Source organism: Salmo salar, chromosome 17 (assembly GCF_965601325.2).
Source record: "Salmo salar chromosome 17, fSalSal1, whole genome shotgun sequence".
In the NCBI taxonomy this organism is placed as follows: Eukaryota; Metazoa; Chordata; class Actinopteri; order Salmoniformes; family Salmonidae; genus Salmo; species Salmo salar.
The window spans coordinates 63,320,336-63,463,577 of NC_138307.1; the positions used below are offsets into that span (position 1 = coordinate 63,320,336).

General features: G+C 42.1%; 9 protein-coding genes and 1 non-coding gene across 17 annotated transcripts; 4 read left to right on the top strand and 6 right to left on the bottom strand.

Moving 5' to 3' along the window:
- The first annotated feature begins 6,894 nt into the window (after nucleotides 1-6,894).
- LOC106576402 (uncharacterized) lies at nucleotides 6,895-29,691 on the top strand. 4 transcript variants are annotated; one of them, XM_014153543.3, is made up of 8 exons: nucleotides 24,935-25,274; nucleotides 25,461-25,657; nucleotides 26,505-26,609; nucleotides 26,723-26,818; nucleotides 27,157-27,267; nucleotides 27,445-27,565; nucleotides 27,673-27,972; nucleotides 28,602-29,691. In XM_014153543.3, the coding sequence occupies exons 1-8, from the start codon at nucleotides 25,241-25,243 to the stop codon at nucleotides 29,546-29,548; spliced, it is 1,911 nt and encodes a 636-aa protein (XP_014009018.3). In that variant the 5' UTR covers nucleotides 24,935-25,240; the 3' UTR covers nucleotides 29,549-29,691. The 4 variants fall into 4 exon arrangements, with proteins under 4 accessions (XP_082820142.1, XP_014009018.3, XP_014009021.2 ...); XM_014153546.3 differs by having other exon boundaries at nucleotides 28,693-28,989; XM_014153544.3 differs by lacking the exon at nucleotides 26,723-26,818.
- trnat-ugu (transfer RNA threonine (anticodon UGU)) lies at nucleotides 9,578-9,647 on the top strand. The gene has a single exon. It is a non-coding gene; the product is annotated as a tRNA-Thr (tRNA).
- Nucleotides 29,692-30,500: 809 nt separating the features above from the next.
- On the bottom strand, nucleotides 30,501-61,523 carry LOC106576403 (ras association domain-containing protein 8). Of its 2 annotated transcripts, none has more exons than XM_014153549.3 (5): nucleotides 61,275-61,523; nucleotides 43,999-44,172; nucleotides 39,534-40,471; nucleotides 34,646-34,775; nucleotides 30,501-34,373 (listed from the first exon to the last, which is right to left on the bottom strand). In XM_014153549.3, exons 2-5 carry the CDS (start codon nucleotides 44,099-44,101, stop codon nucleotides 34,258-34,260), a joined length of 1,287 nt encoding a protein of 428 aa, XP_014009024.2. In that variant the 5' UTR covers nucleotides 44,102-44,172; nucleotides 61,275-61,523; the 3' UTR covers nucleotides 30,501-34,257. The 2 variants fall into 2 exon arrangements, with proteins under 2 accessions (XP_014009024.2, XP_014009023.2); XM_014153548.3 differs by having other exon boundaries at nucleotides 43,999-44,188.
- An 8,739-nt stretch (nucleotides 61,524-70,262) lies between these two features.
- Nucleotides 70,263-83,291, top strand: LOC106576436 (lamin tail domain-containing protein 1). 2 transcript variants are annotated; one of them, XM_014153615.3, is made up of 10 exons: nucleotides 70,263-70,363; nucleotides 79,755-79,807; nucleotides 79,899-79,972; nucleotides 80,697-80,880; nucleotides 81,147-81,330; nucleotides 81,538-81,657; nucleotides 81,863-82,038; nucleotides 82,167-82,303; nucleotides 82,474-82,553; nucleotides 82,822-83,290. In XM_014153615.3, the coding sequence occupies exons 1-10, from the start codon at nucleotides 70,349-70,351 to the stop codon at nucleotides 82,933-82,935; spliced, it is 1,137 nt and encodes a 378-aa protein (XP_014009090.2). In that variant the 5' UTR covers nucleotides 70,263-70,348; the 3' UTR covers nucleotides 82,936-83,290. The 2 variants fall into 2 exon arrangements, with proteins under 2 accessions (XP_014009090.2, XP_014009089.2); XM_014153614.3 differs by lacking the exon at nucleotides 70,263-70,363 and adding an exon at nucleotides 73,527-73,592 and having other exon boundaries at nucleotides 82,822-83,291.
- A 1,052-nt stretch (nucleotides 83,292-84,343) lies between these two features.
- On the bottom strand, nucleotides 84,344-87,797 carry LOC106576401 (tripartite motif-containing protein 16-like protein). Its single transcript, XM_014153542.3, has 7 exons — nucleotides 87,121-87,797; nucleotides 86,425-86,520; nucleotides 85,702-85,935; nucleotides 85,317-85,476; nucleotides 85,168-85,212; nucleotides 84,985-85,047; nucleotides 84,344-84,897 (listed from the first exon to the last, which is right to left on the bottom strand). The coding sequence occupies exons 1-7, from the start codon at nucleotides 87,439-87,441 to the stop codon at nucleotides 84,380-84,382; spliced, it is 1,437 nt and encodes a 478-aa protein (XP_014009017.3). The 5' UTR covers nucleotides 87,442-87,797; the 3' UTR covers nucleotides 84,344-84,379.
- Nucleotides 87,798-88,431: 634 nt separating this feature from the next.
- Nucleotides 88,432-101,580, bottom strand: LOC106576400 (plakophilin-2). The gene is made up of 13 exons (XM_014153541.3): nucleotides 101,091-101,580; nucleotides 100,714-100,784; nucleotides 99,254-99,906; nucleotides 98,406-98,544; nucleotides 97,964-98,171; nucleotides 97,508-97,685; nucleotides 91,582-91,699; nucleotides 91,104-91,259; nucleotides 90,610-90,786; nucleotides 90,228-90,381; nucleotides 89,874-90,066; nucleotides 89,483-89,570; nucleotides 88,432-89,379 (listed from the first exon to the last, which is right to left on the bottom strand). The coding sequence occupies exons 1-13, from the start codon at nucleotides 101,278-101,280 to the stop codon at nucleotides 89,323-89,325; spliced, it is 2,382 nt and encodes a 793-aa protein (XP_014009016.3). The 5' UTR covers nucleotides 101,281-101,580; the 3' UTR covers nucleotides 88,432-89,322.
- A 396-nt stretch (nucleotides 101,581-101,976) lies between these two features.
- Nucleotides 101,977-108,366, top strand: LOC123728248 (uncharacterized). 3 transcript variants are annotated; one of them, XM_082964017.1, is made up of 4 exons: nucleotides 101,977-102,393; nucleotides 103,695-103,805; nucleotides 104,014-104,252; nucleotides 106,109-108,366. In XM_082964017.1, exons 1-3 carry the CDS (start codon nucleotides 102,382-102,384, stop codon nucleotides 104,242-104,244), a joined length of 354 nt encoding a protein of 117 aa, XP_082820143.1. In that variant the 5' UTR covers nucleotides 101,977-102,381; the 3' UTR covers nucleotides 104,245-104,252; nucleotides 106,109-108,366. The 3 variants fall into 3 exon arrangements, 1 of the variants encoding a protein (XP_082820143.1); XR_006760159.2 differs by having other exon boundaries at nucleotides 101,978-102,346; XR_006760158.2 differs by having other exon boundaries at nucleotides 101,980-102,342.
- Nucleotides 107,240-119,760, bottom strand: LOC106576398 (diphosphoinositol polyphosphate phosphohydrolase 3-beta). The gene is made up of 5 exons (XM_014153540.3): nucleotides 119,326-119,760; nucleotides 114,662-114,772; nucleotides 113,214-113,258; nucleotides 112,857-112,944; nucleotides 107,240-109,915 (listed from the first exon to the last, which is right to left on the bottom strand). The coding sequence occupies exons 1-5, from the start codon at nucleotides 119,419-119,421 to the stop codon at nucleotides 109,707-109,709; spliced, it is 549 nt and encodes a 182-aa protein (XP_014009015.1). The 5' UTR covers nucleotides 119,422-119,760; the 3' UTR covers nucleotides 107,240-109,706.
- A 15,978-nt stretch (nucleotides 119,761-135,738) lies between these two features.
- LOC106576396 (ubiquitin-conjugating enzyme E2 N) lies at nucleotides 135,739-138,120 on the bottom strand. Its single transcript, XM_014153538.3, has 4 exons — nucleotides 137,997-138,120; nucleotides 136,398-136,644; nucleotides 136,165-136,305; nucleotides 135,739-135,860 (listed from the first exon to the last, which is right to left on the bottom strand). The coding sequence occupies exons 1-4, from the start codon at nucleotides 138,024-138,026 to the stop codon at nucleotides 135,814-135,816; spliced, it is 465 nt and encodes a 154-aa protein (XP_014009013.1). The 5' UTR covers nucleotides 138,027-138,120; the 3' UTR covers nucleotides 135,739-135,813.
- Nucleotides 138,121-138,232: 112 nt separating this feature from the next.
- On the bottom strand, nucleotides 138,233-142,003 carry LOC106576397 (large ribosomal subunit protein mL42). Its single transcript, XM_014153539.3, has 5 exons — nucleotides 141,844-142,003; nucleotides 141,562-141,619; nucleotides 141,376-141,460; nucleotides 140,925-141,088; nucleotides 138,233-138,733 (listed from the first exon to the last, which is right to left on the bottom strand). The coding sequence occupies exons 1-5, from the start codon at nucleotides 141,923-141,925 to the stop codon at nucleotides 138,688-138,690; spliced, it is 435 nt and encodes a 144-aa protein (XP_014009014.1). The 5' UTR covers nucleotides 141,926-142,003; the 3' UTR covers nucleotides 138,233-138,687.
- Between the last annotated feature and the right edge of the window lie 1,239 nt (nucleotides 142,004-143,242).

Sequence of the window (143,242 nt, forward strand, 5' to 3'; positions counted from 1 at the left end):
TTTCCAGCTATGCATGGTACTACTAAATTCACAGCATATCTTCCCGCCAATCAAGTAGTGAGATGAAGATAACAGCCAGGCTGTTGTTCCACTCTGTCCCCTGAGGTGTGAGGGATCATTACATTTAGACCTCTATTAGAGAAGCAGTATACCCATTAGATGGAAAGGAAGACTGCCATCATATAGAAATGCCCTCTCTCTCTCACAAGCAATTACACACACACACACACACACACACACACACACACACACACACACACACACACACACACACACACACACACACGCACACACACACACACACACACACACACACACACACACACACACACACTTGCAAACTCAGTTTCTCCTTCACACAAAAAGCACATTCCCTCCTAGACACACAAGCGCCAAATAATGCCATTCTATTGTAGTGTTCACAGGCACAGTTCTGCCAATGTAAAACCTTTTTTTAATCTAAAACACACACAAACACTTTCTCACAAGCTCTCTCTACCTCATACACCCACCCACCCACTCTCTCTCCCTCATACACCCACCCACCCACCCACTCACAGAAAGCTCATTATAACTTGGCAGGGGATTGGCTTGACGTCCACATCTCCAGTTGATTAATTTGCCTATTATTAAAGATCCTTTAATAAAACACTCACTCTAAAGAAATATGACCGGCAGCTCCTCCACCACCCCCCAACTGTGGACATAATTGTAAAACTTCAAACACTTAGAAGGGAAACTTCCTCCAGTATGAACGGTGTGCTGCTACAAGGATAGTTTATATTTTATTCCCATTGTTTTAGACTTTTTCCAACTCTGATCGTTTAGCCTGTCCATCCAGATTTACAATGGCTTTGGAAGTTGCCAAGGCCACAGATAGTCCCTGAGCAAAGTGAGGAATTCACTTGAGGAGATCTACTCAGCAGGCTTGAGGAAGAGGACTGTGCCATGTTATCTGTAGTCCAGTGAGATGGATACCTTGGACCGCATTTTCTATTAGAAAGTCGTTTCACATCCAATTGTCACGCCGACGGCCATTCAGCTCTCCTGAGGAAACAATTTCTTCGGCGAGAGGGTAGCCCTGTAACCATGGTTACCGGCGTGTCCCATTCAAAAGAACTGGGCAGGATCGATAACATTTTATTTAAGAGATCCTTCAACTCCAGGGAACCAGACACTATTATCCTACCTGCCTCCTGTCCTCTGCAAATTGCAATCTGGGAAACATGATTTAACTTTGCAAACTGCAAACCGCCAAGATAAAAAAAAAGATGCAGTGACAAGCTGTCAATTAGGACCTCTCTAACTCCATCTCTCTCCCTCTTTCTGTCTTTCTATCTGTCCCTCTTCCCCTGTCTTTCTGTCTCTCTGTGTGATTCATCAGCAAGCACTTTCCACTCTCAGAACAAATCTAGAAACCTTTTATAACGGAATAGTTGACCAAAGCTCCACTCTGCTCCACAGTTGAATCCAAACAGGTAACCTATGGTACGGAGGAAGTGGTTGGGGGTCTAAAACATGGCAGACAGATTATTCATTGATAGACCAAGATTTATTTTTTAGTTGCAGACTTTCTTTATGGGGCTTCCAAGAAAAATACAAATGAAGTAGTAGTTTGAATTCATGGAGATCAAAATGTTTTATTGTGAGAAAAGGCCTGCTGACTCAAACACGTCTGTGGAGGATACAAAACATGTACTTTAGTAACCAGATTAAACCAGTTGCTGGATACCAGTTGTTATTGACTAAGGCCTTGACGTTGTTGTCACACCAAACTTTCTAATCGTTGATTAGAATATGCAGAGATACTGTATGGGTTATGGGCACTTCAATGAGCAGAGGAATACTTTGATATTCAAATGTCTAGATGTCTTGCCAGAAGCTGTCCTTCTTGGTGTTGACAGTTCACACACCCTTTTCATAGAGTCTGAAATGTATTTCACTGTAGTGAGTTCTGAGGCATGTTTTGAATAAAGCCCAAAAATATCAACACCCAAGAAAAATAACTTGAAATATATCAACGGCAGTGGGGAAGCTTGTAAAGCAGCTGTCAGAAGAGGACAATACCAACCATACTCATGTCTATACATTTTACATTTTAGTCATTTAGCAGACGCTCTTATCCAGAGCGACTTACAGTAGTGAATGAAGTTGTTTATACTTACAGTACTACATTTACATTAAGACATAGTTAAGAGACAGAGTTAAGAGGTCTGCTGCGGTACCCTAAAAATGCTGGAACTGTGGCCAAATCTAGCAGAGACTTTACCGGGGGATCAGTGTGATCCGTAGTTTTCCATCTATCTCCTGCAATGTGTGTGTGTGTGTGTGTGTGTGTGTGTGTGTGTGTGTGTGTGTGTGTGTGTGTGTGTGTGTGTGTGTGTGTGTGTGTGTGTGTGTGTGTGTGTGGGAGGGGGGAGGGGGGGGGCTCAGTTGATGAGTTTCGGCTTCCCTGTAGGGACTTGATTAAAGTCACTGCCCTTTGAAAGGAAGGGGGTTGATTTCACTGAGATTCATTCTAAACCCAATTTTTTCATTAGATGATCAATATATCCTGACAGCAGATGGTGGTGGTAGCAGCTGCACTGGGCCTAAACTGCCAATCAGAGACCAGGCCAGCAGCAACCAGCTTCCCTTCTGCTAAACCCAATGACCACCTGGACATGGTTCCATAGGTCTGTCATAGCTCTCAGTCGAAAACTGTATTAGGCAGGTCAAAATGGAAAGATAGAGCCATTGATTTGGTAGGTTAAAGGAGAATAATAAGGAAAACCACAAGTTGCAGAGAGGAAAGATCTGGATGATTTACACAGGCTTGGGTTTGGATTGAACATGGTTTTGTTTGGTAGACCCTCCACACACATAAAATCTCTAATTCTCTCTCTCTCTCTCACTCTCTCCCTCTCTCTCTCTCTCTCTCTATGTCTGTCTCTGTCTCTCTCTCTCTGTCTGTCTCTGTCTCTCTCTCTGTCTCTCTCTGTCTCTCTCTCTCACACTCACACACGCACGCAAGCATGAACACATACACACACACCTGCACGCAAGCGCAAACACATACACACATACACACACCCATCACCCCCTCCTCTCTGAGACTCACAGGGTCCCTCCCCACTCCAACAGAAGAGGCTATAGGGATGGTGGGCTGCCAGTCCAGCTGTCTCCATCTGGCCAGCTCACTTGGCAGCGTGTGACACCACACAACTCCTGCCAAACTGTGTTCCAGCAGCTGGAGGGCCACAGCAAAAACCAATCAACAAACAGAACAGCATCGATCTCACTGTTGCTGGGCCAGCTCCTATACGCTCTGAGAAAATGTTCACTCTACAGTATACTGTAGGCCTATCCTACCAAAACTAAAGTCCCTGTTCCATTCAATTATTTCCCTATCCACTACAGGGATGCTCCCAAATAGCAGACATTGGCTGGGACATTATGTGCTATTTATCAGTGTTGATTACAGCACATACCTGGGCTTGGGTGTGCAGGGAAGAGCACATTTATGGTGGCTTGTTGCCTCAATAGAACCATTAGCATGTATCATTCATTTAGATAATAATACATTGCTTGTATACCTAGCTAGGTTATTGAATATTTCCATTGTGGCAAGTTACCACATACTATTAAAAGAATTCGCTCGGAAGTTGCATACCCACTCACGTGTGTGCCCACTGTTCATTATTAATTTGCGTAACAGACTGCTGTATGATCATTCTCCATTTGCCAAGAGACAGCATATCTAAATGTCATGGAGAACATTAATCAGCTGCTGAAATATGAGGGACCCTGTTTTCTCTGGGCTTGAGGGAATAATAGGCAGATGTCACCGCAGGTCAGACATTATCATCCATATTAATTAATGTGGATGGTTGAGAGACAGCTCCCCTATTGTGTCCCCAGAAAACTGCAGATGACTTTGACCTCCGTCTGACAAGGTAAGCAGGTTGGACAAGCCTTTAACACAACGATGAGCTCTCTAACTTTCTTAGTAAGGTGGCAGGATGAAAGTAATGATACTTTTGTTGACATTTGAAAAATAAACATGAATAATATTTCATTTGTTATAATTATTTTTGAATTACTGAAGTAGAGCTGTCCAACAGTTAGGAAATCACTACTTGTCTGTTACATTTCTTATGTCTGTAATGTGGCATTTCTTGTTGTGATTTTAGTGGGCAATATTATAAGCACTCAATTAAAGTAAATTATATATTAAAATGACTAAATACAAAGAGATTCATATTTGAGGTTCGCATCTTTCTCTTTATTGTGAACGAATTACATTTTTCCTTTATCCGTAATGGAATTGACCTTTTTTGTATATTTATTTCACCCCCGTCCAATTGGTGGCTGCAATACAACATAAGTTGCGGTAGGCCATAAAAGCGTCTGCCAAAACACATTTCAGTGTATCCTCGCTTATTTCCACATCAACCTCTCGAGTTACATGCTAGTTGTCATAGAGCTTGCGATTTCCTCATCCAATAAACCACTACCATAACTTTCTGTCTCTAAGTGGTAGTATTCATTCCCAATATCTTGGGTGTCTGACATTTGATTGAGCTGCACCACTGACACTTCCTCATATGAACTCTTGGCTACATCAGGATGAAAATTAGAACCATGCTCTTTATCCTCAAAAGTATGCCTGAGGGTCTTTGCTGAGCAGTTTATATTCCCTCATTTAAACTCTCCAGAGCCTCATTTACATTCTCTGTTTGTACCATTTAGTTTAATTTCACCTTGTTGTCACTAGCAATACAATGTATAAATGTGTCAGTCATACAGGTATGACACTCCATCGTTGTTGCAGTTGGCTTCTTAACTAATCACCTGCTAATAATTGGTATTTGGCAAATCCATTAGCGCAAAGCAAGAGTGCATGAAAGTCATGAATGGAATTATTTTATTTCACACCAGGGTAAGCAAAAAGAAATAGTTGATGTGTTTTGTTTTTCCAACTGATATTCAACACAATAACAGTGAATTAATGTATTGCTTTGGAATTAATATAATATGCAGGATTAAATGTAGGCATTACAAGAAAGACTGAGAAATAACCAGCAAACTGTTTGACCCCCCCTGAAAAACGGAACATATTTGGTAGGTAGAAACCGGACTGAGTATTTTCCACCCCCGTTTATTTGACACCAGTAGTAACATTTTTTATTTACCAGTGTGTGGTCTTGCACTGACTAAAATATACAATTATATTCATATGCTTTTGGGACACATATTTGCCACATGTTTGGAGCTAGGCTGACAATGACAACGTAACAGTCTAAAAGGGTAGCTGTCCATGGTGCTGATATGTGTATCACTGCACAAATGTCAACATAAAGCTTCCTTGGACCTAGCTTTTTGTTCAAACTCACCTGTTTTGTATTCTAGGGACTCTAGTGAGTAGACTGGACCCTGGTTGTACGGACACACAATAAATCATTTTCCTGTACAGTGCTATATTTGTACAATATATATTGTCCAGGCAACCCACTTTAAGCTGTTTGACCAAAATAAAAGGCCAGCAACACACATTATTCAGAGCCTCATGGAATACACTATACAGGCCCTACGGAGTATTCTCTACAATACTTTTACTGAGGCACCCAGAATAGTTTTTGCTCTATAAGCCAATGTGTATTCCATATACAGTGATTCGCATTATGGACATTTATTTGACCTTGGAATATGTTTTAAAACCCACATTTAATCCAAATGTCACGCTTTTTCTTTGCAAACTAGCTATGGATAACATTATTGATCCAGCATCAGAACAAGATTAGTTTGCTGTTTTGTCATGCATTGCTTATCACATAGCAATATGGCATGATTCATTTTGTTTTTACCTTCATCATTCAAAGGTGTCCTATAGTCTACCTACACATAGCTTGTAATATTACTAACAAGCTGAGTTATGGGATTAGTCGATTTTGCATTTATTATATGTTTATCTGTTTAATTGTTAAGTGCTCTCTTCAATTCGGTGACAGATCTCCCTCTGTTCTCCTTGCGTCTCCTGGTTCCACCTCTACGCCTGATGTGGCTTTCATGTGGCAAGTGACACTATGGCGTAATGTGATACTGTATGGGAAGCTGGAGGAATTTGTGACTTTGGTGACAGAGATGGTTCCAGAGCTGCTGAGCTCCAGGCAGAGGACCCAACTCATCCTGGGACTGAGAGCAAGGGTGAGAGAGGTGGAAATGTTGAGGGTTGGGATGGGAAGAGTCTTATGATGGAGCAAACTATGGGCAGCTACTAGCTGCAATTACTGTACGTCTGTCCCTAGTCCTGATTTTCACATCCACCTCTGTTCCAGATGGTTTTAGAGTTGGGTTGCAGTGCGGGCACAGCTGACCTCCTGACCATCCAGGCCCACCTGGACATAATCCACACTTTGACAGAAAAATCCTTACACAAAGAGGTAGGTTAAATAGGCAACACTTTATGAATGAGACACTGGAGAACATTATTTCTGAGGGATGCACTCCTGTACATTTGTCTGATGTTTTGTTTGCTTGCACCTAATGACAGAGTCATGGTGACAAATTGGAGGCTTCAGATTCTAACTTTGTGGAGCTTTTTATTTTATTTTTATTTCACCTTTATTTATTTAACCAGGAGGCTAGTTGAGAACAAGTTCTCATTTAGTCCAAACCCTGCTGGGAGACCCATCTGAGAGGGAGCATTTCTTCCAGGTGAGGAACTTTCTCTCTAGACTTCTTTATGATCCTTTTGCTTGAATATATTTCTGAAGTAGGCTACCAGTTGAACATCTACTTAGATCAACTGCTCCTCCATTGTTCCCACAATTAATGGAGGAGGCTGATGACATAACATCAGACCAACTCCTTGAATGGCCTACGCTTGAAGTTTGCAGTATTGTGCATAACGTTTTGAATGTACACACCCTTACATGTGTGTACATTACTGTACTTATACTTGGGATATTGTTTCTCAACAGGTATGCAAGTTCCAAAATAGCTGGAGTGCATCTTTGTTGGACCCATTTCATGCTAAACTGTCTATTTTACAGGAGGTGTTCCCAGTCCACTATGGCCCTCGGTATGACACAGCGCTGCAGACACTGGTGTGGGAGTTCCTCTCCAGACTGGAGGAGCTGCTGCCTGTACCAGACCTCACGCAGGTACTGAGGAAAACATCTCAGCTCTAAAATATTGACTGAACATGGCGTGATGTGGCTCTACAGATAAATTCAATGGTGTTTCTGGTCATTTCAAAACTGGTCTAAAATCTCAAGTATTTGAACTCTTTATTATCCTGTATTCCCCTTGCCCTGCTCCTCTTTGACAACTGCATGGCTCAGTGCTGCCCCCTCTGTCCTGGAGGAATGTGGACAGACTGTCTTTGACCCTGAACAACTGAAGACAGTGCTGCAGCACCATCAGCGTCATGGAAACCTGAACAATAGTAAGGCCTAGATTCAATCAGATCAAACGCTAACCGGCAATAGCAGACACCCACATAGCTATAAATATTTTTGCGGTGTCGAAGGTGGAACTGTGTTGGAGCTGTCAAATCGGTGAGAAGCTGCTCTTCCGATCATTGTCATGAAGCCACACCTGCCAAGCATTAGAAGTTCTGGGCGAAAAAGTGCAGCCTATAAAGAAGTAATTATGCTTAAATTGAAAAATCATTAAACTAAATAATGAGGATTTCTGTCATCCTAATCGAGGTATAGATTACATCTCACATTCCAGTGTTCAAACTTGTAAACAAGGTTGCATGGGATTTTTGTTAATGCAACTCCGTGAAGCCATTGGCAATGTCCGTTTTAGGTGTAATGCCGGGAGCCACTTGTGGATTTGACAGCTCTAATGCAGTTCCACCTCCGACACCGCCAAAGGATTGAATCGATCCCTATGTCTTCATCCAGATGATGGATATGAAGTACAGAGTCATATAGGATACCTCTTGTCTTTTTAACTTGGTAATATACAGTAGGTGAGTTTAACTGATGTTCTCTCCTACCCAGGTCATGTCTCTAATTACACTACAGATACCATCCTGTCCACACTGTCCCTCCCTCCAATAATCAGAGTTGTTATTAACTACGAGCCAGACAACTCTGTCAATGGGAGGCCGTACTCAGATGAAGATGAATGCATAGATAATGGGGTAGAGGTCTGTGAATATGAAGACCACAATTAAATCCTGGATGAAAGCACTGATAGATGTTTGGAGGATCTAGGACTGTCAACATCAGAGGAACAGGAACAGGAGGGTCTGCCACCTGCAGAGACCTCAGTGTTTGTTACTCCAGTACCCTGTGATGGTAAGGAAAATAAAAAAGGTCAAACACTCATCCATAATTTATGACTAAAATAGCATCTAAATTCAAATTTATATACTGAACAAAAATATTAACGCAACATGCAATAATTTCAATGATTTTACTGAGTTACAGTTCATATAAGTAAATCAGTCAATTGCAATAAATAAATTATTATTATGGATTTCACATGACTGGGCATGGGCGCAGCCATGCATGGGAGGGCATCCCATGGGAGCCAGGCCCAGCCAATCAGAATGAGTTTTTCCCCACAAACAGGATTCATTACAGACAGAAATACTCTTCAGTTTCATCAGCTGTCTGGGTGGCTGGTCTCAGACGACCCCTCAGGTGAAGAAGCCGGATGTGAAGGTTCTGGGCTGGCGTGGTTAGTTGGACATACTGCCAAATTCTCTAAAACGTTGTTCGAGAGGCGGCTTATGGTAGAGAAATTAACATTCAATTCTCTGGCAATAGCTCTGGTGGACATTCCTGCAGTCAACATGCCAATTGCATGCTCCCTCAACATGAGATATCTTTGGCATTATGTTGTGTGACAAAACTGCACATTTTAGAGTGGCCTTTTATTTTCCCTGGCATAAGGTGCACCTGTGTAATGACCATGCTGTTTAATCAGCTTCTTGATATGCCACACCTTTCAGGTGGATGGATTATCTTCTCAAAGGAGAAATGCTCACTAACAGGGATGTAAACAAATTTGTGAAATAATATTTTTGTGTATATGGAAAATTTCTGGGATCTTTTATTTCAGCTCATGAAACATGGGACCAACACTTTACATGTTGTGTTTATATTTTTGTTCAGCATATATATATATATATATATATGGTGGTTATATAATCTGTTCTCCTGTACTTTCTCCTACAGAATTGAACTTGGATCGTTCTCTCAACATAATGGTGAATGCTGACGAGCCATCCCAGGTTCTTACCTGCACTGGCCAACCTCTGCAAGGACATCAAGACGACCAAGTAGAAAAGGACAGCAAGCAGGTTGACAAGAAAGAAGAGGGATCCCTCGCATCCCAAAACAGGACTCGTACATGTGAGTGTGGGAATGTTTTCAAAAAACCGTGCAGGAGTGCATATGATCTCAAAGTGCACGTACGCATTCACTCTGGGGAGCGCCGTCACATGTGTACTATCTGTGGTAAGAGGTTTACCCAGCAGTGTGCACTAGTGAGACACATGCGAATGCATGCTGAGGAGAATAATTATTTATGTAGCAAATGTGGTAAGGCATTCCGTACCTCATGCTCTACCACTGTGTGGCTCAGTTGGTAGAGCATGGTGTTTGTAATGCCAGGGTTGTGGGTTCGATTCCCACGGGGGACCAGTACGGAGAAAAAATTTATGAAATGTATGCATTCACTACTGTAAGTCACTCTGGAGAAGAGCGTCTGCTAAATGACTAAAATGTAAAAAATGTAAGTGTGGCTGCATACATGAACGCACACAGGAGAAAACCCCCACACCTGTAAACATTGTGGAAAGGGTTTCAAAGCATCTTGCCATTTTACGGTTCATCTGCAATCTCACACAGGCGAGCATCCTTACACCTGCACCCAAATCTTTCACTACTTCAGACTCTCTTAGAACGGATGTATATACTCACACTGGGGAGAAACCTCACCGATGCTCAGAGTGTGGGAAAACATTTACTCAAAGGGGTAATATGGTAAATCATATGAGAAGAGTTCACCTGTTAAGATTCTCCAAAAGCACTCCAACAGAAAGAAACACAGAATGTTTATTTCGAACTCAAAGCATTTTTACGAGATTATGTAATAGGTAATTCCAATCGAAATATTGATTGGAATTATTGAGACAAGAAAATCCATGTATAATCTTGTTTTACATACATGGTTTTACAGGTCCTCTTTTGTATAGCAGATTATCATATCAAAACATGTTTTTCATTAAACTTCAAATCAAGATTTGTCACATCTACACATGATATTCGCACTGCAAATAATGATTAGAAGTGCGATGATGATGACATTTACACAATTTAAACTGTTTGACCAACCAGATTCCTTAACACTTGTGAGATATGCATATACAAAGTGTCCCGACTACCTCCAGAGATCTTCAGGAAGATTTGATCACACTCAGTTCACTATGCGTCAATTGAATTGGCTACATGAGTTTATTTGCTATATCCACCAATTTTTCACATTGGTGTTTTTTCACCTGAAATTATTGCTTCTGGGTACCATCAAGTGTGTGTCAAATATTAGTGTTCTCATATTATTCATAGATTTTAGATGTATACTGAAACGATATATTTTTATGCAAAACACTATACAGTTGAAGTTGGAGCTTACATACACTTAGGTTGGAGTCATTAAAACTCGTTTTTCAACCACTCCACAAATTTCTTGTTAACAAACTATAGTTTTGGCAAGTCGGTTAGGACATCTACTTTGTGCATGACACAAGTAATTTTTCCAACAATTGTTTACAGATTATTTCACTTACAATTCACTGTATAACAATTCCAGTGGGTCTGAAGTTTACATACACTAAGTTGACTGTGCCTTTAAACAGCTTGGAAAATTCCAGAAAATGATGTCATGGCTTTAGAAGCTTCTGATAGGATAATTGACATAATCTGAGTCCATTGGAGGTGTACCTGTGGATGTATTTCAAGGCCTACCTTCAAACTCAGTGCCTCTTTGCTTGACATCATGGGAAAATCAAAGGAAATCAGCCAAGACCGCAGAAAAAAAATTGTAGACCTCCACAAGTCTGGTTCATCCTTGGGAGCAATTTCCAAACACCTGAAGGTACCACGTTCATCTATACAAACAATAGTACTCAAGTATAATCACCATGGAACCACGCAGCCGTCATACCGCTCAGGGAGGAGACGCGTTCAGTGATTCTAACTGACATAAAACAGGGAATTTTTACTAGGATTAAATGTCAGGAATTTTGAAAAACTGAGTTTAAATGTATTTGGCTAAGGTGTATGTAAACTTCCGACTTCAACTGTATATCCATTGTTTAGCTCAAATGGAATGTTTGAATACGGTATTTGACTGTGATATGTGGTGGTTGTCTCACCTATCCATCTTAATAAGGGCACTTTAAAGAGAATTCAAAAAAATATACATGCGTTTTGTTTTTTTCATGTCACGGCTCCTCCTCTGCAGTACAGGGGTGGTTCCCCCTGCAGGCAGAGGGTCGTTAGTGATTGCAGCTGGTGTGATTGGAGCCACCTGGGCTCAGGGTATTTAACCAACTGCTCCACTAACCTCTCTCTGGGGCTGTCTGTCTGATCTGGCTCCTCGTTGAGCTTCTGACTCGCTGGGCTTGCTCTTTCTCCCTACTCCTCCAGGTATGATCCGGTTTTGTTTGTTCCTTTGTAGCTGTTTTTAGTTTCCACTCAGTCATGTTTATACATACATATTCACACATCCATGCATCTTACATACACCTTACATTATGACATTTCCACACCTCATTCCTTTTTCTTTGTTTATAGTTAATAGTTTTGTTTTATAATAAAGAACGTTTTGAATTGGCCTATACCAGTTGTCGATGTCCTCTCATTTTTGCCACAGGCTATGAGCCGGTCTGTGACATTCATCATCTTTGAAATGCAAGAGAATGGCCATACATTGATAGGATTCTAGGTGTAATTTAGATGTGGTCCACAAGATGACAGCAGTGTGTGTGCAAAGTTTCAAACTGATCCATAGAAGAATTACATCGCTACACAATATTTTGTATCAAGTCTGCCAGGAGTTTCGCCAAATGTGCCGAATTGGTCAATTTATACATTTTCAAGTACATACCTATAGAGAACATACAAAAATGCTATGGTAATAAAAAATGTAAGTTTACACACTCCCAGGACTGTCACAAATGATGGGTCATTAGCTTCCCTACAGAAAATACACTAACCTTCACACGTCTAGATGGCCGGGCAGGGTGGGTGTGGAGCCAGAGACAGCAGTGGGGTCAAACTGTAAAACCCAGGTCCTACATTTGAATATAAAAATGTATTTTATTAAACAAAACTATGCTACATTATATCTCTGGGACCCTCAGGATGACAAAACAGAGCAAGATTACTGAATGGAAGTACATTATTTACCTTCAGAGGTGAATGTATCAAACCAGTTGCCGTGATAAGTGTTTTGTTGTTGTGCACTATCCTCAAACAATTGCATGGTCTTTTTTTGCTGTTGCTGTAATAGTTACTGTAAATTGGACACTGCAGTTAGATTAACACAAATGTAAGCTTTCTGCCCATATAAGACATGTCTATGTTTTGGAAAGTTGGCTGTTTACAACGTCATTCTAGTCACATTATCGCATATTGAGCAACAACTGTCCCGGTTTAGGGACACCAATCCTGTAGAGGTTAACCAGAACTAATGTGTTACATTTCCCTACATTAATTTCACATTTCCACAAACTTCAAAGTGTTGCCTTTTCAAATGCTATCAATAATATACATATCCTTGCTTCAGGTCCTGAGCTACAGGCAGTTAGATTTGGGTATGTCATTTTAGGCAGAAATTGAAAAAAAGGGTCCAAACTACAGTATTATAAATATTTAACTTTCATAAAATCACAAGTGTAATACATCAAAATAAAGCTTACCTTCTTGTTAATCCAGACGCTGTGTCAGATTTCAAAAAGGCTTTACGGCGAAAGCACACCATGTGATTATCTGAGGACAGCGCCCCGCATACAAACACATGAAAAACATATTTCAACCAGGCAGGTGCGACACGAAAGTCAAAAATAGCGATATAATAAATGGCTTACCTTTGATGATCTTCTTCTGTTGGCACTCAAAAAGGTCCCAGTTACATCACAAATGGTCCTTTTGTTCGATAATGTCCTTCTTTATATCCATAAAAACTCAGTTAATCTGGCGCACTTCAGTCAATAATCCACCCAGTTTCCCTCCATCAAAATGCATACAAAATGAATGCCAAACGTTACTAATAAACTTTTCCAAACAAGTCAAACAATGTTTATAATCAAACCTTAGGTACCCTAATATGTAAATAAATGATCAAATTTAAGACGGAGAATCGTTATTGTCTTTACCGGAGAAAAATACCAAAGAACGCGCTCTCATTCACGCGCTTGGAAACACTACAGTCAAAATGGGAGCCACCTAGAAAAACGACAATTTCTGGCTCATTTATCCAAAAACCATCCTGAAACTCTTTCTAAAGACTGTTGACATCTAGTGGAAGCTCTAGGAACTGCAATCTGGGAGGACTTCACCTTATAATAAACTTGATAGCTATTGAAAATAGTGGTAAGCTGATTATTTTTTGGGGGGGATGGTTTGTCCTCGGGGTTTTGGCTGCCATATCAGTTCTGTTATACTCACAGACATAATTTTAGACTGTTTTCTATCCACATCTACCAATTATATGCATATCCTAGCTTCCGGGCCTGAGTGATTGCTTTTCAATTTCAGTCAAGGGGATATTGGTTTAGTATTTGTTTTTTAAATCTAGTCCAGGGGATGGTCATGTAATTGACGAAATGTATATATTTCTCAGTGTTTTAGAATTAGTTGCTTATTAGGCTATATATTGATGTGCGCAATGGCGACCGTCATCTATGATTCTCCCCTGGGCGCGCAATATCAAGTGCGCCTATAGACTATTTGTGTGGTCTCAATCAAATTATTTCTAGCCTATAGGCTACGAAGTGCATGTTGAGAGAAGCACAGAGCAAAGTTATATTTCAAACAGTGGCGACGCGTCATTCAGGGCAGTTGAGCCCCACCTGTTTTTTTGTGTGTGCCTGTTTTGCATGTTATTTGGCATTAATACGTGTCACATATCAGTTTGCAAACAATGTAAAAATAACATATAATCATTGTGTCGGTGGTAGAAAAGTACTCAATTGTCATACTTGAGTAGAAGATACCTTAGTAGAAAATGACTCAAGTAAAAGGGAAAGTCACCCAGTAAAATACTACTTGAGTAAAAGTATTTGGTGTAAAATATACTTAAGCATCAAAAGTAAATGTAAAAGTTTAAATAAATTCAAATTCTGCCCCACGGGATGGTTGAGCTAACTTGTGCTAATGTGATTAGCATGACGTTGTAAGTAAGAATATCATTTCCCAGGACATAGACATGTCTTATATGGTCAGAAAGCTTACATTCTTGTTAATCTAACTGCACTGGCCTATTTACAGTAGCTATTACAGTGAAAAAAAGACCATGCTATTGTTTGCGACGTGATTGGCTCAGTGTTCTGTCACTTATGGGGACACTATCTAGGGGTAGAGCTCGAAAATTCAAGCCCCTTGGGTGTTGCTATAGACTTACATTAGAATTGCCTATCCAAGAAGACTCAAGGTCATTGGCCATAAATAAAATTACGTCAAATCACTTTATATCTACCGTAGCATTGATTGGACTGATCATGTCAACATCATACTTTCAAAATCTTAGCTAGCAAATTAGACAACCAGGCATCATCATGCATTAAATTAGCAATCTATTGGCAAATTCTTTACAATCCTTGTCATATGAAGAGAAATTATAGATAAAACGTGTCTGTGCTCATCGGCCATTGGACATAAACATTAAAGAACAAGTTGGAAATCTCAAATTCAACAATGAGTGCTAAGGCACCACTGCAGCCCCGGGTTCAATCCCAGGCTGTGTCACAGTCGGCTGTAACCGGGAGACCCATGAGGCGGTGTACAGGCGGTGTACAATTGGCCCAGCATCGTCTGGGTTAGGAGAGGGTTTGGCCGGCTGGGATGTCCTTGTCTCATTGTGCTCTAGCGACTCCTTGTGGAGGGCTGGGCGCCTGCAAGCTTACCCCGGTCGTCAGTTCGACAGTGTTTCCTCTAACACATTGGTGCGGCTGCCTTCCGGGTTAAGCGAGCAGTGTGTCAAGAAGCAGTGCAGCTTGGCTCTCGACCGCCGCCGAGTCCGATGGGGAGTTGCAACGATGAGACAAGATCATAACTATCAATTGGATATTAAGAAAAATGGGGTAACGCCATGGGCCAGAAATGTTTGAATACATTGGCCATGCTGTCAATCCAGCATGACTTCTGCCGCGTTCAAAACAACTGAAAACACGGAACTAGGAAATCTCAGACTTCAGTGAGTTCAAGACAATTGGGAACTCGGATAAATCTAGCTCAGACTGGGAAAATACGGAAAATTCCAAGTCGGAATTTCGGGCCTCTTTCTAGAGCCCACAAGAAAGACCGACGCCCCACCTTCCTCTTCAAGTGAGCATAGCACAATAAGGTGAGTCCAAAAATGTATTGTATGCTGCTGCATAAATGATGTAATATGCCAGGGAGATATGTATACTGTAGCCGAGAAAGTAATACGAAGTGTATGTTGTGTAGTAAACTGTTAGTAGCCCATGTGCATCACCCTAATAATTTGGTCCCTTTCCTCCCTCATAACTTAGCCTACTATTCTGACTTGATGGTGCACCTGTAGCCTACAGTCTGTTTTAGAGAAATGTAATCATCAGTCATATCAGCTATGCTTTTTTAAAAGGCAGTAAATGGGATTGCATGAACTGTTTCACTGCCAGACAAGGCTCCACTGATAGCCAGGTGTAGCAGTGGTAGGAATTCATTATGGTGCTTTTGGGACAGCTTTATGTGGGCCCTAACAGTTTGTGGGCACCGTTTGTCACCGTTATAGTGCAATGAATATATTGTTTAGTGATGTGTTGTGTAGTGGTTTTGCTGGCATGCATATTACTTTTTGTTTTTGCCCCACCAACATTTACATGCTGAAATCGACACTGATTTCTAAGATAGCTCTTGGGATGGTGTAAGTAAAACTAGGCTGCATTATACACTGCAATGGATATTCCAAACCTGAAGCTCGGCCTGTTCTTGTAGGGTGTAGACCAAAACGCAGCAGGAAAATGTATACTCATCTTATTTTTATTAGTGAATAAGGAAAACACAAACAACGTATACAAAAAACAAACGAACTAGACAGTCTCGTCAGGCAAAACGCAAAACAAGAAACAATCTCCCACAAAATCCCATGACAAACACATTCCTATTTATAGGACCTTCAATCAGAGGCAACGATAGACAGCTGCCTCCAACTGAAGGCCCCAACACCAATTAGCTAAACATAGAAATACAAACGACTAGACTGAACATAGAAATAAACTAACATAGAACAATAACCAAAACCCTGGACTAATAAATCAAATACCCCTCTACATACACAACCACCCTGAACCATATCAACCAAATACCCCCTCTACATGAACACATACACAAACACACCCTGAACCACATAAAACAAATACCCCCTGCCACGTCCTGACCAAACTATAAGAATAAATAACCCCTTTACTGGCCAGGACGTGACAGTTCTGCTGTCACTGATCAAAAAATGTTTTTATTTGCTGCCTAACCCAATGGCTGTGTTGTGTATAGGCCTACAGTGGCTGTTCAGGAGGAGAGTCAAAGGCTTTTTCCGAAATAATTTCTTAATAGGCCTACCACAAAAAATATTCCACGTGGACTAGCCTATAACCAATGTTCTGTTCAGTTTGAGAAGAAGAGCGTGAATGTGAGAAGGACCGGACATCAACTTTGATAGCTTGCTACTACTATAATTGATTTTATTAAAAGCAATATGTTTCTTTCCCATGATGTAGGCTATTTATCAGAGTTACTGACCTCACAATAAGCCAGATTCAAGTAACTTACATTGTGCTGAAACTTGAAGCTGCAGCCACTGTACAATCAGTCAGACAGCTCATGGTGCTGAAAGTAGGCAAATTCGAGTAGGCATAATTCATTTCAATGTCTTCATTTTAATTAGTCTTTGCTAACAACGAGGACTTTGTGTTGATACATATTTCTTCCTATTTAGGAATAAGAGGTAGGGCTATCTGTTTGCCTAGCGAAATTAAGCTATAGGCTGTTATATCCATAGATTTGTCAGTCAATTCCTTCACCCACCATGCATTCTTTAAATAGCCTACCAGTCAGTGAAGGACTGTCAGTGAAGGACTGTTAAGTTAAAACCAAGACACCAACTGAGGGAGTATGAAAGGGTTTGCCATAGGCCTACCTTTTTAATCTACAAGACCAGTGGTGCAGAGAGTTTGTCTAGAGCCTTGTAGAAATAAGCTTCAAGTTCCTTGTCGTCCACATCACTAAGGACCTAACACAGTCCACACACATATGCACAGTCGTGAAGAGGGCATGGCAGCGCCTCTTTTCCTTTAGGAGGCGGAAAAGATTTGGCATAGGCCCTTGGATCCTCAGAAAGTTATACAGCTGCACCATCAAGAGCATCTTGACTGGCTGCATCAGCGCTTGGTACAGCAAATGCACCGCCCTTGACTGTAAAGCACTTCAGAGGGTGGTCCGGACAACCCAGTACATCACTGGGGCCAAGCTCCCTTCCATCCAGGACCTCTATATCAGGCGAGGCCAGAGGAAGGCTGGAAAATTGCCAAAGACTCCAGGCCACCCAAGCCATAGACTGTTCACTCTGCTCCCGTCCGACAAATGGTACCAGAGCTTTGGCTTTCGGACCAACAGGCTCCAAAACAGCTTCTACCCCCAAGCCATAAGACTGCTAATTAGCCAGACTGCTAAATAGTCCATTAATGGTACCCAAACTATCTGCACTAACTCTGTCTTGCACTGACCCTATGTACACTCGCTAGACTATACAGTGCTTTCGGGAAGTATTCAGACCCCTTGATTTTTTCCACATTTTGTTACATTACAGCCTTATTCTGAAATAGATTTAAATTTTTATTCTCAGCAGTCTACACACAATAGCCCATAACGACAAAGTGAAAACAGGTTTTTAGACATTTTTGCAAATGTATTAAAAATAGAAAACAGATACCTTATTTACATAAGTATTCAGACCCTTTGCTACGAGACTTTAAATTGAACTCAGGTGCATCCTATTTCTATTAATTATTATTGAGATGTTTCTACAACTTGATTGGAGTCCACCTGTGGTAAATTCAATTGATTGTACATTATTTGGAAAGGCACACACCTGTCTATATAAGGTCCCACAGTTGACAGTGCATGTCAGAGCAAAAACCAAGCCATGAGGTCGAAGGAATTGTCCCTAGAGCTCCGAGAGGGGATTGTGCCAAGGCACATATCTGGTGAAGGGTACCAAATATGTCTGCAGCATTGAAGGTCCCCAAGAACACAATGGCCCCCATCATTCTTAAATGGAAACTGAAATGGTTCACTCACACAGTGTGGTGAAGAAGGCGCAACAGCGCCTCTTCAACCTCAGGAGGCTGAAGAAATTTGGCTTGTCACCCAAAACCCTAACAAACTTTTACAGATGCTCAATCGAGAGCATCCTGTCGGGCTGTATCACAGCCTGGTATGGCAACTGCACCGCCCTCAACCGCAAGGCTCTCCAGAGGGTGGTGCGGTCTGCACAACGCATCACCGGGAGCAAACTACCAGCCCTCCATGACACCTACAGCACCCAATGTCACAGGAAGGCAAAAAAGATCAAGGACATCAACCACCCGAGCCACTGCCTGTTCACACCGCTACCATCCAGAAGGCGAAGTCAGTACAGATGCATCAAAGCTGGGACCGAGAGACTGAAAAACAGCTTCTATCTCATGGCCATCAGACTGCTAAACAGTAATCATTGACTTAATTAACAAAATGTTGAAAAAGTCAAAGGGTCTGAATACTTTCCGAAGGCACTGTATATACAAACCATATACACACTCACTCACAACACTACATTGACACTCCCACACACTACATATGCGCGCACACGCACAGACACACACACAGACCGACACAACACAAACACACATACAGTGGGGAGAAGTATTTGATACACTGCCAATTTTGCAGGTTTTCCTACTTACAACGCATGTCGAGGTCTGTAATTTTTTTCATAGGTACACTTCAAAAATCCAGAAAATCACATTGTATGATTTTTAAGAAATTAATTTGCATTTTATTGCATGACATAAGTATTTGATACATCAGAAAAGCAGAACTTCATATTTGGTCAGGGGCGAAAATCTGATATCAACTTTGGGGGGGACAATTACATGAAATTTTCTCAAGAGCAATTCCTGAGGGGGACACCAAAAGTAGTGCTGTAACACATAGCCTACATTGTAATATGGTAAATGTATATTGAGGAACCAAAGAAATAAGGTGTTTGCCGTACTCCTAACTACCGGTACCCAAAACTACACAACTACTCACAACAGCAATACCATTGCCTTTAACAAATCTTAGTTCAGTCACCAGTTTAAGTTGAGAGTGGGGGTATCCATGGCATTTTCCAATTATGTTCCTATTTTACAAGTAAAAAAAATGGAGAACCTTTCATAATGTTGCCAAACAAAGACTCAACAAACTTACCTGAGACTCCCTGTCTCTGCCAGTCTGTCCCTGCATATCTGTCCCCAACTCTGCTGTCTGTGTGCCATCTGTTGCCTGCTCTGCCTAATGACATCATTGTGAAACATTTCCATTAGAATTTCATTTCTTTCTTATGGACATTTTATCAACTAGTCTTTGAGATATTAGGCTACTAGGGTTCTTACTTTGCATTTTGGTGTACTGAAAAATACTCTGATGTCCGTCTTTTATTTTTCTGCCATTTTTCTACCTGGCTGGCTGGCTACACACACACACAGTGTGTAGGTTATTTACAGTAGGAGATGGGCTTCTATCATCTTATCTTTTATCATTCTATTTGGGCTTCGATCTAAAAGGTAGCTAGCAAATGTGAAACGGATTAAAATGACAAGAGTTGACAGCTGTATAGTTCACCATTTACACAACATATGGTGCAACCTTTTGTAATTTTAATAGTTTGTTTCATATTGGCTGGCTTCCAACAATAGCTGAATTTGCAAAGCTAGCGAGCACCAATTCAGTTTCAGTGGTGTTTGCTATAATCTTTGCTACCCGGGTTAAATAAAATAAATAAATAAGAGTTCCCTTGCGACAATTTAGCTTTTGCAACGAGACCATTAAATATATGTAAGACAATGGTAGAAGAGAGTGTAGTTCTGTTCAGTTTGGACTTCAGTTTATCGCTAACCTTATCACAGGGACTTTGAAGCACTAACTTACATCATCTGCATGCTGATCTCGGAATAAATTGACGATAGCAAAGATTCCATCTTTGACGAGGCCACATAAATGGAATAGGTACTAGCTAGCTTAATAGTTAATATTTGCGCGCTAGCTCTGCATATTCAGCTAGTGTGTGTGTGCGCGATTGACTGGATTAACCTCACGTCAGTTACGTTCATTGAGTGCCTTTCAGACAGTGGCTACGACCCCTCTGTTACCTTGCCAGTGGATCAAACCATTGTGAGGAAAAGGGTGGGGGGGTCGCAATCTTTTGAAACATAAAAACGCGCTATTAAGTGTCTATAATCAGCACAATTGCTTTCATTGCGTATTATTAATATTATTTAAATTACATAGTTATGTTTCAGTGATATATTGGGGGGGACAAATCATATTTTTCCCAGGATGGGGGGGTCGTGTCCCCCCCGCCCCCCCCCCCCCGGGATTTCCTCCCCTGTATTTGGTACAGAAACCTTTGTTTGCAATTACAGAGATCATACGTTTCCTGTAGTTCTTGACCAGGTTTGCACACACTGCAGCAGGGATTTTGGCCCACTCCTCCATACAGACCTTCTCCAGATCCTTCAGGTTTCGGGGCTGTCGCTGGGCAATACGGACTTTCAGCTCCCTCCAAAGATTTTCTATTGGGTTCAGGTCTGGAGACTGGCTAGGCCACTCCAGGACCTTGAGATGCTTCTTACGGAGCCACTCCTTAGTTGCCCTGGCTGTGTGTTTCGGGTCGTTGCCATGCTTCACGATACTTATGTCATGCAATAAAATGCAAATTAATTACTTAAAAATCATACAATGTGATTTTCTGGATTTTTGTTTTAGATTCCGTCTCTCACAGTTGAAGTGTACATATGATAAAAAGTACAGACCTCTACATGCTTTGTAAGTAGGAAAACCTGCAATGTATCAAATACTTACATTCGCATTTTAGCAGACGCTCTTATCCAGAGCAACTTACAGTAGTGAATGCATACATTTCACACATTTTTTTTTTCTTTCCGTACTGGTCCCCCGTGGGAAACGAACCCACAACCCTGGCGTTGCAAACACCATGCTCTACCAACTGAGCCACACGAGACCTGTTTGTTCTCCCCACTGTACATTACACACACATGCACATTCACACACACTTTTACACTCATCATTTGCTGCTGCTGTTATTTATTTTACTTGTGTTATTATCTATCCTGATGCCTAGTCCTTGTCTTCTTATCTTGTATTGGGTTATTGAGATTTTTATTGATTTATTTCACCTTTATTTAACCAGGTAGGCAAGTTGAGAACAAGTTCTCATTTACAACTGCGACCTGGCCAAGATAAAGCAAAGCAGTTCGACACATATAACAACACAGAGTTACACATGGAGTAAAACAAACATACAGTCAATAATACAGTAGAAAAATAAGTCTATATACAATGTGAGCAAATGAGGTGAGATAAGGGCGGTAAAGGCAATAAATAGGCCATGGTGGTGAAGTAAATACAAAATAGCAATTAAAACACTGGAATGATACACAATGACTCAACAAATCTGCCAATCCTCAAGTGGCAAGTACAGTAGGATTGTTCAAGATACAAAATCATGTGTGGACAGACAAGATTGTAGCTTAATCTGATCCTGTCAGTTCCTAATTTCTTTACATAAGATAATATCATTCATTGAATGAGTCAGCTATGCCTTAATATTATTGCTGCAGTTCAACAGAAGGACTTCCTGCAGTCCAAAAGTTCAAATATTGTCTTTTCATATTTTGAGTTGAAATCCTCTACAACAGAAACAAACACAAGAAAGGACAAACGTTCAACACTGGACTAAATGTATTAATTAAGCATTTCATATTATAACATCAGCTTATTACAATGATGCCATAGACGTGGCAAAGTCATTTCTCTCAGATGTTTGTGGGGAAAGGAAGTAGATCATGTCATTCTCATTCACGACAGCTCCGTCCGACATAGAGAGCAATAGTAATGGTGCCTTTTTGTAGGCACTAACTCTGCCATGGTTCGTTGGACAAAGCCTATGGGGAAATTAGTGGAGTTTTTGGTTTTTGGATAAACGGCAAAAAATGTGTTCTGTGGTAAACACAGGCTTAGGAGATCTTATACGTTTTGTTCTATGAGATCATCTTCATCAGCTAACGTCACTTTTTGTGAATTTTGAAGTATTTATGTAATCAGAAAAAGCACTAAGCACATAAAGGCTTCATAACGCAATGGTCATGTTAAATGACTGATATTATCTCATAGAACAAAACGTGCAAGATCTCCTAAGCCTGTGTTAACCTCTGACCTTATTTCTGAAATTTATCCCAAAACCCTTTTCTTTTCCTATCCATTTTCCCCATGGGAATGGCTTAACGTATGAGAGGTACAGTTGAAGTCGGAAGTTTACACACACCTTAGCCAAATACATTTAAACTCGGTTTTTCACAATTCCTGACATTTAATCCATGTAACAATTCCCTGTTTTAGGTCATTTAGGATCACCACTTTATTTTAGGAATGTGAAATGTCAGAATAATAGTAGAGAATGATTTATTTCAGGTTTTATTTCTTTCATCACATTCCCAGTGGGTCAGAAGTTTACATACACTCAATTAGTATTTGGTAGCATTGCCTTTAAATTGTTTAACTTGGGTCAAAAGTTTCGGGTAGCCTTCCACAAGCTTCCCACAATAAGTTGGGTGAATCTTGGCCCATTCCTCCTGACAGAGCTGGTGTAACCGAGTCGGGTTTTTTAGGCCTCCTTGCTCGCACACGCTTTTTTAGTTCTGCCCACAAATTTTCTATCGGATTGAGGTCAGGGCTTTGTGATGGCCACTCCAATACCTTGACTTTGTTGTCCTTAAGCCATTTTTCCACAACTTTGGAAGTATGCTTGGGATCATTGTCCATTTGGAAGACCCATTTGCGACCAAGCTTTAACTTCCTGACTGATGTCTTGAGATGTTGCTTCAATATATCCACATAATTTTCCTGCCTCATGATGCCCTATTTTGTGAAGTGCACCAGTCCCTCCTGCAGCAAAGCACCACCACAACATGATGCTGCCACCCCCGTGCTTTGGGATGGTGTTCTTCGGCTTGCAAGCCTCGCCCTTTTTCTTCCTAACATAATGATGGTCATTATAGCCAAACAGATCTATTTTTGTTTCATCAGACCAGAGGACATTTCTCCAAAAAGTACGATCTTTGTCCCCAAGTACATTTGTAAACCGTAGTCTGGCTTTTTCATGGCGGTTTTGGAGCAGTGGCGTCTTCCTTGCTGAGCGGCCTTTCAGGTTATGTCGATATAGGACTCGTTGTACTGTGGATATAGATACTTTTGTACCTGTTTCCTCCAGCATCTTCACAAGGTCCTTTGCTGTTGTTCTGGGATTGATTTGCACTTTTCACACCAAAGTACATTCATCTCCAGGAGACAGAATGTGTCTCCTTCCTGAGCGGTATGACGGCTGCGTGGTCCCATGGGTTTATACTTGCGTACTATTGTTTGTACAGATGAACATGGTACCTTCAAGTGTTTGGAAATTGCTCCCAAGGATGAACCAGACTTGTGGAGGTCTACAATTTTTTTCTGAGGTCTTGGCTGATTTCTTTTGATTTTCCAATGATGTCAAGCAAAGAGGCACTGAGTTTGAAGGTAGGCCTTGAAATACATCCACAGGTACACCTCCAATGGACTCAAATGATGTCAATTAGCCTATCAGAAACTTCTAAAGCCATGACATCATTTTCTGGAATTTTCCAAGCTGTTTAAAGGCACAGTCAACTTAGTGTATGTAAACTTCTGACCCACTGGAATTGTGATACCGTGAATTATAAGTGAAATAATCTGTCTGCAAACAATTGTTGGAAAAATTACTTGTGTCATGCACAAAGTAGATGTCCTAACCGACTTGCCAAAACTATAGTTCGTCAACAAGAAATTTGTGGAGTGGTTGAAAAACGAGTTTTAATGACTCCAACCTAAGTGTATGTAAACTTCCGACTTCAACTGTAACTAATTTCCGTCTTTTAGGACTACAAGCTGGCGAGCTCTATTATCATCCATATGAATTCATGTTGATGGATAAGAGGCAGCTCCCCAGAAAACTGAAGATGACTTTGACATCCGTCTGACAAGGTAGGCAGGCTGGACAAGCCTTTTCCACAATGATGAGCTCTCTAATTTTCTTGGTAAGATGGCAGGAGGACAGTAATAGCAATTTTGTTGACATTTGAAACAAAAATATATACCATTAATAATATTTCGTTATAATACATTTTAATTACGGAAGTGGAGCTGTCTCAGTCAGTGTTTTGACAGTTTTGTAACAGGTTGGGAGAAGCAGGTTAGGAGAATTAGGCTATTTTAGTGTCCAATATTATAAACCCTCAATTAAACTAAATGATATATTGCAATGACTAAATACAAAGATAATAATATTTGTGGTTTGCATCTTTCTTTTTTGAAGGAGGACCTTTATTCTGAAGGATTGTTTTTAAACATCACCCGGAAATACAGTACTTCGTCGAAGTCAATGATTTGTTTGTTGTTAGTAAAAGCAACGATAGATGAGTAGAACATCTTTGGTAAAAGTAATTGGATGTGCAAATGTTGGCTATCAATAGAAAACGGGTTTAGTTTGCTAGCTACCTAGTATAGTATTAGCTAGCTTGCATGCAGATATCAAACTTTTTAGCCACGTTGTAAGCGCTTAGTGTATATTCTAGGCTTGGTCACTCTATCTAACGTTAGCGTCAAACTCTTTAACTAGCTAACAGTAGCTTGTTCCAGTGGCTGTTTTTCTTTGCAAACTAGCAATGGATAACATTATTGATCCAGCATCAGAACAAGGTTAGTTTGTGTTAAATGTAGCCAAGTAGCTAAATGTAGAAAAATTATGTCATGACTCATTACATTTTTGTTTTTACATGGACCATTCATATATGTCCTATAGCCTACACATCGCGTGTAATATTAACTAGCTGAGTTATGGAATGTATTTGTTTATCTGTTAATTGCTCTTCTCTTCGGTGACAGGTCTCCCTCTGTTCTCCTTGCGTCTCCTGGTTCCACCTCTACGCCTGATGTCAGCTTTCATGTGGCAAGTGGCTCAACAACGTAATGTGATGCAATATGGGAAGCTGGAGGAGTTTGTGACTTTTGTGACAGAGATGGTTCCAGAGCTGCTGAGCTCCAGGCAGAGGACCCAACTCATCCTGGGACTGAGAGCAAGGGTGAGAGAGGTGGAAATGTTGAGGGTTGGGATGGGGAGAGTCTTATGATGGAACGAACAATGGGCAGCTACAATTACTGTACATCTGCCCTGGCCCTGGTCTGATCAATCAGGCTGTAATACACAATTCATTGGTACATACAGCCTGCAACGAATGCCTGCAAAATTATGTAAAAGTTCATAACAAGCCAGAATGTTGAAAAAAAATTACATTTAAACTTACTCTACCGGTTGTCTGTGGGATTGTCCTTCAGCTGTTGCGCCAAACATTTCCACAGGAAAGTATTGTTTACCCAACCTTTTAGAGATATGGTTCAGCACCTAGGTAAAATTAGTTTTATATTGGATATTTGACATTCTCTCGTCAATAGCTATAGAACCAACCGTTCCATGACAATGGAAAAATGTATATTCTGAATCAGGGGAGAATGGAGAAAAATCCACACCTTTTTGTGTGAATATTTTTCAATATTTCTTTCCCCTACAATTCCACCCCAAAAAAATTCTCCGTCCTCCCGATTCAGAATATACAATTTTCATTATTATGGCAAGATTGGAGAGAAAAAAAATCCAATGTATAATTCACTTTACCTTAGTAGGCCCTAGACAATACTTTCCTGTGGATATTTTTCAAAAATTTCAAGCATCTGAAGGACAAGCCACACAGACAACTGGTAGAGTAAGTTTACATTTAACTTTATTCAACATTCTGGCTTGTAAGGAACACTTACACAATTTTGCAGGCATTCATTTCAGGCTGTATGTACCAATAAATTGTGTATTACAGCCTGATTATTCAGATTACCCTGGCCCTAGTCCCGCTTTTCACATATCCACCTCTTTTCCAGCTGGTTTTAGAGTTGTGTTGCAGTGCGGGAACAGCTGACCTCCTGACCATCCAGGCCCACCTGGACATAATCCACACTTTGACAGAAAAATCCTTACACAAAGAGGTAGGTTAAATAGGCAACACTTTATGAATGAGACACTGGGAAGAACTTTATTTCTGAAAGATGCACTCCTGTACCTTTGTCAGATGTTTTGTTTGCTTGCACCTAAATGACAGAGTCATGGTGACAAATTGGAGGCTTCAGATTCTAACTTTGTGGAGCTAGTCCAAACCCTGCTGGGAGACCCTTCTGAGAGGGAGCATTTCTTCCAGGTGAGGAACTTTCTCTCTAGACTTCTTTATGATCCTTTTGCTTGAATATATTTCTGAAGTAGGCTACCAGTTGAACATCTACTTAGATCAACTGCTCCTCCATTGTTCCCACAATTAATGGAGGAGGCTGATGACATAACATCAGACCAACTCCTTGAATGGCCTACGCTTTAAGTTTGCAGTATTGTGCATAACGTTTTGAATGTACACACCCTTACATGTGTGTACATTACTGTACTTATACTTGGGATATTGTTTCTCAACAGGTATGCAAGTTCCAAAATAGCTGGAGTGCATCTTTGTTGGACCCATTTCATGCTAAACTGTCTATTTTACAGGAGGTGTTCCCAGTCCACTATGGCCCTCGGTATGACACAGCGCTGCAGACACTGGTGTGGGAGTTCCTCTCCAGACTGGAGGAGCTGCTGCCTGTACCAGACCTCACGGAGGTACTGAGGAAAACATCTCAGCTCAAAAATATTGACAGAACATGGCGTAATGTGGCTCTACAGATGAATTGAATGGTGTTTTTGGTCATTTCAAAACTGGTCTAAAACCTCAAGTGACTGGTACAATGTATTTGAACTCTTTATTATGCTGTATTCCCCTTGCCCTGCTCCTCTTAGACAACAGCATGGCTCAGTGCTGCCCCCTCTGTCCTGGAGGGATGTGGACAGACTGTCTTCGACCCTGAACAATTGAAGACAGTGCTGCAGCACCATCAGCGTCATGGAAACCTGAACAATAGTAAGTCTCCTTCCAGATAATGGCTATGAAGTAAATAGTCCAATTGGACACCTCTTGAAATGTTTACTTGGCAATGTAGGTGAGTTTAACTGATCTCTCCTACCCAGGTCATGTCTCTAAATACACTGCAGATACCATCCTGTCCACACTGTCCCTCCCTCCAAAAATGAGAGTTGTTATTAACTACGAGCCAGACAACTCTGACAATGGGAGGCAATATTCAGATGAAGATGAATGCATAGATAATGGGGTAGAGGTCTGTGAATATGAAGACCACAATGAAATCCTGGATGAAAGCACCGATAGATGTTTGGAGGATCTAGGACTGTCAACATCAGAGGAACAGGAACAGGAGGGTCTGCCACCTGCAGAGACCTCAGTGTTTGTTACTCCAGTACCCTGTGATGGTAAGGAAAATAAAAAGGTCACTCATCCATTGTTTGACTAATAAAGTATATGAATTACAATGTAACTGCCAAAATAATATAAACACTTCAGTAAATGAGGGATACGAAGTATATTGAAAGCAGGTGCTTCCACACAGGTGTGTTCTTGATTTAATTAAACAAAGTCACATCATGCTTAGGGTCATGTATAAATAAAAATGCTGGGCAGGCCATTATTTTGCCTTCCATGGCTATGCCCCCTTAGGATGGCAATGCCCCCATCCACAATGCACGAATGGTAACTGAATGGTTTGAGCATGAAATCGATGTTCACTATGTGCCATGGCCGTCGGTCACAGATCTCAACCCAATTGAACACATATGGAAGATTATGGAGAGGTGCCTGAGACAGCATTTTCCACCACCATCAACAAAGCACTAAATTATGGAATTTATTGTGGAAGAAGGGTGTCGCATCCCTCCAATAGAGTTCCAGACACTTGTAGAATCTATGCCAAGGTGTCCAACTCGTGGTAGCCCAAAGCCCTTTTAAAACATTTTATATTGGTGTTTCCTTTAGTTTGTCAGTTACCTGTGTTATATATATATAGTGGTTATGTAATCTTATGTCCTGTATTTTCTCCTTACAGAATTTAACTTGGATCGTTCTCTCAACGTAATGGTGAATGCTGACGAGCCATCCCAGGTTCTTACCTGCACTCTGCCTCCATTCTCTCACAGTGAAATGGCCAACCCCTGCAAGGACATCAAGACCGACCAAGTAGAAAAGGACAGCAAGCAGGTTGACAAGAAAACAAAGGTGGTCAGAAAGGGGGACAAAAAGGTTGACAAGAAAGAAGAGGGATCCCCTGCACCCCAAAACAGGACTCATACATGTGAGTGTGGGAAGGTTTTCAAAAAACCATCACTGCTGACGCTACATATGGGAGTTCACACGATGCCATATCATTGTGACCAGTGTCCCAAACGATATGCTACTCCTGGGGCTCTGAAAAAACACCAGCTACTTCACACAGAAGAAAGACCATTTGCATGTGAACGCTGTGACCGGAGGTACAGGAGTGCATATGATCTCAAAGTGCACGTACGCATTCACTCTGGGGAGCGCCGTCACATGTGTACTATCTGTGGTAAGAGGTTTACCCAGCAGTGTGCACTAGTGAGACACATGCAAATGCATGCTGGAGAGAAGAATTATTTATGTAGCATATGTGGTAAGGCATTCCTTACCTTAGGAGAACTGCGGCTGCATACACGAACGCACACAGGAGAAAACCCCCACACCTGTAAACATTGTGGAAAGGGTTTCAAAGCATCTTGCCATCTTATGGTTCATCTGCGATCTCACACAGGCGAGCGTCCTTACACCTGCACCCAATGCCCCAAATCTTTCACTACTTCAGACGCTCTTAGAAAGCACGTATATACTCACACTGGGGAGAAACCTCACCAGTGCTCAGAGTGTGCGAAAACATTTTCTCAAAGGGGTAATATGGTAAATCATATGAGAAGAGTTCATAGACCGGTTAAGATTCTCCAAAAGCACTCCAACAGAAAGACAGACAAAGTCTCGTAAAAAAAAAAAATTGCGATCGAAAGAAACCATGTAGGAGTTAATTCCAATGTAAATACTAGTAGTATACACGATTTTACAGGTCCTCTTTTGTATATCAGATTATCATACCGAAACATGTTTTTCAATAAACTTCTTCAGATTTGTCATGTCTACACATGATATTCGAGACTACAAATAATGATAATGATTTTAGAAGCGGGATTATGATTGACCCAATTTAAACGGTTTAAACCTCCAGATTCCTTTACACTTGTAAAATATGGAGAAACAATGCATCCCCAACTACCTCCAGAGGTGTTCAGGGAGATCTGATCGCATTCGGTTCATGATGTCTTTTTAATTGTCTACACTTCTAAAATTGTGGGCACAATCAGAATGTTGAAGATCAGAACTTATGTTAGAGCAAGGTATAAACGGGCTTGATTCAATCTGTATTGCAGAAGATTCGCATTATAGCTAGATTAAAATTGAAAGGCAATGTTCCTGTGTTTGCGGAGACTGCGTTCACGGTAAACGCTGCATATGTCGACTCAATCGGAAATAACCTTTCAATTTGAGCACAGATCTTCTGTGATACGGATTGAATCCAGCCAGTCTATACATTTCTCTCCCAGATCTGCAAAACCAGTGGTGCAGAGTTTGAGGTCCAGGGTTCAAATCCATCTTTTCAATGTTTGTTGGGTTATTGAGATACACAATATGACTCAAATCTGCCAATCCAAGTGGTGCATTAGGATTGTTCCAACACACAAAATCATGTTTGGACAGACAAAATTGTAGCTTCTAATCCTTTCAGTTCCTTATTTCTTTACATTAGCTAATATCATTCATTGATTGAGTCATCTGTGCCATAATATTAGTGCTGCAGGACAACAAAACAATTTCTTCCAGTTCAAATATTGTCTTTTCATTTGAGTTGAAATCCGCTACAACAGAAAACAACACAAGGACAAACTTTCAACACTGGTCTAAATGTATTAAGCATTTCATATAACATCAGCTTATTACAATGACGTCGTAGACGTGGCAAAGTCATTTCTCTCAGATGTTTGTGGGGAAAAGTAGAACATGACATTCTCATACATGACAGCTCCGTCTGACATGTCGGCCAAGTTTCCTCCCAATCATTTACACTTTGGGTTGGTTTCCCGGACTCATCGTCAGTCTAGTCCTAGACTAAAAACTGTGTTCACGGGAGATTCTCCATTGAACGTTCTTCTCAATCCAAAACTAGGTTTAAGGCTGGATTTAAGCCGTATCGCTGAAGAGCTGCGCCACAGAGTTTCTAAACCCAGAGACTTCTGGGAATGCTTGTGAAACAGACCAAGCAAACCATGCAAACCAGGCTGGGGTTCGAGAAGTCAATGAGAGAAGTGGAAAAAGTATGAATGAGTTGTTCTCAATTTAAAGGCACAACCTAGCTTCGAGACAATATCTTAAGTAGTTGAACGTGTTATTACTCCAACCTCGTGAAAGTGACAAACTAACACGTTTACATTTTTGTGCCTTTGATTTGAGGCCTGCACATGCGCAGTACGGTGCGAGACGACCTTCAGACCCGAAGCCGTGTTTCTGCACAGAGCATAGCTAGCCAATGTCGCCATGACATCGCCTACAAATATGGTCAGGGATTTCTTTTGGAGAAGCAGTTTGCACCTACGTTACTGTCTTTGGCTGCACAATAGAAATGTAAAGGCAATGTTCCCGCGTTCGTGGAGACCGCATTCATGGTATATAAACATTTCAGTCGCGCTAGAGCGCTACAGATTGAATCCAGCCCTTAATCTGTGTCTGAAAAACCATTGGTTTCAGACATGTTTACAAAGATGGGCCCTTAAGACTTCTGAGAACGCCATACTCAGTTGGTGCAACATTTAAGAACAGTCCTAATAGATGCGTAGATTAGATTTATTTTTAACCCAAGAGATTTCAGTGCAGAGTCATTCTAGCGAGCAATGATACCCACCATCGCAGATTGTTCAGAAACAGGTCAAATTGGCATTCCTGAAACATTTTGTTGAAATGTAATTTTTTCTCTGAAAAATTAAGCCAATTGATTGCACCCAAATTGCCCATTTAAACGTATAGGGTTCCGATAAAATTCAATAAAGTACCCAACATCCAATTTGGACCAAAAATATTAATTGGTAGGAAGATGTTTGGTCCAGACGTTGGGTACTTTGTTTATTGAATATTATCTGAATCTTATGAATTAAAATGGACAATTGGAGTAATTATCTTAATTTCTCAGATTAAATTCTATTTCAACAAAATGTTTTAGGAATGCTAATCGTATCTGTTACTCACTACTGAAACGATTTCAGAAAAATCAGAGATTGGTGTCGAAATCCTCGTGCTTTTTGAGGTGGAACGTCCCTGCATCTTTGGGCATTTAGTGGTAGGTTGTGTCTAATAACCACCAAAAGATGGGGCACTTTTTAGGGTTTAAAAACCCTATTTGTTTACGGTTTGCATTTCTGTGTCCTCTGACCTATTATGACATATGAGTGAATGCACTGGTCTGGGACCAAGACATACCACTGTAGAAGACAGAGCCATGCAGTCAGTAACAAACATTATACTTCCATACTTATACCTCCACTATCATCGTAAGCCTCTGGTCATTTCAACAATACAAAAACGTCAATGAAACCAAGCCATCAGTGCATGCACCAAGCTGTCCACAGAGTAGCAGGATAAAACAAAAGTTAATTCATATTACGTACAACTATTGTCTTTGTCAGCATTATGCATTATTTTAAATATTGTAAAAATATTCCAATACTATGTAGTGATTATTTACAATTCAGTAAGGCATGCTAGTCTCTGCTGTGTACGTTGTTAAGAGCCATTGTTCTTGTGTTAGTGGGTTACAGTTCGGTTACATTTCGGCGACACAGCTCAACCCTTCTTCATGATCCAAACTAGGACATCAATAATACTGAACGGAACGAGCTTTAGGTCAGTCTGTTGACCTTGACGTGCGTCCACTGGCTTTGCTGTTGGTGGGTTCCCTGGTATCAACTAGTCCACAACAACCTCTTATCTCACACAGTCCTCTCTCCACGAGGCTGAAGAGCCAAAGAGTGGAGTTCAATCTATTGACAGATACAGTCCAATAACAATTCTCACCATTACAAATGCATCACTTTTAAAGTGGAGGCAGATACAGTGGCCCCTGTAAAGGTATTTACAGAGCACATTCTGTTAACAAATTAAGTACATTCAGGTTGACCGCTACCAATCACATTGTCTAACTTGCTTTGGTTCATGTGAGACATCTTTTTAACTTCATAATAATGATTAGCCATGTAAGACAATAGACAAACCCACAATTCTTCAAGAGGTTACAAATGAGAAAAGAAAACCACTCAACACCAACAAGACATTATCTATAAAAACTGTAAGTGGTAAGTACAAATTCTACAGACCCTTCCAAAGTAAAAGTGCAACGGTAAACTTACAGCATACTAAAAGATTCCAACAATGAAAGTGAGTAACCACAAATTGCATAATGTAACATAAATATGAAATGACCAACATTAAGATCCTAGCTAAATGTTTTGTGAGATGTATCTGCCACCTAGTGGCAGACCAGATTCAACAGCTATTGACATCAGTCACAAAAACAAAACAAAAAAAAAAATCACAAAACTGATCAACAATTAGTCACTAGACTGCTGTGTTGACAATAAATGGTGCATCGGATCTCTGGAGCATAGCTGCCATGTCTATAAGTATCTGTAATAACAGCCTTTACTGTTCTTAAAGTCTTTAAAACAGAAAAATACTTCTAATAAGGCAGTCAGATATGGCTCTGTTACACACCACAGGTCTCACACAAGGTGGCCTATCTGTGTAAAATATGGTTTTCTGACCCATTCTGTTTCTGTAACAAAATGGCCAATAGACTTTTGTGACCTCTGTCTTTGTAAATCATGGTTGTCTGAAGATATTTTCATTTCCTCTATATCACCTGATCTCAAAGGGACTTTCTTCAGTCTCAACCCCTACAAACATCTGGATTTCCTCATGGTTGTCCAGGGGCAGCAGTTGACTCTTTAGTTAAGTCATCACATGACTGTGATTGTGCACTTTACTAGTCCATTAGCTTGCTATATGATGGTAACAAAGTGCTAGGTGGTGTTAATACCATATTTCTCACATCTACTCAGTCCTTGTACTCAATCTTCGAGAGGAGATGGAGAAGTGCACAGAGGTGAGGCTAAAACGTTCTGTTTGAAATTGGGCCTTATGTACCTCAAAAGATGCTATGCTTTTCAAACAGTCATGCAAGGACATGGTCGAGCTCTCCAGCTATCTACCAGTGGCAGAACAGCCAAAACAAGGCAAACATTCTAAATCCTATAGTCTTGACAAAACTGTTGGGGGTCTCTGTGTGTTCTCATGGAAGATAGAGGGAAGGAAGGATGGCATTGTGGGAGGACAGGGTGGAGATCAGAGGAGGCTAGTGGGATGAGCTGCAGCCGTAAGTGCTCATTGTAATGGTTGTTTCCATGTGTTTGGTACCATTCCATTTATTCCATTCCAGCCATTACATTGAGCCCGTCCTCCTATAGCTCCTCCCACCAGCCTCCTCTGGTGGAGCTCCGATGGAGATGATAAGAGATGGATCCTCCAGGGGAGAAGCTGACTCAACTCCAGCAGAGGGTCACTGATGGTAGCCAGCAGAAGGTAAAGGTCAGGGGTCAGACGTAGATGCCCTCAGGGTTGAGGCCTGAAGACACTGGACTCTGCAGAGCCCGGAGGTCACTGGGGAGGAGGCGGGAGGAGCCCAGCTGTTTCAGCGAGCCTGATTGGAGGTCTGGAGAGGGGGAAGGAGGAAGTCAAAAGGTCTACATTAAGTAGTATTTTTTATTTTAAATTATACTTCTTTACTTTCAGGTTGAGCAGTTAGTGTGTAGATTTGACTGGCGTGACAAAACGTAACATTAATAGCCAAATAAAGAGCTTTACAAAAACCTGACATGGTGTACTAACTTCCACTTGGGGGTAGTGTTGGATAATACAATAATGTTTGAGCCAAGATTGTTTTTGCCCAATCTGACTAGGATGCTTTGTAATGCTTGTGTGTACCTGTCTTATTCTTCTGGTCATTGGGCTGGGCTGGTAGAACGGTGACCTTGGTGCCCGTCTGATGGATGAACTGCTGAAGGTTCACCTGTCTCAGCTCCCTGGTCAACTGCTCCAACTCCTGCTCCTTCTCCTGCAACAAACAACCACTCAACTAGTAATTTACTTGCCCTGCAGTTTCTATTGTCAGTTCCACTTCCCTGTATACTTGGTTTGTCCACTGATGGGGGCCCGCCTGGCCACTCGCGCCTAACAAGCAACTTTAAAGATTCATACGATGTTTAAAATATTATACTTTTCTGTTGTGGAATTTTATTCCTTTACATTTAAGGCTATTTGCAGGTGGAATTGTTGCATTGTGAAGAACCTTTAAATCAGACAATTTACGGTTACATACATGTTGGAGGTTGTTAAACCCACTAATAAAGGAGTGGTTTTCTCAGGCACAGCTAAGGAAGAGTTGGTTCTAGGGAAAGAGTAATGCAAGAGTGGTGGAGTAGATCTGCTGATCTTTTCAGGCCCCAATATCACCAGTTGTATATAAAACTCACCACCCGATTCTTTAAAAAAATGATTTACCTCACGCCCACACTATGGTTGCATTTAGACAGGCAGTCCAATTCTGAGATTTTTCCACGAGTTGGTCTCTTGACCAATCACAACAGATCTTTTCACATCAGCTCTTTTTCAGAGCTGATCTGATTGGTCAAAAGACCGATTAGTGAAAATAAGATCAGTATTGGGCTGAATGTCTAAACGCAGCTTATGTGGTGTACTCCACCCTGTAAGTAAACATTACATCATGAGGACTAATAAGAGGCCTCAAAATGTTCCTACTAAAAACATGGCCCTTTTCAATCAACGTCAAAAACATTTTTCCCAAGCAGTGAGAAAACATGCTTGAATTAATAAACAGTTCTGGTTTTGTCAAGGACATGAATCCAAACGAATATTCATTCAGCGCCAGAAAAATTTAAAATATATATATACAGTTGAATTTGGAAGTTTACATACACTTGGGTTGGAGTCATTATAACTCGTTTTTCAACCACTCCACACATTTCTTGTTAACAAACTATAGCTTTGGCAAATTGGTTAGGACATCTACTATGTGCATGACACAAGTAATTTTTCCAACAGTTCATTACAGACAGATTATTTAACTTATAATTCACTGTATCACAATTCCAGTGGGTCAGAAGTTTACATACACTAAGTTGACTGTGCCTTTAAACAGCTTGGGAAATTCCAGAAAATGACATCATGGCTTTAGAAGCTTCTGTTAGGCTAATTGACATCAATTTAGTCAATTGGAGGTGTACCTGTGGATGTATTTCAAGGCCTACCTTCAAACTCAGTGCCTCTTTGCTTGACATCATGGGAAAATCAAAGGAAATCAGCCAAGACCTCAAAAAAAATGGACACCTCCACAAGTCTGGTTCATCCTTGGGAGCAATTTCCAAATGCCTGAAGGTACCACGTTCATCTGTACAAAAAAAATAGTACGCAAGTATAAACACCATGGGACCACGCAGCTGTCATACCGCTCAGGAAGGAGAAGCGTTCTGTCTCCTAGAGACAAATGTACTTTGGTGTGAAAAGTGCAAATCAATCCCAGAACAACAGCAAAGGACCTTGTGAAGATGGAGGAAATAGGTACAAAAGTATCTATATCCACAGTAAAACGAGTCCTATATCGACATAACCTGAAAATCCGCTCAGCAAGGAAGAAGCCACTGCTCCAAAACCGCCATAAAAAAAGCCAGACTACGGTTTGCAACTGCACATGGGGACAAAGATTGTACTTTTGGAGAAATGTCCTCTGGTTTGATGAAACAAAAATAGAACTGTTTGGCCATAATGATAATCATTATGTTTGGAGGAAAAAGGGGGAGGCTTGCAAGCCGAAGAACACCATCCCAACCGTGAAGCACGTGGGTTGGCAGCATCATGTTGTGAGGGTGCTTTGCTGCAGGAGGGAGTGGTGCACTTCATAAAATAGATGGCATCTTGAGGCAGGAAAATTATGTGGAGATATTGAAGCAACATCTCAAGACATCAGTCAGGAAGTTAAAGCTTGGTCGCAAATGGGTCTTCCAAATGGACAATGACCCCAAGCATACTTCCAAAGTTGTGGCAAAATGGCTTAAGGACAACAAACTCAAGGTATTGGAGTGGCCATCACAAAGCTCTGACCTCAATCCCATTTGTGGGCAGAACTAAAAAAAGAGTGTGCGAGCAAGGAGGCCTACAAACCTGACTCAGTTACACTAGCTCTGTCAGGAGGAATGGTCCAAAATTCTCCCAACTTATTGTGGGAAGCTTGTGGAAGGCTACCTGAAACGTTTGACCCAAGTTAACCAATTTAAAGGCAATGGTACCAAATACTAATTGAGTGCATGTAAACTTCTGACCCACTGGGAACATGATGAAAGAAATAAAAGCTGAAATACATCATTCTCTCTACTATTATTCTGACATTTCACATTCTTAAAATAAAGTGGTGATCCTAACTGGCCTAACACAGGGAATTGTTACATGGATTAAAGGTCAGGAATTGTGAAAAACAGAGTATAAATGTATTTGGGTAAGGTGTATGTAAACTTCTGACTTCAACTGATGTATATGTATATACACACATATACACACACACACTGCTCAAAAAAAATAAAGGGAACACTAAAATAACACATCCTAGATCTGAATGAATGAAATAATCTTATTAAATACTTTTTTTCTTTACATAGTTGAATGTGCTGACAACAAAATCAAACAAAAATAATCAATGGAAATCCAATTTATCAACCCATGGAGGTCTGGATTTGGAGTCACACTCAAAATTAAAGTGGAAAACCACACTACAGGCTGATCCAACTTTGATGGAATGTCCTTAAAACAAGTCAAAATTAGGCTCAGTAGTGTGTGTGGCCTCCACGTGCCTGTATGACCTCCCTACAATGCCTGGGCATGCTCCTGATGAGGTGGCGGATGGTCTCCTGAGGGATCTCCTCCCAGACCTGGACTAAAGCATCCGCCAACTCCTGGACAGTCTGTGGTGCAACGTGGCATTGGTGGATGGAGCGAGACATGATGTCCCAGATGTGCTCAATTGGATTCAGGTCTGGGGAACAGGCGGGCCAGTCCATAGCATAGGAACTGCTGACACACTCCAGCCACATGAGGTTTAGCATTGTCTTGCATTAGGAGGAACCCAGGGCCAACCGCACCAGCATATGGTCTCACGAGGGGTCTGAGGATCTCATCTCGGTACCTAATGGCAGTCAGGCTACCTCTGGCGAGCACATGGAGGGCTGTGCGGCCCCCCAAAGAAATGCCACCCCACACCATGACTGACCCACCGCCAAACCGGTCATGCTGGAGGATGTTGCAGGCAGCAGAACGTTCTCCACGGCGTCTCCAGACTCTGTCACGTCTGTCACATGTGCTCAGTGTGAACCTGCTTTCATCTGTGAAGAGCACAGTGGCAAATTTGCCAATCTTGGTGTTCTCTGGCAAATGCCAAACGTCCTGCACGGTGTTGGGCTGTAAGCACAACCCCCACCTGTGGACGTCGGGTCCTCATACCACCCTCATGGAGTCTGTTTCTGACCGTTTGAGCAGACACATGCACATTTGTGGCCTGCTGGAGGTCATTTTGCAGGGCTCTGGCAGTGCTCCTCCTGCTCCTCCTTGCACAAAGGCGGAGGTAGCGGTCCTGCTGCTGGGTTGTTGCCCTCCTACGGCCTCCTCCACGTCTCCTGATGTACTGGCCTGTCTCCTGGTAGCGCCTCCATGCTCTGGACACTACGCTGGACAGACAGAGCAAACCTTCTTGCCACATCCCTGGATGAGCTGCACTACCTGAGCCACTTGTGTGGGTTGTAGACTCCGTCTCATGCTACCACTAGAGTGAAAGCACCGCCAGCATTCAAAAGTGACCAAAATATCAGCCAGGAAGCATAGGAACTGAGAAGTGGTCTGTGGTCACCACCTGCAGAACCACTCCTTTATTGGGGGTGTCTTGCTAATTGCCTATAATTTCCACCTGTTGTCTATTCCATTTGCACAACAGCATGTGAAATGTATTGTCAATCAGTGTTGTTTCCTAAGTGGACAGTTTGATTTCAGAGAAGTGTTCCCTTTATTTTTTTGAGCAGTGTATATATAGAGTACCAGTCAAAGGTTTGGACACACCAACTCATTCCAGGGTATTTCTTTATTTTTACTATACTCCATATGTATTATTTCGAAGTTCTTGAACTTTTCCGGATTGACTGACCTTCATGTCTTAAAATAATGATGGACTGTCATTTGCTTATTTGAGCTGTTCTTGCTGTAATATGGACTTGGTCTTTTACCAAATAGGGCTATCTTCTGTATACCACCCCTACCTTGTCACAACACAACTGACGCATTATTCATTCTAAAAATTCAACAAATTAACTTTTAACAAAGGACACCTGTTAATTGAAATGCATTCTAGGTGACTACCTTATGAAGCTGGTTGAGAGAATGTCAAGAGTGTGCAAAGCTGTTATCAAGGCGAAGGGTGGCTACTTTGAAGAATCTCAAATATAAATGTAACACTTTTTTGGTTACTACATGATTCATATGTGTTATTTTATGAATGAGTAGGAGTGTCCAAACTTTTCACTGGTACTGTATATGTTCCAGATGGGCTTACGTGTCTTACTTCATTATAATTTTTTCTGCAAAAGGTATCATCACAGTATAATCACCATCATCCATTTTACATAAGGTGTTTGTGTGTCTTCCAATCAATAATTAATTAATGTTGTTTTCAACCCCATTTTTCAACCCAACATTTTGCAGAATTTGTGTATGTACAATCACTGTTTTCCTATACATTTTTCCTTCTACCAAAGCTCACCTGTAGTTTCTTGCTGGACTGTCCCAGTGAGCGGTCCACAGCCCTGCAGCTGCTCTCTAGCTGCACTCTGTGTTGAACCTGCTGCTCCAGCTCCGCCCTGACCTTCCCCAGCTGGGCCCGGGCCTCCTCCTCGTCCACCTGCCTGCTCTGCTCAGTCTCCTGCTCCAGGCCAGCCTCCATGCCCTGGATACGGGTCAGGTACTCCCCCAGCCGGGCTTCGCACTCCCGCACCCGTCCAATCAGCTCCTGGAGCTGCTCCCTCAGCTGACGCTCGCTCTCCTGCTCGATCTGCAGCTCGTTCAGCCAGAACTCCTCCTCGGACATCTCCACCTCGTTCCTCCGCAGCTGCTGCTCCAGACGTGCCAGCTCCTCCTCCAGCACGCCGACGTCCTCCTGACCCTCAACGCACACACCGCCATCACCGCTTTCCCAGCCGTGTAGCTCCGCCTCACAGCCCTGCAACCGGCTCTCAAGTATCTGGAGCTTGTCCTTCTGCAGCTGGACCAGGCGCACCAGCTCCCGGGCTGGACTGAGGGGCACAGACACCACCCCCCTGCCCTGGTTCAGTGCTCTCTGCTGCTGCTTGGCCTCGGCATCTCTGCCCTTCCCAAAAATATCCCTCAAGCCCTTGGCACCAGCCGTGAAGGTGAGGGACTTACGTTTGTACTCCCGACGCTTGAGTGAGCAGTTATTGGCCGACGGGCGCAGCTTGGCCAGAGGAGGCAGGCTCTGGCGGTAGAGGCCGCGCTCGGGCACACGGGATGTGCCGTCGGAGTTGGGACGTTCGCTGAGGGAGGGGCCGGTGCGCTGGAGAACCAGCTGCACGTCGCTTGCATACTGGCCCCACATGTTGAGGGACACCACAGGGTTCTCATGCGGAGCCAAGTGGCGTTCCGTCTCCCGCCATCTCTCGATCAAAGTGTACCTGCCAGTTCGCCCTGCAAAAGAGTGAAATAATGATTTGATCAGATTAATTAATTGGAGCTTTACTAAGTAACTGGGCTTAGATGACCAAGTAGTCACACGGCAACGTTGTTTGCTATTTCTTGCCACATACCAGCCGGTGACCAGTTACATACAGACCAGTAGCTAGACTACACTCTGCAGTAGCAGCAGATTACAGAAATCATCTACCATTGACTACCATTGTTATCCCCTGCTGCATTCAGAAACACAGCACCAACCCTAATCTGAACTCTTTAACTCTACTAAGAACACGGAAACTCTATGGAAGAACCATTCACAATTACCCCACTTGCTTTCAGACACAGTTTAGTGGGTGTGCACTGTGCAGAGTTTTCAGAGTAATGGGTTGTTTTTTCTAGGAAGAACAGGGATTTCTCTATTCAAATATAGGAGCAGTTGTTCAGTTCCCATTCATGCTAGGGTTGGAGTAAGGTTCAATAAAATTCCTCCAGACCCAAATCTGTGTGTGTTCTGCGGCAGATAAGAGCACAAGCCACAGTCTTTCCCCTCTCAACAGCAGAACCCCTATGAAAGGAACACAGTTGTCACTACAGCTGAATCTGGCTGAAGGCCTTTCACATCAAAGTACCCTGGGCCAGACAAAAGACTGAACACATACAAAAGAGGCCCTGGACCATAACTCCTGTACTGTTGATGAAAAGACACAGCATGTAGCTGTTAGTCCTACAATCATGTATTTGTGCATGGATCACAATGGAATAGCATGTACAAATCCAATGGATTCATTTAACTCTTACACGCTACCTCTAGGACCTCCAAGTATTTTCTCTAAAAGCAAATGACCTATGTAAACCATGACATCTCCACATAATTTTGGTTCTAAGCAGCGCAAAGTGCAAGTGCAAAACTGTGCCAGTATGAACTGAAAACAGTATGAAATGACAGCAGTATTTAATAAAAAAAAATATAGTTTCACCTTTATTTAACCAGGTAGGCCAGTTGAGAACAAGTTCTCATTTACAACTGCGACCTGGCCAAGACAAAGGAAAGCAGTGCGACACAAACAACAGAGTTACACATGGGATAAACAAACGTACAGTCAATAACACAATATAAAAAAATATATATATACAGTGTGTGCAAATGTAGTAAGATTAGGGAGGTAAGGCAATAATTAGGCCATAGTGGCGAAATAATTACAATTAGGCAATTAAACACTGGAGTGATAGATGTGCAGAAGATGAATGTGCAAGTAGAGATACTGTGGTCCAAAGGAGAAAAAGAAAATCACAATATGGGGATGAGCTAGTTGGGTGGGCTGTTTATAGATGGGCTGTGTACAGGTGCAATGATCGGTAAGCTGCTCTGACAGCTGATGCTTAAAGTTAGTGAGGGAGATATAAGACTCCAGCTTCAGTGATTTTTGCAATTCGTTCCAGTCATTGGCAGCAGAGAACTAGAAGGATATGCGGCCAAAGTAGGAGTTGGCCTTGGGGATGACCAGTGAAATATACTTGCTGGAGCGCGTGCTATGGGTGGGTGCTGCTATGGTGACCAGTGAGCTGAGATAAGGCGGGGCTTTACCTAGCAAGGACTTATAGATGAACTGGAGCCAGCGGGTTTGGCAACGAATATGAAGTGAGGGCCAGCCAACGAGAGCATACAGGTCGCAGTGGTGGGTAGTATATGGGGCTTTGGTGACAAAACGGCTGGCACTGTGGTAGACTACATCCAATTTGCTGAATAGAGTGTTGGAGGCTATTTTGTAAATGACAACGCCGATGTCAAGGATTGGTAGGATAGTCAGTTTTACGAGGGTATGTTTGGCAGCATGAGTGAAGGATGCTATGTTGCGAAATAGGAAGCCGATTCTAGATTTAATTTTGGATTGGAGATGCTTAATGTGAGTCTGGAAGGAGAGTTTACAGTCTAACCAGACACCTAGGTATCTGTAGTTGTCCACTTATTCTAAGTCAGAACCATCCAGAGTAGTGATGCTAGACAGGTGGGCGGGTGCAGGCAGTGATCGGTTGAAGAGCATGCATTTAGTTTTACTTGCATTTAAGAGCAGTTGGAGGCCACGGAAGGAGTGTTGTATGGCATTGAAGCTCATCTGGAGGTTTAACACAGTGTCCAAAGAAGGGCCAGAAGTATACAGAATGGTGTCGTCTGTGTAGAAGTGGATCAGAGAATCACCAGCAGCAAGAGCGACATTATTGATGTATACAGAGAAAAGAGTCGGCCCGAGAATTGAACCCTGTGGCACCCCCATAGAGACTGCCAGAGGTCCAGACAACAGGCCCTCCGATTTGACACACTGAACTCTATCTGATAAGTAGTTGGTGAACCAGGCGAGGCAGTCATTTGAGAAACCAAGCCTGTTGAGTCTGCTGAATGCGGTGATTGACAGAGTTGAAAGCCTTGGCCAGGTCGATGAAGACGGCTGCACAGTATTGTCTTTTATCGATTGCAGTTATGATATCGTTTAGGACCTTGAGCGTGGCTGAGGTGCACCCATGACCAGCTCGGAAACCAGATTGCATAGCGGAGAAGGTACGGTGGGATTCGAAATGGTCGGTGATCTGTTTGTTAAATTGGCTTTCGAAGACCTTAGAAAGGCAGGGTAGAATATATATAGGTCTGTAGCAGTTTGGGTCTAGAGTGTCTCCCCCTTTGAAGAGGGGGATGACCGCGGCAGCTTTCCAATCTTTGGGGATCTCAGACGATACGAAAGAGAGGTTGAACAGCCTAGTAATATGGGTTGCAATAGTTGCGGCAGATAATTTTAGAAAGAGAGGGTCCAGATTGTCTAGCCCAGCTGATTTGTAGGGGTCCAGATTTTGCAGCTCTTGAAATGAAATGACAGCCGTATGAACTGATAGCAGTATGAAATGACAGCAATATGAAATGAAAACAGTATGAACTGAAAGCAGGGTATTGTCGGGCTGAGCCATACTCACACAGACAGTTCAATACATATCCATAATGCAAAAGAGGTGAACCTTTAAAAGGGGCTCCATGCTGGTTCTACAGCTATTTCTCCCTAGAAGCGGTGGGAACAGACAGCTTCTTTCAATCTTATTTTGTTGCCTCTACATGTGGGCTGGGGTAATAGCTTCTCATACATAAAAGCGATATCATTATGGGAATACAATACAGTCATCATGTAGTTCTCTCTTCTCCTCAGCGAGCATCTCAATGACATCTATGAATCATCCCAAAACAGTTCATCTTGATTCTCACAATCTCCGTTCACTCCCAGTCAACTCTCATCTTGATTCTCACAATCTCTGTTCACTCCTAGTCAACTCTAATCTTGGTGCACACCATCTTTAGCATCTCTCAGAAACAGACTGTCAAATATGCTGCATGCACTGTGGATGTGTGTCCTGAAAAAGGATCCATTCTCACACGAAGTGTGGTAAGGCTTAAAAGGGGTACAGTAGTTTACTTTAGTTTAATCTTATTTTCAATTTATCCCTTGAACTCTCTTTAATTATAATTTTTTGGGACAATATTGCAGGACGGATTGACTCACCAATGGCCTGGGCTAGGGCGATGACCACCTCCTGGCATGTGGTGAGCTCTGTGACGCCACATACGATCCGCTGCACTCCGTCCACCCACACTTTCAGCTCCATGGCTCACATCGAAGGGGCGTCGTCATTCCTCATCCACACAAGGGGGCGCTACACAGGATCTCTCCAGCATTCTATAGAACAGAGAGACTGTCAAATGCTGGGTTTACTATATAGCTCTGTGAGTTCACTGTATTCCAAAATGCACACACACAAACACTGAAATACAGACACTCACAAACAATGCTAAATTATCCATCTTGCTCAGTAAGCTTAAAAACTTACAAATCAGAGGTTCTGGGAAATTGCAACTTTCGTGGTGACTACAACGGAGATGAGACAGCAAAGAAGATGCCAGTTCATTGATGTGAATTAAACCACTCAACATCGCTACGTATCTTTGACCACATTGCAGCTGTGCCAATAATCACAATAACACACCTATTCTGGTGCAGGGTTTCTCAAACTTGGTCCTGGGGCCCAACCCTGGGTGCACGTTTTGGTTTTTGCCCCAGCACTACACAGCTGATTCAATAACAACCCATCATCAAGCTTTGATTATTTTAATCAGCTGTGTAGTGCTGGGGCAAAAACCAAAACGTGCACCCAGGGTTGGGCCCCAGGACCGAGTTTGAGAAACCCTGCTCTAGTGTCTTATTTATTTGTCATATTCCTCTCCCATTAGTGCTACAGTCAATATTGGCAGCCAGCCAATCCCATAGAATCAGAGCATTGAATTTCCAAACCGATGGGGGTTACATGGATAGAAAAAAAAGCTTATAAATCAAAACCGCACTCTCTCAACAATTAGGAATCTGTTGCTGCACTACATGCACTTTAAAGCTAGTTTAGGAGTCCCTCTGTAGCTACTACCAAGGACGAAGGAGAAACTTCAACAGAAGTTCAGTTGCAGTTTCTGGTTTTGAGGTACACATTTAATTACTGGAATAATGGGTTTAATGCAGTGTCTGTCGGTCTGTCTCAAAGGCCCTATCTGACGATGGCGGTTATATTTGGTAATGCCTACGGGAAAGCTTTCTCTGGTCGCTTGCATGAGGAACCCTTTAAACTGCTGACACAAGCACCTTAGCTGAAAGGCACTCATTACAGACCTGGCAAGGCATCGGGCAGACGCAACAGTGCAGATCTGAACCACCAGCCTCCCGGGCCAGGGAAACACAGATGCCCGGAATTTAAGCGTCATTTTTTATCCCTCTCACGGAACGGCCATCCGTTTTCCTGTTTCGTCCCATTATCCACTTTCTGATCCTTAACTCCCTAATGACGTGAGGCGGCAACAGCTCCCTTGCCTCTTTAAGCATCTTCATCACACCTCCTGCCAGCCACACAACAATTCCCTGTCACGTTCCCTCTGGTTTGACACCAGCCTGCCGCGGGTATCCCTCCGAGACGCCTCTGGTTACTGTGGCCTTCCCTGACTGAGCTAGCCGTTCAGGGGCACCACGCTACATATACAGGCCTTTGGACTCCCGGAGGCAGTGTTGTGTTGCACTGGGAACTGGCAGAGTGATTTGTAACTGTAGACAGTTACTGCAGAATCCCCAGGCCAGAGCCGCCTGGTAACTGGCTGTTAATAGGGCCATTCCCATGCGGCAAACAGCCCAGGGGTAGGAGAGTGAGGTGCAGGCTACCAGGTGTTAAGCGTTCACATGGAAATTATATTTTGGGTGGCAGAGGGGTAAGGATATGGGATTATATGATACAATGGAGAGGTTTGGTGGTTTTCCAATCTAATAAATTCCATTCCTCAAGCATTTGATAAGATCATAAAAAATACCCTTTGTGGAATACTGAGAAATATGGATTGGGGTATAGAATCTTTAACCACAGGACCTCTGAAGGCAGGGGCTGGGTGTCAGACTGAGGAGCTCCCTGTGAGATTCTCTCTCCATCCTCTATTCTCAACATCTGTCACGTGTTAAGTTTAACTGAAACCACCCTTCTTCGACTGAGAGCCTCGATGGAAAAAGAAGCTTGACTACTAAGGATGAAGGATGTCATTATTTCACAAGGGTGAAATTGTGGTGTACATATTGGGCGGGGGAAGTAGACGGGGGATCCGGGGCGTCCTCCCAAAAAAACAAAGCACAAATGTATCAAACAAATGTGTAGAGTCACAAGTTTGATGTAGTCATTGTGTGCTATGAATATGGGAACAAATACTTAAGTGAATTTGTCGCAATACTTTTGCTCCCCTAAAATGTGACTATGTACAAAAAGTGCTGTAATTCACTCGATATGGATTCAAATGTCAGTCTGCACATATGGAACCACATATGTGTTATTTCACAGCTTTGATGTCTTCACTACTATTCTACAATGTAGAAAATAGTACAAATAAAGAAAAACTCTTGAATGAGTAGGTGTCCAAACTTTTGACTGGTGCTGTATATATATTTTTTTTTATGCTCTGATTCTATGGGATTGGCTGGCTGCCAATATTGACTGTAGCACTAATAGGAGAGGAATATGACTAAGCAATAAGACACTAGAGCAGGGTTTTTCAAACTCGGTCCTGAATAGATGTTATTAAACAATGAAATACATAATCAATTAGCATCAATGTGGAAAATACGCTGTAATGGATGACACAACATTGCTAATCAAATACAGTACAACTGTTACTGTCTTAATGCCAATTGACACTCAATCATAGTTCTGACCCGAGTTGAACTAACAAAGACCACATACACACAATATTGTGTGTTCCTAATTACCAAGAGGACATGGTATGGACACATCTATGAGAATATTTGTGCTGAAGTCATTCGCCCCTCCATCGTAAGATTATCACTTAGTGCTGGACATTAGGCAACCAGATGCAAGCACAGCCTCAGAATTGGCAGTGGAGAAACTTGAGCCCTTGAGCGTCATTTAGCCCACTTGCAGTGTTTGAATACTACACAGACTAATTAGTATAGCTACATGCATAAAACATTTGATAGTGTGTTTTCCTTAATACCTAAATTCTGGTGGTACCAAATTCACTTTCAGTCAGGAGTGGGAAATCTGGACTTTTCTTCAGTGCAGACCTACCTTGACCATAACTAAATCATGGTGCCAGTTTAGGCAAGAGATTGTGAAGCACGATGACCTAAAGATGGCAGGTCTCCTTGGTCTTTGGTGGTTCCCTGCTCAGGGTCCGAGCACATGGCTGAAGCCTGCTTTCCCTGACAGCTGAGGGGCTACAGTATCTACAGTTTACCCAGGAAGGGTGGCCGTCTGGCCTGGCCTCCACTGAAAAGCTGGAGCTAAACTTAGGGTTCCCTTTAGCCTGGCCCTCTATTCAACCTGCATTCTCTCCGTGCCTCGAAGACGGGGGGAGGGGAAGGACTCTGCTGCACAGTAAGATCACAGAAGAGTGAAAGGTTGGCAGTTTTGCAAAGCTTCGCAGGAGAGAAAATGAGAGAATGGAAGTTGCTGTGGTTGAGCCACATAATAAATTGCTCTTTGATATCATGATGTTGCCTGTTATTATGTTAAGTTATTTCTTTAGTAAATAGGAAATCCAAATACTATGCTAATCCATTAAAAGTTGATAAAATACAGATATTATTCCAGATTTTCCACTGGCAAAACTCAAGATGAACCTGAGTGATAGACCAATGCACTACAGAGAGAACTTTAAAGGGTCCAAGGATGTGTTCACAGAGGAGGGGGGTTGTTCTAACAAGTGGTACACAAACAAAGAAGCATGCTGACGAGGGGACCGCCCACATGGGCAGTGCTGGCATGACTGGATGAAAACAATATCTCGCCATGGCAACTGGCCCCTAGATTTGTAAGGCCCCAACAACGCTGACCGGATTGGTTGGCTCAGCCCTGGGAAAGAACAAACATTCACTGGCAATTAGGAAATAATCCATGTTTTTCTGTCACTTCATGTTTTTTCTACAATAATGGTCAGAGTGGAGTGGACTAGACCATGGATAAGCATAAACTCTCTTTATTAAAGCTAGAGGTAAGAGAGTTCCTCAGTACAGGATTTGTCTGGGTAATATCATTTTTTTTAAACAATACAGGAGAGGAAAAGTGGTGCAGCGGATGACATTGAACACAATGACATCATTCAGCATTTTTACTCCACGTCAGCAATTGATGACCGTCACAGTTACATACTCATCACACACACACTGACTCTGGCCTACATCACAGACACATTTGCAGAATCATAGACAAAAACACAGCCACAGACAATAAAAACAGAAGCCACATTTTCTGAATGTCAATGATGCCTGGGCTGGCTTGGTGGGGTCTTGGTGTGAGTATTTTTTGTAAGGGGCCGAACAGAGCCCTGTTAAAGCTATTATCGGCAGTTGAAACAAAGTGTCACACCGCCTCGGTTTTGGTAAAAAGCTGAGGGATGGGCCTGGACAAATGTAACCACTCTCAAATTCATAGAGTTAAGGATGCAAGGACTGACCACCTGTCCTTAACGATCACAAGCAACCCATAACATGATGCAGCCACCACTATGATTGAAAATATGGAGAGTGGTACTCAGTAATGTGTAATGTGTTGTATTGGATTTGCCCCAAACATAACACTTTGTATTCAGGACATAAAGTAAATTGCAGTATAAATGTACTGCCTTTTTTCCAAACAGGATGCATGTTTTGGAATATTTCCTTCTTTTCAATGTCAATTAAGTTAGTATTGTGGACAGTGGCATGTATTCATGGATGCCAAGGGAAGTCAGGATTCCCCCAAAAGTGTACCGAGAAAAAAACATAAAATGTATCTTTTGTCTCTCTGTATTTCATACCTTTCCTACAATTCACAAGAGGCTGAATGTATCTCACCAGAGGAAGGATCCGAGCAAGCGAAACAGCACCCCTCTGCCTGTGTATATGTAGGCAATCTGTCCGTTCAAAAATAGTATGACATTGTTGCTGCTCATAGCGTTGAATGCAAGGGAAGCCTGCGAGCATTTGGCCTCCCTTGATAGAAAAAAGTATAAAATAATAGCCAATCAGCGTTGAGCTAAACTGAGTGAGCTCAAATATGAAATGGTCCTGGCGCACCAACAACAAAAAAAGTGTGAAGGGATGCCAGTTTGGATTTGACTTCACGCCTACACTCTTAGAAAAAAAAAAAGCCATCTAGAACCAAAAAAGGGTTCTTCGGCTGTCCCCATAGGAGAACCCTTTGAAGAACCCCTTTTGGGTCCAGGTATACCCATGTTTATTCCAGGTAGAACCCTTTCGGGTTCCACATAGAACCTTTTCCACAGAGGGTAGAAAAGGGTTGTATGTGAAAGAGTATTGCATCGAGAGAAATTCGTCATTGACAGAAACAACTTGAATTGTTGCATCTTGTGTTATTTTCCTAAATTAGCCATTGATGGAGGTAGGAATTTGGATTTGTGGTTTTACTTAATTCTCCATACTGGCCAATGATTATAATGGCGATTCTGATCCAACCATAAATGTATACATTGTGCCCCTGGACTGAGAGGATGGAAGTTCAATATGAAGCTAGATGTAGAAGGCTAATGTTAACTAGCTAACATTGCCCATGAAAGGAAGTTAGGCTAGCGAGCAAGCATTTTAGCAAGGTAGCCTAGGACAAAAAAAATAAAAGCATGTACTGTATGACAGAGCCATAGACAGGATGGCATTGCGTTTCTCTACAAGTAGGGTGAGTCAACATGTTTTTTCTACTTGCATGCTCGCACACACACAAAAACAATCTGAACCATGGACAACCACATCATATTTATCTTATGTTGATTGGACTAAATAGTTTTTAGTATCTTTTAGTTGTCACTGTATTAGACTAAGCATAGGTGATTTGATGATGTTGAAGTTGAAATGGTGCTGGAATAGTGGAGGCAGCTCCTGTTTTCTTTGCAACTTGCGGTAACTCTCTGTGGTTCTAAATCAATAGTTGTTAAGTAGTCTGAACATTTCGGAAAACAACTTGCTTGACCATGCAACTGTTTTTTACATGCAATATGCTTTGTGGACTTCACCAGACAGAGGTTGCTCCCCGGTTTTATGATGAAACAAAGGTATGGTTTCATTTATTCTACCCCGGTGTCTTCTTATTGTCTGGGCCTTAGTTCATATGCCTTGCGACCGTGATATAGGCCGAACAGATTAAAAAGCAAACACAATTATTGGCTTTCCAAGTGATTTGGGGCAGCAGGTAGCCTAGTGGTTAGAGCGTTGGACTAGTAACCGAAAGGTTGCAAGATCGAATCCCCGAGCTGACAAGGTAAAAATCTGTTGTTCTTCCCCTGAACAAGGCAGTTAACCCACTGTTATAAGGCTGTCATTGAAAATAAGAATTTGTTCTTAACTGACTTGCCTAGTTAAATAAAAGGTTAAAAAAAAGAATTACCCACACACCACTACTGACTGTGGAGTAACTACAATGTTTTGATCCATCCTGATCACACTCATTAAAAACTCTGTAGCTGTATTAAAGTAACCATTGGCCTCATGGTGAAATCCCTGAGCGCTTTCCTTCCTCTCCAGCAACTGAGTTAGGAAGGACACCTGTATCTTTGTAGTGACTGGGTGTATTTATACACCATCCAAAGTGTAATTAATAACTTCACCATTATATGTAGGCCAGTGACACAAAATCTCAATTTAATAAAATGTTAAATTCAGGCTGTAACACAACAAAATGTGGAAAAAGTCAAGGGGTGTGAATACTTTCTGAAGGCACTGTATATCTTTAATTTAGAAGTGTAAAAATGGATGTAGCAACTAAGGATTCTAGATTTACAAGCTCTCTATTGCAGAGAGTTTAACATTTTTTGCCTGTATTTTATACTAATTGGTGGTAATGGTGACGATGCCTTCATTCTTCAGAAACCAAGCCAAGGGAACTCTGTCCTTTGAAACAGCTAATAGAAATGTCAAAGTGGGCAGCTAGTCATTCAAGTGTGAAAAACTGGAAATGTCAAGATTTTACCTCAACATATCCCTTGGATAAAGTGATATTTCATTTTGAAGCAAAGATGGTTTGGAATTAAAACGTGTAAAATGCCTGACTCATTCCACCACAGCGAGAAGAAGGCCTAAACAGACAATTTATGTTAGGGTGCTGTACTGGAAATAAAATGGATAGTATTGCTGATTGGCAGTCGGCATCGTCAGTCATTTGTCAAATATCTCCATCCCCAACCGTTGCATTCTTCACAAGACATGCCATTTTCAACAGGTGACATTTGCAAAGGTAAGCCCCTCAGCAGGAGGACCACAGACTTGTCCCACTCTCTGCAGAGGAGTTCCTAAGATGGTCTTGCCTGGAATTATATCACAGAGATTTCCCAAAATGTCTCAAACTGGGTGTTTTCAACACTTGTTACAACACGTGATTGACATTTCTTTCTCACAATACCTGAAACTTGAGCCTAGACTTACCTTTCCAGCAGCACATTTTTTTTAACTTATATAACAGGGAGCTTCAGCTTAGTCACCAAACAGGCAGTTTTGGTCTCTCTGGTGCCCTTTAAAAGCGATGGAGGAAGGGAGAAAGGAATTCAGCTCCCTTGGACCGAATCAGCTAGTCTGATCAGTAGTTCCAAATGCCTCACTGTCATCAGAGTTTAAGGAGGTTAAGTTTATAATGAAGGCAGGCAAGAATTCATAGTGAGAAGAGAAAAAAAGGAAACAATATGCACTTTGCCACACAGAGAGGTGTCAGTTTTGTTAGAATCAGGGGAGGTATTATTAGCAGTAGATTGGTAGCCTTACACTCAGTTCAGAGAAGTTCATTTAAAGTCACCAAGTGTGGTTAATGAGGCAATAATTTACTGCGCCGTTGTGGTGACTCACTGGGCACAGCGAGAGTCTATTTCTTGATCTCATTCAGTGCTGGAAATGACTGAGCAAATGCTGCTCCTAGAAAAATTCTAGCACTTGGCTGTTAATCTATAGTTGGACAAGATTAACTTTCAAATCAATTCCATTATATAGGCTTTAGGAGTTCCAAAAATAAATGAGCCTTTCCTAGTAGGCCATTTCTTGAAAGATCACAGGATTTTTTTATCTTATTTATTTCATTTCACCTTTATTTAACCAGGTAAGCTAGTTGAGAACAAGTTCTCATTTACAACTGCGACCTGGCCAAGATAAAGCAAAGCAGTGTGACAAACAACAACACAGAGTTATATGGAAAAAACAAGCGTACAGTCAATAACACAATAAAACATTTAAAAAAGTCTATATACAGTGTGTGCAAATGGCATGAGGAGGTATGGCAATAAATAGGCCATAGTAGCAAAGTAATTACAATTTAGCAGATTAACACTGGAGTGATAGATGAGCAGATGATGATGAGCAGATGATGTGTAAGTAGTGATACTGGTGTGAAAAAGAGCAGCAAAGTAAATAAAAACAATATGGGGATGAGGTAGGTAGATTGGGTGGGCTATTTACAGATGGACTATGTACAGCTGCAGCAATCGGTTAGCTGCTCAAATAGCTGACGTTTAAAGTTAGTGAGGGAAATGTAAGTCTCCAGCTTTAGCGATTTTTGCAATTCGTTCCAGTCACTGGCAGCAGAGAACTGGAAGGAAAGGCGGCCAAAAGAGGTTTTGGCTTTGGGGATGACCAGTGTGTTGTTATCGTGATCAGTGAGCTGAGATAAGGCGGAGCTTTACCTAGCATAGACTTATAGATGACCTGGAGCCAGTGGGTCTGGCGACGAATATGTAGCGAGGGCCAGCCGACTAGAGCATACAGGTCGCAGTGGTGGGTGGTATAAGGCGCTTTGGTAACAAAACGGATGGCACTGTGATAGACTGCATCCAGGTTGCTGAGTAGAGTATTGGAAGCTATTTTGTAGATGACGTCGCCGAAGTCGAGGATCGGTAGGATAGTCAGTTTTACTAGGGTAAGTTTGGCGGCGTGAGTGAAGGAGGCTTTGTTGCGAAATAGACAGCCGATTCTAGATTTGATTTTGGATTGGAGATGTTTGATATGAGTCTGGAAGGAGAGTTTACAGTCTAGCCAGACACCTAGGTATTTGTAGTTGTCCACGTATTCTAGGTCAGAACCGTCCAGAGTAGTGATGCTAGTTGGGCGGGCGGGTGCAGGCAGCGAACGGTTGAAAAGCATGCATTTGGTTTTGCTAGCGTTTAAGAGCAGTTGGAGGCCACAGAAGGAGTGTTGTATGGCATTGAAGCCCGTTTGGAGGTTAGTTAACACAGTGTCCAAAGAAGGGCCAGATGTATATAGAATGGTGTCGTCTGCGTAGAGGTGGATGAGGGATGCGTGAATGAGCTCACTCAAGTGTTGCGTAGTTGGACTGACAGGGTGGTACTTGCTTGGCCAGATTTACTAGATGACTTTACCTGAATATTGGAATATTTGCCTCAAATTATAACCAAAGCACATACTTAGAACCTTGTGTTTTGGAAGGGTTCAGTACAAAAGAAGAGACACATGGTAGAGTCCCACATGACCAAGTGTGGCTGTCAAGATCTAACTTAGTCTGCTCTGAAGGGGGGGGGGGGGGGTTGCAGGATTAGTGCCTCATGGAGCAATTGAAGGGAAAGACTGCAGCTTCGAATGAATCTCAATTTCAGGAGGCCAGGAGTAGTTCAACAGGACACGATATGAAGTATCTTCAGATTAAAACACAAAATGTGCCTTCAACTGATGCTGTTACTTATACAACAGTCTGGTGGTCTACTGTAGTCGGCAAACATTATCAAAACCATATCTTCCACTACTGATGACAATACCAGCGTAAAAACAAAATAGATGTTTGAATCTGCATGTTTGGTTCATAACGTTTTTTTTAAATAAATGCACAGCTGCCTTTTCCAGTTCTAAGGCCAACCTTAACGAATAGGAATAGTGAACTATGACACATGGCTAAATCTGCTCACTCTGTTGGTCACATGCTTAAAATCCCATCACTCAGGATGGCGCGCCTAATCATCTTCCACTGCGTCGCTCCTAGTGAGAAAATGTGGAGCCTCAAAGGTTGAACGTAAGCAGCTTGGGGAGAGCAATAAGCTGTTAACCCTGTAAGAGGAGCTTATGTTAACAACAGGGACGGAGAAAGCCAAGTAGTAGTAAACAAGCCACAGCGTGCAATCTGTCATGTGTTTTCACAAGTTCATCTGGGTTCTCAATAGTTCTTTTAGTAACTGGTGTAACAAGGCGATATTGTTACACCAGTATTTAACGGAATATATGAAACATTAGGAACACCTGCTCTTTCCATTACATAGACTGACCAGGTGAATCCAGGTGAAAGCCATGATCCCTTATTGATTAAATGTTAAATCCACTTCAATCCCTGTAGATGAAGGAGGAGAAAGGTTAAAGAAGGATTTTTAAGCCTTGAGACAATGAGACATGGATTGTGTATGTGTGCCATTCAGAGGGTGAATGGGCAAGGCGCACTGGTTTGAGTGTGTCAAGAACTGCAACGCTGCTGGGTTTTTCCACACGCAACAGTTTCCTGTGTGTATCAAGAATGGTCCACCACCCAAAGGACTTCCAGCCAACTTGACTCAACTGTGGGAAGCATTGGAGTCAACATGGGCCACCATCTCTGTGGAACGCATTCAACACTTTTGCAAGCTATCGGAAAACCTCCCTGGTCTTTGTGATTGAATCTGTGTTTGAAATTCACTGCATGACTGAGGGACCTTACAGATACTTGTGAATCTAGGCTAACAATTTGAATCAGCTGTGTAGCGCTAGGTCAAAAAACAAAACGTGCACCCAGAGGGCTCCAGGACCGAGTTTGGGAAACACTGTCCTAGGCCACAATTGTGAGCTTATTGTATGAGGAGGATTTCAAGTAGGCTAGCAATTTGTGCTACTGTATAACAGCATCTAGATCAGAGATTCCATGCAATGGTTGAGAGGCAGGGGTACATAACTCCTGTCCGGCTAGAGAACCGCAGTATATGCCGGGTTTTCCACCTTGGCCTTTCACAGACTAATTAAGACCTGATGTGTAGACCCTCAAGACACACTAGTTGAAATAATAACTAGCTTAGCTAATAATTAGTTTCTATATGGAGTGTGTACCCTTTACCTTAAAAAAAATAGTTTCATCCAAAAACAATGAGCCCTAAACATGTGCAACCTTCCAAAAACCCCCCAGCTATGCTCGACAGAGAGGAGTTTTAGCCCATGTGCAATTTTCACTTTAAAATGTATGCCAAACAAAAACCAATGATTGCAAAGTTAAACGAAACATACAATTCTATGCACAAGGACTACTTTTAACAATTTCCACTGAACATTTTACAAAAACACATTTACTTGAAGAACAGTGCAGATGCAATGTTTGGTAACAGAATGACAGACAGCACAAACAGTCATGCTGTTACCAAACTTTGCATCTGCACTGTACTTCAAGTAAATGTGTTTTTGTCACATTTTCCATATATGTTGTTAAAAAGTTGTCCTCATTCCTTTGGTTTATTTCAAGGATGAACTTTAATTCCAACTGTGGGTTCTGGTAGGCCACCTGTAATTACAGCCCAGTGTATATACTCTAACAGTAAAATAAGATCCACGACTCTGGAGAAACATGCTCAGGCTCCCCGCAGGGGGAAGAGGAGGCCTACAGCGCGGGGGAGTAAATCCTGGTCTCTCTTGATGTCTGAAGCTGCCTGAAAACAACTGTTTCTGCCCCACCCACTGTACAACCCTGGTAATCCCTCAAAGATGTTGGACCCTCTGATAATTAACATTTGTTTTAGCTAAAAGACACAGTATAAAAAGTACTTCATCCTCAAAGCTGGTCTGCGCTTTTAAGTTAGTGACAGACATTCCGCTAGCGGAACGCCTCACCAATATCCAATGGTATAGAGTGGCGCGAATTACAAATACCTCAAAAATGCAAAAAATTAAAATTTTCAAACATATGACTATTTTACACCATTTTAAAGACAAGACTCTCCTTTATCTAACCACATTGTCCGATTTCAAAAAGGCTTTACAACGAAAGCAAAACATTAGATTGTCAGGAGAGTACCCAGCCAGAAGTAATCACACACCCATTTTTCAAGCTAGCATATATGTCACAAAAACCAAAACCACAGCTAAATGCAGCACTAACCTTTGATGATCTTCATCAGATGACACTCCTAGGACATTATGTTATACAATACATGCATGTTTTGTTTTGTTCAATCAAGTTTATAATTATATCAAAAACCAGCTTTTTACATTAGCATGTTTTGTTCAGAACTAGCATACCCACCGAAAACTTCCGGTGAATTTACTAAATTACTCACGATAAACGTTGACAAAAAACATAATTATTTGAAGAATTATAGATACAGAACTCCTTTATGCAATCGCGGTGTCCGATTTTAAAAATAGCTTTTCGGTGAAAGCACATTTTGCAATATTCTGAGTAGATAGCCCGGCCATCACGGCTAGCTATTTTGACACCCACCAAGTTTGGCACTCACCAAACTCAGATTTACTATAAGAAAAATTGGATTACCTTTGCTGTTCTTTGTCAGAATGCACTCCCAGGACTTCTACTTCAACACCCAATGTTGTTTTGGTTCCAAATAATCCATAGTTATATCCAAATAGCTCCGTTTTGTTAGTGCGTTCAAGTCACTATCCGAAGGGTGATGCACCGGCGCGTTTCGTGACAAAAAAATTCAAAATATTCCATTACCGTACTTCGAAGCATGTCAAACGCTGTTTAAAATACATTTTTATGCGATAATTCTCGTAAAATAGCGATAATATTCCAACCGGGAGACGTTGTATCCGTTCAAACACTGAAATAAGACAATGGAGTCGTCACATGCACGCGCGCACCAGTGTCATTGTTCTCAGAAGTACCACTCTCCAAAACCCCTACTGTTTTTCGCCCAGAGACTGCAGAGTTATCATTCAATGTTCTGGCGCCTTCTGAGAGCCAATGAAAGCCTTAGAAAATGTCACGTTACAGCAGAGATCCTGTATTTTCGATAAAGAGGCTACAGAAGGCCAAGAAATGGTCAGACAGGGCACTTCCCATATAGAATCTTCTCAGGTTTTGGCCTGCCATATGAGTTCTGTTATACTCACAGACACCATTCAAACAGTTTTAGAAACTTTAGGGTGTTTTCTATCCAAATCTACTAATTATATGCATATTCTAGTTTCTGGGCAGGAGTAATAACCAGATTAAATCGGGTACGTTTTTTATCCGGCCGTGAAAATACTGCCCCCTATCCCTAACAGGTTTAAGTTTAGCAAAGGACGTTTTCTAGTGTTGTTTCATTCCAGCTGTACTGTATGCCTCCGTTCACCTATTCCCAGTATTTTATTGGAATATTTAAACTGGAATATTTAATCACTGCTGATAACATTCAGCAAATCCACCTGTATAACACCAACAATGCCTCATTTCCTGTGATGCCACTCATCTGGTGTCAGCATTAACAGGGATTCCATAAAACCTGTGTTTGTGTTGTTCACCGGCTGTGCTACAAGCAGTCTCACAGTCCTTTACCTCACAGATTAGTATCAATCCTAAAAGAGCTTTGAACCGTCACACAATGTAAATTCACGTCTAACACAGCCCCATACACGGACAGTGTATTGATGTGAGGAGAAAAGTGCATGGAAGTTTGTCAGTGACAGTACAAACACGTGTTGGCACTTACAGTAGTCTGCTTGAGTTCAGTGGATTGTCTGTGTTTGATTGTACATTGTCATACCATGTAAATCATCCAGTAGCTGGATGTTCACTTGAAGGGCAAAATAACCAAACCAAAATATATTTATTTATTTTATGACATTTTTATATTTATTTATTTTATTAACTTGTACTCCTTTTTCTCCTCAATTTCATGATGTCCAATTGGTAGTTACAGTCGTCTCATCGCTGCAACTCCCGTACAGACTCGGGAGAGGCAAAGGTCGAGAGCCATGCGTCCTCTGAAACACAACCCAACCAAGCAGCACTGCTTCTTGACACAATGCCCAGTTAACCTGGAAGCCAGCCGCACCAACGTGTCGGAGGAAACACCGTGCACCCGGCTACCGTGTCAGCGTGCACTGCACCCGGCCCGCCACAGGAGTCGCTAGTGCGCGATGGGACAAGGACATCCCTGCCGGGCAAACCCTCCTCTAATCTGAACGACGCTGGGCCAATTGTGCGCATGGGTCTCCCGGTCGCGACCGGCTACGACAGAGCCTGGACTCGAACCCAGAATCTCTAGTGGCACAGCTAGCAGTGTGATGCAGTGTGATGCAGTGCCTTAGATCACTGCGCCACTCAGGAGGCCCTCTGGACTGTTTTAAATCGTAAGAGCAAACTGAAACTTTTCTGAAACTTCTGCTGTCCCTTTTACAACTTGTAGTTCTATTTTCAGTGGTTCTTTATTTTACGATAGGCCTACTATTTCTGCTGCTTTAATAGGAAATTACCGGTATGTATATATGTAGTAACAATGTGTACTTTCTGGTAAATAACTGGTAACAACATGGCATGGTATCTAATGGTGCCTAGTGGTACCTGTTCAAATGAATCCCAAAGAAACAAACAATTAATTGGTTATTGCATTGTGTGATTAGCATTGTACCCTGTAACTTTTCAGTAAATACCTGGTAACTTATGTACCATGAAATAAAGTGCTACTCTAAATGTCCTTGGCAAGAACCTCAATAGGGACTCAGACTCCAACTTGTTAGACAAACAGTCAGCAGAAAATATAACTGCCACATCAAACAAATAAATGAGACGGAAAGTTCAATTCAAACAAGCAGCACTTATGCTTATGTTTTTTCACCACTGTCACATAAAATAGGTGCCTTCAGAAGTATTCATACCAATTGACTTATTCCACACTTTGATGTGATACAGCCTGAATTCAAAATGGATTAAATAGATTTCCCCCCTCACCTTCTACATTATTATGTTTGCAAATGCATTGAAAATTAAATACAGGAATATCTAATTTACATAAGTATTCACACCCCTGAGTCAATTGGCCCAGCGTCATCCGGGGTAGGCCGTCATTGTAAATAAGAATTGACAGACTCAATACATGTATAAAATAGGTTCAGAATATTAGGGGTCAATGAAAGAAAGGCATTTACAGTGCCTCCAGAAAGTATTCACACCCCTTGACTTATTCCACATTTTGTTGTGTTACAGTTCAAAATTGATTAAATTGTTGTTGTTTTTTCACCCATCTACACACAATAAAACACACATAAAAAATAATGGCAAAGTGAAAACATGTTTTTAGACATTTTTGCAAATGTATTGAAAATGAAATATAAAACATTTATGTAAGTATTCACAGCAGAGTCAATACTTTGTAGAATCACCTTTGGCAGTGATTACAATTAAGTCTTTCTCTAAGAGCTTTGCAAACCTCAATTGTACAATATTCTTCAAGTTCTGTCAAATTGGTTGTTGATCATTGCTAGACAGCAATTTTCAAGTCTTGCCATTGATTTTGAAGCCGTTTTATGTCAAATCTGGAACTAGGCCACTCAGGAACATTCAACGTCGTCTTAGTAAACAACCAGTGTATATTTGGCCTTGTGTTTTAGGTTATTGTCCTGCTGATATGTGAATTTGTCTCACAGTGGCTGGTGGAAAGCAGACTTAGGCAAAATCCAAGAGGAAAACCTGGTTGAGTTTAGCTCTATTCCGTTATTTCTTTTTATATCCTAAAAAACTCCCTATTCCTTGCTGATGACAAGCATACCCATAACATGATGCAGCCAACACCATGCTTGAAAATATGAAGAGTGGTACTCCTTGATGTGTTGGATTTTCCCAAAACATAACACTTTCTATTCAGGACATAAAGTTAGGTTATTTTTTTATTTTTTTTGCAGTTTTACTTTAGTGCCTTATTGCAAACAGGATGCATGTTTTTGAATATTTGTATTCTGTAGAGGCTTCCTTTTCCCACTCTGTCATTTAGGTTAATATTGTGGAGTAATGTCAAACTATCCTCAGTTTTCTATCACAGGTCTCGTGGTTTCCTTCCTCTCCAGCAGCTGAGTTAGGAAGGACGCCTGCATCTTTGTAGTGACTGGTGTATTGATACACCATCCAAAGTTTAAATAAAAACTTCACCATGCTCAAAGGGATATTAAATGTCTGCTTTTTTATTATTTCCTTCTACCATTACGTGCACTTTGCGAGGCATTGGAAAACCTCCCTGGTCTTTGTGATTGAATCTGTGTTTGAAATTCACTGCTCAACTGAGGGTCCTTACAGATAATTGTATGTGTGGGGTACAGAGATGAGGTAATCCTTCAAAAGTAATGATAACCACTATTATCGAACACAGAGTGAGTCCATGCAACTTATGTGACTTGTTAAACACATTTTTACTGCTGACTCAAGACATTTCAGCTTTTCATTTTTTATTATTTTGTAAAAATGTCTGAAAACATAATTCCCCTGACATTATGGGGTATTGCGCATAGGCCAGTGACACACAATCTCAAATTAATCAATTTTAAAATCAGGCTGTCACACAACAAAATGCGGACAAGTCAAGGGGGTGTGAATACTTTGTGAAGGCACTGTAGATTATTTTCAACATAGATGCTTCCAGTTTTGGGAGAGAGCATGAATGTTATGGCACAGTACTGTCATTGAAAAAGCCTACTGCATGAACATGATGACAGGTTTGATTGAATCCAACCCCTTGTGTCACACACAACTTTCACACGGGCTGGAGCATTACACAACATTTCTAGTTGTTGGATACATTTATAAAAAATAAAAAAAATTGCTCACCAATGTTTAATATATATATATTTGTAGTCATTTTCAGGTCCTGTTGACATGTTGAAGCGAGTTACAGTAGTGACCACACACTCACACACACACACTTTTTCTTATTAATCCAAATTCTATTGACATTCAAAGTGGCAAGGTATTCTCTCTGCAACCAGTCCAGAGATTTGTTTTGGTCACATAGCCTACTCAAGGGGGCCCTACATCCATAAGCTATTAAATTAGGGAAAATGTCCCTAATCCCATTTAGCAGTATTTTCTATATGATCAGACTCTTTTTGAGGCCACACAAAATGTATGTGGGTGTATTTCTCTTGGTAGAAATAACAGATTAATTAAATTAGAATGAAGAATGAAAATGCATTGGCTATACCATAGGCAATTTTACATTTCCAGCTATAAGCACCATCATACTTGAGTTATGGTGGGCTCTTTTTTTGCTCTTAACGCTGTACTGCGAAGGCGTCAAGCATTGGCTGCGCCTATTGCAAAATCCATTTACCTCTTTCCAGCCGCAGTCCTCCGGCTAAAAGTGTATGAGAAGCTCCCCTCTTTCTCTGGTCCCACTCTGAATACGCTCAGGCATTCAATCCGGTGATATATAATTGTTCTCGGCAGGTTATTTTATTGCATAATCCAAAGGTTTATATATTGTGCAAATAGGCTACCTAATTAAAGTTTACGCTCTGCATATCCACGCGTGTTTACTGTGCAATCCGTTGTAGGACATCTGATTCCAGCTCCTTTTTGTGTAATGTTGGCAACTGTAAGGGGACCGCAGAGTATGTATCCCTTCCGGGTAAATTTCTTCAGCCTTCACAATAAAGGTCCCTCGTATAATATAAAAAATAAATTATAAAGGGAAAGGGGGATACCTAGTCAGTTGTACAACTGAATGCCTTCAACTGAAATGTGTCTTCTGCATTTAACCCAACCCCTCTGAATCAGAGAAGTGTGTGGGGCTGCCTTCTAATGCAACATTCTAATGAAATATTAAGCTATATTTAGTCAAATATAAGTGACGTTTGCAAGTATTTCGTTTAGTTTTATTCAAGCACATTATGAACTTTTATTTATTTATTTTTTATTTATTTTTATTTTTATTTAACCAGGTAGGCTAGGTGAGAACATGTTTTCATTTACAACTGCGACCTGGTCAAAATAAAGCAAAGCAGTGCGACACAAACAACAACACAGAGTTACACATGGAATAAACAAACATACAGTCAATAACACAATAGAAAAAGTCTATATACAGTGTTTGCAAATGAGGTAAGATAAGAGAGGTAAGGAAATAAATAGGCCATAGCGGCGAAATAATTACAATTTAGCATTAAACACTAGAGTGATAGATGTGCAGAAGATTAATGTGCAAGTAGAGATACTGGGGTGCAAAGGAACAAAAAATGGAAAATTAATAAATAACAGTATAGGGATGAGGTAGTTGGATGGGCTGTTTACAGCTGGGCTATGTACAGGTGCAGTTATCTGTGAGCTTCTCTGACAGCTGACGCTTAAAGTTAGTGAGGGAGATATGAGTCTCCAGCTTCAGTGATTTTTGCAATTAGTTCCAGTCATTGGCAGCAGAGAACTGGAAGGAAAGGTGGCCAAAGGAGGAATTGGCTTTGGGGATGACCAGTGAAATATACCTGCAGGAGCGCGTGCTACGGGTGGGTGCTGCTATGGTGACCAGTGAGCTGAGATAAGGCGGGGCTTTACCTAGCAAAGACTTGTAGATGACCTGGAGCCAGTGGGTTTGGCAACAAATATGAAGCGAGGGCCAGCCAACGAGAGCATACAGGTCGCAGTGGTGGGTAGTATATGGGGCTTTGGTGACTAAATGGATGGCACTGTGATAGACTGCATCCAATTTGTTGAGTAGAGTGTTGGAGGCTATTTTGTCAATGACATTGAAGTCAAGGATCGGCAGGATAGTCAGTTTTACGAGGGTATGTTTGGCGGCATGAGTTAAGGATGCTTTGTTGCGAAATAGGAAGCTGATTCTAGATTTAATTTGGATTGGAGATGCTTAATGTGAGTCTGGAAGGAGAGTTTACAGTCTAACCAGACACCTAGGTATTTGTAATTGTCCACATATTCTAAGTCAGAACCATCCAGAGTAGTGATGCTGGACGGGCGGGCAGGTGCGGCAGCGATCGGTTGAAGAGCATGCATTTCGTTTTACTTGCAATTAAGAGCAGTTGAAGGCCACGGAAGGAGAGTTGTATGGCATTGAAGCTCGTCTGGAGGTTAGTTAACACAGTGTCCAAAGAAGGGCCAGAAGTATACAGAATGGTGTCATCTGTGTAGAAGTGGATCAGAGAATCACCAGCAGCAAGAGCAACATCATTGATGTATACAGAGAAAAGAGTCGGCCCGAGGCTTGGGCGAGTTGCTGTGGGGGGTGCAGGGCTGTTGACCGGGGTAGGGGTAGCCAGGTGGAAAGCATGGCCAGCCGTAGAAAAATGCTTATTGAAATTCTCAATTATCGTGGATTTATCGGTGGTGACAGTTTCCTAGCCTCAGTGCAGTGGGCAGCTGGGAGGAGGTGCTCTTATTCTCCATGGACTTTACAGTGTCCCAGAACTTTTTGGAGTTTGTGCTACAGGATGCAAATTTCTGTTTGAAAAAAGCTAGACTTTGCTTTCCTAACTGCCTGTGTATGTATATTGGTTCCTAGCTTCCCTGAAAAGTTGCATATCGCGGGGCCTATTCGATGCTAATGCAGTACGCCACAGGATGTTTTTGTGCTGGTCAAGGGCAGTCAGGTCTGGAGTGAACCAAGGGCTATATCTGTTCCTGGTTAAAAAAATGTTTTGATTGGGGCATGCTTATTTAAGATGGTGAGGAAAGCAGAGAGTAAAACGAGCAGGTTTCTGGGCACGGTAGAATAGATTCAAGGCATAATGTACAGACAAAGGTATGGTAGGATGTGAACACAGTGGAGGTAAACCTAGGCATTGAGTGACGATGAGAGAGGTATTGTCTCTAGAGACAACATTGAAACCAGGTGAAGTCACCGCATGTGTGGGAGGTGGAACAAAAGGGTTAGCTAAGGCATATTAAGCAGGGCTGGAATCTCTACAGTGAAATAAGACAATAATCACTAACCAAAACAGCAATGGACAAGGCATATTGACATTAGGGAGAGGCATGCGTAGCCGAGTGATCATAGGGTCCAGTGAGTAGCTAGGCAAGCTGGAGGCACGGCGATTCAGACAGCTAGCGGACCGGGGATAGCAGGCCAGCAGAAGGGCCTTAGAGGGACGTCGCGACGAAAGAAGTCTGTTGTAGCCCCCTCGTGCGGTTACGTTGGCAGACCAGTCGTGATGGATCAGCAGGGCTCCGTGTAGTAAAAGGGTCCAGGCCAATTGGCAAAATAGGTATAGTAGCCCAAGAAATTGGCTGATGGACCTCTGCAGCTAACAGTCCGATATGCTCTAGACAGCTAGCGGGCCGCGGCTATCAGGCTAGCAGATGGACATTCAGGGGACGTCGCAACGGAGGAGCCAGTTGAAAAACCCCCTCTGGCGGATTACGTCGGTAGTCCAGTCGTGATGAATCGGCGGGGCTCCGTATCGGCAGTAAAAGGGGACCAGGCCAATTGGCAAAATAGGTATTGTAGCCCAAGGAGTGGCTGATGGACCTCTTCAGCTAGCCAGGAGATGGGCCTAGCATGGGCTAGCTCCAGGCTAATTAGTGCTTGATTCAGGACAGAGACGTTAGCCAGGAGTAGCAACTCGGATTGCAGCTAGCTATCTGCGATGATCCAGGTGAAAAGGTTCAGAGCTTGCAGTAGGAATCCGGAGATATGGAGAAGAAGAAGTCCGATGGGTTGAATCGCGCTGTGCAGACTGGCACAGAGTTGTCCGGGCTAAAGGTTAGCTGATGACCGCTAGCAGTGGCTAGCTGACTACAAGCTAGTAGCTAGTTAGCTGGCTAGCTACTGTTGGGGCTTCCGGTTCTAAAGTAAAGAAAATAGCAGATCCATACCACATTGGGTGAGGCGGGTTGCAGGAGAGTATGTTGAAGTTGAGGTTAAGAAAAATATTGTTAAAATCTATGCGAAGAAAAAATATTTTAAAAGATATATACACGGGACACGACAAGACAAAGATAAAGAGGCCTGACTGCTACGCCAACTGAACAGAAAACAAATATTGATTGTGTTTCTGGGTAGATCCCTACTTTCATGGAAGCACAATTAATTTGTTGTACAGTCCAATATGTTTTTGCAATACAACAAAATACAAATTACATTTTAATAATATAACGTAGCAATTAAACTGAGATTAAACTGCGGGCTGGACTCAAACTCAGGTCCCAGTCTAGTTCTAAGGGTAGGTAGCCTACAGTGGAGGCTTAAAATGGGGAGGACGGCTAATAGTAATGGCTAGAACAAAATAAATGGAATGGTCTCAAACACATCAAACACCTGGTTTCTATGTGTTCTATGTGTCCGTTCACTCCATTCATTATTATGAGCCGTCCTCCCCTCACCAGCCTCCTCTGATAGCCTACCCTTAGAACTAGAGGGACCTGAGTTTGAGTCCAGGGCGCAGGCTAGGATCGTTACACTACTCCACTCCTTTGGGATGTGCACAGAATGTATCAACGTGAGCCTTTATTAAGAACATGGATTTCCTATCATTTACTAAGCAGTTTCACTGGGGACTTTTATTTTGATGGCAGCTATCAGAATAAGAAGTTATATTATTGCCAGTTGTTGGTTACTGTTGCCAGGATTACAGATCTCTCCCTGCTCAGGCTTGTAAATTACATTGTAATGTAGATGGGACACTGCAAGGCATTGTGGACAGGTTTAAAGCCGCACATACCAATTGGAACCGCAGATCCACTTTTCCTCAGATTCTGAGCACTTAACAGTCAGCAAGTGCAGGAATGTGCTGTTTATCAGTAAACTCATAAACTGTCTCATCTGCATCATCCTAAAATTGTTTTCTAACCCCAAATAAACGATGGATGTGTGATGAACTTTTGGTTGATGATGTAAAAATGATCTACAACCATACCAATGTTATTCTTTTGAGGACACCCACATTTAACTAAAAGGCCTTTGTGATTCAATGCAAATTCAACAATTTTTGTTCAAATAAAAAGCGAGCAGGAGGTGTGTATGTGTGTGTGTGTGGGGGGGGGTGTTCAAAGCCTAAAACTAAACAAATTATATACATAAAACAATTTGGAGGTACCTAGAAGGCACAACCATATCTTCCTTTTTTTAAGAACAACATTTGTCTCTCTCTTTCTGTAAACAGACCAGCCTCCAATCTCCAGTCTACCATCACTGCTCAGGATGGAAGCACTAGAACTGCTCCAGTAATCAACAACTCACTGTAGGAGATTATTTTAACATTAACTCTCTCTCTCTCTGTCTGTCTCTCGCTCTCTCACTGTCTCTCGCTCTCTCTCTGTCTCTCTTTGTCTCTCTCTGCAGTGAGTTGTGTGAATTGGTCCATTTTACTTACCCCCAGTGTGCAGAGAGACGCAGAACCCATATTGTGCTGCATCCACTACCACTGCAATATGAAGATAAATATAAAGACAAACAAAACAAAGACAAATAACATATTTCATTATAAGTGCATATGCATAAAGCATTATAATGCATGGGTGCGCTAATAGCTTATACTGTATTGTGCATTATATAGCATTTTGCATATGCATGCACTTATCATGCATTATAAAGAGAGCAATGATAGGAGGTGCTATTATACATACAGTATAAGTAAATGTGGCTAAATGGTTTTGAATTTGTTGCAGAGGATAACACTACTGATATATAAAGTCCATTAAACCACATAGCACTACATTATACCTTATAGTGGCTGAGTAGTTTCATCCATACGGGTGACGAAAGGACGATTGTGATAAGTTTGTATCTTGTGTTGAATTCTCCCTCCTTACAGACGTCATACAGAGAGTTAAAGATCAACATAAAGCCCAGCTGAAGGAGAAGTCTGAAATTGTGTTTGAAGGCATGTCAGTGGATTAAACGGCATTTACACAGAGCTATACATCACACCGGGAGAGAGTGAAGGGGTTAATAAAGGGCATGAGATTCTGCAAATTGAGGATACATAGAGAAGAAAAACATCATCAGACACTTCACTCAACTGCAAGGACATCTTCAAACTCAAACCTGGTCAAAGACAAGATAATAAGAAACCCACCAGAGCTGTAATGACAAAGGGCATTGCTGGCATCAGAAAAACAGTATATATTCAGAAGTTCATCCTTGACTGGGTAAAAAGTCAAGCCAATCAGGAAGTTGATTTCATCTTTGTGCTCGCTTTCAGAGAGTTGAATTTGATTAAAGATGACCAGTAGTCTTCAAGAGCTAAACAACACACAGACATTCCATGACTATAATATAATGTTAATCTTTGATGGTTTGGGTGAAAGCAGGCTTCCTTTACATTTTCATCAGAACAAGAAGTTGAGTGATTTAACTGAGAAATCATCAGTGGATATGTTGCTAACAAACCTCAAGGGGAATCCGCTTCCCAAAACTCTCATCTGGATAACCTCACGGCCAGCAGCAACCAATCAGATCCCCCGTCAGTACATCGACAAGGCGACGGAAGTACAAGAGTTCACTGACAAACAGAAAGAAGAATACTTCAGGAAGAGAGCCTCCACATCATATCCCAGTCTTATTTATTCCATGGTTCTAGAGCAAATGTTGGACATGAGAGTGGAGAGATTACAACTCTGACTGAGATGAATATCACCTCCTGCTCATTCAGACAAACCTGAAAAGCAAGAAGTAAATGATCTAGTCATAAAACCAAACAAAAAACCAAACAAAGAAATAACTGTTAAACTGGCCCAGCTGGCATTTGAACAGCTGGTGAAGGGCAATATCCTGTTCGTTAAGAAAGACCTGGAAGAATATGGCATGATGTAAGTGATGCTTCAGTGTACTCTGGGTTTTGCACAGAACTCTTCAAAGAATACTTTTTGTTTCATCAGAGGAAGGTGTACTGCTATGTTCATCTGAGCTTTCAGGAGTTCATTGCTTCTCTATATGTGTCCCACTGCTGTGTGAGATGAACACTAGGGTGCTTGAGTTTTTCCTGGAAAATGTGTCTACAGGGTTGTTCATGAGTTGCTTAAGATGATAGTGGATATAACCTTGAAAAGTGAGAATGGATATCTGGACCTATTCCTCCACTTCCTTCTTGGCATCTCACTGGAATCCAACCACAAACGGTTGCAGTGGCAGGTATTATTGGATGCCAAGGGAAGCCAGGCTTCCCCAAAACATTTACAGAGAAAAAAATGTATATTTCTTATCTTTCGTCTATTTCGTCTCTCTGTGTTTCATAATTTTCCTACAATTCGCAAGAGGCTGAATGTATCTCACGGGAGAAAGCATCAGAGCAAGCGACACAGCGCCCCTTTGTCTCTGTATGTGTAGGCATTCTATCTGATGCTGTCTGGTCAGAAAGAGTATGACATTGTTTCCTCCCATAGCCTTTTCCGCCAGCGAGCATTTGGCCTCCCTTGATTAAAAATAAAATAATAAAATAATATCCAATCAGTGTTGAGCTAAACTGTTAATGGTCCTGGAGCACCAAAAAAAGTGTCAAGGGAAGCCAGTTTTGATTTGGCTCACCCCTATCACATCACATCGAGAGAAATACGTAATTTACGTATTGTTGTTGTGTTGTTGTCCTTCGGTGGGTAGCTAGCTAGGTAAATTTGGCCCTTTTCTAAATTAGCCATGGATGGAGATAGGGATTTGGACTTGTGGTTTTACCAACCAATGATTATAACAGTGATTCTGATCCAACCATTAATTCATACATTGTGCCCCTGGACTGAGAGGATGGAAGTTCAATACGTAGCTAGATGTAGAAGGCTAATGTTAACCAGCTAACATTGCCCATGAAAGGAAGTTAGGCTAGTGAGCAAGCATTTTAGCCAGGTAGCCTAGGACAAAAAAAATCACAAACAAGAAAAGAGCTTTCAGGTACACACTGCTCAGCACTGCCCAATGCTGTGCTGATGCCAAAGGGCGTGCTGGATGAGTTTGACATGAGAAAATATAACATATCTGGTTGGGGGACTGATCCCTGCTGTGAGGAAACGTAGAAAGGCAATATAAGTACAATAATAACAAAATGCCAAACACACATACCACATAACTATAAATAATTATACCATTTTAGACCTTAGGGGCTTTGGTGTGTTATTTTTTTTATTCACTTTGACACTTTGATACATCAATACGGTACAAGACACAACAGCATTGGGGACAAATATATGACACTGTAGGAATTATATGTTCTTTGCTTCTATAGATTGTTTAGACTTAGTCTTTCAGTTGAGAGCTGTGAATCACTGGCCTTCATACTCAAATCATCAGACTCACTTCTAAAAGAGCTGGACCTGAGGAGAGTTATGGTGAGGGCAGACTGGGTTCTCTTAGCTGGACTGAAAAAATCACACCGTAAACTACAGACATTGAGGTCAGTACTTTTTGAATTTGGATAGCCTTTAGATCTCTTAATTTTTTGACAGTTTGTTGGGGTCAAAATGTCTCCTGTTTTGTTCTAATAATTATTTGAATTGTTACTCACACACCTACAGTCACATGCATACAATGAGTGTACAAACATTAGGAACACTTGCTCTTTCCATGACATAGACTGACCAGGTGAATCCAGGTGAAAGTTATGATCCCTTATTGATGTCACTTGTTAAATCCACTTCAATCAGTGTAGATGAAGGGGAGGAGGTTAAAGAAGGATTTTTAAGCCTTGCGACATGGATTGTGTATGTCTGCCATTCAAAAGTTTTTAAGTGTCTTTGAACGGGGAATGGTAGTAGGTGCCGGGCACAGCGGTTTGTGTCAAGAACTGCAACGCTGCTGTGTTTTTCATGCTCAACAATTTCCCGTGTGTATCAAGAATGGTCCACCACCCAAACGACATCCAGCCAACTTGATACAACTGTGGGAAGCATTGGAGTCAAAATGGGCCAGCATCCCTGTGGAACACTTTTGACACCTTGTAGAGTCCATGCCCTGATGAATTGAGGCTGTTCTGAGAGCAAAAGGGGGTGCAACTCAATATTAGGAAGATGTTCTTAATGTTTTGTACACTCAGTGTATGACTACAACATATGACCCAAGACATGGACTTATCGAGGTCTGAATACATTTCACGAAAGGAATGTGATTTTGGAATGTAATGTTCCTTTAATTGTTTTATCTCTAATAATTGACACATCAACATTGGATTTCACTCATTGTATTAAATGTAACATTTAGGTTTTATCCATAGGATCAGATGGTTGATTATCACAAGTTGGCAGGTAAAATATGGCACCAATGGCAGTAGGGGTGTGGGTCAGCATACAGTATGTAGGCTTCTGTAAATCAAATCTTAAACCCTCTATTGTTGCCTGGTCTTATGGACTTCAAGCTGCCCCATGGCAACGACAAACAAGCCCTTGACAAATAAACTCCTGCAGCATGGAAACACAGAGAGAGAGGTCCAGAAAACAAGGCGCACATTAACGTTACATTACAAAGTGCCTGAAAATATGTCACACATACTGGTGAGTTTGACCTTTTCAAACGCCTTACAGAAACATGACTCTTTTTGTCAAGCCTTTCTGAGAGAGAGAAAGGTTAGGTTCTTGTTCAGTCACACTGTTCGTTTATAGGGAGATGGACATGTAAGCACAAAAACTTTAACCGTTTTGAATATTTCATCTCTGAATTACTGTGGACCGAAATTATGTTCTTTATATAGACTTCAATGTTTACATGGTGGATAATTTTGGTCTATTTTCAGTATTAATTTCAGTTTCATTAGGAGCAATCTGTAGCATGACCAGTGAAATGTGGCATATCAGGGGAGGAGGAAAATATCCATCTATCTTGTCCTCCACTCCAGAGTGGTTATTAGAGTCTTGGAGGGCTCTTCTACTCATTACAGTACACGGTACATTGACTCTTAAGGTAGGGTCAGGGGGATACCAAAACATGACTTTATGCTGTGTACTGTAGTATTGTGTTTAGTGTTCTGTTTAGAGCCTAAATTAGCCTGATCCACCAGCCTGACCGCTGCGCTGAACTTTCCTTTCACTTCATGTACGTTTGCGAGATCAGGATGGTCGCGCGAGGCTAACCCTACTGTAAGAAGACACTAAACATTGTTGTAACATTGTCATAAGAATTACTATTTACCTGACAGTACATGAAATGACAAGCAATGACACTGAAGTGATTACCTCTGAAGCATCATGGCAGTTTCTTAAGAGTGTTCGTAAGGAACACTAGGAACCAGCTGGATTGCATTGGCAGAGAGGGACCTTTTGGCTTGCACCTTAGGAATCCATCGGTCCAGCAACCACAGTTGTAGCTATAGCAATGGGCCCTTAACTGACCCTTTAGAGTGGTTGTTTTATTACTGGGATATATATTTAATCCTGGCTATATCACTGATCCTAAAGCCTGTTAAAAGATGATCAACACAACATGACAGTATTAGATTTGAAAGAGAGTGTATTTCCACTGTAAACTCGGAGACTGGTAACTAGATTGAGGGATGTAGAAAGCAATTCTCATTCTAGAGTAGTATGAGCGTTAATAATGAGCACTGCGTGTGGTGCTGATCAGGCAGAATCCCTAATCACTTCTCTCGCTACCCTCATTTCCGCTCATCCAGCCCAGTCCCTATACATGCGTAAGCAGAGAAAGAGAGGGTGTGGGAGTATGCTGTGGTGATTAAGAGCACTTGGAGGGAATCAATATATTACACAGGACAATACATATATAAACAATTTAAAAAATTGGGGGAATAATATTTACTTATTTTTTTACATTTACATAAAAAAATGTTTTTCGAACAACATCTTACAGACACACACAAACAATGACTACATCTCATCTGCCCAGACCCACATGCTCACAGCCCCCATCCCTAGTACTTGCATTATTGTTTGCCACTTGGCCTTAGATTGTACCAATCTGTTTTTCTCAGTCGTTACATATTGTATCAAGCAAGATGTTTATTAAGGACACCCCATCAAGGTTGTTCAGGTATTCCCAATGAGCTGTGTTAAGTTCCGATAAGGTAGGATGGGTTTGGTTTGACCTCACCCTCTGAACCTACAGGAATTAAAAGGCTCCATGTTCTGACCTTCATGCCTAACCAGATGAAGCCTCTAGGATCTTTGACAGAAGTTTGTCTACAGCTTTCAGAATATTGTCAATGTTACAAAATAACGGACTACTCAATACTTAAATACCTCTGCTCAATTACCTGGTCATTTTAAATTACGCCAGTCTTCCAATCAAATCAAATTTTATTTGTCACATACTTCGCAAAAAACAGTTATAGACTAACAGTGAAATGCTTACTTGCAGTTCCTTCCCAACAATGCAGAGAGAAAGAAAATAGATAAATAATAGAACTGTAATAACACGTAATAGTAAAGGTAATAATAAATACACAATGAGTAACAATAACTTGTCTATATACACAAGGTACCATTACGGAGTCGATCTGCAGGGGTAAGTGCATTGGCTATGATGTCATCATGGTACAAAGTCCATGATCAGCTCTTTCATTCAGAAACTAGGCTCGGATTTGGATTACGAGATTGGATGATGTTTTATCGTGTTTGCCATTATGGAAGATCCCAAAGGCAATATGCAATGCCATCTGTTTGCTATTACAGTATTGTTGGACGTTAATACTGTGGGTGGATTTAGTATTTCATTTGATTTATTTAGTATATATGGTATATAACAGTTCACTAAAGCCAGATACAGACATTGAGGAATTCTAAAGCAAATCCACAGTGCCAAAAATCCATGCACATGTTAAAATATTTTTGCGTTTTATATGCACGGTACACCACAAGTGATAAACAAATACAAATAAAATATTAAAGTTTGGCCTGTGAGACTTCCTGAGAATTTTGTATGGTATATGAAATTACTTTAAGCTTGTCCTTTAACTTGATTTGTGACTGAAATGTCCTGCCTTTGTGACTCCCATTTTGGAGGAGAGCCAGATGAGAGACGGAAGAGTCTGTGTAAGTCACTGACCTACTCTACTCACACAAACAAGATAGTGTGTGTAGGTGAAACGTTATTTCTCTCTATAGGATAGCTTGCTTTGTACAATAGTTTCAAGATCGTTCTCTCTCTCTCTGTGTGTGTGTGTGTGTGTGTGTGTGTGTGTGTGTGTGTGTGTGTGTGTGTGTGTGTGTGTGTGTGTGTGTGTGTGTTTTTGTGTTGTGTGTGCGTTTTTGTGTGTGTGTGCGTTTTTGTGGTGTGTGTGTGTGTGTGTGTGTGTGTGTGTGTGTGTGTGTGTGTGTGTGTGTGTGTGTGTGTGTGTGTGTGTGTGTGTGTGTGTGTGTGTGTAAATCACTGCTCGGGAAAGAGCTGGACTGAAAAGGAGGGATGTGGGGAGGACACACTGATTCATAGTATAATCGATAAGAACTCCTCTCTCTCTCAAACCCTCGCTGCAATTTTCTCCCCAAAAGTTTCAATCTGTGGTCAAACCCGCAAGGAAGAAACGGTGACCTCAACAAGATGATATGGTGTTTAAAAACACTTTCAAACCCCCTCTCAAAAAGGTTCTCGACAAAGACCAAAAACCTTTGCATACTTAACGGTTGCCATGGCACGGCCTCACAGTGTTTGTTACATCATAGAGGGTGTTACTACATTCCATACATTCTTACGAGATCAGATGGATATTTTGGCGTGTTATATGGGCTCCACCTCATGAAGCTGATATATGGAACGACTCTCCACAACGCTGGGGTGAGTGCTGCATAGTACAGGCCTCAATGGCTTCATTATCTTCCAGAGTCCTTCTCTGTGTGAACGTAATTCAGTGGATGATAATTCCCTCTAATGCAGAATACCACTAGCAATGAGATGCAGTGTGGGGGATTAGGAAAAGAGACAAGACTCTGCAAATTGACTCAGCATGCCTTGGCTTTCATCGCTGATTGTCTTTCAAAAGACCCCGAAAATACAATTTTTATTTTCTCCATCTATGTCTGAGAGTTGAATAACAACTACAAAGCAGAGGTGGAAAAAGTACCCAACCGTCATACTTGAGTAAAAGTAAAGATACCTTAATAGAAAATGATCCAGTAAAATGCTACTTAAAAAAAATCTACCTTTATTTAACTAGGCAAGTCAGTTAAGAACAAATTCTTATTTCCAATGACAGCCTAGGAACAGTGGGAACAGTGCCTTGTTCAGGGGAAGAACGGCAGATTTTTACATTGTCAGCTCGGGGATTCGATCTTGCAACCTTTTGGTTACTAGTCCAACACTCTAACCACTAGGCTACCTGCCGCCCCACTACCTGCCGCCCCACTACCTGCCGCCCCACTACCTGCCGCCCCACCCCACTACCTGCCGCCCCACTACCTGCCGCCCCACTACCTGCCGCCCCACTTGAGTAAAAATCTAAAAGTATTTGGTTTTAAATACACTTAAGTATCAAAAGTAAGTGTAATTGTGAAAATATACTTAAGTATCAAAAGTACAAGTATAAATAATTTCAAATTCCTTATATTAAGCAAAACAAATGATACCATTTATTGTTTTTTTATTTATTTACAGATAGCCAGGGGCACACTCCAACACACAAACATAATTAACAAACAAAGCATGTGTGTTTAGTGAGTCTGCCAGATCAGAGGCAGTAGGGATGACCAGGAATGTTATCTTGAGAAGTGCGTGAATTGGACCATTTTTCATGCATTCAAAATGTAACAAGTACTTTTGGGTGTCAGGGTAAATGTATGGAATAAAAAGTACATTATTTTCTTTAGGAATGTAGTACAGTAAAAGTATAAGTTGTAAAAAAATATAAATTGTAAAATACAGATACCCACAAAAACTACTGAAGTAGTACTTTAAATGATCTTCTCTTCAGTATTTTACACCACTGCTACAAAGACAGTGCTCCACCCAAGCAAACTAGATACTTGATTGAAAACATCTGGCACTTATTTAATGTAGACATCTTGAGGGAGTGCCAGATATGACAGGTGGTTGACCTTAGAGATGTGAAGTAATGCTTCAACATAATGGTTGTGTTTACATCACTTCTCGCATAGTCGAGTCAAGCACATGTTCATGGAATGCTTTCATTCATGTAATGGATATAGACACAGTAGGCTACTGCACAACGTTAACTTGCCAAACATGAGCTCCAAACACTGTTAACAAAGACTGCTCTTCGCGTTCCAAAAGTTCTTAGAACATCCAAATTGGAGCATCAAATGAACACATTCATTGTGGTATCAGTAACAAAACAAAAGGCGTAACATACAAATGAGAGTTGACTTTAAAGTATAACTTGTGCATGTTATCAAAGGTTTGGTGTTATAGGTATGTAGCTACTAGGAAAGTTTCTGCAAGAGCATTTCATTGGGGATGTGACTGACGTTAACTGGCTTCAGCAACTCTACGTGACAACTGAATAAACTTAAAGGTCCTGAGTGTGCTCATACAGTTGGTGAGGTAACGTTGTCGGCTAATTGTATTAGATTACATCACTCAATACAGATGAATCCATTTAGAGATCTGTGGAATGATTACAGGGATTACACATTTACCTCCAGGAAAAGATGTCTGTAGCCTCAATAATGTATCACTTTCTTAGGAATGAGAAAACAAGATAACACGTTATTTGATTGGAAGAATGATTGGTGGTGATATAGATTATAGCCCACCATAGTGTTTACAAAATTAGTTGTATGTTGTTTTGCTTTGTAAAATGGATCAAGGCACAGATGTTGATGTTAAGTGGCAGTGTTTATTATTGTTGCAACATTGCCCTCTGTAGGAAAGATACAGGAATGCCTGACTTGTGGTAGAAAAAGACAGTCAGATCATTGTGTCAGTTCTGCATATTACATTTCTATGTCCAGATTTCCAAACTAAAAGGAAGCTGTATGACTGTTTCTGTTGATGCTCCAGCTTAGTCTTTTGAAGTGACATTTTAACAAATAAATAAAGCGAAGCCAGTTCATAAGGGAAATCTGAGTGTGGTGGCATCAAATCAAATCAAACATTGTCACATGCGCCGAATACAACAGGTGTAGACCTTACCGTGAAATGCTTACTTACAAGCCCTTAACCAACAGTGCAGCTCAAGAAGAGTTAAGAAAATACTTACCAAATAAACTAAAGTAAAAAATAAACAATTATAAAAAGTAGCACAATAACATAACAATAACGAGGCTATATACTGGAGGTACGGGTACCGAGGCAGTGTGCAGGGGTACAGGTTAGTTGAGGTAAGTGACTATGCATAGATAATAAACAGTGAGTAGCAGCAGCGTAGAAAATAAATGTTGGGGGGGGGGGGGTCAATGGTGGCCATTTGATTAATTGTTCAGCAGTCTTATGGCTTGTGGGTAGAAGCTGTTAAGGAGTATTTTGGTCCTAGACTTGGCTCTCCGGTACCGCTTGCCATGCGGTAGCAGAGAAAACAGTCTATGACTAGGGTGGCTGGAGTCTTTGACAATTTTTAGGGCCTTCCTCTGACACTGCCTGATATAGAGGTCCAGGATGGCAGGAAGCTTGGTCCCAGTGATGTACAGTACTGGGCCATACGCACTACCCTCTGTAGCACCTTACGGTCAGATGCCGAGCAGTTGCCATACAGTTGCCATACCAGGCGGTGATGCAACCGGTCAGGATGCTCTCGATGGTGCAGCTGTAAAAACCTTTTTAGGATCTGGGGACACATGCCAAATCTTTATAGTCTCCTGAGGGGGAAAAGGTATTGTCGTGCCCTCTTCACGACTGTGTTGGTGTGTTTGGACCATGATAGTTCGTTAGTGATGTGGACACCAAGGAACTTGAAACTCTCGACCCGCTCCACTACAGCCCCGTCGATGTTAATGGGGGCCTGTTCGGCCCGCCTTTTCCTGTAGTCCACGATCAGCTCCTTTGTCTTGCTCACGTTGAGGGAGAGGTTGTTATCCTGTCACCACACTGCCAGTTCTCTGACCTCCTCTCTATTGGCTGTCTCATCGTTGTCGGTGATCAGGCCTACCACTGTTGTGTCGTCAGCAAACTTAATGATGGTGTTGGAGTCGTGTTTGGCCACGCAGTCGTGGGTGAGCAGGGAGTACAGGAGGGGACTAAGTACACACCACTGAGGGGCCCCAGTGTTGAGGATCAGCGTGGCAGACGTGTTGTTGCCTACCCTTACCACCTGGGGGCGGCCCGTCAGGAAGTCCAGGATCCAGTTGCAGAGGGAGGTCCTTAGCTTAGTGATGAGCTTCGTAAGCACTATTGTGTTGAACGCTGAGCTGTAGTCAATGAACAGCATTCTCACATAGGTATGATCTAAGGCAGTGGTTCCCAAACTTTTTATAGTCCCGTACCCCTTCAAAACATTCAACCTCCAGCTACGTACCCCCTCTAGCACCAGGGTCAGCGCACTCTCAAATGTTGTTTTTTGCCATCATTGTAAGCCTGCCACACACACACTATACAATACATTTATTAAACATAAGAATGAGTGTGAGTTTTTGTCACAACCTGGCTCGTGGGAAGTGACAGAGCTCTTATAGGACCGGGGCACAAATAATAACATAATAATAATCAATAATTTTGCTCTTTATTTAACCATCTTACATATAAAACCTTATTTGTTCATCGAAAATTGTGAATAACTCACCACAGGTTAATGAGAAGGGTATGCTTGAAAGGATGCACATAACTCTGCAATGTTGGGTTGTATTGGAGAGAGTCTCAGTCTTACATCATTTTCCACACAGAGTCTGTGCCTGTATTTAGTGAGGGCCGAGAATCCACTTTCACATAGGTACGTGGTTGCAAAGGGCATCAGTGTCTTAACAGCGCGATTTTCCAAGGCAGGATACTCTGAGCGCAGCCCAATCCAGAAATCTGGCAGTGGCTTCTGATTAAATTACATTTTCACAGAACCGCTTGTTGCAATTACGATGAGGCTCTCTTGTTCAGATATCGGTAAGTGGACTGGAGGCAAGGCATGAAAGGGATAACGAATCCAGTTGTTTGTGTCATCCGTTTCGGGAAAGTACCTGCGTAATTGCACACCCAATCACTCAGGTGCTTCACTATATCACATTTGACATTGTCCGTAAGCTTGAGTTTATTTGCACACAAAAAAATCATACAACGATGGAAAGACCTGTGTGTTGTCCTTGTTACTGCAGACAGAGAAGAGCTCCAACTTCTTAATCATAGCCTCAATTTTGTCCCGCACATTGAATATAGTTGCGGAGAGTCCCTGTAATCCTAGATCCAGATCATTCAGGCGAGAAAAAACATCACCCAGATAGGCCAGTCGTGTGAGAAACTCGTCGTCATGCAAGCGGTCAGACAAGTGAAAATTATGGTCAGTAAAGAAAACTTTAAGCTCGTCTCTCAATTGGAAGCCAGTCATGGCTACCGATGTGAGTGCTACGAGGCGGTAATCATTTAGGCAGGTTACCTTCGCTTCCTTGGGCACAGGGACTATGGTGGTCTGCTTGAAACATGTAAGTATTACAGACTCAGTCAGGGAGAGATTGAAAATATCAGTGAAGACACACACTTGCCAGTTGGTCTGCGCATGCTTTGAGTACACGTCCTGATAATCCAATCTTAATCCTGTATTTACGCTTTGCGTGTTTTATGGTTCGTCTGAGGGCATAGCGGGATTTCTTATAAGCGTCCGGATTAGTGTCCCACTCCTTGAAAGCGCCAGCTCTAGCCTTTAGCTCGATGCGGATGTTGCCTGTAATCCATGGCTTCTGGTTGGGGTACGTACGGTCACTGTGGGGACGACGTTGTCGATGCACTTATTGATGAAGCTGATGACTGAGGTGGTGTACTCCTCAATGCCATGGATGAATCCCGGAACATATTTCAGTCTGTGCTAGCAAAACAGTCCTGTAACGTAGCATCCGCGTCATCTGACCACTTCCATATTGAGCGAGTTACTGGTACTTCTTGCTTTAGTTTTTGCTTTTAAGCAGGAATCAGGAGACTAGAATTATGGTCAGATTTTCCAAATGGAGGGTGGGGGAGAGCTTTGTATGCATCTCTCTGTGTGGAGTAAAGGTGGTCTAGAGTTTTTTTCCTCTGGTTGCACATGTGACATGCTGGTAAACATTTGGTAAAACTGATTAAAGTTTGCCGTCATTAAAGTCCCCGGCCACTAGGGGCACCACTTCTGGATGAGCATTTTCTTGTTTGCTTATGGCCTTATAGAGTTGTTTGAGTGCGGTCTTAGTGCCAGCATCGGTCTGTGGTGGTAAATAGACGGCTACGAATAATATAGATGAGAACTCTCTTGGTAGATAGTGTGGTCTACAGTTTATCATAAGGTACTCTACCTCAGGCGAGCAATACCTCGAGACTTCTTTAATATTAGACATCGCACACCAGCTGTTGCATCAGAGAATATTGCACCAATTGGATCCGCACTTACATGCCGTCCATGTAAATTGACCAGATCTACACATGCTACCTCGATGCCGGATGTCGCGCACACATGTGCTGGTGTCTCTTGCTGCTATTGCTGTTGCAACTAGCTGTTACTCGCTATGCTTGCTGTTTTCTGATATCCCAGGGTTCTGTGTTTCTTCATTCAGGGGATTTGGTATAGCATATCCTGCTCACTACCTGTAGTTATTTGATCATCTTTATATGACGCTTCACTCTGGCAGTGAGCTACCCTGAAGGAGCAGAGCCTAATGCCAAGACAACGCATTGTACTCTTTTCTAATATATGATTAAATGGTTAAACGTACACATGGTGTTTCCTTTCTGAACTAGACCTTACTGATACACATTAAATCAAGTTGACATACAGTATTTGAGAGAAGTGCCTCAATATCCTCTATCAAGGATATTTAAAAAAAAAACTGTACCAGACCTAATTCAGTATATATATGGAATATAATCTCTTCCACACAGGCAATGTGGAAGGTGTCCTGGGATACCCATGGGACTTCAGCATTGGCCCCCAGGTAGGAAAGACTGGCCACATAACATTGAAATGTATGTTCATTTGTATGTGTGTACAAAGTTTCAAGTTTTCCACCTGGTCCATCCCCAAAGACAGGCCCATGTGACGAGACCTGCTACAGCTGCAGACATCTACTCCAGAAAACCGCATCAGGGAGCAGATAGCAGTATGTATTTTTGCATTTGAATATAAGTATAGAGAACGCAGACTAAAACATTCAGGCAACAAGTCAAGTATTGTCATATTTAACAAACTAAGGGTTTAGTATCTATACATTGTTCTTCTGCTTCCAATACCTAAACCGAGTGTGTGGGAAAGACGTGTAAATTAGCGTATGCTGGGGTGGTGTCTGTATACCTAGTCGAGACAGCTGCTCACCAGTAACGCCTCGATCACACCAACAGTGTTTTTGCGCAAAATGGTACGCAGCATCATCTTGATATGTGTGCAACAAAAGTTCAACATTCACCTTCTGCTACCATTTATGCCAAGCCTTCTACACATACAGTTTGACGCATATGTTCGATAAATCCAACTATGCACCACACAGAACGCACTGAATCTGCCTCTGCAACGCAATGCTGCAAGGCAAATGCAGCGTTCCATTGGAAATGAATGTACTTCTGGTGTACCAAAATGCATTTTCACTGTCGGTGTGATCGAGGCGGAATCTTAGTTCGGGGTGTGTCCAATCTGGACTACGTTAGATGGACAACCCATGCCGACGTTGGGATGTTCAATTGTGAAAAAAAGTGATGGTCCACAAAAATGAAACAAAAAATCCAAACTCTCCTCTTCTTCACCAGGTGAAAGCCAGCCTAATAATGAGTTTCCACCATATTATTTTTACCTGTTAAGTATTTTCCAATTAACTTCAAATGCCTTTGCAGGTAGGGACAAAATGGTTGCTCATGCCAGGCGTTCTGAGTCGGCTGAGGACGGTCGAGCCGGATGCACCACAGATATCTGGCACTCTCTGACAAAGGACCTGGTGGAGGAGAGCATTCCCTGCGGGACACAGGAAAGGAAGAGGAGGCCGTCCACAGCTAGGCAACACAGGCATGAATACTCCAGGTATGACCCTTGAACACAATCAGTTTGGGAGTAGGAAAGGGTCATGTCATGCCAAGGTGACTGTGGTGCTGGCTTACTGTGATGATGATGATGATGATTAAGATTGTGATGATTGTGATGATGATGATGGAAATTATGATGACGATGATGATGGAGATGATGATGATGGAGGTGATGATGATGGAGGTGATGATGGTGATGGTGATGATGATGGAGGTGATGATGAGGATGGAGATGAGGATGATGACTGCGGTGCTGTGCAATAGTGCCTCAGGCAGTGTGCGGATCACAGATGTCCAGCTGCAGGGTCTGTTAGTGAGGCTGGGGAACTCCTCCCAGAGAGAGCAGGACATCGGGGGGTTCCGTCTCCAGCAGAACGTAGCAGGACGTCCCATCGCAGAGTTCCTCTTCCCTCCCAGAACACTCCTCCAACCAGCTAGCTCTGTTACGGTAGGCCTGTGATGAAAACACAGACATTAATCCTTTGGTGAACATTGGTATAGGTTGTCATAGTGTGTCGACGTTTGTTTACAAAAAAAAGTCTCATTTAATTTTCAATTGAACAACTTAATCAATCATTCTAGGAGATGGTTTATGCTTTGACAGAGGTTTGTGAAGTCGACTCAGTTTTGACCGTGATTTGTACTGTACTGTAAGGTTTGGTCTGAAGCCTCTGGAAGGAAGACACAGAGCCCAGGGGACTTCCTTTGGGTTGGGTTGGAGCGCATCATGTTGGGACCAAAGTGTACCACAGTCCTATGCAAAGACAATGGCCAAGTGAGAACACTGTGAGGGGTGAAGGATGATTGAATATTCTGCCTCTATGGTTTGATAGACTGATAGTATATAATTGATCCAGGACTACATTATTTGCCCTTTATCACATAATTCATCTAAAAAATACATTTCCTACAAGTCTCTTGTATGTTAGCATTGAATGTGCTGTACATGTAATGATCTGCATACTCTGGTGGGTGGCTAGGCCATAGCATGGTACACACCTGCACGCTGTACTGGGATAAAGCCACAACAGGCCTGGGCTGAGCATCATGAAAAGGTGGAGAGCTGCAGAGAGGACACTTTGTCCTGTGAAGAGTCAAGCATCCCTGCTACAGAGATCAACTGCCCTGACAACACACCCTTTCTTCTGATTAAAAGGTCATCTGTGTATTCAAATGCAACATTCAATTAATGCTCTGTTGATGTACCATTAGAACAAGAATTGATTGAAGCATCACATAAAGTGATACTATTTATTTAATGCTAGTGGTTTGATTTTCCTACAGGAAGAAGCATGTGTTTAGGGTGTGCCACAGTCCGTGGACCCAGAACCCTTCATCCATAACCCATCCTTCCTGCTCCCCCTGTGCTCTGCTAGACTTCCGGGCCCGGCCCCAGAGCAACCCTGCAAGGAAACACACCGGTACAGACCTCCACAGTTAAAGTCAGAACTCTTATTCCGTCATTGAATTGAATCACTTTTTTTTCTGATTCCTTAATTGAATTTAGAATGCGTGACACATTGAACTTGAGAGATAAGTGTATCATAGTATGGTTCTCAAAGTCAAACTATGTGTGTACCATCACATGCAGCCGGTGTCCAGGCCAGAAGACCTGCCACCCTACGTTCCCAGCGGACTGGAGTGGGAGGAGGGCCTGTTCGATCAGCTGGGGTATGTAGATATTACACATGCTATTTTTTCTTGCTGCTGACACTGAACAATGTAACCGGTAATTATGTGGATAGAGAAACTATATGATTCAGTAGGGGACTATTCAAAGTCAGTGTTAGTAACATCCCACTGGGCACAGATATCAATTCAATGTTTATTTAACTGACATGACGTGGAAACAATGTTTATTCAACCAGTGTGTGCCGAGTGGGATGACCATTACCCAGAGTACAGTAAACATTTGGTTGCTTTGTGTGTTGTGTGTCAGCCCTGTGTAGGAGGCGTGATGTTCCTTGGCCCTCAGCCCCCCTGCGCCTCCCCCCTCCAGCAGTACCGTACTGCAGCTACACTACACAGCCACAACAGGGTTATCACTGCTTAGATGCATGAAAGTCAAAGAGGTAGCTACTGCTGCACAGGCACATGACTGTCCAGGGACTACAGACATGAGACTGAAACCACCTTGGGCAAGCAGCAGAAAAAGAGCCCCACTCTAATCATCATCTGTTTCATTATATCTATTTAACAGAAGATCCTCTGTACTGTCAGCTTTGGCATCTATTGGTTGCCTGTTTAAAAATAAAATACATTGTACATGGTTAAATAGTCACAAATGTCAATATTATTCAATTGGATAAGATACACTTTTTTATTTTTTTTATAGGCAGGTTACAAGTTGGGATGTATTTTATTTTCCTCCAGGTCAAAGAGGTGTAAGAAATTCAAATGTATTATTCTCAATAAAAAGTCTTACTAAAACCTGTCCTTTATCAAAAAGCATTCCATATAATTTAAAAAGAGAGTCAATTAACAAGGTCAAGAAGGTGCTTCTACATCTGCATTGCTGCTGTTTGGGGTTTTAGGCTGGGTTTCTGTACAGCACTTTGTGACATCTGCTGATGTAAAAAGGGCTTTACAAATACATTTGATTAATTGATTGAACCAAACCAAGACAAAAACACAAAGGATGGAACAGGGTCGAGGGGAAGCACTACAACAGTGTAAGTGGATCTAGAACTGTCAATCACTGTCAATCACATCAATCATCCAAATTCCATCTCCTGGTTTTTCTCATGTAACAAAACAACAACTCTTCAATACTAACTCTAACCCCCCTCTCAGGAACTTTAGTTTTGTTCTTTATTTTATCAAGTTAGAAATAATACTACAAACAAAAATGTATTTCATTTATTATTGTAAGCCCTCCCCAATAGTAAAGCTGGAATCAAACATTGTAGATAAAGAGCGACTTCGCAGCGGGACTTCTAAATGAAGTGTCAACTCCCTTCATCCAGGTCACGATTATAAGCAAATCAACATTCTCCAGCTTTCCCAAGTGATCTGTCTTAGATTACCTTCCTATTTTCATTGACCCCCTTGTGCATAGAGCACTGGCTCTATACACTCACTGGACTCTACCCACACATACTACACTGATACTCCAACACACACACACACACACACACACACGCATACTGACGCCACACACTCAGACACACTTTCACACTCTGCATACACTGCTGCTACTCTGTTTATTATCTATCCTGATTGCCTAGTCACTTTTACCCCTACCTACATATACATATTACCTCAATTACCTCGTACCCCTGCACATTGAGTCGGTACAGGTACTCCTTCTATATAGCCTCGTTATTTCATTGTGTTACTGTTTCCTTAATTATATATATTTTTTTCCTACTTTTTTTAACTACGTATTGTTGGGAAGGGGCTCGTAAGTAAGCACAGTAAAGCCTACACCTGTTGTATTCAGGCACATTTGACAAATACAATTTGATTTGAAATACACTTTATTCTATGACGTTCAGTCAACACAGAGCCACAGATGATCCACAACCAGGACCAACCCAAAACCCAGCACAGAGGTCCTCAGTGAATGTGGTCTGGACTCTGTGGAGGAGAGTCATTGTATCCGAGACGCTGTAGAAGGCCAGAGTCCCTGCCCTGCTGTCCAGATACACTCCTACTCTGGTGGAGCAGGGGACTGGGATATCAGTCCTATTCTTATTGTGCCAATAGGAACAACTCGAGTTACGACACACCAAACTCCAGGACTGATCATTGGAACCAAAACAACATTCCAATCCGCCTTTCCTGCTGATGCTTCTGTAGGTGATGGCTACCTCACATTCCCCCCTCCTATCCACCTCACAGTAGCAGGTTCCAGACAGATCCTCTTTACACAACACCTGGTAGTGGTCTGTGAATCTGTCTGGATGGTCAGAATAAGGCAGAGCCTTGTCACTCCATGACACTTCTCTATTGCACTCAGACAGACACAGGTGTTGATACGCCGAGTTGGGATCCAACGTGAGATGGCAGTAGTCTAAGAAAGTGAAACAATTAAATGAAGGTGAAATATGCATTCGGGATAAGGTCTGTGTGTGTGTGTGTGTGAGACGGTATTACTTACTCTCCAAGAACTCCACTCTGGTCTTGGGCTCACGATGAAAATGTACTTCAGCGGCAGCCGTTACTATATAGGGTAGGGAGATATATTGATGAATGAATGTTTAATTAAGAAGCATTCAACACAAATATATACAAAATTAAACCAAGATGAAATACTCATTTATTGTGCGTGTGTATTACTCACATTGTGGTCTTGGGCTGAGGACACAGACTTCGGAGACAGCCATTACTATACAGGATAGGCAGACAAATGGATGTATTCATTTATAATCAAGAAGCATTTAACAGAAAGTGAACCAAATATTTTATCTTCACTATATCTGTAACACTTACCTTTTCCAGGTATCTGGACCATTTCCTCCTTCAATATATCCTCCAGTCGCTCCATCATTCCAGAGATGGAGCTCTTCACTTCCTCAAAGGAGAAGTGTTGGTTGGCAGTGATACAGGGTAAGAGCTCAGATCCAGGAGCCACACAAAGAGACTGGAAAGTCTACAGCGAGAGAGAGAGTGAGAGAGGAAGAATAGACAATAAAAAAATATGAAGAATTCTGGAGCTCATATGTTGTGTAGAAGTAAGGAATCCTGGGTCATGTTCGATGGGCACAAACGGGGAACATATTATGAAACAAAAATAAACATTCTTATTGAACAAGCTCAGATAGTTTCGTGCCTAGCTCTGAACACCACCCTGCCACTGTGGATAGAAAGACGTCACCTTGAGGAAATGAACGTTATCCTCTGTTTGTGCGAGCTGCTCCAGATCCTTGTCTCTCCTCTTCAGCTCAGCTATCTCCTGCTCCAGTCGCTCCAGGAGTCCTTCAGCCTGGCTTACTGACGCCCTCTGGTGGGCGCTGATCAGCTCCTTCACCTCACAGCGCCTTCTCTCAATGGAGCGGATCAGCTCAGCAAAGACCAGCTCACAGTATTCCACTGCTGCCTGTGTAGAAAGCTGTTACGAGAGAAGAAGAGAGAAGGAAGGGGGCCATTTTAACCAGCACATTCACTCTGCTCTCACCTAGACCCATAGAGATAGATAGAGCACTCCTCTTTGCATCTGTGTGATTATAGTGTCTGTGACAGCATGGGCAGGGCAATTGAGTCAGTCTCCATTTTGAAGTAGTACATTTTCTTCCTCACAATTGGCTAATCCCTCCTGATGACCCAGTTGGACATGACTCCAACAAAGTCACCAGGAGGGATCAGCCAATGAAGTTGGAAGTCCCACCCAGTTAACTACATTAAAATGATGGAAGCCCTCTAGGTCTGCCCACGCTAATTCGGCCTTTTGGCCACTAGAGGCCTTTATCATTCTCTATGCCTAGACCCCAGACAATCTGTCTGTTCCCTATAGTGTGTCCCAGTGGTATTAGGCTCCTCCCTGGTTGTAGTTCAGGAAAATAATAAATGTACATACTCTAAATGGTTAATAAATACTCACTGAAAGGGACATCACCGCCTGTCTTATGTCCTGCATCTCCTTCTCTCTCACACAGATTCTCAGCCCGACTTGCTGCCGTTTCTCTCTCAACTGCCCCTGTAGTGAATAACATTTTCAAATGATTACCAAAATGAAAACAGTTTTCATAATAGACCAAGTTATGTTTTTCAGTGGGGAAATAGTTATTGAACTACACTTGTCATATGGCAACAAAATTATTATGCTAAACACATCACTTAGACTAATTTAACTGATACATGAGTGCCTTCATGACAAAAAGGTTACGATAGTTCAGAGTTCATGCCTCTGCAGTGTATGTAAATGAGTGACCTTTGACTTTTGAGGATACGGTCTGGATGTTATCTGGCCCGTCCTGCTGTTTACTGTAATCTACTCCATCCTTTGTTTGTTTTAAAGTGATTTTGTTGTGCCAGCCTATTTTGTCTAACAGAGTTGGTTTTTGACTCTATCATCAGTCAATTTGAAAGCAGAATAGAGAATTTACAAATAAGAACCTAATTGTGGATTATGTGATACTGAACCCAGAGTGTGTATCACTGGAACAACTCAACTTTGGAGTTGGCTGGAATTTCCTGCTCTTCCAGTTTCTGGCAAAACAGTCAGCAATAACGAAGCTGATCTCTAAATATAATACATTATAGATGGCAGTATTATGTTGCAGATCCTTAGGCCTACCTGTTTCTCAGCCCTCTCTGCTGCTGCGGCTGAGTCATCACGATCATACTTTACATCTTCAGGTCCAGGGAAACAAGAGGCAGAGGGAGCCGTTTTGAAATCTGTCTTCAATTTCTCTACCAACTCAGCCAGCAGAATGTTTCTGTTCAGAGCAGGTCTTGGGGTGAAGGTCTGTCGGCACTGGGGGCAGCTGTGAATTCCCTTTTGGTCATCAAGACTCCAATATCCCTTGATACAGCCTTTACAGTAGCTGTGTCCACAGGGTATAGTCACTGGATCCTTCAGTAGATCCAGGCAGATCGAACAATTGATCGAGTCCATGTCCTCGACTATTCTGGTGCACGCACACCAACCAACTGAGTCCCAAGTGGTGAATGCTGAGGAGTCGAAGAGAAGGGCTATCACATGCGCTACTGTTACGTGAGAAGTGTTCACACTTCCTGTTTGGGTTGTTGTTTGGGTTGGGTTGGGTTGGGTCGTGGGTAATCTCGGAAAACCCAGATTTGTGTCCGCTATGACGGAACATTGAGGGCGTTCGATTCATCTTGTCCGGGCGCCCGTGTAGGCGTGTTTCGCTTCGGCTGAAAATGTATTGCATTCGTTTTGGAACCGGGTGCCCCGATCAAAGGCCAGGGCGAAATCGGCTCAAAACAAGTGACGTAGGCCAAATTGAGCACGTATAGTAGTTAACTAGGATTATGTGTTTACCCATGTAAAATTGATTGCTTTTGATAAAAAACGCGTTATGTGCATGCCATCCGAATGAAAACTAGTTAGAGAATTCTAACATTTTATGGATAAGATTGTTATGTTTGTGGACGATGCCTTGTTGACAAAATGACCGAGTGGTGGAGATTACTATTCAATTCGAGAAGGGAGCGCCTCCCTCCCCGTTTCGCCCAATGACGTGACTGGTTTATGCCCGGTGCTCCGCGTTTCAGCATAATCGAATCTGCCCATTGGTAACATTGTGGCAGGCAACCCGTCTGTCTAGAGTAGTTCGTGAGTGTCTTTGCCGTTGTCATGTAGGTATAGCGCGAAGCACTGATTTGTCACTTACATCCACTCAATGACAATCATGGAAAACATGATAAGTAGTCTGGCTAAGAGCCAAAAATTGAAATGAGAAGCCATCTATGGGCCTAAATGGATCTGACGTTTGCCGGGATGACATACAAGCGCAGCCGATCAACGTTCCGGCGCGCAAAGAGATGCAGTTGAAAGGTGGGACTGGGAGGTGGCCGGGCGGACAAAGTGATGCGTTTTTGCTGTCAAGACTAGCACCACAAGATAACCATTCAACCTTCATGATTAAACCCTAATTATATTTTATTTTAAGCAAAGTACTAAAACAGTGTAGTAACAAAACGATTCAACACCTACCTAACCATGCAGTTCCCAAGTAATCTCGAGTGCAATGTGTAGGCTAACAAATATGTATATACATATATCAACTTCAGATTGATGAAATATTTAGTGGCTTTTATGCATTTTTATCAGCACTCTGTCACCCTCTAGTTTCTAGTGATTATTTGCATTACAGAGATATCACACCAGGGGTGCGTTCAGCAGGACTCAACATTTTGTTACATTCAGATAGAAATCTGCTATGTAGAACAAACATGCCCTTTGGCATGTAGAATAAGAAACCATGTCTATCTGCGATGTTCATGGCTCTGTTTTTGATTGATTGATTGACCCCCCCCCAAAAATCCATGATTGTGGACATGTAGTAATTTAATATAGTTTACTAACCCCAACTATGTTAACATCAAAACGATATTTTACAACTTCAGTTATGATATTCATTAGACTAACATACAGTACATAATGTTATCCTTAACTTCTCTTCCACTTCTATGCTGATTCATTTTATTCGTCAATTTTTTACACTCAAAATCCTTCCTTCAAATGGAATTCAAGTCATTGCTGATCCTCCATCAGTTTTGTTTTTCATCATTGTTTTTCCCCATCGTAGACAACTTGGTCTGCTACCAAGAGCTTTCAGCAATTGTTGTTACTGGAACACACACACACACACACACACACACACACACACACACACACACACTGGAAAAGTCAACACATAAAACAAGTATTTTATAAAGCAGTGAATTGAGTCATCCAAGTCCATACAGAAGAGAAACTACACTATTGCCTCAATCAGCACAATGCTTTGTGATCCTCTGCTTAGTCCCGGATTTAATGTACAGCCTTGGATGTCCTGCTATTGACGAAGTCTGCTTTCCTATAGCCAGCCTACCAAATGATGAGAGGAAAAGCAACACAGATGAATTAACAACTATTTTCACCACACCAAATGTTTCTTATCCTTTGAGGTTATACTGTATAGGGGCCTTACCTTCCTGTAGGCCCTGTGGAGCTCTGAGTGGCTCCACATGCTGTGTAGTAGGATGCAGGCTGCCTGGCCAGCCCTGGTGGGACCAAACCTAAAGGGACACAAGGTTACTGTCATTGGACATTAAAGGAACAGCATAAAGCAAGGAGAAGAGGTTTAACAGATTAAAATAAATTCCCTCCAATCCAACTCATAATGTTCAGGAATAACACAGTGCATTTTAAGGCCATCTGCAGTCTTTGCATAGCATCAACCAACAGTGCCACATCGACTGCGTATTCGGGCATCAGATTACCATGTACAGTATACCATGATGTGGTTAGTTGACATGTTAAATCCAGGCAAATTAGTCAGCCTGGAACGCAGCCATGGTCTTCAGAAGCTACCCACTGACCCGTTGTCATTTGCGCTGATGTTGATGATCTTGGGCAGCGCCCCGTGGTTGACGATGGCCCTGACATGCTGCGTCTCATCCTGGCTCAGGTTGATGAGTATGTGGCACAGGGACACAGTCACCTCTGTAGGCAGGTCTGTGCTCGTGTCCGAGTTGGGTAACATGACCACCAGCTGTGGCAACAACTGTTTGACTACAGAGAGAGTGGAACGCTTCGTGAGAGATTGATTTTCTACAGCGGCAGGTTTTTATGCTTCTTTGCTTTTACATACACTTACAAGTCCAAGGGAAAATACATTGTGGGACTTATGTAGGGCTAAAACATTGTAGTTGATGAGTCAATTCCCAGCTCACCAATGTGAGCGTGAAGCTCTCTGTAGCGTGAGATGTTACATAGCAGGGACACAGCAGTCTTCTTCACATCCATCCCTCCTTCCTGGAGCATCTTCATGGCCTGGAGTAGACCATTCTCCCGCTGTACTATGGTGTGGGCGATGGCCTGGGATACCTGCCCAAACAGAGCCATGAGCCCAACATCCAACTGACAGTCAATATAGTAATGCACAATATAGTAGTCACATCAATGTAATACTATACAGTCAAGTCATTACAATATAATAGACGTGTGACTGTATTGTAGTTATTCCAATCAAACCCATGGGCAAATCAATTCCATACTCCCAGAAGAGTACATAGCCCATAGAAATAGGATCAAAGATCTGTGATATAGCCATACCAGGCCGTTCCCAGCTGTGATGTTCTGTAGGGCTCCGATGGCAGCCTCCTGGGTGTAGGGACAGATGCTGCGGGCCATGATTGACAGGTACATGCGCACAGTGATGGCGCTCCACAGCCACTCTATCCCACAGGGACTACCCTTCTCCTCCAGCAGAGGGCGCTTTGGTTCAAGACGCTACAGGACCAAAACAACCAGAAAACAAAAAGCCCTTTAATTCAAAGTTAACTCCCAGATACCAGGTTTCACATTCAATTTCAATTAATGTGTATAAGGCTTTTAACAAATACATTTGTCAAAGAAAACCGGGCTTAAAGAGTTAGTTCAAAATGTATGCTTTACCACTTACCAAGGCAGCTTATCCATAACATAGGAATTGCTAATTTACTGTAGTGGTAATAACTTATTTGTAACCAGATAGAAACAGTGCATGTCAAGTACATAAGAGCAACAAAGATGATAACAGCCACGACATAGAGGTCATGGGAGCCTACCTGGATGATTTTGGCACTGCGGGTGCCGAAACAGCCGGGGGTCTTGGTCTTTGGAGCCAGGTTGAGTCGAGACTCATGGAGCTCGCTGGCGTACTTCTGTGGAAGCTCCACCTGGTAGGAGAGGTTGTGCAGGATGCACACACAGTTCTCTGTGGACTGTGGGAGGAAAGAAGTGGTTCTGTTCAGGGGACTATGATTTTAAGATCAAACATTCTGCAGATGTCTTTTGCAAAAAAAAATTATTGGAGAACAGAGCTGGTTCATGATGTTCTCAATATTTAACAATAAAAGGAGAGATGAATAAGTTGTTCTAGAGACATAAATTAATAAAATATAGGCAAAAACAGTGTTATTTAATTTCCCTGTGTCAATATTTATTCCACCTACAAATGTTTAGTAATGCTTGTACAAAAATAAACAAGTGAACACTTTGCACAAAAGCTTAGTAAATGTTACTTTAGTCATTCACATGCAGTACCTTGTCATCAGGCTTGTAGTCAGCTATGGTCCCGCGGATGTAGTATACCAGTGAGTCAATAAGGTTCTCACACTGCCGCATGGCTTTTCTCCCTTCTGGACCAGCCGAGCTTATGTTTCTGACAACAACAATGACAGGTTGTCATTATCGCCACTAGGCAACAACAAAAGCATTTTTTACATTCCAGACATTGGCCAAACTGGCTAAATATCTATCCTAGCTGTTGGCCGGATGAGCCAAATGTTTATGTAGCAGAGAGATATTTGGTGTACTTTAACAAGGTTTTCTGTTGTCTGCAGATAAAGCCATTAGAATAGGTCATTGTAATAAAATGTCTCTGTGTTGAGAGATAGCAACATGTATTCCAAGCACAAAGGAAACATAAGAAAAAGAGTAACATGAGTTCATCTTTCACTTTAATTTCAACCACTTGTCAATGAGTCAACTGGTCCACTTCCTTTTAGATGAAGTCAGCACGTTGAGAAAGAAACATGACAGTTGCTTCAATCCATGTGACCAAATGGTCATTATTTATTCCTTAAATATTCTGCAGCCTTTTTGTTAACGTCAAGCCAAATACAGTAACATTAGTGATGACCCAAGGTTATGGCTGTGAGTTGGAGTGTTATGTGTTTTCGTTTTAAATCAGGCCAAAGACTGAGGAATTCCTCAGCGTTACACAAGTCAATGGTTGCCAGGGCTTGATAGCACCAGCCAATATGGATTCAGAGGTTTCAATTCTACTAGAGCCACTAAGAGGGAGAGGGCTCCATTAATAATTTAGTCCCGGACTGTTTTCAGTTGTATCGGTTGCTAGGCAAAAGCAAAACACTCCTTGTTAAACCATGTTGTTTTTGTCAGGTGGTATATCTGTGCCAAACCAAATCAATGGATATTGTTTCCAGCGCATTGCTGCTCCATCGAGGTGATGCTGCCGAGGCAGAAGTCATCATGCCCGTTTTGCCAGGTAGAAAGGAGTAACAGTAGCATAAGCTCGGCTGGCCTTTGAGGAACCTCACAGTTCTCACTCATGGCGAGGAGGCTGTCAGAGATAAATATAATATGCTTGACAAAGCCTTGTGAGATGTAACACTGTGGTGAGAGATGGATTGCACATGAACCGCCTGGGACACCGTATAATAATCAGTGCCTTCAGAGAGTATTCACACCCCTTGACTCTTTCCAAATTTTGTTGAGTTAGACTAAATTTAAAATGAATTCAATTGAGATTGTGTCACTGACCTACAGACAATAACCTGTAATGTTAAAGTGGAATTCTGTTTTTAGCAATGTTTATAAATGAATTCAAAATGAAAGGCTGAAATGTCAATAAGTATAAGAGTCAATAAGTATTCAACCCTTTTACGGCAAGCCTAAATAAGTTCAAGAGTACAAATGTGCTTAAGTCACATAATAAAGTAGCATGGACTCACTGTGTGCAATAATATTGTTTAGCGTGGTTTTTGAATGACTACACCTTCTCTGTACCCCACACATACAATTATCTGTGTGGTCCCGCAGTTGAACAGAGAATTTCAAAGATTGAACGAAAAAGTCCAGGAAGGTTGTTTTTTGTTGCCAATGCCTCGCGAAGAGCACCTATTGGTAGATGGGTAAAAAATACATTGAATATCACTTGGAGCATGTTGAAGTTATTAATTACACTTTGGATGGTGTATCAATACACCTAGTCACTACAAAGATACAGACACTGTTCCTAACTCAGTTCCCAGAGACGAAGGAAACCGCTCAGGGAACTAAAGTAAAACTGCAAAAAATGTGGCAAAGAAATGAACTTTTTGTCCTGAATACAAAGAGTTATGTCATTGGCAAGAATTAGGGTTTTTTTTAGGAAAAAAATTAATGAAATAGAGCTAAGCAAAATCCTAGAGGGAAAACTTGGTTCAGTCAGCTTTCCAACAGACCCGGAGACTGAATAAACTAAGTTTGAGCCTATTCCTGGAAACATTGAACCACTGTAGTTTACATCAATTATAATTTCTAAAGTGGAAGTTGGAAAAGTTATATTTGAGTGTTTCAGTGAATGGTTAGTGAGGGAGGCCCTGCTCTCTCGCTTCCCCAGTTGTTTAGTTAATTTTCATTCCAATCTCCTTTGCATTAGCATAGCCTCTCCTGTAGCCTGTCAACTATGTGTCTGTCTATCCCTGTTCTCTCCTCTCTGCACAGGCCACACAAACGCTTCACACCGCGTGGCCGCTGCCACTCTAACCTGGTGGTCCCAGCACGCACGACCCACGTGGAGTTCCAGGTCTCCGGCAGCCTCTGGAACTGCCGGTCTGCGGCCAACAAGGCAGAGTTCATCTCAGCCTATGCTACCCTCCAGTCCCTCGACTTCTTGGCGCTGACGGAAACATGGATTACCACAGAAAACACTGCTACTCCTACTGCTCTCTCCTCGTCTGACCACGTGTTCTCGCATACCCCGAGAGCATCTGGTCAGCGGGGTGGTGGCACTGGAATCCTCATCTCTCCCAAGTGGACATTCTCTCTTTCTCCCCTGACTATCTCCTCCTTTGAATTCCATGCTGTCACAGTCACTAGCCCATTCAAGCTTAACATCCTTAACATTTATCGCCCTCCAGGTTCCCTTGGAGAGTTCATCAATGAGCTTGACGCCTTGATAAGTTCCTTTCCTGAGGATGGCTCACCCCTCACAGTTCTGGGTGACTTTAACCTCCCTACGTCTACCTTTGACTCATTTCTCTCTGCCTCCTTCTTTCCACTCCTCTCCTCTTTTGACCTCACCCTCTTACCGTCCCCCCTACTCACAAGGCAGGCAATACACTTGACCTCATCTTTACTAGATGCTGTTCTTCTACTAATCTCACTGAAACTCCCCTCCAAGTCTCCGACCACTACCTTGTATCCTTTTCCCTCTCCTCCGACATTACTCAGATGGTCTCTCTCATCTCCTGATTCTGCCTCCTCAACCCTCCTCTCCTCCCTTTCTGCATCCTTTGACTCTCTATGTCCCCTATCCTCCCGGCCGGCTCAGTCCTCCCCTCCTGCTCCGTGGCTTGACGACTCATTGCGAGCTCACAGAACAGGGCTCCGGGCAGCCGAGCGGAAACGGAGGAAAACTAGCCTCCCTGTGGTCTTGGCATCATTTCACTCCCTTCTCTCTACATTTTCTTCCTCTGTTTCTGTTGCTAAAGCCACTTTCTACCACTCTAAATTCCAAGCATCTGCCTCTAACCCTAGGAAGCTCTTTGCCACCTTCTCCTCCCTCCTGAATCCTCCTCCCCCTCCCCCTTCTCTGCGGATGACTTCGTCAACCATTTTGTAAAGAAGGTTGACGACATCCGATCCTCGTTTGTTAAGTCAAACGACACCGCTGGTCCTGCTCACATTGCCCTACCCTATGCTTTGACCTCTTTCTCCCCTCTCTCTCCAGATGAAATCTTGCGACTTGTGACGGCCGGCCGCCCAAAAACCTGCCCGCTTGATCCTATCCCCTCCTCTCTTCTCCAGACCATTTCCGGAGACCTACCTCCTTACCTCACCCCGCTCATCAACTCATCCTTGACCGCTGGCTACGTCCCTTCCGTCTTCAAGAGAGCGAGAGTTGCACCCCTTCTCAAAAAAACCTACACTCGATCCCTCCGATGTCAACAACTACAGACCAGTATCCCTTCTTTCTTTTCTCTCAAACTCTCGAGCGTGCCGTCCTTGGCCAGCTCTCTTGCTATCTCTCTCAGAATGACCTTCTTGATCCAAATCAGTCAGGTTTCAAGACTGGTCATTCAACTGAGACTGCTCTTCTCTGTGTCACGGAGGCTCTCCGCACTGCTAAAGCTAACTCTCTCTCCTCTCATCCTTCTAGACCTATCTGCTGCCTTTGATACTGTGAACCATCAGATCCTCTCCACCCTCTCCGAGTGGGGCATCTCCGGCGCGGCTCACTCTTGGATTGCGTCCTACCTGACAGGTCGCTCCTACCAGGTGGCGTGGCGAGAATCCGTCTCCGCACCACGTGCTCTCACCACTGGTGTCCCCCAGGGCTCAGTTCTAGGCCCTCTCCTATTCTCGCTATACACCAAGTCACTTGGCTCTGTCATGTCCTCTCCTATCATTGCGACGCAGACGACACACAATTCATCTTCTCCTTTCCCCCTTCTGATAACCAGGTGGCGAATCGCATCTCTGCATGTCTGGCAGACATATCAGTGTGGATGACGGATCACCACCTCAAGCTGAACCTCGGCAAGACGGAGCTGCTCTTCCTCCCGGGGAAGGACTGTTCTATGATTTCGCCATCACGGTTGACAACTCCATTGTGTCCTCCTCCCAGAGTGCTAAGAGCCTTGGCGTGACCCTGGACAACACCCTGTCGTTCTCCGCTAACATCAAGGCAGTGACCCGATCCTGTAGATTCATGCTCTACAACATTCGCAGAGTACGACCCTGCCTTACACAGGAAGCGGCGCAGGTCCTAATCCAGGCACTTGTCATCTCCCGTCTGGATTACTGCAACTCGCTGTTGGCGGGGCTCCCTGCCTGTGCCATTAAACCCCTACAACTCATCCAGAACGCCGCAGCCCGTCTGGTGTTCAACCTTCCCAAGTTCTCTCACGTCACCCCGCTCCTCCGCACACTCCACTGGCTTCCAGTTGAAGCTCGCATCTGCTACAAGACCATGGTGCTTGCCTACGGAGCTGTGAGGGGAACGGCACCTCCGTACCTTCAGGCTCTGATCAGTCCCTACACCCAAACAAGGGCACTGCGTTCATCCACCTCTGGCCTGCTGGCCCCCCTACCTCTGTGGAAGCACAGTTCCCGCTCAGCCCAGTCAAAACTGTTCGCTGCTCTGGCACCCCAATGGTGGAACAAGCGACGCCAGGACAGCCAGGACAGCGGAGTCAATCACCACCTTCCGGAGACACCTGAAACCCCACCTCTAAGGAATACCTGGGATAGGATAAAGTAATCCTTCTAACCCCCCCCCCCCAAAAAAAAAATATATAGATGTACTATTGTAAAGTGGTTGTTCCACTGGATATCATAAGGTGAACGCACCAATTTGTAAGTCGCTCTGGATAAGAGCGTCTGCTAAATGACGTAAATGTAAATGAGACAAATTCCCCTTTAAGCAGGACAATTACCTAAAACACAAGGCCAAATATACACTGGAGTTGCTTACAAAACAATATTAAATGTTCTTGAGTGGCCTAGTTACAGTTTTGACTTAAAATCGTCTTGAAAATCTAAGGCGAGACTAAATGATTGCTAGACAGCCATCTTCAACAACCAACTTGACAGAGCTTGAATAATTTTTTTCATTAATAGGTAGGCAAATATTGTACAATGCAGGTGTGCAAAGCTCTTAAGAGACTTACAGACAAAGACTCACAGCCAAAGGTGATTCTAGCATGTATTGACTCAGGGGGTTGAATACTTATCTAATCAAGATATATTAGTGTTTTATAGTGCAATATTATATATTTTTTTAATCTTCCACTTTGAAAGAGTATTGTGTAGATTGTTGAATAAAAAAATAAGACATCCATTTTAATCTCACTTTCTAACACAATGTGGAAAAAGTCAAGGGGTGTGAATACCTTCTGAAGGCACTGTATACCATTTAGCAGAAGCTTTTAACCATAGCGACTTACAGTCCTGCATGTATACATTTTACATAAGGATGGACCCGGGAATCGAACCTACTGTCCTGGCTTGGAAAAAACTCCAGCTCTACCAACTAAGCTACAGAGGACCATCAATCAAGAAATTATTTCATGATCATTCCAAACAACTACTATACCACTTTCTGCATCCCACTGCCGAGTGTCTATCCCAGGCTTCCCTGAGATGGATCCCTAGAAATACTTGACCACAGATACTACATAAGTCAGTGCCAAACACACAAATGGCCAATAAACGCCTTTGTCCAGACCAGACGACCTACCGGAGGCAGCCAGTGGCGTTGTAAAAGGTGTCTGGGTCAGCCAGCATGCTGTCTTTGGGGTTCTCCCCCTCAGACAGGCCTGAGCAGGGCACCAGCACAGAAGTGGTCAGGATCTCCAGGGCCTCTTTGGAGAGATGCTCCTTCAGCAGGTCATGGGAGGATAAGTTCCACAACAGCCCTGTGGAATATGTTTCATTCTTAGGTTACACCTGTGTCATTACCTTTTTACCATGTAAGTTCATATCAATCACATATTCACAAAGTGTCTCAGATCAGCACTCAGATTTGGAGTGCTGATCTAGGATCAGCCCCCCCAATTCATTGTGATTTAAAAGGCTAAACTGATCCTAGATCAGCTCTCCTGCTCCAAGGCACTTTGTGAATACGTGCACTGGTAATTGATAAAGTTCTACGACGATTTCTTTCAGATCTACACGAGCAGGTGCTCAAACTAACCAGTGATCTGCCGCCGGGTCGCTATGTTGCGACTTCTCCTGAGCAGACGCAGTACAGGGGCCACGCCCTCGTTGTCCTTCACCTCCATCTTGTTCTCGCTGCTCTCGAAGACGATGTTTCGGAGCGCCCCTGTCGCTATGCGCTCCAGCTCCTCGCTGTCGCTCTGCAGCAGTTTGATCAGCTTGGGTATACCGTGGAGGTAGAACACCTGGGGACAGACAGGCAGAGATCTTCATCTACCTTTGTTTCCTATGAAGAGTGAGCTCAACATGAATTAAATCTCAACATAAATTAAAGGGAAAATACCCCTTCCAATCCAATTAGTTGAAAATGGCACATACTGTATAGTCAACATCAGCTGTATTGTAGGTCTACAGCCTGGAAGCCTTTAACCTTAATTGAGCGGCCAAGTCAACAGTAGTAGAGATGGGCCCCAGCTCACCATCTTCTTAGCATCAGCGCTGTTGAAACATTGGTTTTGAATAAAGCTGGCAGCAGTGATCTGTATCTCCTCATTGTCTTGGCCCAGCAGGTTCACTGCCCGCTCCAATGTCAGCTCAGGCACCTTGTTCTCCGGCTTCCTGTGTATGGGAGAGAGCAATGAAGAGGAACTTTCTGTCAATGATAAACACACACACACACTTTATCAATCCCAAAGACTGATTCATCCAATTTCTCACCCTCAGAACACACTCTCCATTGTATTCATTTATATACACCTACAACTAAATCTGTAAATCATTGACCTGAAACGACAGATAAGCAACTGAACCACCGCTAATTCTCTGGAAGACTCTTCTACAATAGCTTTAGTGCCAGTCTAGACAAGCCACCGAAGTCTGGAACAAACAGGACCCTGAACGGCCATAAAACTGCTAAATAGCTAGATACATAGTTAACCAAATAGCTACCTAGACTGCATTGACCCTTTTTGCTGCTGTTTATCATCTATCCTAGTCACTGTATAACTAGGAATAAAGTATGTACATATCTACCTCAATTACCTCGTACCGCTGCAAATCAATTCGGTACTGGTACCTCATGTATATAGCCAAGTTATCCTTGCTCATTGTGCATTTATTATTACTTGTTATTACTTTCTATTATTTCTCTATTTTCTTTCTCTCTGCATTGTTGGGAAGGGCCCGTAAGTAAGCATTTCACTGTTAGTCTGCACCTGTTGTTTACAAAGCATGTGACAAATAACATTAGATTTGAGTTGTTGAAAACTAAATTAATTGCCAGATGTAATCAACTACAGGTTTGTGTAGAACACATAAGCCGTCTTACAGTGCAGTGACTTCATTCATGTATTTCTGCTGGATCTCTGGCTCCACTGCCTCCCTCTTCTGGGCCATGTCCACCTCCATGCTGACCAGCGAGGCCGGGTACGAGCGAGGCCATTTGGCTCCCACATGCTCCTGGCTCTCCCTCCCCACCTGGCCAAGCCAGGCCAGGCCCTCTGCTCTCTGGGTAGCATTGAATGATCCGTAGCCTGTTTGTCTCCTCGCCCCCCTTTGAACCTCCATCAGGTAGGGGCTGTTGTCGGTGCGAATAGCAGGGCTGCTGCACAGGAATGAGTGGTCTGCAGAGAGGGGCTGAGGACCTCGAGTCTGTCTGAGGGACTGGCCCCAGTGGTAGTTGCCACCGTTAGCCATGGCTTGCGTCCTTGTGCTATGGGCCACTTCCGAATGTGCATAACGTCGCCTCAAGTCTGTCCCGTACGACCGCTCCACTGAAGTAGCCATCATGGGCGGCTGGCTAGGGCCGGGGAGGGTGTAGGTTCCGAAACGGAGTGTCCCGTAAGCCAGATGGGAGCGCGGTAACTCAGGGCTGGTGACTGGGGTCAAATCCACCCTCTTAGATGGACTTCTTATATTCTCCTTCAAAGACGACAGGCTGCTGAAGTCCCTGCCTCCGATCTGGCCCAAAGGTGAGTGTCTCTACATGGAAAGGTGAAAAGCAGTGGTTGCCCCATGTCAGAAGGCTTACAACTGAATCAACCATAAAGAGATTTCTGGTAATAATGCTAAAACATCTGTGTAAAGTTGTTGCATATAATTGGACACAGTTCTGATGACTCAAAGCAACAAAAGGTTTAGGGAAAAAGATCATACATAATGCTCTCTCTGATGTCTGAATAACCACTGTTTGTATTGTTACATCATCCTGTATTGTGTGTTTTAAAGCCACACTTTAGGTTTCCTTTAGTAATCAAAGGTATTATTCAATAAAACGCAGTTCAATTCAATTGTCTATGTGAGATGATAGAATTCCAACGTTTGGTAGAACAGACAAAGGGGCGATAAATATGTCAAGTGTGCCAGGAGGAAAGGCTTTATATGTCACATTTTTGAGATAGTGTTAGATACCCATCTCTGCCCTATGGGCTTGGGGCTTACAATAGCTGCACATCCCTGAGACTATCCAATTTGTTTTTATTCAAACCATATGGGCAGTACATTCAAAACCAACGCAGCCCTCAGCTTATTTTAGGGGCAATAGATACTCTCATTTTCCTGCTGTTTCTCGTGAAGTTCACCTCGGTGACCCACTAAATAGGGAATTCAAGTAAAAAATAAACACTTCAGGTAACCTCCAGACACATTGCACTTGACTGCCATGGAGGGTGAAGCCCCTTGCTCCTGAGTTGAATCACGTAGCTGTTAATTCTAACATTCAGGCTCTCTGATGAACTAAAGCACCCGTGACTGTGGATAGTGGGTTGTGTATTATAGGACAGGCCTTACCTTCATGTCAGACAAGGTTCCATCTCTGGAACCGGTGATAACTGATGGCTTTCTGGATAGATGATGACTACCTGAAAGATAAACCACATGTGTTCTGAAGGATCATGCCATCGGCACCAATTCCCTAATTACCATCTGGACTCACACCCTCTCCTATTGGAAAGGTAAATGGGAGGACCACAAATACAGTAGGCTAGAGGAGATTGAATATAATAGTTTGCTGACATGATTGCAAACATCATGACAAATACAATGTCACTAAGAATCCCCCCCATCTTCAAATTCAAATTCCCTTGGCGATTTCAATAGGCTAATCTTACAGACCTTGTTTATTCGTACAGACTCAATGAAAAACACATTTTAAACTACTATTTTACCATTGAACGTTGTCTTTTTGCCCTTACGAGCAAGTGTGAGCTGCACTTGTTGCTGAACACGAAAACTCCGGTCGCTTGAATGAGCCTTTGTATTATCCTTTGGTGGTAATGCCAAACTCGTGTCATCTGCGTCAAGTGTGAATGAGTCGAGTGTAGGTAAAACTGACTTATTCAATTGCGGCGCTTCCATGACTCCGTAGTTCTCCAAACGTGTAATTCCATAAAAGAGCCCGCAGATTCATCAAAAGTGTCACTATCGTCCTTTCCCGACCCGTTCATATACAGTGACTCGGTGTGAGTCTGTTCCACTGCAAGTGAGACAGTTGAGTTCATTGTCACTGGGGTGTGGTCTGTATAGTCGACACCTGTAATATCATTTTACAAACAAGGAAGCGAGGACACGCTGGGAAGAATGCCAAAATATTCTCGTTGATAGGCTACAAGGCCAATTCTCTAGGAAATAGCAACCCTTGTAGATCTGGGATGGGCAACTGGCGCCCTTCCCTTTATAGGCCCGCGGATAAGTCTCCGACCCAACCACTTTTTTTTTTTTTTTAGGAACTGTCAGGGTCTCAATTTACTGTTGATAGTTGGACTAGTAGAACACACAATATGCTATTTCGAAATGTGTTTGTGCATCAGCAGTTTTTCTCTTATGTCAGTTACTGACTGTCACTCACTTAGTTCATGTCAGCAAAACTTTTTTAGAATGGTCAATCAAGGTCGAATTATCGACCGGACCCCATTGATCATCAGATATCATATAAAAAACTGCAAACATGTCTCCTCCACCCTATGGCAACATTTTAAAAATTGCACGAAATTGTCTGTAAAACTGTAAATGTTTCTCTCTGCCCAACCTGGTCCCAGAGCATTTTGTATTGTAACGACCCGGTATTGTGTTCTGTGTTTGTGGGTGTGTTATGGTTCTCATGGCTACTAGCAGGGGTTAAATATGTCAGGACAGAGGGAAAGGTTGGGGGGGTATGATGGGTAATCCCGCGGGATTTGGAAATGATAAATAGGGATTACTGTCTCATCTTCTCTCTCTTTCTGTTCGGGGCCTTGATCTGTTCCTATGGGAGTAAACATTAATTAGACTTGGTATAGTTGTGTACATTCGGCATTTAGCGGCGTGGGCTGTGGCCTGAACAATAGCCCAGTTTAGGAATAAACCTGTGTTCTGACCTGCACACCTAGAGTCCGTCTCTTTTTCCTTTATGACCCAGCCGGGTCATTACAGTATTATTCTGTAGGTAAATTAGAGACATTCCATTTAGTATGATATGTTATGTTTAGTATGGTATGTATTAATTTGTGGATGCCCATCATCCATTTCGTATATGTTACGAATGATAATTCGTTTGAAACTAATTTGCTAAACTTATGATATGTTACGAATTCCAATTTGTTGTGATTGTTGTTAGCTAGGTGGCTCACGCTAGCTAGGCTAGGGCTTAGCGGAAGGGTTAGCTAACATGCAAAGTAGTTGAAAAGTTGCTAAAGTTATACACCCACCCATCCACCCCGACCAACCACCCTCCTTTTGTTTTTGTCTTAAGTAACCTGTCTTATGTAATTGTACCATACCAAATATAACATATCATACCAATTTGAGTGTCTCAGATTTACATTTACTATGTTACATCTAGCCTGAGACCAGGCTATTGAAAAAATGAGCAGAATTGCATGAAATTAGTTATACAATTGCAAAATCTTCTCTCTGGCCCATGGCAAAATGTGTAGAATTGCAGGAAATTAACTCAAACTTCAATTTTCTCTTTGCCGTCAAGAGGGAGAGGGGCTGATAAAATGTTTTGCTTGCAAGGTAGGGGGAGGGGCAACTTCACTTAAGACCCCCAAAATGCTAGGGCCGGCATTGACTGCACTTGTGGGTTGACAAACCAGCGAGCCACTGCGGCCCCTCATGAGTGCCAAATTTATTAATTCATTTTTTGGGGGGGCCCCCACCCCCATCAACATTGCCCATCTCTGTTGTAGATCAGTGGTTGCCAACTTTTTTCGGTCACTGTACCACCAACTGAATTTTGCTGTGCCCGGAGTACCCCCTCATGCATTCTAACAGTAGGCTATGGTCTCTGAGTATTATCAAGTACCCCCTGTGGATAGGCCAAGTACCCCCAGGGCTCCTAGTACCCCTGATTAGGAACCACTGTTGTAAATTATGCTGAATTTCTGGATGAGGTCTTTTTTTTGCCATTGTTTCTATTTACTATCCAATAATTTTTTTATATAAAACACCTGTATCACACCTGTCAATTACTAATACCATTTGAATCTCACAACGTCACACTTTATGATTTCTATACCAAAGTTGGGTAGTTCTGTGTAATAATCAAGCAAAAGTTTTGTTTATGCCTGAAGAGCAAGCAGGCAGGCATGTACCTGAAAATGAATGTAACGCTCCTAAGCATGTGATGTGTGTGTTGTGTGTCAAGTTGGGTACTGTGACAAATATCAAGAATATTAGTGCAAATGGTTAAAACAAGTATTTTATTAAACTAATGCATATTGACTGTAACAAGTGTTATAGGCAAGACCATTCACCTCACTGTGTAATGGCTCTCTACATTTTCATTAAAGGAGGTGTTCCCAGTGCAGTACGGTACTAAGTATGACACAGCACTGCAGATTCTGGTGTGGGAGTTCTTCTCCAGATTGGAGGAGCTGCTGCCGGTGCCCAGCTTTACACAGGTACTGATATGACTGCATCTTCATCCTTTCAATTCAAATGTGAAAAATGTTGCGTTTACTGTTATGAATGAATGAACCCCCTTTAATAGATGAATAAATGGACTGAACATCAACACGTTTCCAGTGGGTAGGAGCTAGGGGTTGATTTTGTATTGGACTGCACTCTCCTTTTCCAGTTTAACTTTAAGTTTGCCTCTCTCACCCTCAGACAGCATCTTGTCTCAGCCTTGCCTTCTCTGACCTGGAGGAGTGTGTTCAGTCTGTCTCTGACCCTGAGCACCTGAAGACACTGCTACAGCATCAAAGACACCTTGTCTCGGTGTCTCACCGTGTCTCAATCCTCTTCAATGGCTGTGCGAAGCTGCAGGATATTGGCGGAAACTGGAATACGCTGCCACACATGTTGATCCAGAGCATCCCAAACATGCTCAATGGGTGACATGTCTGGTGAGTATGCAGGCCATGGAAGAACTGGGCCATTTTCAGCTTCCAGGAATTGAGTACAGATCCTTGCGACATGGGACTGAGTATTATAATGCTGAAACATGAGATGAATGGCGATAAAATGCAATTTTATTTATTGTCTGTAGCTGATGCCTGCCCATACCCTAACCCAAGGGGGGGCAACGTACTTTAATCCGGCCCGCAAGACATAAAATATATATACAGTTGAAGTCGGAAGTTTACATACACTTAGGTTGGAGTCATTAAAACAAGTTTTTTAACCACTCCATAAATTTCTTGTTATTAACAAACTATAGTTTTGGCAAGTCGGTTAGGACATCTACTTTGTGCATGACACAAGTCCTTTTTCCAACAATTGTTTACAGACCGATTATTTCACTTATAATTCACTGTATCACAATTCCAGTGGGTCAGAAGTTTACATACACTAAGTTGACTCTGCCTTTAACAGCTTGGAAAATTCCAGAAAATGATGTCATGACTTTAGAAGCTTCTGATAGGCTAATTGACATCATTTGAGTCAATTGGAGTGTACCTATGGATGTATGTCAAGGCCTACCTTCAAACTCAGTGCCTCTTTGCTTGACATCATGGAAAAATCTAAAGAAATCAGCCAAAAATTGTAGACCTCCACAAGTCTGGTTCATCCTTGGGAGCAATATCCAAATGCCTGAAGGTACCACGTTCATCTGTACAAACAATAGTACGCAAGTATAAACACCATGGGACCACACAGCCGTCATACCGCTCAGGAAGGAGACACGTTCTGTCTCCTAGAGATGAATGTATTTTTGTGCGAAAAGTGCAAATCAATCCCAGAACAACAGCAAAGGACCTTGTGAAGATACTGGAGGAAACAGGTACAAAAGTATCTATATCCACAGTAAAACGAGTCCTATATCGACATAACCTGAAAAAGAAGCCACTGCTCCAAAACCGCCATAAAAAAGCCAGACTACAGTTTACAACTGCTCATGGGAACAAAGATCATACTTTTTGGAGAAATGTCCTCTGGTCTGATGAAACAAAAATAGAACTGTTTGGCCATAATGATCATCGTTATGTTTGGAGGAAAAAGGGGGAGGCTTGCAAGCCGAAGAACACCATCCAAACCGTGAAGCACGGGGGTGGCAGCATCATGTTGTAGGGGTGCTTTGCTGCAGGAGGGACTGGTGCACTTCACAAAATAGATGGCATCATGAGGATGGAAAACTATGTGGATATATTGAAGCACCATCTCAGGACATCAGTCAGGAAGTTAAAGCTTGGTCGCAAATGGGTCTTCCAAATGGACAATGACCCCAAGCATACTTCCAAAGTTGTGGAAAAATGGCTTAAGGACAACAAAGTCAAGGTATTGGAGTGGCCATCACAAAGCCCTGACCTCAATCCTATAGAACATTTGTGGGCAGAACTGAAAAAGCTTGTGCGAGCAAGGAGGCCTACAAACCTGACTCAGTTAAACCAGCTCTGTCAGGAGGAATGGACCAAAATTCACCCAACTTATTGTGGGAAGCTTGTGGAAGGCTACCCGAAACGTTTGACCCAAGTTCAACAATTTAAAGGGAATGCTTCCAAATACTAATTGAGTGTATGTAAACTTCTGACCCACTGGGAATGTGATGAAAGAAATAAAAGCTGAAATATCTATTTTTCTGACATTTAACATTCTTAAAATAAAGTGGTGATCCTAACTGACCTAAAACAGGAAATGTTTACTAGGATTAAATGTCAGGAATTGTGAAAAACTGAGTTTAAATGTATTTGGCTAAGGTAACCTTCCGACTTCAACTGTATTTATTGTATTATTTTTTACCCCTTTTTTTTACCCCACACAGAGCCGTGTGTCCTCTGAAACACGACCCAGCCAAGGCGCACTGCTTCTTGACACAATGTCCGCTTAACCCGGAAGCACCAATGTGTCGGAGGAAACACCGTACATCTGGCGACCATGTCAGCATGCATGCGCCTGGCCCGCCACAGGAGTCGCTAGAGCACAATGGGACAAGGAAACCTCAGCCTGCTAAACCCTCTCCTAAACCCTCTCCTAAACCCTCTCCTAAACCGGACGACGCTGAGCCAATTGTGCACCGCCTCATGGGTCTCCCAGTAATGGCCAGCTGTGACACAGCCTGGGACCCAGATCTGTAGTGAACCCAGATCTGTAGTGACGCCTCAAGCACTGCGATGCAGTGTCTTAGACCACTGCGCCAATTGGAAGGCCCCTGAGTGGTGCATTAAATTCTTTGGCAACAGCTCTGGTGGACATTCCTGCAGTCAGCATGCCAATTGCACGCTCCTTCAAAACTTGAGACATCATTGTGTTGTGTGACAAAACTACACATTTTAGAGTGGCCTTTTATTGTCCCCGGCACAAGGTGCACCTGTGTAATGATCATGCTGTTTAATCAGCTTCTTGATATAGCACACCTGTCAGGTGGATGGATTATCTTGACAAAGGAGAAATGGTCACTAACAGGGATGTTAGCTTTTTGTGCGTATAACATTTCTGGGATATTTTTTCGGCTCATGAAACATGGGACCAACACTTTACATGTTGCATTTATATTTTTGTTCAGTGTACATGGTAGTTACATGAGCAGACACCTTACTATAAAGCACTTTGTGATGTCTGATGTAAAAAGGGCTTTAGGAAAAACAATCTGATTTACTTTTTTCCAACTTCATTTTCAGTTCATTGGGCTGCAGCCTATCGTTTTTTCAACAACCCTAAAAATGCACCCCTTCTAAGTGCCCTGGAGCAGTCATCTTGTGTCCGTTTCCATGCAGCATCCTTGTGGACTTCCTGTTCTATACTGTCTTTTTATAGGAAAACAAACACAAAGTAACACCTGACCGACCCACTAACACCTCCCTCACACAACCATGCACCAACAACGTACCAAAAGACTGGAGAAACACTGAACAAAATGAGTAGATACAGTACAGACAGTACGGACAGGCTGGAGTCAAGTAATTCCCTTTTAATTAATTATTATTCCAAACAGAAAAGTCTTCAATCTACTTTATCCAATTTCACTGTTAATATGATCATAAAGGAAATTCTGTTTGCATTGATAAACTAGTGAGTTCTTCAAGACACCTTAGTGACAGAGTGCCTGGAACAAAGTTGATCAGCACACATTCACAGCAGTCCCCCACCCATTCATTATACAGGGACTGTTTAGTGTAAGTAATAAGGGTCCATGGGGGTTATTCATTCAAAATAAAACTACAGTTACTGTACATTTGCCACTTTTTCCACGCAAAAAAATCAAAAAAAGGTGTCCTTTTTGTAGTGTACCAGTATGTACCAGTATGCATAAATACAATCTCCATAAATTGTTATATCCATAAAAAATACAACTAGTTCAAGGTGATAGTTTCATGAATAACCATGTCTTTTTTGAAATCCTTAGAACATTACCAAATGTACCAATTATTATCATGTATTAGACATGGCTAGAGTAAGTAGATTTTGACTTTATCATTCTGCCTGGCCAATTATACCAAACATTTGTCATTTGGCACAGGATCGATATGTATTTGTCACACAGACACAATGTATGCAACAAACAACACATGTAGTCTGACAATGCTGCAGACCTTATCCAATGACAGGTTTTATAGAAACACTGGACCAGCCAGATGACTGTTCAATCAGACAGGCCGGTGAAATCTTTTCATGCAACAGATTTTAAGAAGGGTCAATATCAAACTCACAATAGATCCCACCTTCATCTTTTAACACTTTCTTGGGTTATTTACTTGCTCCTAAACACTGCCTCCCAAAAAACTGCTTTGATGAAGCATGAGCTCAAATTAAAACAAGCATTATCAACAATGGCAGACCTTGGTCAAGTACACATCTAAAATACAGTGCTCTTGATTTAGCTTACGAAGTAAAATGGAACCAATGGAATAATCCCAAAAGTATAAACTCCACCCACTCAGCAATACCTCAAGTATTTGAAAGTTGACATACTGGTATGTATTTGACAATGTCTGCCTCAGAGAAGTATTCTTGTGATAAAATTAATGCTGGGAGTCTGGGTGAGATAGTGGTTGAGTGATAAGATTAAAAAGTGAAACCGCTTATGTTTGTGTAATCTCCAGTAAAGCAATACAATTTACAAGTGTGTTCTCCAATACAATATCTCACATCCATGTCCATCGTAAGAACATTTCCATGTTCAGCCTAACCGCCAGTGTCGTTCCACCATAAATCTAACACGGAAAGCACTCATTTCCATCCGTTCTCTTTCAGACTACTTCCCTATTCGTTGTTCCATGTCATCTCATCTCTGTTTTTAGGTGGAACTGAGAGGAACATTTTTACTGTCACACCTTCACTACATGGCACAGCACTATCTCCATGAAACACACTTTTTTTTTTTTTACATCATTAGAAAAACAATCGCAAATATGGAGGAGAAAAGTTAATATGGTTGCATTTCTGTTAACCAGACACATAACTCTACACTTCTCTGCAGCAAAGTATTTACACGTCCCTGTGTGGTGGGGGGTTCAATCCTCATTCAGTGGTCAGACAAGATGCTCAAGTGTGGATTAAGGTACATTATCTCAGCATTGAGGAGACATCATTTGTGGCAATTGAATGAAATATAGATATTATTATATTAAAGAGGGCCTGCCTTCAACTAGTAAAGAGACTCTTATGAAGATTGACCAGATCATATATGGGGCGGGGGTTAATAATTAAATTAGTATATCAAATTATTGTTATTCATGATGATGATAGATGGAGAAAAAAACTGATGACAATCAAGGCAACACAATTAAAGGCAATTAAATATGAAATTCTCCATATAAGAAATTCAAAATGTGTTGTTTTTACAACTAAACTTGAAGAAGGGCACCAATTACTGAGGTAAAGGGGGAGGGACAATAGTGAGCCCTTGTCTTCTGTCCACACATTATGGTACTACTTGAAGTAGATAAACAGTCATATTTTTGAGCTGTAGTTTGTTTGTACAGGTTGAACACCAGCCAAAGGGAATCTGACACCGTGCTAAGACATCCTTCCAGTGCTCGTCCAATTGAGGTAGCATCTCTTTGTTGTCAATACTGCGCCAGCTCCCGAGGTCCAATGACACTGCCATTTTCCATCCTATTGTCAGCCAATGACCCCTTTTCTGTGGCAGCCATGTTGTGTGATTTTCTTAATTATGGAAGAAAATAATAATACAATTGACCCCAATAGAACATTCTTAAAGAAGTTACTGAAAGGCATTCCTTAACTGAATCATCCAGACACAGTTCCAAGTATGGCTTTGGTTTGTCCAAGTATACAGTAATTTACATACATGTGGCGTGAGCCGTGACTCTGAGGATTCGTATATTCATGCAAAATGTCAGTTTTCAGTGTATCTGTACAGGTAGAAGATAGTTCATACGCATGGGAAGGGGCCAGTCCTATCTGTGCAAGGGGCCCAGAACAGATCCTGTGGTGAGGGGGCCATAACGGGGGAAGTTGTCATTAGAGGGCTGGCTGGGGAGCAGGGAGTTCCCATTAGTTGGAGAGCAGCTGAGATGAAGCCGCTTCAAGTACTCAGCGTGGTCCGGCTTGTGGTGCTGCAGGACTTTGATGGCTTCGTCCACTGTGAACCACTCCCGTTTACGACCTGCAGAGGGAGACAGAGATTCAGTGTGAATCACTCATTTTACATTTTAGTCATTTAGCAGACGCTCTTATCCAGAGCGACTTACAGTAGTGAATGCATACATTTCATTTCATGCATTTATTTTTTTGTACTGGCCCCCCGTGGGAATCGAACCCACAACCCTGGCGTTGCACACACCATGCTGGCGTTGCAAACACCATGCTCTACCAACTGAGCCACAGGGAAGACATACTCCTGCTGTTGACCACGGGGGGGGGTCAATAATACACTCCCAATAACCAATCAGCGTTCAGAACTACTGGGGTTTTCCACATGAACTCAGTGTGACATTTGCCCTTTGAGGGATGGGGATCTTCTCACAAAGAAATCGGATCAGGATCAACCCCATGTGGCACTGTCAATAAAATATTCTGGTATCCCCTTACCAATCTTCAAACACGCCCAATGTTTGTCATCTAAACATTCAAAATGCCCCTATTAATTTCAGCCTACCTAAAGTATTGTGAAGGGTGCTAATAGCCAGTTTGAATACATGTTTACAGAATAGATGTTATCAGAATACATTGATTATCTCTAACAACAGCTACATTGTTATTGCGTGAAGATGAGGCCATAGACATGAGCTCATTTAAAGGTCATTCATAGTGGCATGCTTTCACAACATTCTTTTTGAGGAACAAGTTGTAGCCCATGTTTGGTAATCCTGTGTGTTAACAGGAATGAGGATTATTAGTGCAAAGGAACAAATATTGGTGCGGTTAAGTCGGTAAAAAAAAACGAAAGAAAGACTGAGGCTGATATACTGCCTACTGTAAGATCTATAAGGACTAAAAGCTCCAGCCACTCAGGAAAAAGACTGATGAAGTCTAAAGGATGTTTAATGGATTTCAGAGGTCAGGTCACACTGTTCGGTGCAGTCAGTGGTGAGTCAAGGTCTGTTTGGGAAGGCCTGGGATAGATGACCTGCTCAGTAATCCAATCGCACGTTCACATTTTACTCTACCTTTTACCAGCTATTTTAGTCCACCTCTCCAAAGGCTGGTGTGATTTAGCAGTTAGCAGCATAAATTGAGTCTTAATCAGCCACTTTGGAATTGATGTGTTATGACTCCAAACTTTAGATTAGGTGAAGCCGGATATTATTGGAAAAATATTGAACTTGTTTGTTGCTTGTTTTCTGCAATCCCAGGCCTTTAATCAGTGTGTGGGATTTCATTATTTAGTCTGTGAGGCCTGTTGGTACTGGCAATATCCTTCCTGGAAAACATATTATTATACTAGACATTGAAGTCCTGATTATAGGTCGACCGATTATGATTTTTCAACGCCGATACCGATACTGATTATTGGAGGACCAAAAAAAACCGTTGCCGATTAATCGGCCGATTTTTATATATATATTTGTAATAATGACAATTACAACAATACTGAATGAACAATGAACACTTTTATTTTAATTTAATATAATACATAAATAAAATCTATTTAGTCTTAAATAAATAATGAAACATGCTCAATTTGGTTTAAATAATGCAAAAACACAGTTTTGGAGAAAAAAGTAAAAGTGCAATATGTGCCATGTAAAAAAGCGAACGTTTAAGTTCCTTGCTCAGAACATGAGAACATATGAAAGCTGGTGGTTCAATATTCCCAGTTAAGAAGTTTTAGGTTGTAGTTATTATAGGAATTATGACGCATCGACTATTTCTCTCTATACCATTTGTATTTCATATACCTTTGACTATTGGATGTTCTAATAGGCACTTTAGTATTGCCAGCCTAATCTCAGGAGTTGATAGGCTTGAAGTCAAGCTAAGAGCTGCTGGAAAACGCAGTAACGTTTGAATGAATGCTTACGAGCCTGCTGCCGCCTACCACCGCTCAGTCATACTGCTCTATCAAATCGTAGACTTAATTATAATATAATAAACACAGAAATTCTGGGCAGCAGGGTAGCCTAGTGGTTAGAGTATTGGGCTAGTAACCGAAAGGTTGCAAGTTCAAATCCCCGACCTGACAAGGTACAAATCTGTCGTTCTGCCCCTGAACAAGGCAATTAACCCACTATTCCTAGGCCGTCATTGAAAATAAGAATTTGTTCTTAACTGACTTGCCTAGTTAAATAAAGGTAAAAATGAATATGGTCAAATCCAGGAACTATCATTTAAAAAATAAAATGTTTATTCTTTCAATGAAATACGGAACCGTTACGTATTTTATCGAACGGGTGGCAACCCTAAGTCTAAATATTCCTGTTACATTGCACAACCTTCAATGTTATGCCATAATTATGTAAAATTCTGGCAAATTAGTTCGCAATGAGCCAGGCGGCCCAAACTGTTGCATATACCCTGACTCTGCGTGCAATGAACGCAAGAGAAGTGACACAATTTCCCGAGTTAATATTGCCTGCTAACATTAATTTCTTTTAACTAAATATGCAGGTTTAAAAATATATACTTCTGTGTATTGATTTTAAGAAAGGCATTGATGTTTATGGTTAGGTACATTCGTGCAATGATTGTGCTTTTTTCGCGAATGCGCTTTTGTTAAATCATTCCCCGTTTGGCAAAGTAGGCTGTGATTCGATAAAAAATGTACAGGCACCGCATTGATTATATGCAACGCATGACAAGCTAGTTAACCTAGTAATATCATCAACCATGTGTAGTTAACTAGTAACTATGTGAAGATTGATTGTTTTTTTATAAGATACGTTTAATGCTAGCTAGCAACTTACCTTGGCTCCTTGCTGCACTCGCATAACAGGTGGTCAGCCTGTCACGCAGTCTCCTCGTGGAATGCAACGTAATCGGCCATAATTGGCGTCAAAAATGCTGATTACCGATTGTTATGAATACTTGAAATCGGCCCTAATTAATCAGCCATGCCGATTAATCGGTCGACCTCTAGTCCTGATGTCATGTGACCATAAACTCACCTATGTTGACCGAGTCTTCCCATGCTTCCAATGTCTCCGTCACGGTCAACACGTAAACGTACGTTCGGTGCTTTCGGTCTTGATTCTGCTGTAAAGTTAAAAAGAAAACTACATTTCAAAATTCAGGTTGGAAGAATCTCTACCTGTGGCACCCCAAGAAAAAACAGCTGCTTTCAGAGGATGCACATGCTTTAGGATAGTTTGTCAACCCTTGACTAGGCATCAACCAAATCCACTCATTTTCTATTCTTCAATTTCATTAATGTGACAATTTACACTAAGAGAGCAATGGCAGTTTTTCAGGGAGTAAAAATGTAACTGTCTTATAATTACTGTCAGCCCAGAGTCACGCCTTACCTCAAACACACCTAGGAGACGTCCCAACTTGCCTTTCACTCCTGCCTGGTGGGAGAGAGGAGAGAGGCATTAGGGGGATGTGAGATGACAGTATTGGGCCTTTGGCAATTTGACAAACCAAAACACTTGTGTTAGATTAAAAAGGAAAGTAGAGAAATCCCAATTCTTGACAATACTGTGTGGGGGTTTAGAATGAAAACCTTTGACTGGAGTTAGGAGTGTGTGTTGAGATGTGAAGAGTGTGTGTTGAGATGTGAAGAGAGAGAGAGAGTGTGTGTGTGTGTGTGCGTGCGTGCGTGCGTGTGTGTGTGAGATCAGAACACATTGACCAATATAACGTGATTGTATATCACAACACAAACCCACCCAGTCCTGCTGTATATTTATAGGTCAAAATCAGAGAGGTTACTGTTTCCAAAAAGACGCATGACCCACCCCCTTTTCCCCTTCCTGCCCCTTTATCAAGCTTCACAAAGAATCTGCCCACGTCCACTGGACAGGCTTTAGGACCTGTGAATGTGCTGGAATCCAGCAGGGAGACAAGTTTAGCCTGCTGACGTACCCAAGTACGTTAGGTTTCGCACCAGCTGGACCTTTGGAATACCATGAGCTCCTCAGTCACTACCCGAACCAAATCCTTCTGACCCCTTTCTCTACAAACCCGCTTTGGACCCACCAAAATGTACCTCCAAATTGTGTCATGTCATAAGTGAGTTCCCGTCACCCGCAATCATTGCATACATCAAGTCTCTCAGAACTTAACCCTTTTTAGCTGTGAAGCCACTTTGGAGAGGACATGCTGTGAAGTGCCACTGAGATATCCCAGGAGATCGACAAGGTCAGTCACATGCCACAAGGAAGGCAGTGATGAATTATAGAGAGTATCTCTCTCTATCGCTCTCATAGTGTATATGACAAAATGTAGGGCCTGCACGTTGCCTTTAAATACCAATCAGGGGCCAGCAATACTTTTGATACTCATATAGATGACATGATCACTACATGACTTGAAGCCAGAGTTTACAACTAACACATTACAATAGTCTCACCCATCACTAAAAGGCATGTTCTTTACAGACAAATCAATGAATGACCATCAGATCAATGTGTGTTTTGTGCGTGCATATAGCTATTAGTTATACACCCACTGTGATTCATTTAAATTTCATTATCACTGATGATTATGGTGATGATTGATTGGATTAAAGTAAAGATACAATCATTCTGAATGTGATATTGTTTTTGTGCATCTCTGAGCGATGCTCTATCGACTCCCGGGTCATTCTTTTATTTTTTATGTGCACCTGAAAAACTTTTGCATCATATGAAAACATGAAATGACCCCGGGAATTGATAGAGCATCGCTCAGAGAGGCACAGAAACAATATAACATTCAAAATGGTTGGATCTTTCCTTTATATGATGAAGATGATGACAGGTGAACTCACCTCTTCAAAAACTTCTCTGACCGCTGCGCCACAGGGCTCCTCCTCCGGCTCCATCCCTCCACCTGGGACGATCCACTGGTCCGGATGCCGACTGCTGCTCACCAGCAACACCTGGAAGAGAAAACACAATAGCTCTGTGAGTCCAGCTCCACCACAGGGCCCTCTGCTCCACCACAGAGCCCTATGCTCCACCACAGAGCCCTATGCTCCACCACAGAGCCCTATGCTCCACCACAGAGCCCTATGCTCCACCACAGGGCCCTATGCTACACCTTTGCTGATCGATTGACCCAGATCAGGTCCTTTTGGGGGCATCGAAGCAGGTGCCTGAGCTAAAATTACACCACAGTCTGCCTTGTACAACGATCCGAACAGATTGAATGAGCCTGTATCTGCATTTTCATGATGCAATACACACACATGTCCTACACACACACACACACACACACACACACACACTAATGACCTATGGGGCTCATAGTTGCTCAGTTGTCTCTCACCATGCTGAGGAAACATCCAACAATACGACATACTACAGTGATCCAGCGTCAGCAGCAGCTTGTGTGGCTTTCACCTTCCATCTTTTCCCCATCCAGACCCCTCTATACGGGACCAGTGTGTCAGCCTGACAACCATGTAATATCAGCTAGCAGCTCGGCTTTGACACTCCTCTGTGCTGCTCTAATGGGATTGTGGGATTGCTAGAGCAGACCCGTTGTTGTCCGAGCCAGGAGCCAGGCAGTAACAAGTCAAGTGGCCAAGAGAGGCCACCCAGTGGATATGGCACGTGTCACCCTTCCACTTCTGGGTCCCCAAGTCATGTTCCCGGGCCTTAACTGAGCCGACATCTCATCTGGCTCGTCCCGGGCTAAGAGGGGATGGAGGGTGGACAGGGAGTGAGACGGTTAGCTATATTTACGGGCGCCACATACAGAGGGGATCCAACTGAATCAGCGGGGTAGACCAGACTGTCTGCTTAGTACCCTACATTATAAAGCCATAAACCATGGAGATAGGTTAGTAGGTTCATTCTATTTATAACAGACTGCTAGCGCTTCAGAATGTGGGTATACATGTGTGTACACAAGTGTGTGTGTGTGTACACGTGTGTGTGTGTGTGTGTGTTGGGGGGGTACTGTCTGTGTTTATATATGGGGGTGGGGCACCGCTGTGTGCCTTTTGCAAATATTCTTTTGGGGGGGCAAGGCTTTAAGCAGCTCAGGGATGCCACTGTGTTTGACAGTGTCTACTGTGGAGTTTACAAAACAAAGCTAGCTATACATCCTGCCAGTGTTATTTTTGCCTCACTTTAAGTCCTATTTTTTCTATTTCTTGCTCAAAATGTGATTGGATATGAACTGTTACGAATTTAACTCTTTCCAGGAAAGACACAAGGCTTGGCAGCACCTCATACAAATTCATGCAATATACAAAACATTGTTCATGTCATTTATGTCAACAGCTTAGGCTAACAAGGTACATCCCACTGAAAAATCATGGCACTGAGGAACACTCGGCACAGTGAGGAGCAAAACGCCACACCAACATATTAGATAGGTCAAAGGTCAGGTGCAGATGGAGGGGGGGGGGGGGGGGGGGGCAGAGGGAATAGAGCAGCGTCTCCCAGCGAGATTCCAGTGTGTTTTGTAAGCCTGCTAAACGGGCCAGGAATCTCAGGGAGGAAATAAACACCTACTTTCTCAGAGGAGCAACACTGTGGCTGTCAAACAAACCAGTCTCCCACATGCCAGCCTAAGGAGGTTTGAAGTTTTAGACTGGAGTATTAATGCATTAGGAGAGTGGTTAGTCATAACCAAAATAGACCTATGAAGTCAACATACGAAAGTTTGCTGCCCCTTGTTTTACACCAAATACACCTACTTTCAGCCTAGTCGATATAAAAAAACTAAGCCCAAATATATGCCAATTCCAGACCACACGCATTCAATACAGCTTCAACTCCTATCTAGCAATGTACAAGTAAGGCAACATAATTTGCCTAGTAATAGGCTACCCTTTAGTACATCCAGACCAACAATAAACCATACTTCAACTTCACCAAGTGTCAACAAACCCTTAGTCTTGTAGCGACACAGTGGACTGAAAAGACACAATGTACTGTAATGCAGTCTCGGGGAGACACCCATTTCTGGATGAAGGCACCCATAACAGATCGCTCCTACCCTCCGGCATGAACGCTCTTCTAGTCTCTACTGTTGTTGGAGGCAAATGACCCACCCACTGGCCCTGAGGGATGGAATGTTCCAGTTTTCCCTTGATGGACTTTAAACCTAGTCACTGAACACCTGAACCTAGAGGGTTCCTCTTTCTCCTTTTCCATTCCTTAAATAAAGTCTCTGACATCACACAGAGTTCCTATTAACCTACTCAGGCCCTCTCAATGGGGGGACATGTCTAACATGTCATGCGTGTGTGTGTGGGGGGGTGGGGTGTCGGCAAACAGATAGGCCACAATCCTTCAGGGATTCAACAGCGTGGGATTGGCACAAAGAGGTGGCATTGGCCACACAGGAGCCACAGAGGCTTTTCTCCTGTTCAGGCTTAACGAGTTCATGCAAGTACGACAGAGTTCCTGGGGATGGGCTCTATACATTACAACAGCTCAGTAACAGTTGAACAGACACAGGCGAAGCATTTCCTGACCTAACAATACCCTTGACCAGAGACACCGGTAGGTGATTGAAGATGTTCTCCATTTGTTCCACCACAGGTATCTTAAATCTTAAAACAAGCTAAGATATTACACAAAGGTTGACTTGTTTTATAGAATCACAAATGAAATGTCAGCAACAAGATTGTATGTGTAGGTAATTACTCATGTGAATAAATATTTGATTGGGATGCAGCACTGAGACTGAGATTGGGCAGTCTCATTAACATAACTCAGTGAGAAAGCCTTCCAGCTACCCAGCTGCTCTACCACAATGCAATGTGCCTATGGCACGGCACACACTGACACACAGCAAACTGATATATCTCTATTCCTTGTTCCTGAAAGAACCGGCTATGCATGAGGGAGAGAACAAGTCTCCCGCAGTCTTAAGGGACAACAGTTTCTCCTTCTGGCCACCTCTCTCTCTCTCTCTCTGTGTGTGGTACAAATACTTGAGTGCTCTGATAGAGTTCTTAATGACAGACAGATAAAGTCTGCAGCTTATATATTGCATAACTGTGGTGCAGGGGAAGTCAGAGGCTGCAGTGTCTTGAACTGTCTGATACAGATTTGGATTTCTATCAGACAGTACAAATCCAAATGTAGCTGTTCATAAACAAGGCGTGTGGCTCAGTAAGAAATGAAAAGCATTGCCACTTTTACATTAATGACCAACCTTAGTCTTCTCGACTTTAGTTCATGCACTGAAACATGACATCATTTGCTTACTAAGTCTCCTATGACAACAAATCAAATCAATCAAATTGTATTTGTCACATGTGCAGACTGGTGTATACTTTACCATGAAATGCTTGCTTACAAGCCCTACCCAACAATGCAGTTTAAATAAAAATAGTAACACATAACAATGGAATAGGTCCATAGATTTTGGTTTTGATAAAGTGGGCCTATTTAACTTGTTACGGTAGCAGATATAAGTCATATCTGTATAAATTGTGGCTTTAAACATTTAATTAGACCTCCAATTGGAACATGCTAACGTCATATTGACTGAAAGGACACGTGCACAACAATATAGCCTATTACATGGAAATAATTGCTTCCCATTTAATAAAATGTAAAACATTTGTGGAACAAGTCCTATATGTTGTTATAATTTCGGGGAAATTGACTTGGATAGATAGTCCATTTTGTCAAACCATAGTGAACGCTTGCATCATGGTGGTACGTAGGCTATGGTGAAGCCCGTTAAAAAACACAAACTATTACGAGGAATATGTCTAGGTCTACAGAAATTTGTTAAAGATATTCTCTCAAACCAGAAATATAAAAACAAAGCCTTGATTGAGACTACTTTTCAGTAGGCTACCTTTGGTTTTAGCCTAGGATACTTGAAAACCTGTCTTACAAAATGGCCACTTCGTCAATAACGCATTTTCATTTCATTTTTATGAGGCAGCAGAGATTATAAGGTGTAAAATGATGACGGTGATATTGTTAGTAGTATTTAAACTAGTATGCATTAGTACAGCGGTATCGTCATACAATGGCTGGACTGATGAAACATGCAACAGAGCGCCTCGCCCCCCTCGCTTTGCTCTCAAACTAGCTAAAACTGGATAGCCGCGGGCAGCCACACAACACCACTAAGGATGTATTACTAAAGCTATGGAACGTAGGCGAATAAAAAGCGTATAAATAGACTATAACACTCCTGTTTTTTTTTTTTTTGTGTGTGTGGGGGGGGGGGGTTGTTTAACACCAAGCCTACTTCTCTAATCATTAGGTTTTAAAAACCCGCAGAAGCATTTATTTCAGCCACGGCAAGACAGCCCCCGCACATCGACGTTTTCTGATGAATTAAGTGGTAAAACCACAATGAAAACCTATTTAAGTCTATTACAATAGGCAAATATAGATCAAATATTGACACGTGTAGGATATAGCCGAGAACAGTGGTTTTTTAAAGCCAGGGACAGCGTCGGTCCCCTGAACTGTCAATGAGAAATATAACCATCTAACGTTATACCTCTTCTTCACGTTCGTTCTTGAAGCACAAGCATGCCGCTCGTTTCTTGAAGCCCTCGCCATCATAAGTTCTGGTCTGGTTCGGCTTGAACTTCATTATGTAGGTTACTCCTCTCCTCACCGGGCAGGCAACGAAATCCAGAAAAATTTACGAACGAAGAGTGAGTCACCAAACCAAGGTTCTGGATGGCGAAGAGAAAACCGGCATATGTGTATCACTGAGGTACAAGAACGCATATACCGGCAATCTACCCATTGGCGGTGTATTTTCCCATTCACTCCAATTGCGTTTAGTGCGTTCTTTTCAGGGAATTCCCTCCGTGATATTGGGTTATTGGATACAGTTCAGTCCCCCATACCCTCCACTTATATGTGCAATCTCTTATTTAAGTAGAGGGAGTCGATACTGTACCCTCCTCCGAAGTCCTCCCACCTTAGGTAGTAGGCTACGAGGTAGGCTTTGCGCAGTCGCTGACTGTAAATAGACAGAAGGCAACCAAGCAGAGCGCTGTTACGCACGTCACCATACGTCTGATAACTGTTGGAGGATAGGATACAAATGCAGGACAAATCTAGCTGTGATTGAACACCTATGCAGTGCTCACTCCATCTGATTTTATGCTTTCTTGAAAAGTAGCCTATCCTGTTTGTTCCATATGTTTGTTCCATAGGCCCACCCATATGGATAGGTAATCTAGAAAAATAGTAAGGTTACAATTTTTAACCCTTAAGCCTATAACTTCATCAGAGTATTTTCTTAATATAAGATGTAATGTGACGTATTGCCCTGAAATGTCAGTAGCCAAGGTCTTTAAAAGACTCCTTAAAATAGCCTCAACTGTAAACCACTGTCTTGGGATTGGGGGTGGTGGAAAAGAGGGTTTCTGACCTTCCACTTTTTCTGTATTCACATCAGACAAATAATTTCACAAATAAAGCACTTTTATAGCCTACCTTAGCTACCCTGTGACGACTATTCATGCTATTGACTGAAAGCAAGTTGGGGATATAGACCTAGTCTAGGTTTGTTCTGTTTATAGCCTATAAAGGAAGGTGGGCCTACTTGAAGAGGTCTAGTTTTGTGTGTTAATGTATAGCTTTTACGACAGGTCACACCTACCTTACCCTCATAGAAAAAGGTTCTATATAGAAACTTTTTGGGGTTCCATAGATGAAGCAAGTGATATAACTGTTATGTTTTAAGTGTATACACATACAAAGATGTTGTATAGGAGTTCCTCTATCTTAGTCACTGCATTTCACTGTTAGTCTACAGCTGTTGTTTACGACGCATGCGACAAGCATTTGCTGAAGGTGTTGTAAAAGTAGAAAATAGTTATTATTGAGATGTTTTAGCAACTGTAAATGCACGTTTGTTTTGTTACTTTCTGAAACTAGTGTTGCATAGCAGTAGAGAAATGGTACAGACTATACATTCAACAACATCTCTACCGGAACCTGAAGATTATATTTGTCATTACTGGTACAGGGATCCTTTAGTTGGTTTTGAAATACAAAGTCTCCTGAACACACCGTTTTTCCTCTGCAGAATCTATTATCAATGTTTCGGTCAGAGACCTTTGTCAAGACAAAGTGAGATTCACACAAACATACACATATATGATATATATACACACCTCTGAGTTCATTCATTACACCTGTGTTTTGGTGCTGTAACTCTCTGCACCACAAGCGAGAAAAGCATATAATTGTTAACCCTTCACCTCTAAAGGTTTTTGAAATACCAGTAAGGCCAGTGTAGTCATCTGTCAAACCTGTGTTCTCGTCAAAATTGGAATTCAACGACTGAATCAAAAGAGCTGTTAACTTGATTTACTTTTCTAACTGGATGCCAGCAGGACAAGCATCATTCCTCACACTCTTCATCAAAGAGATTGTCACTCACAGAGTATCAGAGTTTTGGAATTGACAACCAGTGTATCATGATGTGATTGTTTTTAAGAGAGGATGGATTGAACTTAAAGAGAGCTTTTTCTTAACATAATTGATCGTTACAGTTTGAAATGACTAATCAAAATCTTATTAGGGTCTTATGTCAGATTGAGCAATGATTCTGCCTGCACTGAGCGACGAGCGTTGTGTAGGAGTGACGAAAAGCAATGGGGTAGCCTTTGATGTGTAAAAATCTCATATGAGCGGAATTGCAAAGATGTCAGACTGTGTTGTGGAACACCAAAATAACATATGCCTCCATGTTATCTTCCCTGTCTCAATGGATCTCTACCATCTTTCCATAACTTGAATTGGTCTCTAAAATCACTTTTACCAAAATAATAACTTCTCTCTACCCCCTTCTCTTACACAAAGTACTGTATATCTCTGTCATTATCTTAGAATAGACAGGGTCTCAAAGTCAATAGACCTAGATAAAAAGTAAATATCGTCATCTAACCCAAAATAAGTTATCTACAGCATCATCTTGCCCAAAGTAGAATGGATATCAACAACCCATAATATTAGCTGCAGTCCAAGTGAGAGGGAGAAGGGGGATTTGATTTCACATGCTTTAAGGATGACAGAAAGATGTGTATGAAGGTACCAGATTTGAACCTCTGCCCATTCCTGTCACCACTCTAATGATAGTGCCGCAGTCTAACACATCTGTTCTCTGCCATCGCCAAGGCAATCTCAAAACACACACAGAACACACACAGCTAGGCTAATCCGACTGTTCTTCATCTATTCTGTCACTTTCCTCATTTGCTAATGATCCACTCTCTCAGCACAGCCGGCTCGGATTGCCCGTGGTGCCAATTAGAATCTGAGATGATCAAGTCACTTACTGTAAGTCCCTTTTAGACAGTATTAAAGGGGAGGTGCTTTGGTCTTTGAATCTCCCAGAATCATGAGGGCATGGCCCATTGCCAGTTAATTCTAAGAGCAGCAGGCTCTTGAGTGGCAATAGCACAGCCCCCACCACGACCCATAAACCTTTCCCTAAAATGTCACATTAGGATATTTATATATGGCTTGTTGAGCAGCACGGGGTGTAATGTATAGGTCACTACTACTGCCTGTATGGGGTTAGCGAAAGCTAATGGTCCTTTAAGCATAATTTGTCCTATATCACACATCTACACTCTCTCTAACGCACGCACGCATGCACGCACACACACACACACACACACACACACACACACACACACACACACACACACACACACACACACACACACACACACACACACACACACACACACACACACAAGTGCTGCAACCAGACTCGTATTTACTATTGCTAATACTGCTAAATTTAAACACTTGTTCCCCAATGCTCCCTTCTCTGATAAATGTGTAAATTTTGGACTATAAATTGTGCCGTGCTGTAATATATTTATGCTAAAATGTCTATTCTATTCTACTGAGTCATTTACTTTATGTTCCTACTCTTATCTTCTATTATTTATTATTGTTGTTGATTGTTGAGAAAGAAACTGCAAGTAAGCACTTTATTGGACAGTGTATACCATATGTATCCTCTACATATGACTAATAAAAACTTAAAACTTGAAATTGAAACTATATATCATGTGTACATCTAGATATTTGAAGTGTGTGTAATGTGAATTACTACCACTATTACTACGAAGAATAATAACAGTAATCAAAATTTCATTGTTATATCTGTTCTTTAAAACATTCCTACATGTTTTAATGTTGAGACCATTGTTTTTTTCTCTCTAGAGAAATCAAATCAAATCCAATTTTATTTGTCACAAGCGCTGAATACAACAGGTGTAGAGACCTTACAGAGAAATGCTTACTTACAAGAACTTAACAAACAACGCAATTTAAAAAAGATACCTACAAAAAAATAAGAATAAGAAAATAAAGTAACAATAATTAAAGCGCTGTAGTAAAATAACAATAGCGAGGCTATTTCTGAGCAAAAATAGATATCCATCCACCTGATGCCAGTTTTTCTTGATGTCATACTCTGACAGTGTGTCCTCATTGAGGGACAAATAACGGATGATTAAGTGAACTCTGACCGTCTGCTTCGACGGCCATGATGGATCTAATGTTGCTGTTGTCACTATTGAATATAGAACTCCCCTCTATCTGTGTGAAACAGAATCCTCTGCCTCCATATCAGTATTTACCAATGAATGATCAGTGACCCAAAAATATAACCACAAAGAGCAAAATCATGCAGTGTCATTCTAGGTTACCATATAAGGCTGTTATAAAGCCTTTATAAGCATTACATGAAACATTTGTACACATGTACTCACAGCAATTGTCATAACTGATCACCAGGAAACCTGGAAGATATTCTATACCCAACCAAACAAATGGCTGTTGGCTTAATTTTATATCCATTTTTTTTCTTCCCTGACCCTCAGGTCAATAGTACATTGCCCTCTGACCCTAACTCTATAAATTGAAGGGTCAAACAAGCAAACAAACAAAATGATAGGATTAGGGAATGTCACAAGTTAAAGGAAACAGAGAAACTATTGTGACAGGGAATGAGGCCATAAGTAAACACAGCTTTCACAATCATTATATCATCACAATAACCTGCTCTTCAAGACATAAGACTAACAATGGGTGTTTATCACGGCCAGGTCTTTCTCATGGTCTTTCATTAGGATAGGGAAAACATCACTTAGACACGGACCACCTGACATTATAAGCTACGCTATTATAGGGTTGTGTGTGTGTGTGTGTGTGTGTGTGTGTGTGTGTGTGTGTGTGTGTGTGTGTGTGTGTGTGTGTGTGTGTGTGTGTGTGTGTGTGTGTGTGTGTGTGTGTGTGTGTGTGTGTGTGTGTGTGTGTGTATGTGTGTGTGTGTGTGTGTGTGTGTAATGGTATTATATTACCAACTACAGTTACTTATAGGCCTGTTTTACCTCCCCCTGAGGAAAACAACCTAGTCCTCTGTTGTGTTGCACTCACAATGATAGCACTGTCTCCTTGAGCTGGAACAAACATGGACATGCTGTAATCATGGGAAGAACAGTGTGCTGAGACATAAACAAGGCCAGGGAGCGACAGTGTAATTGCTAGATTGTGGGAAAGTTCTCTGAATCAAAATACAGAGCATGGACAGAGGATATTGTGGAGAACAGTCTGACCTCCTCCAGGTAGACAAAGGCAGTTCACTTCATTCTTTGAATGGGCATTGGATTAATGTTTTTTATTATACTTAGGACTTCTGAAGTAGACTTGAACTGAAAAAGCAACCTTTATGGTGTGGTGCCTTGAGGGGTAGAAACGTAACGGGTAACTTTAGACATGTAGTCAGCCTGGAACGCTCATGCTGGGGTAGTCTACTAAACTATATGGATTTTTTTAAAGAAGGTCATACCAAAGATAAAATTCCAAATCAAATAGCTAAATTAAGACTCCTTGAAGTATAAAACAATATTTGATGAAACTAATATTTTGGCCTTACTGCTATTAGCCCATACAAACGCATTGAATAACAGATTCACTATATGGAACAACAGATAGTCCCCCCAAAAAAATCTAAGGAAGTTTGTTCTGAACTGTCTGTCCTATATCTGAAAGATACCCCGTATTTTTGGCGCTAAACATTCTCCATATATACTTCAATATTTTCAACTGGTACCGGGGACCTTCAGACAAGTCTTGAGAGGCCTGTGGGTGTCCTATAGCAAAACAACCGAAATGTACAGTACGTGTTCGTGAGATCATAATATTTTGTAGGCCAAGCCGTTTGGACTCTACAGAAGATGTTGTGAGAAGAACGATTTTCGGGATGTCTCATGGTCTGACAAACACCGCTTTAGCTTTGTCACCTTTTACCGCAGATGCGGAAGTGCGAAATCGGCGGATAGAGACTCATCCAATGCAAAAAAACAGATCTCTCTTAAACTAACACATTTTATGGGATTTTTTTTATTACGCTAATTAGATTTATGCGGGGGCTCGGACATCGACTCTAGGGTGTTTTAAGGGTGTGGCTCACAGCTCAATCAGCCACCACACCATGGGTTGTGTCCCCATAATCTCTCCTTCCTCCTCAAGTGTGCACTCATTCACTGTTCTCCACAAGTTTAAAAGCGGCATGGTGTAGGCATGGGCTAGAGGAGTTTACATTCAACAGTAATTTCCTTTCAAATCCATGAAAGGAAGTGAATAAGTCCACACTTTGAGAGAAAGGAGATGTTATTGGGACACAACCCATTATCAGTGGCTGCCTCCTTCATTTCGAGCAGTGTATACCAACTCCAGTCCTCCAGTACCCCCAACAGCACAGATTTATGTTGTAGCCACAGACAAACTCACCTGATTCAACTAATTGAGGGCTTGATGATTAATTGACAAGTTGATCATGTGTGCTCACAAAAAATGTGAGCTGTTGAGGGTACTAAAGGACGAGTCGGGAAAAATTGGTTTAGAGGAGAGGACTGAGAGCAGGTAGCTCTGTTCGCACGTTTGTGTTGCTGAACATTTATGTTTTATTCATTATTGATTCTTTAGGTTGTAAACTTCATAGGCAATAAAGCTATTTTGTTTTGAATTTACCTTGTCTCACGAGCCTCTGTAGTGGAAGCCTAGATCTGGTCAGTGGCAGCACTTCTCCCCCCGTGCTGACACAATGGCTTTAACCTGGCTTTATAGCTTTAAAAAAATTCAACTAAACAGAAATGATTTTCAATCTATGACAAATTGTACCATGAAAAACACTAAGCCGAATGACACATCAAATGTGACTGCAGAGGGGGTTTAAACGGACAGTGGAATCTTGAGCAGGTTATATTAGAGCACAGTACACTGTGGCTAAAAGCCTGAGTGAACAGAGATGATACACCTGAAGGACAGCATCATCCATCTAAGAGTAATATTTTCCACCATTGTGACTCAATTTGACCTCGGTACGGAATGCTCTCAAGGGGACGGCCACAGAACTCGCAAGATGAAGAGATGACAATATAAGAGGCTCCGTGACATGAATTGTAGCCATCCCTCTAGTGTTCAGAGTACCTTGCTACTTATGTAATGCCCCATTCATAAATCAACATCAGCCTGCTGGGAAATGAGATGTGGACTCAGTTCTGGATTTGGAAGTGTAAAAGGGGTCCTTGCTATTTGGAATCCTTGGGATATCCCTAACCTATTGAAATTGACATTTAAAATTGTTACGGTAAGGGTAAAGGTTAGGATTAGGGTTTGGCAAGGGTTATGATTAAGGTTAGGGGTTATGGTTTAGGACGGGGACGGCCCAAGGATACCGGATAGCACTAACTGTGTTGAAATGGGCAGTCGGAAAACAGGAATTCACTGCAGTTTGTAAATCTGTCTTGCACCCAACAAATCCTAGCATTGTTTGTGTGTTGCTAGCAATTAGCTAAGAGTCATACTCATTTCTCTCCACTTTTAAAGCAGATTATTCCTCCTCTGTTGACATTGTTGGGCGATGTCACCCATACTAGCTACCTAATCTCTGTCCTCAGACTTGTGGACTGGGTTTGGGTGTTCCTTAAGCACTGATCTACAACATATTCAAATAGTGTCATATAGCTATTATCTAATCACTCACAAAGCTCGCCTACTGAGTAATATCGTATTCTAATAGATGTCATAACACTTTGACCCTAAATGCCCAACCCCTGTAATCAGTACGTCTACACGAAAAAAGTCATCAATTCTATTTGAATGTAACAGGACAGGTAATTCATCACTGCCATAGTTGTTATGATGTATATAGTGCTATTTCTATTGTTTTAATTACCATTTTCATTATTTTATTTCACTCGTTTTACAACTGAGCTGTGGTTTATTTCACCAGTGGTTTTACCACTGAGCTGTGGCTTGTTTTCTTCCTGATAACACACTCAGTATTTCACAACCTAATTTCAAAACATACAATATCTACATGAACAGAAGATATGAATCATTGGCATTGAACACAATTGTGTGTGTGCTTCTTCTGTACCTTTGTTTGTGTCTGCTGTACATTCTGATAATATAATGCAGTGAATCGCTGTTCACACCCATGTCATCCTCCTATCTTGTCACATCAACACCAAAATAAGACATCTTGCACCATTATTCCATACAGCAATCTTGGAGGCCATGCACTACCACCCCTTTCCCTGCAGTCTGCACCTCGGTGGCTGGTTATATGTAAAGGTCAGCGAAGGAGAAGCCTGGCACAGCAGTCTGTTTTCCCACTGCAGATGAAATATTCACAGGAAGAGATCCCTCCACCCACCCCTCCCTGTCATGTGGAGAGTGGATCTCCAGGCAGTGCAGACATTCATAGACACAATTCACTCTCATACTGACTGCAGAAGGAGAGGAATCCCATCACAACAAACAAATACTTCATAATGACGTCAGATCAAAAACAGTTATTACCATGCAACCACTAAGACTAGAGCATCACACCACAAATAATGCATTTCTACTAGTGATCAAGCAGAAAGTGTTATGGGGGGCAGGGCTACCGACGTTAAGGCTAATCTGAAGATGGTGCTGGCTAAAACTAAAACTGGCGAGTGTAGAGAGTACAGAGATATTGTTATCCACGTCGACACCAACGATAGGATGAAACAGTCAGAGGTCACCAAGCGCAACATAGCTTCAGCATGTAAATCAGCTAGAAAGATGTGTCGGCATCGAGTAATTGTCTCTGGCCCCCTCCCAGTTAGTGGGAGTGATGAGCTCTACAGCAGAGTCTCACAACTCAATCGCTGGTTGAAAACTGTTTTCTGCCCCTCCTAAAAGATAGAATTTGTAGATAATTGGCCCTCTTTCTGGGACTCACCCACAAACAGGACCAAGCCTGGCCTGTTGAGGAGTGACGGACTCCATCCTAGCTGGAGGGGTGCTCACATCTTATCTACGAACATAGATAGGGCTCTAACTCCCTTAGCTCCACAATGAAATAGGGTGCAGGCCAGGCAGCAGGCTGTTAGCCAGCCTGCCAGCTTAGTGGAGTCTGCCACTAGCACAGTCAGTGTAGTCAGCTCAGCTATCCCTATTGAGACCGTGTCTGTGCCTCGACCTAGGTTGGGCAAAACTAAACATGGCGGTGTTCGCCTTAGCAATCTAACTAGAATAAAGACCTCCTCCATTCCTGCCATTATTGAAAGAGATCGTGATACCTCACATCTCAAAATAGGGCTACTTAATATTAGATCCCTCACTTCCAAGGAAGTTATTGTCAATTAACTAATCACTGATCATAATCTTGATGTGATTGGCCTGACTGAAACATGGCTTAAACCTGATGAATTTACTGTGTTAAATGAGGCCTAACCTCCTGGTTACACTAGTGACCATATCCCACGCGCATCCCGCAAAGGCGGAGGTGTTGCTAACATTTACGATAGCAAATTTCAATTTACAAAAAAAACCCGACGTTTTCGTCTTTTGAGCTTCTAGTCATGAAATCTATGCAGCCTACTCAATCACTTTTTATAGCTACTGTTTACAGGCCTCCTGGGCCATATACAGCATTCCTCACTGAGTTCCCTGAATTCCTATCAGACCTTATAGTCATAGCAGATAATATTCAAATTTTTGGTGACCTTAATATTCACATGTAAAAGTCCACAGACCCACTCCAAAAGGCTTTCGGAGCCATCATCGACTCAGTGGGTTTTGTCCAACATGTCTCCGGACCTACTCACTGCCACAGTCATACTCTGGACCTAGTTTTGTCCCATGGAATAAATGTTGTGGATCTTAATATTTTTCCTCACAATCCTGGACTATCGGACCACCATTTTATTACGTTTGCAATCGCAACAAATAATCTGCTCAGACCCCAACCAAGGAGCATCAAAAGTCGTGCTATAAATTCTCAGACAACCCAAAGATTCCTTGATGCCCTTCCAGACTCCCACTGCCTACCCAAGGACGTCAGAGGACAAAAATCAGTTAACCACCTAACTGAGGAACTCAATTTAACCTTGCGCAATACCCTAGATGCAGTTGCACCCCTAAAAACTAAAAACATTTGTCATACGAAACTAGCTCCCTGGTACACAGAAAATACCCGAGCTCTGAAGCAAGCTTCCAGTAAATTGGAACCGAAATGGCGCCACACCAAACTGGAAGTCTTCCGACTAGCTTGGAAAGACAGTACCGTGCAGTATCGAAGAGCCCTCACTGCTGCTCGATCATCCTATTTTCCAACCTAATTGAGGAAAATAAGAACAATCTGAAATTTCCTTTTGATACTGTCACAAAGCTAACTAAAAAGCAGCATTCCCCAAGAGAGGATGGCTTTCACTTCAGCAGTAATAAATTCATGAACTTCTTTGAGGAAAAGATCATGATCATTAGAAAGCAAATTATGGACTCCTCTTTAAACATGCGTATTCCTCCAAAGCTCAGTTGTCCTGAGTCTGCACAACTCTGCCAGGACCTAGGATCAAGGGAGATCAAGTGTTTTAGTACTATATCTCTTGACACAATGATGAAAATAATCATGGCCTCTAAACCTTCAAGCGGCATACTGGACCCTATTCCAAATAAACTACTGAAAGAGCTACTTCCTGTGCTTGGTCCTCCTATGTTGAACATAATAAACGGCTCTCTATCCACCGGATGTGTACCAAACTCACTAAAAGTGGCAGTAATAAAGCCTCTCTTGAAAAAGCCAAACCTTGACCCAGAAAATATAAAAAACTATCGGCCTATATCGAATCTCCCATTCCTCTCAAAATGTTTAGAAAAAGCTGTTTCGCAGCAACTCACTGCCTTCCTGAAGACAAACAATGTATACGAAATGCTTCAGTCTGGTTTTAGACCCCATCATAGCACTGAGACTGCACTTGTGAAGGTGGTAAATTACCTTTTAATGGCGTCAGACCGAGGCTCTGCATCTGTCCTCGTGCTTCTAGACCTTAGTGCTGCTTTTGATACCATCGATCACCACATTCTTTTGGAGAGATTGGAAACCAAAATTGGTCTACACGGACAAGTTCTGGCCTGGTTTAGATCTTATCTGTCGGACAGATATCAGTTTGTCTCTGTGAATGGTTCGTCCTCTGACAAATCAATTGTAAATTTCGGTGTTCCTCAAGGTTGCGTTTTAGGACCACTATTGTTTTCACTATATATTTTACCTCTTGGGGATGTCATTCGAAAACATAATGTTAACTTTCACTGCTATGCGGAATACACACAGCTGTACATTTCAATGAAACATGGTGAAACCCCAAAATTGCCCTTGCTGTAAGCCTGTGTTTCAGACATAAGGAAGTGGATGGCTGAAAACGTTCTACTTTTAAACTCGGACAAAACAGAGATGCTTGTTCTAGGTCCCAAGAAACAAAGAGATCTTCTGTTGAATCTGACAATTAATCTTGATGGTTGTACAGTCGTCTCAAATAAAACTGTGAAAGACCTCTGGGTTACTCTGGACCCTGATCTCTCTTTTGACGAACATATCAAGATAGTTTTTTTCATCTGCGTAACATTGCAAAGATCAGAAAAATGAATCCATGCTTTTGTTACTTCTAGGTTAGACTACTGCAATGCTCTACTTTCCGGCTACCCGGATAAAGCACTAAATAAACTTCAGTTAGTGCTAAATACGGATGCTAGAATCCTGACTAGAACCAAAAAATGTGATCATATTACTCCAGTGCTAGCCTCCCTACACTGGCTTCCTGTTAAGGCAAGGGCTGATTTCAAGGTTTTACTGCTAACCTACAAAGCATTACATGGGCTTGCTCCTACCTATCTTTCCGATTTGGTCCTGCCGTACATACCTACACGTACACTACGGTCACAAGACGCAGGCCTCCTAATTGTCCCTAGAATTTCTAAGCAAACAGCTGGAGGCAGGGCTTTCTCCTATAGAGCTCAATTTTTATGGAATGGTCTGCCTACCCATGTGAGAGACGCAGACTCGGTCTCAACTTTTAAGTCTTTATTGAAGACTCATCTCTTCAGTAGTTCCTATGATTGAGTGTAGTCTGGCCCAGGAGTGTGAAGGTGAACGGAAAGGCACTGGAGCAACGAACCGCCCTTGCTGTCTCTGCCTAGCCGGTTCCCCTCTCTCCACTGGGATTCTCTGCCTCTAACCCTATTACAGGGGCCGAGTCACTGGCTTACTGGTGCTCTTCCATGCCGTCCCTAGAAGGGGTACGTCACTTGAGTGGGTTGAGTCACTGACGTGGTCTTCCTGTCTGGGTTGCCCCCCCCCCCCGGGTTGTGCCGTGCTGGAGATCTTTGTGGGCTATACTCGGCCTTGTCTCAGGATGTTAAGTTGGTGGTTGAAGATATCCCTCTAGTGGTGTGGGGGCTGTGCTTTGGCAAAGTGGGTGGGGTTATATCCTGCCTGTTTGGCCCTGTCCGGGGGTATCATCGGATGGGGTCACAGTGTCTCCTGACCCCTCCTGTCTCAGCCTCCAGTATTTATGCTGCAGTAGTTTATGTGTCGGGGGGCTAGGGTCAGTCTGTTATATCTGGAGTATTTCTCCAGTGTCCTGTGTGAATTTAAGTATGCTCTCTCTAATTCTCTCTTTCTTTCTTTCTCTCTCTCGGGGGACCTGAGCCCTAGGACCATGCTTCAGGACTACCTGGCATGATGACTCCTTGCTGTCCCCAGTCCACCTGGCCGTGCTGCTGCTCCAGTTTCAACTGTTCTGCCTGCGGCTATGGAACCCTGACCTGTTCACCGGACGTGCTACCTGTCCCAGACCTGCTGTTTTCAACTCTCTAGAGACAGCAGGAGTGGTAGAGATACTCTCAATGATCGGCTATGAAAAGCCACATGACATTTACTCCTGAGGTGCTGACATGTTGCACCCTCGACAACCACTGTGATTATTATTATTTGACCATGCTGGTCATTTATGAACATTTGAACATCTTGGCCATGTTCTGTTATAATCTCCACCCGGCACAGCCAGAAGAGGACTGGCCACCCCTCATAGCCTGGTTCCTCTCTAGGTTTCTTCCTAGGTTTTGGCCTTTCTAGGGAGTTTTTCCTAGCCACCGTGCTTCTACACCTGCATTGCTTGCTGGGTTTAGGCTGGGTTTCTGTACAGCACTTTGAGATATCAGCTGATGTAAGAAAGGCTATATAAATTAATTTGATTTGATATTTCCGTGACACATTGATGACGCGACATCCACAACATACTGTCTACTGTGAGTGGCCAGACAGTGTCCTACCCTGTGCGGTAAGCACCTGGTGATGAGTAAGGTTCACCTGTCAGGTCAATAAATCAATGCCTGTCAGAGTTTCTGAGCTGTCAGCAGTATGTCACCCTGTGACCACAGATAGCCTACCTTGTAACAACGCCCTGTAACAATGGATAATCTAATACCCCCCCACGACTTACTTTGAGGAAAAATGTACTTACTATGACTGGGATGTGGTTGTCCCATCTAGCCATCTTAAGATGAATGCACTAACTGTAAGTCGGTGTGGTTAAGAGTGTCTGCTAACTGACTAAAATGTACAAATAAAAAATTATAATAAAGTGATGGACTAATTTCACTGACAAATCTTTATTTATCTAAGGTTAGTTAATGTTTAGTGTCTAAAAGATAATACAAGGAATAATATCCTGCATTTATATTCTGAGGATTAGTTCATACACTGAGTGACTCACTGTTGCCATATAAACGAAGACAAGACCATAATATAAGGAATCATTTCCTGCATTTACATTCCGAGGATTGGCACATGGGTCATTCTATGAAAATGGTGGCTTTCCTTTCCCGCCTTAAGCACCAGGGAAAACACTTTAGTGTCAGATAATGACACAAAATGTTTGTTTTAAATGAAGTGTTTTGTGTTAATAGACAGTATATACAGTGTGTTCTGAAAGTATTAAGACCCCTTGACTTTTTCCACATTTTGTTACGTTACAGCCTTATTCTAAAATGGATTAAATACATTTTTCTACTCATCAATGTAGATTTATGAGGGGAAACAAACTATTTCATATATTTTAGAATAAGGCTGTAACGTAACAAAATGTGGAAAAAGTCAAGGGCTCTGTATATAGCACAACATGCTCAATACCATGAAATTGGCTTGTCCTACTTCTTAGGGTCATGAATGAGTCATGGTTTAGTGACATAGTTTGAGTAAAAATATATATTTCTCTCGCACTTTAAAATGTTATAATATAAAAGTATTTAGTGGAATACTTCAACTAAAATATCAACTAAATAGTATAATTTATAAGGAATAGCTGTCCCTCAATTTCATGTCACTTGTGTTACCCCATTATAGATGACCAATTTGAAAACATTTCAACATCTTCTTCCTGGGTCAAAGGTTCATTGGAGGCGGGGCTGTTTTGAAAAGAACATGGTGGGTCTGCACTCTCTCTCATTTTAGCAATTTTAAGATTAATTTGGTAATTTCATGCTAAACCTTAGACATGCTCCAGAACTTTGGCAACTAGCACGTTTTTTTTTTACCTCCCACTTTGGCCAATGTGTAGTTTATACATGCATAATCTAGGAGCAGAATTAGTCTCACCTTGATTTGCCACAATCTCTAGTTGAAAGTGACTGTTTCTGGAAACTGTGCAACAACATTTTCTCTAGATTTTCCTCCATGCAATTCGAGTTTCAGACAATGAGCTTGATGCACAGGTGCGTCAATAGACACTTAAGAATTACGTGATTTATTTACAATTTAAGAAGTGTGGTTTGAGCTACTGTGGCTGACAGCTATGCCATCTTGCCTGCAAATTTGTCACTGGTGTTAATTGTAAAAAAATATATATCTTGTTTAAAGTAAATTACTAATCAAAACATTTTCTTAATATTATCATTAACCTTTTGTCTTTGATTATATATGCAAATGAAATAGTCAACTTACATGGAAAGCCTGAATTGTCATTAAAATATAATGTAACACCAGTGACAAAAAGGGAAGGAGGAATTTTTGGGGAAATGTAACCAATTAAAATGGATTAAGCTGCCATTTATTATGATTTACAATGTTAAGGGTGTTAACTATTATCTGTCTAAGTTTTGGTAAAAAAAAAATACATCTTTTAAATTGCTGGTCAAAAAGCCACGATTTTCATGGAACGACCTCCACTGAGTGGCTCACTGTTGCCATATAAACAAAGACAGGACAATAAAACCATTGTGACATACTGGCCCCTAAAGACAAACATGGCCCTGAAATACAGGTACCCATCTACTCAGACGGAGCAAGTTTGTCAATAAACAAAACAAGTGTGTCGTGTCCCCTCCCCAGATACACAACAGCACACAGACACATTCACAGGAGTCTTACTCAACGTATTTTATTTACAGGAGCCACGTATGCAAATGCATTGGTTTTTCCCCCCATATAATTTCAGACACCGGTAATACACGATTCTCTTTGCCTTTTTCACATGAAGAGTGGACTAACCAGAGACATGGAAGCCATTCTCAATCTAAAGGCCAGACGCTTGGATGACGAATCATTGATATTTAATTCCAAATCCCTTAGAAAAAGATAAATAAATTAGAACATTCTCTGACTTTCTCCCCTCTTTCAGGATGTTGGTTGAACTAAACGCTGGATACACTTGCAGTAGAGAATTGCAGAAAAGACAAGGGTGAGGACAGAGTATGGGAAAAGCAATGAAACACCACCTACCATAATATGTAGGTACAGTGCCAGCAAGAAAGAGATCAAACAAAATGGCATAACAAAAATATTTTTACTACCACATAACATTTACAGAAAAGCAGTACAGAAGCAACACAAGCCTGTGAGGATCTCAGCAATGAAGTGACGATGATAGTATTTCGTGCCTCGTTGTTTCATGTCAGAATTGGGTGTACATGATACTTCTCAATATCAATACGGATCAAAATTGTTAGAACAGTCATGTTCTGAGCTTGGTTAAGTACATGCTTTTAATGAAGTATCATAGGAGGGGGAAAAAAGAGACATTTGAAAAAGTAATAATAATAAATCGACATGAAAAGATGCCTTTCTCCCCAGAAGGGCGTCGTAACCGACACCCTCACCTCCCTAATTCTGCCAAGGACTTGCAAACACAGGGCTTCCGAACCCACAACTTCAACTGTCTGAGGGAAACAAAGGTTACACTAAATTCAACAAGAGGCTAGGCGGCATAACCTCAAGTGGACATTTTTCAAATGGGTGGGTGTGGCTGTCTCACAAACTCCCTCAGTTTATTGACCTTTGAATAAACTGACCCATTGTATGACTGTGGGTCCAGGGCGATTTCCTATGTTTGTAACCCCTCGGTGGTGTGCCGAGACTTGTCGTTCACCCCCCACCCCCCCGCAGAGAAACAGAAAGCATCAGCCTCTGTCCATGCATTCGAGCAGTGAGCCAGGACAAAGACAAAACACATTGCCGTGTGTCATAAAATCACCAGAGGGCTGCAGTAGTCTCGTTTTCTTTTAAATATATTCTTTAACGTTTTTTTTGTTGCTTGCTTTTATCTTGTTTTTTGTCTAAGACTGTCCTTTAAATGCAAATAAAGGAGATCATCTTAGGTTGTGTTAACATCCAGTGCCCGTCTGTTTTCTTCTATACCTCAATGCTGTTTCCCGCGTAAAGCCTGGTCCATGTCCGAGCTGCAAGGTACACAGAGAGGGGGTTCATTAACTACAGGTATTAGCATTCTTCTTGAAGGAATGTCTTGCTATCTCTGAATTGATTTGACCTGCAGTGGCACTTTAGGAGGCTGAAGTGAAGAGCACTACAAGAGCAGAAGGAAATTGGTTCCTTCTCACACTCACTGCCTCTGTTTAAAACCAGGCTTTGTTCACATTCAGAGATAGGTACTCTTGATCAGAGGATGCAAAATAATTTAAAATGCCAAGGGGTGAGAATTTAAACTGGGTTCACTTAACATGACATGTGTGCGCGCTGTCTCACCTGTCTCAATGGCTTGGGCTTCGTTTGATTTCCACTGCTCTGCAACATCGTTTGCAAGTGGGTCATCAGGGTTAGGAGCGCTTAATAATGCTTGGATTGATAGGAGCACTGTGCGGATCTGCAAAGCTGGGGACCACTTATCTGTGAGAGAAAAAGAAAACGGTGGAGGAAGGGGTCATACTTTGAGTCAGGTCGTGACTGTGACTAATGATAACTGAATCTGGATAACTCACCTTTCAAGATGTCTAGGCATATCCGACCCAGCTTGTCCACATTGGGATGGTAGATTTTGGTCATGAATCGCACTTTGGGAGCTGCCATGGGATATTCTTCTGGCAGAAAGAGTTCAAGTTTAAATGTGCCTCCTTCGAAAGGGGAGTCCTGGGGCCCTGAAATCACCACATGGAAGTAGCGTGCATTCGCCTCATCAGGCTCTGCCTTTATTCCAGGAACGGGTTCGGCCAGCAAACGTTGAGTCTCCTGAACACGGACAGAGATACAGATCGAGACATGCAGGTAGATAGACAAACACATGCAAACAGAAACATGTCATGTTCATGTTTGAAGTGAACCCAGTTTAAATTATCTCAAGCAGAATGCGACACACATGTAGCGAGACAGATAAGCACCAACAACCAGATGTCAGGTCAGGGTCAATAGTTACCAAGGTTTTGGACAACTATGTTTAGGTGCAAGGACAGCCATCCATACATTCAAGGTCAGGTTTGACATTATGTTTCTGAACTTTTTGGGGGCAAAGAACAACCACTCTGTCTTGTCTCTTTCAAGAGCACACAATTGTCACTCACCCAGTGTTTTAGATCCTCAGCTAAGAGCTCATAGGATACATTCTATTGCAGTTAAAGGTGAAATAAAAAATATATAAATTACATGCCTGGATGTGAACTAGCTGCAAAGTCTGTTTTTTGTGAATTATTCTGAAGCCTAGCACATGTAACATGCCTACCAACATGTAACATCTTCATGGTATGACTGTCATTCTGATGGAAATACATTTATTAACAATAACTTTCAAATAGAACTCTGATAGCCCCATGTAAACTATAACACCCACTGTACATGTTTGTCGTCTGTTTTTTTATTCAACAACTAGGCAAGTCAGTAAGTTAGGCTAGTTGAGTCGGCTGATAATTGAATGTTTCTGTCAAACATTTGTTTTTGCAGCCACCTAGTATATGTATGACAAACTATTGTCCCATGTCGCTTCATTCATTTCTGACACAGAACTCCTGCAAGACCAACAAGATCTCCTGATCCTGCTCATTGGGCCTAGACACAGTTTGAGAGAAATACCTGCACTACCACCGGTTTCTATACTACAGCCAAGTTAGCTTTGCTACCCAAAGCACTTTCATACACAGTAAACCAAGCAAGTAAATGTGAGTTTATAATACATACTCTGGAGTCCTGTAGTACAGCAAGTTCTACCAATATCTAGCTAGCTAAATCTGCTAGCTGTATGTACGTTGCTAACGTTAGCTAGCAGTGCCAGTCGAGTGTCACTGTTCAGATCGCTAACTTGAGACCATAGCAAGGTTACTTCAGTACATGTTCACTAAGAAAATGATTAATTTCAACACAAATAGGCAATTAAGCAGACTTGGGCCATATTCAGCAGGAAGGATAATACATTTGACCAAACATTCCTCTGACTTGGGGCTGAGCCTGAGACATACAGTACCTAGCTAACGGAAGTAGTTAGCTAGCAAATACATGGCAATGCACGTGCCGAGTCGTATTTTTCTTCGCAACTCAAAGGGGACCGAACTACGGCTTGTGATCCATTTATCGCATGTGGTTTTTGGAATTACCTTTATAATCCTGCGGGGTAGTCCTGCCATCTTGTTTTACTGTATACAGTATTTTTGTATGTTCACTCCTTCGTCGCCGACAAACACGCCTTCCGGTGAATGGTGTTGGCCTCTGACGGGATTGTGAATGCTGGGAAATGTATTTTAGTCAACGACCAGCGTTTACATATTTCAATTAAACGAACTTCATGTTCCAGTAGTGGGTGCTTTTGAAATCTAAAAGAAAATACTAGAAATATGAACGTACTCTTTATTGCACTTTCTTTGAATCACAAAAACGTGAAAGACATGGACTGAATAAAAATGATCGTAAAAATGGACAGTTATCACAATCAATGAAATATTGTTCTGCACCGTAGGAGCCAAAGTTTGAGTCCCAGTTGCAGCTTTTTCTTTCTCCCGTTACACTGGTCCCAATTGCAGTTCTCTCCTTCCTCCACAATAACATGGAGATACCCTAACCATGTCCCAGAATTTCATGAAATACAAGGTATTTAGCAAATAGGGAAAATATATATTTCACTGACAGTTTTGGTAATCTGCTTCAAAACATAAGTGCGCAACTTCAGATTTGTTCATTTTATTTTACAGCACAAATAATTACACCAAAAAACTGTTTGGGATTTGGGGGGTGAGCCAAGCTAATAATTATGTAAGGTATCGATGATTCTGAAGGTAAGAAACTCCTTAACTATCTGTCTTTCGGGGGATCTCTCTTTCTGCGTCGTGTATGGTACCTAAGAAAAAATGGAACAAAAGTTAAAATGTTCAATATATAGTGGATTCGGAAAGTAAGTACAGCCTTATTCTATAATTGATTAAGCTGTATTCTCTCGATCTACACACAATACCCCATAATGACAAAGCAAAAACAGGTTTTTAGAAATATAAAAAAATCTGAAATATCACATTTACATAAGTATTCAGACCCTTTACTCAGTACTTTGTTGAAGCACCGTCGCCAGCGATTATAGCCTCGAGTCATCTTAAATATGACGCTACAAGCTTGGCACACCTGTATTTGGGGAGTTTCTCCCATTCTTCTCTGCAGATCCTCTCAAGGGAGTGTCACTGCACAGCGATGTTCAGGTCTCTCCAGAGATGTTCGGTCGGGTTCAAGTCCGGGCTCTGGCTGGCCACTCAAGGACATTCAGAGACTTGTCCCGATGCCACTCCTGCATGGTCTTGGCTGTGTGCTTAAGGTCGTTGTCCTGTTGGAAGGTTAACCTTCGCCCCTGTCTGAGGTCCCGAGTGCTCTGGAGCAGGTTTTCATCAAGGATCTCTCTGTACTTTGCTCCGTTCATCTTCCCTCAATCCTGACTATTCTACCAGTCCCTGCCGCTGAAAAACATCCACACAGTATGAACCTGCCACCACCATGCGTCACCGTAGGCATGGTGCCAGGTTTCCTCCAGACGTGATGCTTGGGATTCAGGCCAAAGAGTTCAATCTTGGTTTCATCAGACCTGAGAATCCTTTAGGCGCCTTTTGGCAAACTCCAAGCGGACTGTCATGTGCCTTTTACTGAGGAGTGGCTTCCGTCTGGCCACTACCATAAAGCCCTGATTGGTGGAGTGCTGCCAAGATGGTTGTCCTTCTGAAAGGTTCTCCTTTCTCCAGAGGAACTCTGGCAGAGTGACCATTGGGTTCTTGGTCACCTCCCTGACTAAGGCCCTTCTCTCCCGATTGCTCAGTTTGGCCGAGCGACCAGCTCTAGGAAGAGTCTTGGTGGTTCCAAACTTCTTCCATTTAAGAATGATGGCGGCCACTGTGTTCTTGGGGACCTTCAATTCTGCAGAAATGTTTAGGTACCCTTCCCCAGATCTGTGCCTTGACAGAATCCTGTCTCGAAGATCTACGGACAATTCCTTCGACCTCATGGCTTGGTTTTTGCTCTGACATGCACTGTCAACTGTGGGACCTTATATAGACTGGATATGATTTGGAAAGGAACATACCTGTCTACTTAATTTACCACAGGTGGACTCCAATCAAGCAGTAGAAACATCAAGGATGATCAATGGAAACAGAATGCACCTGAGCTCAATTTCTAGTCTCATAGCAAAGGGTCTTATTTACATAAGGTTTCTGTTTTTTAATAAAAATGCAAACATTTTCTAAAAACCTGTTTTCGCTTTGTCATTATGGGGTGTTGTGTGTAGATGGATAAAATTGATTTTTTTTTCTCAATTTTAGAATAAGGCTGTAACGTAACAAAATGTGGAAAAAGGGAAGGGGTCTGAATACTTGCAAATGCACTATATAGGTGATTTTAAAAAGGACTGAGTGAGGATTGTACCCACCTTCATGCAAGTTTCTCACTCAATACATTAATTTACAAATTAGCAACATAAGGTACATTTTGGATACTTAAAAGGCCCAATGCAAACATTATCTCAATATCAAATAATTTCTGGGTAACAATTAAGTACCTTACTGGGATTAAACAAACAAAAATAGCTTCTTAGCAAGAGCAATTTCTCAAGCAAGAATTTTGCTAGGACTGTGAGAGTGGGGAGGTGAAAACCGAAGCCTCGTTATTGGCAGAGACGTTTGGAACTCTTTTATATTGGTCTATTAACTAATTTACCACCTGGTGATGTCACCAAGCAAGCCAAAACAGGCTGAAATTTCAGGCGACCTAAAAGAGCATTATCATTTTCACAGCATTCTTTCAACCTCAGCATGGAAATATATAAAACACAGGAAATTACATTTTTGACTACACTGGGCCTTTAATACTAAGGAAGTGCCATGTGAGTTCAGTACCAATATTTAATATGGAACGGGTGTGGCTTCCATCTATTGCCCTGCTTTGAGCAATCAACAACATAATTTCCCCCTTCTGAGCATCTCTTTATAATTTAGACAGTGCCCAGTTAGTACTGACTATCACTAAAGTGATTCAATCATAGAAGGTGTACTTACTGTCCCACTGGGTACCAGCGGTGCTTGGTGGTGTGAAACATTTTGCTGAGCTCCTCGATGGTGGGGGCCTGTTTGTTCTGCAGCACCTCCCTGCCGAGGTGGGCCTTCAGCACCTGGTCATGTGTCTCTGCCGGATTGGCCAGGGGGTCTGGCCGTAGAATGGGCTACAGTGTCACAAATACATAAGAAAACCCATAACAATCAAGGACCATTTATGCTGTTTTTCAACCTAAATCGCAGGGCTTATTTTGCCGTTTAATAGCCGGCGTGGTGAGAAAAGGGGCATATTGCTGGCAGGGAAATCTCGGCCTCCCACAGACATGATTTTACAGATCAACCTGCAGGGCTTATTGTGTTTGCAAATGCAGTATTTACAGCATTTAAGTGGTTTCCTTTTCCTCATCAGCTCTGTTAACGTCAGTATCAGCAAATCCAAGTTCTAATTTCTTACCTGGGTATGTTCATAAGGAACATCCTCAGAGGGATGGTAGCACACTATGGTCTTCCCATCAGATGTCACACCAATTTCCACCTTACTGCAATGAAGGTGACAAGAAATGAACAAAGTCATCGCAATACACAGTTACAGTAAATCATAATTTTGTAACTATGGTTACGTAGCAAGCTATCTACTTACCAATCATCATCAATGGAAGGTCCACGGATAGTTGACTTGTGAAGGACAGGCACAACGCCTATTGTAGATATATTGGTTTACATAAATAAAAAGGTACAGTATGATGTGATTAATAACAGCCAAGCTACAGTCACAAGATTGCTAGCTAGCTGGGTTCTCTGCCTCAACAATGCTTGCTAACATTAACTTGATAGCTAGCTGATAAAATACTTTCAGCACTTGAGATTGTGTTCACAAAACGCGTTCCTCAATCTTGCAAGTTTTACAATAGACCGTACTCACCTGTGCAGTGTTTCAGTTGAGTAACAGTTGAAAACCGTGTAAAGAAACAACTCAACCTATTTAAATGACCTGTAGCAGCCATGCTCAACAGAAATGTTGCATTTGTGTTTCATGGAAATATTTCCGTGTATGTACTACACGGAAATAATTCCGTGTGAATACGTAAACCCTACATGTTAGTTCGGCCGTACAAACCTTTACGAACAAATCCTTTTTCTTCAGTAAAGTCAAAGTAAAAATCCAAAAATAAAACAACTGGGACAGTTTAACTGTCAAATGCATTTGGGGAAAAGTATTTATCACATTTGTAGAAATATATTTTTAGAATTGGAATAGAGTAAACTGAGAAATAATGGGATTTTAACATTTTGCTAATTCGTTAACATGAAACTCAAGTTGCAGCATTGCTCTTAAACTCCATATAATGGCAACTGAACATCGAAAGGGTTACCGATGTGACCTCATACTGGAACCATCTCACTACTCCACAGTTCCACTGCCAATGGAGGAGAAGGCAAAGGTATCAGTGAAACTTCAGCCAGAGGTTTTTAACCCATTCACCCTGTCTCCTCTGCCAGAACAGATGATCCGTGATGCTCTTGTTGACTGGGTGCAAAACAAACGGCTCTTTTCACCCACTGCAGCCAGAGGAATGGTCATCACTGACGTAACCCATGAGGTTGCATACTGTTACAGACTGGAAACATTTACAGAACACAGGTCTGTGTGTTTAAGATTTGAACCGCAATGCAAAACTTCCAAAGCACCAGTGACTCCAAAATCAGCAGGGGAAGTACAGGAGCCACAACCCTGGAAGGTGCCTGTGACCCTGGCCAAGATGTTCCACAACCAGGTGTTAAATTACAGGCTGATTCACACAGACCGAGTGACCGGGTGCTCTTACTGCCAGGAGCAGAAGTGGGTTATGTGCAAGGCCTGCTGTGCCTCTACTAGGGTGTGCTGCCCTGTGTGAGGCAGGGGCACCAAAAAGCTCTGCAGAGAATGCCAGGGTGAGAAGATGGTGCCCTGCATGTCCCTGGGCTGGGTTTGCTGTGAGATGTGCGTGGGAAAGGGCCAGCTGTGCTACTTCAAAGAGCTGCGGGTAGACTACCGCTGTCATCTCGACAGGTACCTCCTAGGTGTCCCAGGCGGAATCCCAGAGAAGGATTTCCCATGCCATAGGGGAGTCCACAATGGCTTTGGCCAAAACGTGTGCCCCATTAGCACCTTCTCTGTGGAAGAGGTCAACGCAGCCTCACGGCGGATGGTGCGGTCGTCCCACTCCAGCTGCCCCCAGTGCCACATCATTCAACAGAGACATCCACTGAGGGCAGTGCTAGTGTCTCGAGTCCAGTATCGCTAGAGGGATACTTCTGGAAGTGTGTTTATTTTTGGAGTA

Bases quoted from the DNA above. Each gene is read 5' to 3' on its own strand.
- LOC106576402 (XM_014153543.3), top strand. From the start codon at position 25,241: ATGGATAACATTATTGATCCAGCATCAGAACAAG. The intron at 25,275-25,460 runs GTTAGTTTGTGT...CTTCGGTGACAG, and splicing joins TGATCCAGCATCAGAACAAG to GTCTCCCTCTGTTCTCCTTG. The intron at 27,973-28,601 runs GTAAGGAAAATA...TTCTCCTTACAG, and splicing joins TACTCCAGTACCCTGTGATG to AATTTAACTTGGATCGTTCT.
- LOC106576403 (XM_014153549.3), bottom strand. From the start codon at position 44,101: ATGGAGCTGAAAGTGTGGGTGGACGGAGTGCAGCGGATCGTATGTGGC. The intron at 40,472-43,998 runs GTGAGTCAATCC...ACTCTTTTGCAG, and splicing joins CGCCCTAGCCCAGGCCATTG to GGCGAACTGGCAGGTACACT. The intron at 34,776-39,533 runs GTGAGCTTTGGT...TGTTTGTTGCAG, and splicing joins AGTCCAGCAAGAAACTACAG to GAGAAGGAGCAGGAGTTGGA.
- LOC106576436 (XM_014153614.3), top strand. From the start codon at position 73,554: ATGAAGCTGATATATGGAACGACTCTCCACAACGCTGGG. The intron at 80,881-81,146 runs GTATGACCCTTG...GCTGTGCAATAG, and splicing joins CACAGGCATGAATACTCCAG to TGCCTCAGGCAGTGTGCGGA. The intron at 81,331-81,537 runs GTAGGCCTGTGA...CTGTACTGTAAG, and splicing joins AACCAGCTAGCTCTGTTACG to GTTTGGTCTGAAGCCTCTGG.
- LOC106576401 (XM_014153542.3), bottom strand. From the start codon at position 87,441: ATGGACTCGATCAATTGTTCGATCTGCCTGGATCTACTGAAGGATCCA. The intron at 85,477-85,701 runs GTGACGTCTTTC...CTCTCGCTGTAG, and splicing joins ATAACGTTCATTTCCTCAAG to ACTTTCCAGTCTCTTTGTGT. The intron at 84,898-84,984 runs GTAAGTAATACC...TCACTTTCTTAG, and splicing joins CAGAGTGGAGTTCTTGGAGA to ACTACTGCCATCTCACGTTG.
- LOC106576400 (XM_014153541.3), bottom strand. From the start codon at position 101,280: ATGGAAGCGCCGCAATTGAATAAGTCAGTTTTACCTACACTCGACTCA. The intron at 97,686-97,963 runs GTTAGTTTGAGC...CATATTCCACAG, and splicing joins GACCCGGCGGCAGATCACTG to GGCTGTTGTGGAACTTATCC. The intron at 89,380-89,482 runs GTAAGGCCCCTA...ATCATTTGGTAG, and splicing joins TCCACAGGGCCTACAGGAAG to GCTGGCTATAGGAAAGCAGA.
- LOC123728248 (XM_082964017.1), top strand. The intron at 103,806-104,013 runs GTACTGATATGA...TCTCACCCTCAG, and splicing joins CGGTGCCCAGCTTTACACAG to ACAGCATCTTGTCTCAGCCT.
- LOC106576398 (XM_014153540.3), bottom strand. From the start codon at position 119,421: ATGAAGTTCAAGCCGAACCAGACCAGAACTTATGATGGCGAGGGCTTC. The intron at 112,945-113,213 runs GTAAGGCGTGAC...TTAACTTTACAG, and splicing joins GTCTCCTAGGTGTGTTTGAG to CAGAATCAAGACCGAAAGCA. The intron at 109,916-112,856 runs GTGAGTTTATGG...CTCCCTCTGCAG, and splicing joins GGAAGACTCGGTCAACATAG to GTCGTAAACGGGAGTGGTTC.
- LOC106576396 (XM_014153538.3), bottom strand. From the start codon at position 138,026: ATGGCAGGACTACCCCGCAGGATTATAAAG. The intron at 136,645-137,996 runs GTAATTCCAAAA...GTCCGTGTTCAG, and splicing joins TACCCCGCAGGATTATAAAG to GAGACTCAACGTTTGCTGGC. The intron at 135,861-136,164 runs GTGAGACAGCGC...TGTACCTTGCAG, and splicing joins AGCCCAAGCCATTGAGACAG to CTCGGACATGGACCAGGCTT.
- LOC106576397 (XM_014153539.3), bottom strand. From the start codon at position 141,925: ATGGCTGCTACAGGTCATTTAAATAGGTTGAGTTGTTTCTTTACACGG. The intron at 141,461-141,561 runs GTAAGTAGATAG...CCTTCATTGCAG, and splicing joins CCTTCCATTGATGATGATTG to TAAGGTGGAAATTGGTGTGA. The intron at 138,734-140,924 runs GTAAGTACACCT...ATTTTTTCTTAG, and splicing joins CGCTGGTACCCAGTGGGACA to GTACCATACACGACGCAGAA.